Source organism: Lynx rufus, unplaced genomic scaffold (assembly GCF_022079265.1).
Source record: "Lynx rufus isolate CCGP_SWC_20201006 ecotype Redwood Valley unplaced genomic scaffold, mLynRuf1.p SCAF_2, whole genome shotgun sequence".
Taxonomy (NCBI): Eukaryota; Metazoa; Chordata; class Mammalia; order Carnivora; family Felidae; genus Lynx; species Lynx rufus.
In genome coordinates this window covers 133,028,897-133,173,075 of record NW_025814834.1, presented here as the reverse complement: position 1 = coordinate 133,173,075, position 144,179 = coordinate 133,028,897, and positions in this window count along the sequence as shown.

Below are 144,179 nucleotides of genomic sequence, written 5' to 3'. Positions count from 1 at the left end.
ATATTTTCATTTGTGTTTTAATACAGTGAACATTTTTTTAATCACAGTGGTGTTACCAATAGTACTATGTGATCTGGAAAATTGAGCTGTCTTGTTGATCTGAATTAATAAATTTTCTTAATGCTAATTACTACCCTTTACCAGTACATTGCAAACACACACAGCATATTTTACTAATCAAAAAATACTGAAGAACAAGATTACAACATACAGAAAATAAAAATGAGACATGGTTTGTAAGAGAAGGATTTAAACTCTAAAGCTTCTTTATATGATACACACACATACAAGGAGGGGGAGAGGGGGAGGGATAGAGAAAGTCAGGTACTCTCTCTATATAAAGAGAGATTTATATCTATATATTTGGATAGATATAGATTGATACAGAATAAAGATACAAATATAGACATAGAGAGACCCTTTGCTATTCTTACAGTGTGCATTTTAATGTAAACTTAGTTATTCAAAGCATGTATTTACTCCATTGTAATAAGTCAGTTGGCATTTTCACAAAAAATGGTAAATTTTAATTACTACAGCAATTAAGAGGATCTTAGAAAATACTTATAATGAGCTGAAATCATATGTTTTTTGTCACCCTGGAGCTTTAAGACACCTGCCATATGTTGCCTTTAATAATTGCTACTTTGCCTTCTCTATGCAACAGAAGTACTTACTAAGTTATAGTGGTTCATGGGATATATTCAATTGTAACTAATATGTATTTGAAAAATGCCTCTGTTTTTCTTTTTCATTTCATTTGAAGATACTTCTCCTTTAGCAAAAAAAAAAAAAAGATCAGAAAGATTTTCAAAGAAAGTCGTATGGGAAATAATGTAAGCAAACAAAAACAACCATACTGAAGTGGTGATCAGAAAACCTGCATGTTAAAAGCCTTTATCTCTGTGGTTTGTGATTTGGGAAATAACATTTAACCTGTTTCAAACTGTTTCTTTCTTTAGTTCAAGCAGATTAACAGAGATTATTTCTTCTCATGTACATCATAAGCATGAATTGTAGCGAAAAAGTGAAAGATGAAAAAAAAAGACTACATGTAAAAATATATATAAAGTATAAAATATAAGTTTAAAGCATTCTATTACTCTTCTTCCAAGATAGTTTTGAAAGCAAAGAGATATTAACAATTTGCATGATGCCTCTCATGGTCAAGAGAAATACCAAGAACTTCTCTTATAGAGCTTCAGAAGCTATGGAGAAAAAGGAAGACATTCACTGCTTTTGCTCTCAAATTCCTTTGCCTAGGACATGAAGAGACGACATCCATCTTCTGTCCTTGCTTCTGAACTTACCTCAGGCCCTAATGCTTTTAGGAGACAGAAACCTATTTTTATTGTAGACATTTAGTAAAGCTAATTGGTGCAATATTATATTATATACACCCACCATAGACACAGTAAATGTTAAGCCTTCTCAAAACATGCACTGTCTTATTTATCTTTGTATATATAGAATTTAAAAATAGGGCCCAGTTTATAAAACATGCCAGATAGGTGTTTTTCAAGGAGCCCAGCAATTGGGGAGTAAAATTTACAGCTCAGATATTCCAGTTGTTAGGATAGTGCTATTGATTTTATTTCTTCACTTATTTAATATTGTCCTAGTATATTTTCCTACAAGGGAAAGTGGTAGGTATAAAAGTAAGAAAAAACTTTAAGGGTCTGAATATATTTTTTTCTCCATAAAGCCTGTATTGTATGGAAGTATACAAAAGTGTCTATTCCCACATACATTCATCAATGTTGGTTATCAGTATTGCTTTTTATTATAAAAATCTGCAAAGCAAAATCTTGTTTGCACTTGTTTGGTTTGCAATTGTTTTGTCATTGGAAAAGTTAAGTATTTTATTGGTATATATATTGATATGTTGTGTTTCTTATTTCATAGCTTGCCAAATAACATTTTTTAAGTTTATTTATTTATTTATTTATTTATTTTGAGAGAGAAAGTTCATGTGTGAGTGAGGGGAGGGGCATGGAGAGAGAAAGAGAGAGAGAGAATTCTAAGCAGGCTCCACACTGTCAGTGCGGAACCTGATGCTGGGCTTGATGTCAGACTCGAGCTCAGGAACTGCAAGGCCATGACCTGAGCCAAAATCAAAAGTCAGATGGGATGCTTAACTGACTGAGCCACCCACACACCCTGCCTAATAACACTTTATTATATTAAATTAATAATATTTTATATTCTAACTCATATTACTGTTATCTTCATATATTAAGATATAAAACTGTTTTGTCTCTCAACTGCAACCTGATGAGAAACCCCAAACCAAAACTCTACACCACTCCTGGATTCCTGACACCATGAAAACATGAGACAAACAGTCCTCATTTTGCGTGGTTCTAATATTCACAAATATCAGTTACTGCTGTTTAGTTAAATAACACTAGTCCCCCCGACACCACAGTTCAAATTACAGTTACCAAAACACACTAAATATGACCAGATACAGAATGTGTAAACTTTCCTGCTCATTCTTCGGTGCATAACTCTCTGTGCAAACACAAAGGATGCTATCACTTTCATGCTTAATCGTCATTTTTTTTTTCAAAGTCTGTCACTGACTAGTCACTGCATAGCTATTACTCAGTCATTCAAGGATAGCAAAGCTGGGAACTGTGTTGGGTTTTGTGTGTGTGTGTGTGTGTGTGTGTGTGCGTGTGTGTGTGTGTGTGTCCTAGGTGATATAACTACATGTTAATTTATAAAAATTGGTAATCAGAAGAGGGAATGACCCAACAAAGATGAAAGTTCAACAAATAAAAAAATTAAATATTTGATGGTGCTTTGGGAATAACTGCAGGATTCAAACCAAAAGTAAATGGAATTTTAGAAAAGAAAGAAGAAATCACAGAATGAGTCCCACATTTGCTTTAATGACCTTCTGTCACTGTTTTGAAATCCTTAATAATTTTTTTCTTTGAACTTCTGCTTTGCTAATGAAGTCTCATGGGACAATGAAGCATGCAGGTGACCAGAGGAGATTCACACAATATGTGCGCCTGCCATTTCTTGCTGCACTATTTGCAAACAGCCTTCACCATGTCCCCTGCATAGAGAATCAAGGTGGATCCTCCAAGGGTGGGAGTTCAGCAAGACTCAAATAAGTAAAAGTTAAGTATATATTTCTGAGATTGAGCAAGTGGGGGTGCTGATAGCCCAGAGAGGCCAAATTTTTTGTTTGAACCACAACTTCTTTTGAATGCAGAAAGAAGGCAATGGTGTTTTAAGATATTGAAGCAATGAAGGAACTCTGTGGTAGCCTTTCTCACTAGTGTTAATCCCCTGTCTTCACTTATGCTGAGATAATGACATGGATGGAAAGAGAAAGATACCGCAACTCATACATTCTTCTCCTTTCAGTCCTTCCTTACTCATCAATAAGCTAAGGATAAAGGGGTGCCTGAGTGGCTCAGCTGGTTAGGCGTCCGACTTCGGCTCATGTCATGATCTCACGGTTTGTGGGTTCAAGCCCTGCATCAGGCTCTGTGCTGACAGCTCAGAGCTTGGAACCTGCTTCAGATTCTGTGTATGTGTCTCTCTCTCTGTCCCCCCTCTACTGGAGCTCTCTCTCTCTCTCTCTCTGTCAAAAATGAATAAACATTAAAAAAATAAGCTAAGGATAGACAGTATGGATACATGAGTGCATATCAAGAAGTGAAATAAAGAACAGTTGAATTAGTTTGTAGAAGTTCTTCAGTAAGAATGAAATAGATATCCATGTAAAAACTATGAAATATGAATTGTAGAACTTCTGCTACTGCTTATGGTCATTAAATGACCTCATATATGTTTTTCAACTAGTATTGAACAAAATAAACATGGAGAGTAAAATTAATTTAATAATTAAAATTATTTTCTTTACTTAGAAAGACATTAATCAGCAAATACAAAAACACGGCAATAAGTTGAGAGAGATAGAAAATGAAAGAGAAATACTTTATATATTATTACCTTTAATACTACATCTTTCCTTCTTTTGAGCACACCCTTTATCCCTGCCCTCCCCACATATTTTCATTTTACACTGGACCCCACAAATGAAGTACAGTCACATGGCTACAGAATGCAATCAAGTCTAGGACCATTTGGGTATTCTTGTGCCCCAGACAAACTGGAGATGAGATTTTAGTTAAGAAATAACATTTACTTTTAGGAGCACCTGAATTGCTCAGTCGGTTAAGCATCTGACACTTGACTTCTGCTCAGGTCATGATCTCACGATTTCTGACTTTGAGCCCCGCATTGGGCTCTGTGCTGTCAGCAGAGAGATTCTGTCTCCCTCTCTCTTTCTCTTCCCTTCCCCTCCTCTCTCTCTTCTCTCTCAAAATAAATAAAAATAAACTTTGGGGAAAAAAAAGAAAAGAAATGGCATTCACTTTCAGAGTGGGTCATTAAAAAGAGGTTGGTAAATTCATCCTAAAAAGTCACATGCTTTCCACAAGAGGCCTCTTTTACTTTTCTCTGGAAATATAGAATATTAAAAGTTAATAATCGGACAGATTGAGTAGTGATACCCTCAGTTCCTAGAATGTTTATCACAATAATATTATGCTAATCTACCCTGTTTCCCCTTCCATAGGCAATGCAAGAGGAAGCAGGCTATTGTTAACCTGTGTTTACAATACCAGTGTAAATGCAAATGGGATGCATGGGGGAAAAATCAGACTTCCATATGTTTTATGCCATTAGAGCAGTTTTGTGTATAGGCTGTATAATGAAGAATCTCAGTAGCAGCATCATTCAAACTAAATGCTAAAGACTATTTTCCAATCCACATTCACATACTCCATCCAAGCCAGTACCAGAGTCATCCTAAATCAAGTGTCATGCTTTTTTTTATATATCTTTTTTTCCCTTAAAAAATCAGTTTTCACACATAGAAAAATTCCTAGCAACTTACTGAGTTTTTACTATCAGGTGCTATTTTCCAGGTGTCTCAGTTTTTGAACAAAGTTGACCTCAAATAAAAAAAGGGGGGGGGGCTGAGGGGGATAAAAAAATAAAACGTCCAAAGAAATGAGTGTCTTATATAAGCATTCACTTATACACATGTGTAGTAGGTGCAGAACTTCACGTTTATTGAAGAATGCAGAGTTTTTATCTTCTTTATACTATGGTGTGATTTAAATTATTCTTTTAGCCTGATATTATAAGAGACATTCCAATTCCCAAAGCTTTGACACCTGTGCTCTTTGCAAACCTTTGCCCAATGTTTTTATTAACTCAATTTAATGGAACCTTTTTTATGGTGACCTTAAGAATTTAATAACTCCTCAATGCAAGGACAATACCACCTGCAGGCTTCACTGGGATTAAACCGTGGTAGTTCAATATGTCTGCTGGAACACATTAAAGAGAAGAAAAGGGCGGGGGTGAAGGGGGAGAGCAGCAACACAAATCAGGCACTTCCCTTCAAATGACAAGTTTCGCTACTGTTCATGATGGTCAGTCTGTTCCAGACACGTGTCGAAAATTTCTGTGGTTGCTAAGGCAATATGCAGTTCACTTGCAACTCCTTAATAATATTAATCTAACTTTGATCATGTCAGATAGGCTAGCGATCTTCAATTCCAAACTGTCTCTTCCTGACAGGCACTCTGCATATCTTATAGATACGATCAATATGTTATTAGTCAACAACCTGATGCTAGCCCATGAATTAATCCCTTTCTGTCAACCTAGCAGTTTCCAGTCTTTGTAACCTCATCCTCTCAGTATGGATGGGACCTGGCTTAATCCAATTAAGGTAAAATTAACTTTTTTTCCTTGTGGTACTCTCCATCTATGTTAATTCAAATCCCCGAGGACAGCTGCTCCAAGCAAATAATTTTATGCTTGACCTTTTATGTGCAAGATTAAAGTGGTATAGATGTATGCAAGGGAAGTCAATGAGCTGTCGCTCTATTTTCACCTCCTTTAACTTCCTAGTAGTGCTAAAAAAAAATTCAACTGAACACACAGGATTGCTAAATGACAGTGATATATTTATTTGCGTTGCAAAAAGGACTCTGTCACTTTAGCTGTGTGTTTAGTATTTACGGTACCTTTGTCTTTTTGAAAGGTAAATTAATAAGCGGTGACAGTACTCTGGGCAGTATTGTAGATTTGACAAGCCGAGAATGTTCATAGTCTGTGATATGCAAAACTAATCATTTATAGTCCTGGTACTTATGTGATATAGTGACACTACCCGCTAAGTAAAAAAAAAAAAAAAAAAAAAAAAAAAAGGAAAAAAAAAGCACTGATTGGAAAGATTACTTCTTTCTGAGTCAAGGCATGAATGCTAGGCTTTCTCTATCATTTGACCAATACACAGATTATATTAGGATAGTATGGCAGGACTTATTCTTAAGAATCTAGCATGCTCAGCTTTGAGGCTCAGTGGTTACCATGCTTTAAAGGTTGAAGATCTAGTCTCAGGCCAACACTTGAAAGGAGTTTGTCTCCTGGGCAAAATTGTTTCCATTTTATATCCCTTCCTTCCTCTTCTAGCCCATCCCCACCTTCACCCCTTAGCTGGCTTTGGTCTCTATCTAACCTCCTTTGAGGCATTTAGGGAAATCTTGCTTTCTTCTGCAAATAAAATCTGTTCTGAGGAGGTGATATATGACAAGTCATTTCCACTTCTGGGTGAATTTAAAGAAATATATTGTCTCCTCACAGCTCCGTGAGAATAAAACTCTTTGACCCTGCTACAGAGAAGTGAAATATTGATAAGGAAGAAATGGAAATATTTTTTACTTCAGCGAACTCCAAATATTGTTTTTTGTGTATAAGTGATTGTTGTTAGGAAGAACTATAAGAAGTAAAGATTCTACAAATAAAGAGCAAGGCAAATGGTCAGAGCTAAGACTAATGAAATACTGAATTGATATTACATTTCTTATCAGCCACAAAAGCCCATGTGTATATAACCTGTATGTTTATTATAAAGTTTTTTTTATTGAAGTAAATTAACATACAGTGTAAATTTCAGGTGTACAATATGAGTCAATAGTTCTATACATTATGTATATTTATATATATATATCCTATACATTATATATTTATATATTTATATATTAATATACAATGTTTTGATAAAATAACAAATGCTTATAGATTTGTCTCTCTAAATCTTCACAAAGATCATTTGCTTTTTTTTTTTTAATTTTTATTTTTGAGAGACAGTGTGCATGCACAGGGGAGGGGCAGAGAGAGAGGGAGACAGGAACCAAAGCAGGCTTTATGCTGACAGCAGAGCACCTGATGCAGGGCTTGAACTCCTGAACCGTGAGATCGTGACCTAAGCCACAGTTGGATGCTTAACCGACTGAGCCATCCAGGTGCCCAGGGTCATGTGCTTTTATTTATTCTACTTTCAGACCACTGGGATGTCCAAGTATTAGACATTTTCTCATCAATTCTGGAATGGTTTGCAATTTTCCCTGTGGACAAAGACTCCCCATACTCTCGCTCTTTTCTCTGAAATTCCAAGCAGATGTGTTGAGTATTTGCACTCTACCAGGTCCTTTGGTTTCTTTTTTCTCCTTTTGGGCTCTAGACACACTCTCTGTAACTTTTAAACTCATATGGACAATTTTTGTGGCATTTTGTTGCTTTCTCATATTTTATCTCGTATGACTATATTTTGTTTCTTTAAACAAGATAACTATATTTACTTCATATAGTATATCTGAGAAATTGCAATATCTCAAGTATTTGTGTATTTGTTGAGTTTTGTTCTGGTGGCTAACATTCACTGTTCTTTGTTGTCTTGTGTGCTTTGTGATTTTAAAGCTCACGGGACTGTGGGATCTATATTTTGATTATTGTACTAAAGAATGGTTCTTATATAAAAATTATTTTTGCTCCTCCAGAAATAAATTTTTGTTTCATTCAGTTTAGATTACAAATTCAAATGAGCATCATAAAATTATGAATCCTCAGCAAAGACTTCCCTCCACCTTCCAAATGCCCAGGTTGAGACAGAGACATTGTTACTATTTCTTCTGTATGTCACATGTATTTTTATTTCATCCTTGCAAACAGAATGTAACATTTGGATCCCAACAAAATGCATAATGTTTCCTATTAGATTCCTCACCAAGTTCGTTCAAGACTTTAACTTTTCTGTCCCTTGAATCCCATAGGGCCCTCAAAAATTGTAATTTGTGCAGGTATAGGATTAATCTCAGTGAATCTGTTGTAAATTCATGCTTGCTTGCAGTGGTGCTTGGAACCTTGGTGTGACCCTTGGTCAAAATGAATAAATTGTTCTAATGATTAGTGTAAGTCCTATGCAAGAATATGAGACAGATCAGGAGGAAACTCGCATCACCTTATGAGCCCTGTTTATGGGAAATGAACAGATTAATGGTCTGTTCCTGATTTCTGTTTTGTTTCTCTTGGTTTCTGCTATTAAGCATAGTGATGCAGACTGGTTTTGGCTACATTAACAGAGGAGTATAAAAGTTCTTCCTCCATCAATGAGGCAGAAGTGCCCCCGAGACCTAGGTATTACCCACCCTGACCCCGTTCCCCATGTGGTAATTAACAATCTGAAGACAAAGTATGAGTTGTGCACCAAGAAAGGACTCTGGAAGTTGTGTATTTAAGTCTTGGGCCTGTCTCATGTTTTGCTTGTGTTTTTCTTTCTCTTGCCGTATCATAAATTTTACCTTATGTGAGTATACCCAGTGGAGTATTGTGAGTCCTCTCAATTATCTGACCCCATGTAATTGCTGTTCAAGCATTTGACAGATACCCTCAGGGCAAAGCCCTTCAGAACATGCTTGCTTCCTGCTCAAGTCCCATGTTTCCTGCTTTCTTTGTTTTTAGCTTCTTAGAATTTCTTATTTTCTTGCCAGATCAGCTTCCGTTTTAAAATATTTTCAAAATATTTTATTGAGCGGTTTTAGGTGCTTTCAGTGAGAAGGTCGTTTAGGATGTCTACTATGTCATACTGCCTGGGATGAAAGTTAGTGAAAATTAATAGAGAAAAAAAGAAAGTAGAACTAAAGGAGACACTGCTTATTACTTTCTCATTAGTATATTAAGACAGTTTTTACTGAAATAAATAGCCAAATGCTCATCCTGCATACCACTGCTGCCATCGTTATCATACACGTAAATGCATGCACATACCCAGAACTTCTTAGCATTGTGTCTGTGTATGTATACGATTTATATACACAATAAATGAATAATTCTTAAATGTTGGGGGATTTACACTTCCAAAATATTCTTCTCAACTCTGTTACTGTTGTCAGATAGCCCATCATTAAATATGCCTGACTTGAGCCTTAGATATTATGTCACACAAAATGACACATTATCATAAGGGACATTATTAAGCCTTAAGCATGATTTTCACCCTGAAGTGAATGGATGAATATATCACTTTTTTTTTTTTTTTTTTTTTTACTGATAACAGGTTGTAATGAAAAAGAAAGGGAAAAAAGATGAGTGTGTTGGTAAACTGGAAGAAGTCTTAAGAGAAAAGAGGCATATGCCAGCTCAGAAAAGGGTGAAATAAGAGTGCAGGGGACCAAAGGCAAAATTGATCACGTGTGTTTGGCTCAGGCCCCATATCCCCCGGTAACCTGTAAAGAAGCATCATAGTTCAACCTAATGTGCTTTCGTTGGCCAGGTTGTGTCTATTTGGCAAATAAAGAGAGATACTTCATTGCCCATGTGGGTCCTACCTGCTTGGCTTCCTTTTAATTGGCACCTGCCCCTTGTCTGCGAGGTGGGTGGCGGTGCCTCAGTGTGTGCTCTGCAGAGCTAAGCAGGGGTGATGAGCCAGCCTCCTTCAAAAAGATTCTAAGCTTTATTCCCAAGCTTAGCAGATTTTAGTTGGTTTCGTTTGTAGAAAACCTGCAAGTAAACCTTTCACCTGAATAAAGATGAAAGACATTTCACATAGAGAAATCATCCGGGGACCCAAAAGGAGACAGCTGGAGACAGACTATTTAAAAATCTTTTCTGCTCGTTCTGATAATGTAAAAGAAGGATAAAAATTCCTGTATAGAGCTCAGAGAGGGTGAAATAATGCACACAGTCTGGCGACTTCTTTCCCTTGGTCTTGGGCACTTCTAGTTAGCTGAAGAAGCTATTTTCTTCCTTAAGAAACACATTACTGTGAGCTTAACTTAAAAAAATAAATAATAGTGTTTCAGTATTTAAAAAATAGCTATTCATTATTAAAATGGGAAATGTCTCAATTAAACGTCTGTTAAAATAGTAGGTCTGCCACAATATTTTTGAGGTTTAAACAAAACCAGATTTTTTTTAATTTAAGATAGAAAACCATATCCTGTTTCCAGTTTAAGTTTAGTGACAAAGTGGGAATGCTGTCTATTCATGGAAATTTACAAATAACAGCTATTTCTAGACTCTTCTTATAATCTCAATAAAAAATATCCATAGTCATAACGATGATAGTAGCTCACCTTCATTCAGACAAGAGCTAAATTAACTAACTACTATCCAAAGCCATTCCCATTTATTACACCACAAGTGATAATTTCCTTGTAAGCTGAAAATTGTAAGCACTTCTTTTTTTTTTTTTTTTTTTTTTGAGAGAGAGAGAGATAGCAAGTGTGAGTGGTAAAGGGAAAGGGATAGAATCTTAAGCAGATTCCACACCTAATGGAGCTCCACACACTAGGTATGGAGCCTAATGTGGGGCTCATTGAGGGGCTTAATATGGGACTCGATCCCACAACCTTGAGATCATGACCTGAGCCAAAATTAAGAGTCAGATACTCAACAGACTGAGCCACCCAGATGCACCCAAAATTATAAGCTCTTTTTAAATGAGTTTTGTGAAACAAAATGATTGAATGCATGTATGCCCTGATACAGAAATGAATTCTTGAAAAATCTCCTAACTTCTCATTCCATTTTTTTCCCTTTGGCTGTGGGTGGCATAGGAACATCAGAGCATTATTATTTCACATTCAAATATATTCTCATCCCATGCCCCTGTAACAGTTCTACATCTCAATAAAGTGCACATCTTCTGAAGGCTAAGTATTCACATGATCCACCCACTAGCTCTGCAATGACACCTGAAGCAAGGTATTTAGCTTTTATGAGTCTTATGCTTTCCATCTGTGAAACAGAGACAGTCATTAATTGTGAAAAATTAAATGAGTTCACGTAACATAATTAGAGTGGCTGGTATAATTTAATTCTTCATACCACTAAAATTATTAACAATAGTTATTATTAAAATACAGGGAGATCTATTAATCTGGTGATGAATTGATAAAGAAACTCAGAACATTAAACATATGCTCTCATAAACCTCTGCCTTTGAGAAAAAAAAAATAATTTACTCTGACTATGGGAAACTCAGAAGAATTTCTGAAAATCCTGGGGAAAAAAGGCAAATCTCTTATTTTGTTTCCAGACATAGTCAAAGTATTTATTTTATTACTTACTTGGGTTAAGGGACACTGAAGACAAATAATATTTTAGGTTTACTTATTTATTTTGACAGAGAGAGAGAGAAAGAGAGAACAGGGGAAACACAGAGAGAGAAAAAGAGAGAGAATCCCAAGCATGCTCCATCCTGACGTGGGGCTCGATATCACAAACTGTGAGATCATGACCTGAGCCTAAATCAAGAATCAGACCCTTAACCAACTGAGCCACCCAGAAGCCCCTGAAGAAGAATAACTTTTAAAGGCCAACTTGGAAAATAGTGCATAGTGACTATATTACTATAGGGATACAAATGTGTAATAGTAAAAAATTTATAAGGTTGCTACTATTAGTTTCTACTGTATAGATTTTTAATCATATAGGTCAAGAAAATATTTGTTCTTGTCTTAAAAGGGACAAATTATAATTGTAAAATTCAGTGATATTATACATAAATATCTTAGTAGAGTATCTACTGCATATTAAACATTTTTAAAAAGATGTCATTGTTATTATCATCTTTATCATTATTACCATTAATCCAAGCATATTTGAAAACTCGGTTCCTGCTTATTTTCTTTGAAACAACACTTCAATAAGAAACCAAGATAATAAGAAATAAAGTACCCAGGAATGGGTCACCCATGTAATGCTGACATTAAGCAACATTTTTGCAGCCTTTTATTCCATGCATGTATGCAAAGACATAAAGTTGTTTTTCATAAAGTAAGAATTGGGTAGTTCTCTTTTTTACTTTATTGCTAGTTTGTTTAAATAAACTGTGTGGAATGTTCCCAGAAATTCTGTTTTGAAATGTCATCCTTAAAGGTACAAATAAGTAAATCTATCTGTCAGTAAAGATTACTCCCTCTCCTGTGTGTGTATATGGTCATGCTTACTGTGAATTGTTGAAAAAACCATAGGCATATTGCTAGACAATGTTACAATACACAAGGTAGTCCTTTTTGCTTGCACTGAACACAAAGTTGAAGATACAAATTTAAAAAGACAAGAAACTGCAAACGATGTGAGGTCAAATACAAATAAAATAGCATAAAATACTCTCTTCCCCTTCTCCCAAAAGAGTTTGTAGTGATGAGAAACTATAGTAAGCAGTGAGAATGCATCAGCTATTGGGAAAGATGTCTTAGCATTTGTCACTGTCTAGTTCGTAACACTTGTTCAGATTACTTTAAATGTGAACTTCAAAACTTTAAGAATTTAACTTCCTCAACACATACCCAGAGAGACTGAAATACCATTTGACTTATTTATAATTAAATGCTTATATATATATATATATATATATATATATATACACACACACATATATATATATATATATATATTCTTTAAATTATTAACATCCAACTTGAAAATCTTACTTTTAGTTTGGCCACATGTTCAATAATTCCATTCCTTTCAAAGCATGTATGCTTATTTCTACTCTTCTCATACCAATATGCTAGAAGTTAGTTAACAGCTGGGTTCTTTGCCAAAGATGGCATAGAAGTCCCTAGCAAGTGTCATACCCCATTCCCTTCGTATCAAGAGGCCACCATGAGCGTCAAGAGGAGCACTTTGTACAATCCTCCAGGTTACAAAGTTATCTACATCTTCCATTCCTCATGTAAATGTGTCAAATCTGTGCAGCATTTTCAGCTTGTGCGGTAAATTTTTCAAGGAGGTGAATGAAAGATTTGTACGAGGAAACTATAATACATTACATGAAAGAAATTGAAGAAAGCACAAATAAATGGAAAGATAATCATGTTCACAGATTAGAAGAATTAATATATTTTTAAAATTTTTTCATGTTTATTTATGTTTGAGACAGAGAGAGAGAGAGAAAGAGAGAGAGAGAGAGAGAGAGAGAGAGAGAGAGAGAGAGAGAGCATGAGCAGGGGAGGAGCAGAGAGAGAGGGAGACACAGAATCCGTAGCAGGCTCCAAGTTCTGAGCTGTCAGCACAGAGCCCGACATGGTACTCAAACCCATGAACCATGAGATCATGACCTGAGTTAAAGCCAGACGCAACCCACTGAGCCACCCAGGCACCCCTGGAAGGATTAATATTATTAAAATGTTCATACTACCTAAAATAATTTATGGATCCAATGCAATAACTATCAAAATTCTAACAACAGTTTTTGCAGATATAGAAAAAAAATCCTAAAATTCATGTGGAATCCCAAAAGACCCCAAATAGTTAAAAACATTTTTAGAAAGAACAAAACTGGGGACACCCCACTTCTTAATTTCAAATCATATTACAAAACTATATTAATCAAAACAGTATGAAGGTGGCACAGAAACAGTCACATAAACCAGTGGAAAAGAATTGAGAACCCAGAATAAATCCATGCATATATGGTCAACTAGTCTTTGACAAAGTAGTCAGGAATAATCAATGGAGTAAAGATAATCTCTTCAATAAATAATGCTGGAAAAAGTGGGTATGCACATGTAAAAGAATGAAAGTAGATTCTTATCTCACACTACTCACAAAATGTACTCAAAATAGAGCTTAGTCTTTTTTTAGTATTTAGTTTTTAATATTTATGGATTTTTGAAAGAGAGAGTGTGATCAGGGGAGGGGCAGAGAGAGAGAGGGAGGGAGCCAGAGAATTCAAGGCAGGCTTCACGCTGTCAGCCCAAAGCCCAATGTGGGGTCCGAACCCACTAACTGTGAGAAAATGACCTGAGCTGAAGTTGGATGCTCAACTGACTGAGCCACCCAGGGTTTAGTCTTAACTGTAAGACATTAAACCATAAAAGTCCTGAAAGAAAACAGAGGAAAAGATCCTTGGCATTGGTCTTGGCAAAGATTTTTTTCCATAGGACACCAAAAGCACAAACAACAAAAGCAAAAATAAACAAGTGTAATTACATTAAACTAAAATGCTGCATAGCAAAAGAAACAATCAACAAAATGAAAAGGCAACTTACAGAATACAAGCAGAATTGCAAAGCATCCACCTCATAAGGGATTGATATCCAAAAAAATATATAAGGAACTTATACAACTCAACAGTAAAAAATGAATCATATGAGTAAAAAAAAGACAAGGAACATAAATAGGCATTTTCCCAAAGAAGATATAAAATGGCCAACAATACATGAAAAGACATTCACCATCATGAGTCATCGGGAAAATGCAAACCAAACCCACAAGGAGATACCATGTTACACCTGTTGGGATGGCTATTATAAAAAGGATAAGAGATAATAGTAAGCGGTGACAAGGGAAACCAGGTGCACTGTTGGTAGAGATATAAATCGGGCAGCTACTATGGAAAACAGTAAGAAGACACCTCAAAAAAAGTAAAAAAAAAACTACCATGTGATCTAGCAGTTGCACTTCTGCATGTATATCTGATAGAAATGAAGTCACTATCTTGAAGAGCTATCTGCATTCCTGTTTATTGTGGCATCATTCACGATAGCCCAAACATGAAAACAACCTAAGAGTCACTTGATGAATAAATGGATAAAGAAAATGTGTATATATACCCAGTAGAATATTATTTAACCATAAAAAAGAAGGAAATTCTGCCATTTGTAACATGGTTGAACTTTGAAGGTATTGTTACGTGAAAAGAATCAGGAGAGAAGGACAAATACTCTATAATCTCACTTCTATGTGGAATTTAAAAAAATGAGTTCTATGAACTCATAGAAACAACAGACTGGTGGTTACCAGGGACTAAGGGTAGATGGAGGAAATGAGCAGTTTTTTGGTTCTAAGATGAATAAGTTCTGGAGATATAATGTACAGCATGATGGCTATAGTTATACTGTGTTATATACATGAAATTTGTTAAGACAGTAGATCTTAAGTGTTCTCACTCTTTCTCACACACACACACAGGTAACTATGTGATGTCACCTTAATGGATGTGTTAAATAACCTTCTTATGATAATCATTTCACAATATAAAAGTATATAAAACTGTCACAATATACACATGAACTTACACAATGTTATTTTTCAAGTATATCTCAAAGCTGGAAAAATAAAGTGATAATCTTCACAAAAAGAAAAAAAGATTGACTCGATTGAGATCAGATATAACTAAAGGTCTAGCATCAAAGATTGGTAATTAAGAAGGCAATTACAATGTAGTTTTGATTTGGAAGTGTTTAGGGCCACTAACATTAGATCATTCAGGTTTTAAATTGCTGAATATAAATCAAGGTAAAATCTCACTCTTGTGAATTAGACGAACATGAAGTTAATTTTGGAGTATATGCAGATCAGTGGACACTCAGATATTCAGAGGCCTCTCTGAATGCATAGTTACCAGGCTTATAGAAATTAAACTTATTTGGGATTGCACTGGAAATGTAATATCCTCATTGCTTTGCTCATGTCACTCAACACTTCAGATAACCATTAGTAATTAAAAATGTGTACAACTTGAAACAGAAAGAATTAGGACAACCATAGGTGACTGAGATTCATGAACACAATTCTATATCTTAGAAGGATGGAGTGTAGAAATCAGTCCCCTAATGGTAAAAATCAGTTAGGAGCCCTCTGAATCTGACTTTTTAGGGTTGGCCTAAATTCTAATCACTTGCAATTTGCTGGAGTTGTAGCAGGCAAATATCAGAAGGGGGCAGCAAAGAGCTATCTGGTCTGAAGAAAGCATAACCATTTGAAAAGTGGAGAAAAAACAGGAAGTTAATTCAACGTGGATTAAGTTACATGAAAAATGCTATTCCAAATGGGTGTCAAATCACATCAGAGTTAGAGATCCAAGATGACCTGTGACCTTTGGATGTTATTTTACCCTGGTGTTCTCCCTATCTGAAAAGTTCTCAATTTTCTTGCCTGGATCATTTCTTCTCCATGCATCTCTTAAATATTTGTTTTCCAAAGTCTTGGCCTTGTCCTGCTTTATTCCTACTTTCCATATTCTCTATTTTATTTTAACCTATACTCTTTCATCCCCTCCCACAGTAATAATTGCTCTCAATATACAGGACCTCCATGAGCATGTAAGACAGCCTTAGTGCCAATTAAAAAATTGTACCATTTCTTGGCACGTGGATTCCAAGTAGCTACCAGGCTGATTAATTCCCACTAGGGTTAATAATGTCTCAGATAAACCAATGGCTGTTTTTATTCTTTCGTATCCCCTCAGCCAAGCCACATGTTGCAAATTGTGTAAACCAGCCTGATATGCTAGGAATTCACAAATCTCTATCACTAACCACTCTTTCAACACCTGGACTTTATAGCTATCTTCAAACCAGATATTTCCACCAACACATGTGGTTAACATGTCAAAAAAAAACTCATTATCTTTCACCAAAAATACATGTTTTCTTCCATACTTGCTTTCCTGGTTAATCATGATTCCTTATACCCCATCTGTCAAGGTAGAATGTGTTCATTCACTATTTCTTATTAACTTTATCTTATAAACGACATCTCAACTTAGAAATCTACTAGTTTCATTTCTCAAGACTTCAATGATATTGAACTTGGAGAATAACCAATTGGTAATGAAAAATGGATAGAACTAGAAAGAGAAGATATTTTCCTTTTGATAATATCCATAGAGTAGTTTACACTCCATTCTTCACACAACAATTAGTCTTCAAACCATTGTCAGGTGGGTTTCAGCTTCACTCTGTATAGGAAACTGCATTCTCTTCTCTTTGTGATGCCTAATGCACACTTTCTAGTTCTTACCTTGTCTTTTCAACATTTGAAAATGCTCCTCACAATGTTTTATGTCAGCTTTAGGAAAATTTTCTATCCTGTTAGTTTCTTTTACTACTTCTTTTCAGCATGTGTGTGTGTGTGTGTGTGTGTGTGTGTGTGTTCAGGATAGGTCAGTCTTTCTTTGCATTTTCTACATAGATGCTATGGTTACATCCATGGCTTCAACAGCTATCTATATATTGAAGACTTCCCAGATTTGTACTTATATCCAAACATATGATGTCTTCACTTAAAGGTCCCTTGGGCACCTAAAAATAAACATAAGTAAAATATAATGTGATTTCTTCCCTAACCATGATATTTCTTGGGCTGTATACACATCTGTTAGTAATAAAATCACTTACCCACTTGCACAAGCCTGAATATTGAAAGTCTTTCATGATTCCTTGCTCTACCTCCCTGTCCTTCATCCCACACAAAAAGTCAATCCTCCTCTTTCATTTATCTTCCAAAATGCCAATACCTTCTCTCAATCCACTCTATTGCTGTTGGAATTATTGTTTCTCCCTTAGATTGCTATAATAAAACTCCTAATAATCAGTTTTACTCTATTTTTATCTATTCTATCACAGCTTTCTACAATGTAAATCAGATCAAATCACTACTTCATAATATTTGCCTTTTGATGCTCCACAGAATCTGCAAAAATATACAAAATTCTTAAAGTCCGTTATTTGCTGTTTAACTATTATTCTAACTGAAGCTGTCATCTCTCTGCTCCCCAGGTACCCCTCTCCCACTACAGAAATAAAAACAATTTCAATAAAAATAAGAAAATAATACTGGCAAATATTTACTGAACATTTACTATGTGCCAAATATTGTGGTTTCCTGAGTATATCAAGTTCTCTCTCGCTCCCTGTGTAATGCTGGCTGTATCTCCTCTCTGGAATGTTCTCTCACACTGTGTACTTACCGGCTCCTGTCTTTCAAGACAGGTGCCAGCTGTCTCCAGGTAGGATGCCCTTCTTTGTGCTCTCTTGATATGTGACACATATTATGTGTTAAACCCACCAAACTACACAGTAGTTTCTCTTATCTGTAGTTTCACTTTTCATGGTTCCAGTTATCCACAGTCCACTTCAGTCTGGAAGCGAATGATACCCCTTCTGAGGAATCCCCAGAAGTTCATTTGTAGCCTGACCCTATGTCACAGTGTTTACATTATTCACTTCACTTCATCTCATCATGTAGGCATTTTATCATCTCATGTCATCACAAGAAGAAGGGTGAGAGACCAAATTCAAATAACTTTTATTACCACATATGGTCAAAAGTGCTATATTTTATCATTAGTTATTGTTGTTAGTCTCTTACTGTATCTAATTTATAAATTAAACCTTATTGTAGGTATGGATATATGGGGAAAAACACCGTATAGAGATTTCTATACTATCTTCAGTTTTAGGTATCCCCTGTGAGTCTTGGAACATATCCGCTGAAGATAAGGGGGGGGGGGGTGGCAACTGGACTAACCAAAACATGAGATAGAATTCAAAATGGGAGCAAAACTCAAGGTATAAAGTTAAGTAGTCAATATGCCATTTACTCAATGCAAGATTTGGATATACGGCATTTACATTTGGCATACACGTGTATATAATGTAAGGGCCTCCAAATATAATTGCAACATATATATATATATTTATATATATTTATATATATATAATTAAGGAGAAATTGAGTTTTTGTCCTTTAGATGCTTATCCTTAGTTATCTTTATGTTTCTTCCAACAATGTAGTAATACATACTACATTTAACATTATGATAAAATTAGATATGTATTCACTGTATATATTATTATCAGGGGATTATTGACATCTTGAGATCAGGCATTATCAGAATATTAGTTTCATGAGTCTATAGTTGTCTTGACTACGTACTGTCACTAAGCATTTTTAAAATGAAATGTAAATCCTAGCTTTCTCTGTAGTCAGCTTTATTTTAAATGTCAAATTATATTTAAAGTAATGAATTCAATTCTTAAGCATGTGATTCAGATATCATCCTAGCATGAAATACAATGGGCAGATTTTCTCAGCTTCTTATGGAGAAAAGATAAATGAGACCTCATTGCCCTGAATTTCTTCAGCACTGCAACACACAGTGACCAAAACAAAGACAGTTGTTATTAACTATATTCATTTTGAAAGCAAAACGTTGGATATGGAAGTGTCTCCAAATTTTCTTTATATGATTTAAATCTTTAATATTATGCAATTCAGTTGCTAACAGGTTCAAGCCACTCTGGAACATGCTTTCAACAGTTGTATTCTCTCTTGTGAAAAGGTAATCTAAGTATCTGACTGTGTGTCACAAAGTACACCAAAAGTCATCCAAAAGTGGGAGGCTGTTTGGCTAGGTCAGAGGAGCATGTGACTCTTGATCTCAGGGTTGTGATTTCGAGCCCCATGTTGGGTGTAGAGATTAGTAATAAATAAATAAACTTAAAAAAAAGATCACCCAAAGGAACAAAAGAAACTTAGCTTCTGTTCCATCAATGGTATTTAAGCTCCTACTGCTACTTTTTAGTCTTCTAGGGCTCTTATCTATTTTATTATTTTGTTTTATAGTGGTCAAAGCATCTAACACAAAATTCACCATCTTAACCGTTTTTAGGTATACCATACCGCAGTGTTAACTATATGAACATTGTTGTGCAACATCTAGGACTTTTTTATCCTGCAAAATTGAAACTCTGTATGCACTGAGCAACACCATTTTCTCCCCAAGCTTCTGGCAAACACCATTGTATTTTCTGTTTCTTTGAGTGTGACGATTTTAGATAGCTCCTATCAGCGGAATCATGCAGTACTTGTCTTTTTGTGACTGGCTGATTTCACTTTGCATGGTGCCCTCACGTTGCATCCATGTTGTAACAGGCTGATTTGTCTTCATGCTGACTTGCCAATGGTTTTCCTGATTTCATATAGCTGTCCATCTGTGTTGTCTGGTAGTGCTTTCAAATTCCTATTTCTTTCCCTGGTTTTAGGCTTATATATTCTTTTTTTCACTGCATCCTGTCTGGTGGTCTTTTCCTGAATATATTTCTGACATGATTATTTGTTAGGTTTTTATTCTGTGATTTGGTTCAGCATCCCAGTACTATCCTTAACCTCTATTCATATACCGTTTTACGTCAAATTTCTAAATGATATTTTACTCACAATTCAGAAATTAAAGGAATTATCCTTCAGGTCACACTTACCAGAACTAGGAGTATAGAGATCAACCTTGTCAACAAAATTTATTAGGAATGTATCCGCATTTATTTTTTAAGAGATAATATTGAAAATGAAAAATCACACGAAAGGCATGAGTAGATTAAATCCATTCTTTCCAATAGCAAGAACTAATGAGTGACTTCAGAAAAGAATTTACATTGCATTTCCTTTAAAAAGAAGATCTAAATCAAGAAGAGGAGAAAGTCAGCAAGATCTGTGGGAGTCCAAGGGCTCAGAATGAATGTGCAGAAAAGCCAAGCTGAGGAAGGCAGAAGCAGGCCAAGAGGTGCATTTGATCTGAGCTAGCCTAGGTCAGATGTAGTAATATTTAAAAATACAAAGAGCCAACCATGGGGAATTGCTGAAACAGGCTACACAGGTTCAGAAAAGGATTTGAGGGTCCTTTTGTTTTTCGTCCAAAACACACTGTGTCTTTCATTCTCTTTCATTTCAAATTTTATATTGAAATTGTATGTTGAAATGGCAGTATCTTTTACTAGTTTACAGGCATGGGAAGTATGTTTTTGTCTGTTTGTTTTTAATGTATCATTAGCATCTAGCTCATGGTTTGACATGTAGCAGGTTGTAAAGATAGGTTAAAGAATGAATGGTGGAGAAGAGGCATTGAAAACATGTTGTGAGTCCAACTAAGGATTACCTATATTAGACTAAATATGTCAGCCTAGCAAGGGATTCAGCAAACATTTGGGCATAAAGTGTATGTGATATTTAATAATCAAAGTCCTGGTCCCATCTGACATTAACCTATATAAATGGTAACAAAGATAGTTCATGTTATTTTTTGTGATTGAAAGACTTTATTTGGTTTCTGTTAAATTAAAAAAAAATCACTGCACCATCTTGCTAACCATATGAATAAAACCTTTATGAAAATCCAATACGAAGATCCTTTTATAGATATATATTCTTTAATATACACAAGATCACTAAGAGAAAGGAACAAGCAACAGAATTTTAAATGACTTAAATGTAAAAATAACACATTTTCCCATGAACTCACTGAATTCACTTCATTTGTGCATTTAGTGTCTGTATAGAATAGTTGCTACTCCTTATACCATTCAGTCTATAGCTCGATTTTTTTATTCAATGAAACAATATTTTAATGGTTACTTATTATATATGTTATTGTAGCAATTACATTATGTCCATTTTGGGTTGGATTATTGAAAAGACTCCTGTGTCTACACAATATATACTCAACCAGTCTTTAATAAAGGCAATGAGTAAGATAGAGCAGAAGAAAGAGAACATTAGGCAAACATCATAGAGGTTTCAGAGATCCAGACAAAAGTTTTCAAGGTCTTCTCTCATTTTCTCAAGACTTGTCTCATCTCCAGATTACAAACCATGAAGATGTATGTGATATGTCTTGGCATCATGGAAGCTGAGGCTAAAGCTTACTGGGTGTTTGTTAGTTTTAATACTCCATTGGTCACATAGCAAAATTGGTGTGCTACGGGTTAAACTAAGTGAACTCTCAACCTACACACTTTTTTTAAAAATATCTTTGTTTAACATTTATTTATTTTTGAGACACAGACACAGAGCTGAGCAGGGGAGGGACAGAGAGAGAGGGAGACACAAAATATGAACTGGCTCCAGGCTCTGAGCTGTCAGCACAGAGCCCAACACAGGGCTCAAACCCACGAACCACTAAGTCATGACCTGAGCTGAAATCGGATGTTCAACTGACCGAGCCATCCAGGTGCCCCTCAATCTACACACTTCTATAAGCAATGTTGTAATGAATCCAGGGGAGTTTTAGGACTCTAAGGAGAACAAAATAAATCACTAATATAATACTGCATCCGTATCTTGACCAAGAGTTAGTAAAATGGAACTGTGGTAGCATAGAGACACCACAGATCAGCTGTAAGTCATATATTTTTACATACTCTTCTTGCCTTGAAAATTAAAGGTTGAACTGTACTTTAATTTTTTCTATGTGTAAGCCCCAGAGGACTAATCAGGGTGAAAGTATAGGCTCTACTTTGATTCCTGAGGAGATAGAGTGCCACAGTAGAGTCAAGGCAAGCAGTTTGATACATGCTACTTTCATCTGGTTAAGATGATTTTGACCCTTCCAAAGCCACTTTCCATTACCCACCCTGTTCTACCTGCTGGTGCTGGTCTCTTTGGACTGCAGTAGTGGGGTCCCTAGTCATCTGACTTCTAATGGAGTTTGGCCAAAGAGAGCAATCAGAATAAAACAGGTGAGTTAGAGAGTGTGAGATTGAGTGCTTAGCTCCTAGATCAACCCGTAAGGAATGGAAGTATATTGGCTCTATCATTGATCTGGGTGATGTCAGGTCCTGTTTGCCCCATTCACCATGTACTTACTTTTTCCTCCTTTTTTCCTCTTTCTCCTAGAGGAGGGGTTAGTTGTTTGCTACTAGTCCTAGTTTACTACACAATTCATGTAGCTTTTCTTAAACACTGCTATCATTTAAGAACATTGGAAAAGATTCTTAAACAGAAAAGTGAATTACTAATTAAAAGTTTCCAAAAAAGGAAACTTATCTCCCATAAGTTAACAATCTTCCTCATCTTTGTGATTACACAACAGATTATATACATCACATCACAATGTTTAGAACACTATACATTTTTTATTTTTGTTTTTTGTCTAACCCATTAAAATGTGCCTCAATGAGAGAAATACATGTTTTATATATCTATTATTTTTTCAATAACTCATATCTGTGTCTAGAACATGGTGAACACTAAATACTTGTCGAATTGAATAATTAACTAAAGGGTAAATAAAATTGTAGAAGATATTCATTTGAGTTTCATGTCCACTGGTTTAAACACACTGGGAACCCTTTAAGGACCTGAAATATTGGAATGTTAGGCACTGAGAAGATACAAATTTGAGGCTATCATATTTCATGCTTTCTACTAGTTCACTAGCAAAGACTAATTAATATGTCACATTTCATTGCAATACGTCTCAAGTTTAGGTTTTCTTCTCTTCTTACTTGATTTTCTCCCGATCGTGGATCACCTCTGTGACTTGAATTATCATTTACAAGCTCATTTCTACTATTATGAGCTTAACACTTTATACCTTGTCCCTTTGACATCCTCTTCCATGTGAAGGAACTTTTTGTTGAGCAATCTTTTGGTTCTTTCTGCCCCAAACAGGAGAACGAATAACTTATATGATTGATAATTTTGGAAAAATGCACACTGGGTTTGCATTGCCTCCTTTTCTTTGGGAGCTGCTTATTCAAAGAAGAAATATATTCTAATATCATTTGAACCATGTGGTAAGCTTACTAGGGCAGGTGTTCATGGGGGAGACTATGAACTTCAAATACCACCAAAGAATGAAGACCATGTGTGTCTATTTTTTTAATTCATTATTCAAATGACCACTGTAAGCTGCACATTTAGGCAATATCCTCCTTTCTTTCTTTCTTTCTTTTTTTTTTTTTACCAGTTTAAAAAAAAAGTGATATTTTGGTCACCATCTGACTCTTTCCTTCAATTGGTTCTAAATTTAGGCAGAAAATACAGCATTTATTTGTTCAGACTCTTAAAAGCTCCAAGAATTTCCACAATTATATCACCAGCCTAGATCTCTCCCCAGAGCTTCATACCCCCCCACACACAACTGAGAACTCAATCATTCCTTTCAGATATTTCAGAGACCAATAAAACTCAACACTTAAAAATTTTTATAGCTCTATACTTCATAGTGCATACAGCATCCATTAAAAGGAGGATGTTAAGCTAAATATTTGATATGTAGCAAGATAAATAACAACCAATGACTGACTCATTTATGGTCTTTCTGTCTTCTGATTCTTTTTCCACTGTGCTGACATATTCTGAATTGTAGGTGATAGCGTTAACACAATGAATCTGATTGGTTCTTCACTGTAATCTTAACAGATAAAGACAACTTTTGAAGGATTTAAAATGTCTTGTGGTCTGACTCTTATCTCTCCTACTTCATCTCTCAACCCTTCCACTTTACCCTCCACATTCTATCCACATAGATCTTTCTATTCCTGGAAAAGCCATGAACTGTATCATCCACAGGACTTTTTAAAAACATTTTTTAAATGTTTATTTTTTAAGAGAGAGATACACACATACACACAGAGAGAGAGAGAGAGAGAGAGAGAGAGAGAGAGAACATGCATGAGTGGGGGAGGTGCAAGGAGAGATGGGGACAGAGGATCCAAAGTGAGCTCTGTGCTGACAGCAAAGAGCCCAATGCTGGGCTCAAACTCTCAAGCTGTGAGATCATGACCTGATCCGAAGTTGGCTCCTTAACTGACTGAGCCAACCAGGTGCCCCCATCCACAGGACTTTGCATTTGATATTTCCTGTGCCTGAAATTCTTCTCCCCACTTCTATGCCTAATTCCTATTGACTTTTAGAATTAGCATGTTTACTGCATTCTTCTTGGAATATTCCTTTATCTCTGCTTTTGATAGCAACTGCTCCCACCCCCAAACTTTCAATACACTCTGTTTTAAACTTCTTGATGCACTAATTTTATTAAAATGTAATTTCCCTATTTTTAAATCTGTGTCCCTCTTCATTATTAATGATAAGGACTGTATCTTCTTTAATATTCTATTCCTAGGTCTTAACATTATTTCTATCATATGTAAAGGTCAATAATTAGTAAAGAGTAACCAAGTAATTTTTTAGAAAGTCTCTCTTAAATTCCCCAACCTAAAGTTTATTAATAATTACCTTGAAAAGTTAGAATCAAGAAACATGAATTTCATTATTCTCTAATTAGCTTTTATTTTTATGTTGGCAATTTCTTTCTTATTTTAAAAATCAAGACCATGTGTCTGGTCTCAGAGAAAGCACTGATGGGTAAACAAAATAAATAGCCACATACAAGTTACAATTTGAGTGACAAAAATATCTCTATAATCAATATTTTTTAAAGGGCATATTGATATTAAGATTAACACAGAGTGAACATTAGATCTTTGAAAAGTGCAGACAATACTATTTAAAACTTAGCAAAGGAGTTATGATTCCTTCCTAGAAAGAAGGTTACTGAGCTAAAATATAAATGGAAAAAAAAATAAGGTACAGGGCATTATGAAATGGCTGTCCAGTAGAAATGACAAGTGATAGGAAATTTTGATCTTACTGACAATTATAGGGCATTGTAAAAGTTTAATCAAATAATTTCTGAGCAGGTATCTGGAACAGGTCAAGGAAAATAAATATTACCTACCAATGATAAGAATGCTCTGGTCACTTATTTTCTCATAGAATGGGCATAATATAAAAGGATCTATTATAGTAGATAGATAGATACTATTATAGTAGTAGATAGATAGATAGAAAATTTCACAGAATCATCTCCATTCCTTTGCTTCAATCTCATGCTCACTGAATCCAGTGAATTACTAATTGGGTTCTTAAGCCACTAAATAAGGAAGCAGATGTCTTCCAAGTTTAATCTATGGAAAGGAATGTATCTAACAAAATTAATCTTAGTGCCCAAATACCCTTCTGTATTACAGATCAACTTGATTATTCCTAGGTGAACTATTAAACTTGAGTCCATGACCTCCCTCCTGCTGTCTCCCAAAGAATCTGTCTGAGCAACTGAAAGCCTGCTTTTACATGTCAATATTTTAACAACACTGCATATGAGCAGAAATAATATTATCTTAACTTGAAGGGTGTTTCAGTGTGTAAGTTGATAGTCTTGCTCATATTTCAAATCCTTGTTATAAAAAACAAAACTATGCAATTCAAAGGAAATAATCTGTAATTTCAAATTTCATATAAATATTTTCTAAAAACCCACAGGAAACAAATTTAGAAGATTAATGCAAAAGTGCCACAAGTAAAGTAGAAAGGATATTGCATTGTAGATCCTTTATATCATTTATGTATTTTGGAACATAGTTATATCCATGAAAAGCCTTTATTTCCTTTCCAGAATTCTTTAGTGCAAAATGTGTTGTGACCATTTGTAGTTTTATAACTGAAATGATTTCTCTATGAAGTAATATATATTTCTGCATTTGAATTAAAATAAAGTATTTTATGACAGCTACAAACTAAAATAACACATAATCGAAATTAATCATAGTAATGTTAGAAATTAAATATGTTGGTGGCAGATGTTCGTATAAAACAAGTTTTGGTGCTGGTATCTTGCAGAATATTAAGCAAAATGCAATGTTATGATTAGAAAAAAACTTTCCAGGATGTACTAAATTTTACAAAATAAAACATTTTATATAGCTTCTTTTTAGCAGCTTTGTATGTTTCTAATTTGAAACTTTTATAAGATCATATATCTGCTTAACCAAGTAAAAATTTTGCCACATTCTCCTTAATTTTAGAGTCATAGCTCTCCTCATTAGATTTTTTCTTGTCCATCAGGAAAATAGCCCATGATTCCCTATGAGCCACTAAAAATGGGACTCTTGTTAGAAGCTTACAACTGCTCCATAAATAACTTCATGAAGTAAAAAAAAAAAAAAAAAAACCTGTAAAAATCTGTTGGTTTCTCAGTGTGGAGACAAAAATGTATACTACAGCCAGCAAAGGAAGGAATCTTTCATGTACTACCAAAGGACACACTTTGCCTATTTTTCTACAAGTCAAATTATCGAGATGTGGAAAATAATATTATTAATTTTAAGAAAATGACAAACTTTTTTTCCTGCAAAATTATATTTATTTAAGTCATGACATTAAGTCATGGTACAATTATAAATAATGATTTTATGAGGAGACAAACAGAACTTTGTAACATAGACACTGACAAGTAGGTGACTGTGACTAATATTTGTGTTTTAAATTGTTTTAAGACAAGTCATCCCCTAAATTATTCTGCGCTTACAATATGTGCTATAGTTCTTTTCTTGCCTGCTGGTGTTCATAGAGTTTTGATGATGGCAATGAGAGATTTATTTTTTAAAGTCCTTTGACATATGAGGATGCAAAGGGAAAGGAAGGATGCTATTGTGTCTCACATGGGACACAAAGTTGAAAGATTCAAATTGTATTAATATTCATGAAGCAAAACAACCAACTCTTATTTTTGAAATATTGACTGTAAGGATGTTCCATTTTCCATTTCAAAGAGATTATTAGCTAAGTGATTAATTCACTATGAATGCATTCAGATTTAGAACAATGGCCAGGAGAAGGTTGTCATTTGAGTTAAGAAAAGACCCACTGACACTTGAACATAGGCCAGCGTTGCTAGAAAAGTCCAGCTCCTTTGGGTGTCTTCTCTTGAAGGGAATTGAAAAGCTGCAGTCCTAGGCTTTCCTTTCTCTTTGGGAATTAATTTGATATACATTTTTAAAATGGTAGACATTTGTAGTATCACGCTCAGATATTTTGCCCAAATTTTCATTTGTTTTGGTCCCCTGGTCAATTTTCCCAGTGACACTCCCATGCCTACACACTGTCCTCCTCCACATTTCAGATCAGGCACAGATTGCATAATTCTACATTTGTCAGACCAAATTCTGTGTGAAACACATCTTCTGCCTTGATTCTAGTCATTTGGAAATCATCAACTACATCTTTCATCACATGCTTGTTGTTTCTGCCTGTGTGCAACCTCAACCATCCTTCTTGCTTCTTCAACTCTTCCCTGACCAGCCATCTGAATAGCAACACACCTTATCCGTTAACTCTGTAGCACCTGAATATACTCTATGCCTTTTAATCCCTGATTTACCTATCTCTATTTATCCCAGATTATAAACTCCTTGACAACAAATTTCCTCAGAAATGAGCATGATGCCTTGTATGTAGCATGTGCTCACAAAATGACTCACTGAAATGCCTTTATTTTCCATTTGCTTCTTCGAGTTTTATCTCTCCTACCAGAACCACATAGCCACCTGTATGAATTTGTTGCCAAGAAAAACCTCCATACACAAACTGTCTCTTTTAAGTCATTCAATTCCTGAATAGGTTAGTATACCAAACCATGAAAGAATACTTATATAGTATTAGTAGAACTAGTCCTAAAATGCAACAATGCCATAAACACCAGGCCATGTGAAAAAATATGGAGGATATTTACTATATTACTTTAAAATCATTACAAGCCTTGATTACCTAATTACTAAAAATGTTAAAACACAAGGTTAGGCTGAATTTCTAAGCAGACACAAAATAACATATATTCTAGGGGAGCCTGGATTGCCCAGTAGGTTAAGTGCCTGACTCTTGATTTGGGTTCAGGTAATGATCCCAGCATCATGGGATCTAGCCCCATGTCGAGCCCCGCGTTGGGCTCCATACTGAGAGTGGAGCCTGCTTAAGATTCTGTCTCCCTCTACACCTCTCCCCTGCTCGCACTCTCTCTCTAAAATAAAAACAAAAACTCTTAAAACAAAAACTTTAAAATACCAAAATAATGCATATTCTATAATGTAGTTCCCTATGATCATTTAAAAATTTTGAACCTTGTATTTAAAAGAGTTTGAATTTCATTATATTTCTTTCCTAAAATTTTGAGGCTACATGTTCTGAAGGTGACATATGTAACCATCCCATTTATAAAGTAAGGATAATAATGTATTTCTCATTGAAAGTAAGAATATGGGATTTGATTTACAATTCTTCAGTAAAAATTGTGAGGGAAGGCAGATAAATGCAACAAGACTGGCAATGTATTCTTAATTATTAAGCTAGGTTATAGGTACATTAGGGCTCATCATGCCATTCTATTTTTATGTTTTAATATATCTATAATAAAGAGTATTTTTAAAAGTAAAAAAAAATATGGCAAGTGTATGTGTATTCATTTGAGTTTAGATTTGTGTTTTCACTATTTTCCCAGTGACTAGAATTCTAGATATTCTCTCAGCCACACAATAGAAAATGAAGTCTTTTTTTTTTTTTTCTAACACAACTTTAAATGTTATCAGGGCCACCTCTTTAACATCAGATTTAATCAAAATGCTAAAAGAAACAAATATTTCTAGTTTGTGTAATTAAAGAGTCAAATATTAAACCTAGGGACATGACTATATGCATGAAGTTCACCAAATTCCTGGATCTATAAGCTGTCTTTGACTTTGAGATAAAGACCAAAGGTGTTATCAATATCAATTATAAGACCATCCGTTAATCCATATGCCTCTCACCTGCAGTATATTTTGCATATATCACTGCAACATATCACAAGGGCAATGTGGTCTTCTAGGAGTATCTCACATGGAGAATCTATTGCCTCATTCTGCGATGGTGCAGAATAGAGGATGATTATAAATGTAGTACTTAAGAGGTGCCTGGATGGCTCAGTCGGTTAAGCGTACAACTCTTGATTTCTGCTCAGGTGGTGAGCTCACGGTCATGAGCTTCAGCCCCGCATCAGGCTCTGTGCTGGATGCAGAGCCTACTTAAGATATTCTCTCTCTGTCTCTGTCTCTGTCTCTGTCTCTGTCTCTCTCTCTCCCTGCCCTTCTCTCTATCAAAAAATAAAAATAAAGAAAAATAAAGAAGGAAAGAAACATAGTGCTTAAATTTTGGAAACTTCTTTAAAATGAATTTCTCACTTCTTTGGACATTGTTTAAGCTTTTTAAAAATTTAGTACTTATAACACTTAAAACTTGAAATAAAAAAGCTAACTAACAATTAGGGGATTGTAGAAAAAGCTTAACCTTACAAAATAAACACCCACCCCCAAATACACTTTTATTTAACTAATTCTGTTTATTCTAATGTTTCATAATATGTTTTATCATCCATAAAATAAAAGTGTAAGGCTTTTTTTAACTGTACATAGGAAAAGGGCACAAATGCAATAAGAAAAAGTAATTTAAATGCAATTAGCCATTTGTCATTAATAGGAAATTCAAAAATTCTAGAATATTATTGTAAAAGCTCAAAAATAAAAACAATTTGAAAACAACCACCATGTGAAAACCATATCTGTATTAAATATTTCCTGAAACATTTGCAGAAGCTGTAATGATTAAATATAAATGGTTCAGGGCTAAATCAGTAATAAGTATCACCAGTTTAAAGAATTGTGTGTCACTAAACCACATTTTGAGAATCATTATTACTTCATCTTGTAAGGAAATTGTCTTTGTGTCTCAGAGACCATTCTATTCCTTCTCTAATATTTTAAGGACGCCAAAGAAAATATCATTAATTGTCAACACTTTCATGTGTTGTACATTGAAGATATCAGAGGGTAGACTGTGACACACTGAATAATGGCCTAGCAAAGATGTCTATATCCTAATCCCCAGAACCTACAGATATGTTACCTTACATGACAAAAAGAACTTTGTGGATGTGATAAGGTTAAGGATCTTGAGAAGGGACCATTGCTCTGGATTATCTGAGAGGGCCCAATCTGATCACAAGGCCCCTTATGAAAGGGCAGTAGGAGGATCATAGATACAGATGGCATTGAAATAATAGAAACAGCGTACTAATTTGAAGATACCACGTTTCTAGCTTTGAAGATGGATAAAGAGACCATGAGACATGGAATATAGGTTGCCTGTATAAGCTAGAAACTGTAAGAAAACCAATTCTCCCCTAGAACCTCCAGGAAAAAAAAAATGTGACCCTTGTGACCCATTTTAGGACTTCTCATGTTGAGAACTGTAAAAGAATAAACTTTTTAAGCTTACAAGTTTTAAGCTACTAAATGTGTGGTAATTTGTAATAGCAACAATAAGAAACTAGTGCATTTTCCCTGTGCTAAAGATGACTTCCAACAATTCTCCAGTTGTTGATGCTAAAGGCTAAGGTTATGTTGTGGGTTCAGTTATGCTCCTGATTCAAATTTCCTTCTCAAAATTCATTTCCTAGGAAATCTGACCTAAGCTAGTAGTGGTCTGAGAAAACCAAATTTAACACAGAGGACATCATAAATGTGCACAGGGATATATTCCTCATTACTTCCACAATGATAGCTACAACCCCATATTTAGTTAACCATGCATTGGAGAAAGAAGCATATCCAGATATTTCAAGGACACAGGATCCAACTTTACATTGGTATCTATGGATTCAAAGCATTTCCAAGTCCTCTCATATAGATGGGGGATGCATGGGGACCAGATAATTAATGGAGATTTGGTTCAGTTACAACTCACAGTGGGTCCACTTGCGACAAAAACTCTAAATGTATAATTGGCATAGATATATTTGATGATTATCATAACTCCCATATTGGTTCCTTGGCCAGGGAAGAAAGAGTTGGCACAGTAGAGATTGGCAAGTAAAAGCTTTTGTTACTGCAACTTTGGCCAAGATAATGCAATAAAGCCAATATTGTATTTGGTGAGAAATAATTCTCCATGAATCTCTCATCTTTCTTTGTGCCTAAAGATTAGCACCCAATTCTCAGATTCATTTACCTTTCAGAGGGTGGAGAATGTCTCTTCCCTTCCCAGAGAATATCTTTTTACATTAAAGTATAACAAGGATAATATCTCTCTCTGAAGAGAAAGATAGGCAGGTTTGCCAGCAGCTCTCTTCTAAGAATGAGTGATTTCTAAGCTTGCCATTCCTTAATTGTGATGCAGGCCCACTGTGTGCACAGCATCCACCTGGGCCCTACCCACATTGCCCCAGTGAGATTTGTAGGTCAAAGGGAACCTATGTCACCTGCTACAACAGGAGTAATGAATGAAGTGTCTAAATTTTTTTGAACTGGTCTCCTTACCACCTGAATCTCTAGAAGTATGACTAGCCAACTTAGCAGCTGCCACCACACTCTTCCTTAGGGACTGTATAATTGCTTTATAGGAGTGTAACACATTTTCCACTAATGGTTTGTCTTTCCTGTCCACAAGACTTTAGCCAGCACCATTAACCAAAGTCCAACAGAAAGCTTTATCCATTAACATAGAATCCCTCACGGCATTCCCAATTACAGATATCCCTCATAATATAAAGATCTATTTTATAGCATAAAAACAAAAAAACAAAAAAAAAAAAAACAAAAAAACCCTGCAGCCATAGATACATGACTCTGGGATCTGTTGGTTCAAACATGTTCAGCACACCCCAGAATATCAGCCTGATAGAGTAAGAAAATGCTTTTTTTTTTTTTTTTAGAATAGAATATATTTATTTAACAATAATTAACAAAAATATTTGTTAAATAAATGAACAAATACGTGCATAAATGAATGAAAATTTTCAGGGAACTTAGAGGTATGGCTGATTAAATTGTATAGTAACTTGCATACTTTGCCCTTTTTATTTCTTTTTTTTTTTTTATATGAAGTTTATTGACAACTTGGTTTCCATACAACACCCAGTGCTCATCCCAAAAGGTGCCCTCCTCAATACCCATCACCCACCAGCCCCTCCCTCCCACCCCCCATCAACCCTCAGTTTGTTCTCAGTTTTTAACAGTCTCTTATGCTTTGGCTCTGTCCCACTCTAACGTCCTTTTTTTTTTTTTTTTTCCTTCCCCTCCCCCATGGGTTCCTGTTAAGTTTCTCAGGGTCCACATAAGAGTGAAACCATATGGTATCTCTCTTTCTCTGTATGGCTTATTTCACTTAGCATCACACTCTCCAGTTCCATCCACGTTGCTACAAAAGGCCATATTTCATTTTTTCTCATTGCCACGTAGTATTCCATTGTGTATATAAACCAAAATTTCTTTATCCATTCATCAGTTGATGGACATTTAGGCTCTTTCCATAATTTGGCTATTGTTGAGAGTGCTGCTATGAACATTGGGGTACAAGTGCCCCTATGCATCAGCACTCCTGTATCCCTTGGGTAGATTCCTAGCAGTGCTATTGCTGGGTCATAGGGTAGGTCTATTTTTAATTTTCTGAGGAACCTCCACACTGCTTTCCAGAGCGGCTGCACCAATTTGCATTCCCACCAACAGTGCAAGAGGGTTCCCGTTTCTCCACATCCTCTCCAGCATCTATAGTCTCCTGATTGGTTCATTTTGGCCACTCTGACTGGCGTGAGGTGATACCTGAGTGTGGTTTTGATTTGTATTTCCCTGATAAGGAGCGACGCTGAACATCTTTTCATGTGCCTGTTGGCCATCTGGATGTCTTCTTTAGAGAAGTGTCTATTCATGTTTTCTGCCCATTTCTTCACTGGGTTATTTGTTTTTCGGGTGTGGAGTTTGGTGAGCTCTTTATAGATTTTAGATACTAGACCTTTGTCCGATATGTCATTTGCAAATATCTTTTCCCATTCCGTTGGTTGCCTTTTAGTTTTGTTGGTTGTTTCCTTTGCTGTGCAGAAGCTTTTTATCTTCATAAGGTCCCAGTAATTCACTTTTGCTTTTAATTCCCTTGCCTTTGGGGATGTGTCGAGTAAGAGATTGCTACGGCTGAGGTCAGAGAGGTCTTTTCCTGCTTTCTCCTCTAAGGTTCTGATGGTTTCCTGTCTCACATTTAGGTCCTTTATCCATTTTGAGTTTATTTTTGTAAATGGTGTGAGAAAGTGGTCTAGTTTCAACCTTCTGCATGTTGCTGTCCAGTTCTCCAGCACCATTTGTTAAAGAGGCTGTCTTTTTTCCATTGGATGTTCTTTCCTGCTTTGTCAAAGATGAGTTGGCCATATGTTTGTGGGTCTAGTTCTGGGGTTTCTATTCTATTCCATTGGTCTGTGTGTCTGTTTTTGTGCCAATACCATGCTGTCTTGATGATGACAGCTTTGTAGTAGAGGCTGAAGTCTGGGATTGTGATGCCTCCTGCTTTGGTCTTCTTCTTCAAAATTCCTTTGGCTATTCGGGGCCTTTTGTGGTTCCATATGAATTTTAGGATTGCTTGTTCTAGTTTCGAGAAGAATGCTGGTGCAATTTTGATTGGGATTGCATTGAATGTGTAGATAGCTTTGGGTAGTATTGACATTTTGACAATATTTATTTTTCCAATCCATGAGCAGGGAATGTCTTTCCATTTCTTTAAATCTTCTTCAATTGCCTTCAAGGCTTTCTATAGTTTTCAGCATACAGATCCTTTACATCTTTGGTTAGATTTATTCCTAGGTATTTTATGCTTCTTGATGCAATTGTGAATGGGATCAGTTTCTTTATTTGTCTTTCTGTGGCTTCATTGTTAGTGTATAAGAATGCAACTGATTTCTGTACATTGATTTTGTATCCTGCAACTTTGCTGAATTCATGGATCAGTTCTAGCAGACTTTTGGTGGAGTCTATCGGATTTTCCATGTATAATATCATGTCATCTGCAAAAAGCGAAAGCTTGACTTCATCTTTGCCAATTTTGATGCCTTAGATTTCCTTTTGTTGTCTGATTGCTGATGCTAGAACTTCCAGCACTATGTTAAACAACAACGGTGAGAGTGGGCATCCCTGTCGTGTTCCTGATCTCAGGGAAAAAGCTCTCAGTTTTTCCCCGTTGAGGATGATGTTAGCTGTGGGCTTTTCATAAATGGCTTTTATGATCTTTAAGTATGTTCCTTCTATCCCGACTTTCTCAAGGGTTTTTATTAAGAAAGGGTGCTGGATTTTGTCAAAGGCCTTTTCTGCATCGATTGACAGGATCATATGGTTCTTCTCTTTTTTTTTGTTAATGTGATGTATCACGTTGATTGATTTGCGAATGTTGAACCAGCCCTGCATCCCAGGAATGAATCCCACTTGATCATGGTGAATAATTCTTTTTATATGCTGTTGAATTCGATTTGCTAGTATCTGATTGAGAATTTTGGCATCCATATTCATCAGGGATATTGGCCTGTAGTTCTCTTTTTTTTACTGGGTCTCTGTCTGGTTTAGGAATCAAAGTAATACTGGCTTCATAGAATGAGTCTGGAAGTTTTCCTTCCCTTTCTATTTCTTGGAATAGCTTGAGAAGGATAGGTATTATCTCTGCTTTAAACGTCTGGTAGAACTCCCCTGGGAAGCCATCTGGTCCTGGACTCTTATTTGTTGGGAGATTTTTGATAACCGATTCAATTTCTTCGCTGGTTATGGGTCTGTTCAAGCTTTCTATTTCCTCCTGATTGAGTTTTGGAAGAGTGTGGGTGTTCAGGAATTTGTCCATTTCTTCCAGGTTGTCCAATTTGTTGGCATATAATTTTTCATAGTATTCCCTGATAATTGTTTGTATCTCTGAGGGATTGGTTGTAATAATTCCATTTTCATTCATGATTTTATCTATTTGGGTCATCTCCCTTTTCTTTTTGAGAAGCCTGGCTAGCGGTTTGTCAATTTTGTTTATTTTTTCAAAAAACCAACTCTTGGTTTCGTTGATCTGCTCTACAGTTTTTTTAGATTCTATATTGTTTATTTCTGCTCTGATCTTTATTATTTCTCTTCTTCTGCTGGGTTTAGGCTGCCTTTGCTGTTCTGCTTCTATTTCCTTTAGGTGTGCTGTTAGATTTTGTATTTGGGATTTTTCTTGTTTCTTGAGATAGGCCTGGATTGCAATGTATTTTCCTCTCAGGACTGCCTTCGCTGCGTCCCAAAGTGTTTGGATTGTTGTATTTTCATTTTCGTTTGTTTCCATATATTTTTTGATTTCTTCTCTAATTGCCTGGTTGACCCACTCATTCGTTAGTAGGATGTTCTTTAACCTCCATGCTTTTGGAGGTTTTCCAGACTTTTTCCTGTGGTTGATTTCAAGCTTCATAGCATTGTGGTCTGAAAGTATGCATGGTATAGTTTCAATTCTTGTAAACTTATGAAGGGCTGTTTTGTGACCCAGTATATGATCTATCTTGGAGAATGTTCCATGTGCACTCGAGAAGAAAGTATATTCTGTTGCTTTGGGATGCAGAGTTCTAAATATATCTGTCAAGTCCATCTGATCCAGTGTCTCATTCAGGGCCCTTGTTTCTTTATTGACCATGTGTCTAGATGATCTATCCATTTCTGTAAGTGGGGTGTTAAAGTCCCCAGCAATTACCACATTCTTATCAATAAGGTTGCTTCTGTTTATGAGTAATTGTTTTATATATTTGGGGGCTCCGGTGTTCGGCGCATAGACATTTATAATTGTTAGCTCTTCCTGATGGATAGACCCTGTAACTATTATATAATGTCCTTCTTCATCTCTTGTTACAGCCTTTAATTTAAAGTCTAGTTTGTCTGATATAAGTATGGCTACTCCAGCTTTCTTCTGGCTTCCAGTAGCATGATAAATAGTTCTCCATCCCCTCACTCTCAATCTAAAGGTGTCCTCAGGTCTAAAATGAGTCTCTTGTAGACAGCAAATAGATGGGTCTTGTTTTTTTATCCATTCTGATACCCTATGTCTTTTGGTTGGCGCATTTAATCCATTTACATTCAGTGTTATTATAGAAAGATACGGGTTTAGAGTCATTGTGATGTCTGTATGTTTTATGCTTGTAGTGATGTCTCTGGTACTTTGTCTCACAGGGTCCCCCTTAGGATCTCTTGTAGGGCTGGTTTAGTGGTGACAAATTCCTTCAGTTTTTGTTTGTTTGGGAAGACCTTTATCTCTCCTTCTATTCTAAATGACAGACTTGCTGGATAAAGGATTCTTGGCTGCATATTTTTGCTGTCTAGCACCCTGAAAATCTCGTGCCAATTCTTTCTGGCCTGCCAAGTTTCAAAAGAGAGATCAGTCACGAGTCATATAGGTCTCTCTTTATATGTGAGGGCACGTTTACCCCTTGCTGCTTTCAGAATTTTCTCTTTATCCTTGTATTTTGCCAGTTTCACTATGATATGTCGTGCAGAAGATCGATTCAAGTTACGTCTGAAGGGAGTTCTCTGTGCCTCTTGGATTTCAATGCCTTTTTCCTTCCCCAGTTCAGGGAAGTTCTCAGCTATTATTTCTTCAAGTACCCCTTCAGCACCTTTCCCTCTCTCTTCCTCCTCTGGGATACCAATTATGCGTATATTATTTCTTTTTAGTGTATCACTTAGTTCTCTAATTTTCCCCTCATACTCCTGGATTTTTTTCTCTCTCTTTTTCTCAGCTTCCTCTTTTTCCATAACTTTATCTTCTAGTTCACCTATTCTCTCCTCTGCCTCTTCCATCCAAGCCGTGGTGGTTTGCATTTTGTTTTCCATTTCCTTTAAAGCGTTTTTCAGCTCCTCGTGACTGTTCCTTAGTCCCCTGATGTCTGTAGCAAGAGATTCTCTGCTGTCCTGTATGCTGTTTTCCAGCCCAGCGATTAATTTTATGACTATTATTCTAAATTCACTTTCTGTTATATTATTTAAATCCTTTTTGATCAGCTCATTAGCTGTTGTTATTTCCTGGAGATTCTTCTGAGGGGAATTCTTCCGCTTGGTCATTTTGGATAGTCCCTGGTGTGGTGAGGGCCTGCAGGGCACTTCCCCTGTGCTGTGGTGTATAACTGGAGTTGGTGGGCGGGGCCGCAGTCCGACCTGATGTCTGCCCCCAGCCCACCGCTGGGGCCACAGTCAGACTGGTGTGTGCCTTCTCTTCCCCTCTCCTAGGGGCGGGATTCACTGTGGGGTGGCGTGGCCCGTCTGGGCTACTTGCACACTGCCAGGCTTGTGATGCTGGGGATCTGGCGTATTAGCTGGGGTGGGAAGGCAAGGTGCACGGCGGCAGGGGGGGCAGGCTTAGCTCGCTTCTCCTTAGGTGATCCACTTCAGGAGGGGCCCTGTGGCAGCCGGAGGGAGTCAGATCGCTGCCGGAGGTTTGGCTCCGCAGAAGCACAGAGTTGGGTGTTCGTGCGGAGCGAGCAATTTCCCTGGCCGGAGCCGGTTCCCTTTGGGATTTTGGCTGGGGGATGGGCAGGGGAGATGGCGCTGGCGAGCGCCTTTGTTCCCCGCCAAACTGAGCTCTGTCGTCCGGGGGCTCCGCAGCTCACCCTCCCTTTGTCCTCCAGCCTTCCCGCTTTCCGAGCAGAGCTGTTAACTTATGACCTCCCAGACGCTAAGTCGCGCTTGCTGTCGGAACACAGTCCGTCAGGCCCCTCCGCTTTTGCAAGCCGGACTCGGGGGCTCTGCTTGGCCGGCGAGCCGCCCCTCCGCCCCGGCTCCCTCCCGCCAGTCCGTGGAGCGCGCACCGCCTCGCCGCCCTTCCTACCCTCTTCCGTGGGCCTCTCGTCTGCGCTTGGGTCCGGTGACTCTGTTCTGCTAATCCTCTGGCGGTTTTCTGGGTTATTTAGGCAGGTGTAGGTGGAATCTAAGTGATCAGCAGGAGGCGCGGTGAGCCCAGCGTCCTCCTACGCCGCCATCTTCCCAGAATGAAAATGCTTTTTTTTTAATGGCCTTTTTAAGGTTCAACTGTGCTGCCCTGTTAGAGACAATACCATGCAGCAGTGAAGTGCTGTCCTCCAGGACACGGTGTGCCCCCTTAATTAATGATCATGATGTGATGTTGTTTTTCTAGGGAATAGGGACCAAGGGAAGGATTAGGAGTGTCTCCATTAACCAATTTGACAATAAATTGAATATTAAAAAAAAGGGAGTGTCTCCATTTATCATCATACTCAGTGATTCATTTCAGAGAATTTGTGCTTTATTTCACAACACTGAACTCCAGAGGATTACAGATTCCAGTCCCAGATAGAGAATTCACCAGGGGCACAGGAAGTGTTCCCCTATACTTAAAGCTGCCATTTGATAACTTCAAGCAAAGTTTAAAGAAAAATCACCATCCTGGCAGGCAGGCTATTGTTACAGGCAGGCTACATCAGGGGCAGGGAAAAATTAGTACCCTCATTATGTACTTACTGATCTCTTGGAACTGCTTTGCCTTATTTTCATGGTAAATTTGCAAGCGCCTCAGCCTTGGACTGAGAAAGGCCTAGGGATCAGAGGTTCAGACCAATCAGGGGAGAGATTCTGGGTCATGCTGTTAAAGAAGTCACCAAAATCAGCAGAAATGCTAGCTGAGTGTAAAGAGATTTTAGAATGGATAATATAAGAGGCAAATGATGAATATCAACTGTGTCTTTAAGAACAGGTTTAGAGACATGGGTTATAGTTAGTCTCACTCATCCTCCCTTCGTAGGTTTGTTGAGGAAAAGAGATCAACCAGAATACTGGGAAGAGAGGTTTCCAGAACTCCTTGTATGAAGCAAATGAATCCATGAGTCACAAAAGGTGGACTGCAGTCAATGGACTCAGAACCTCCCTTTGGGACTGAGATATTCATTCCCCCAGCTCTTGGGAGTGAGTGCTGCTAATATCTCTTAGCTGAGTCCTTCTTCAGATACTGTGTTCAGTAGAAGGGGGCTGATTTACCCAAAGTCACACTCCCACTTTAGGAGCCACCTACATCCAAAGATTAGTCCACGTAGCACAGAAAGCCTAGAATGATTCCTTTGGGGATGGAGAACTATGAAAAACCATACCAGTTCTAGAATTGCCTATGCCATCAATGAGGTCTTCGTTGTAATGCATCACTGCTCCACTATCTACCTAATTTTCCCTCTTTGGTAACTCCACATGTGTTGATTCCAAGAGAATTTCCAATCGAGTTGCTACATACAAATCCTCATCTCCGGACATAATGTAAGAAATGTGACCCAAGAGAAATATGAGGAACAAGTGAAAGCCATGGGATATTTTGTCAGAATATCAAATGGGATTTATTACAAACTTTGGGTGTATGTTCCCTATTTCACTTACTCTTAATGATGACATATAAGTAAATGAATATACATAAATACATATGTATATATATGAGACTCTTGTTTGAAGCATTTATGGTTTTCTGAATTAGCCATTAGTATGACAAGTACTGCTACAGATTACACTGTTCCCCTGAGCAAATTACCTGTCCTTTTATAGCAGCAGCCACAGAATTGAAGTGTGAAACTGACAACCCAATTTTTCAAATGAATTTGCAGAGACTTCAGCCAAAAGTAAGACAGAAGTAGAAGGAGTATGGCTCACACAAGAGAGAAATAGATTTTCTGCTTTGACTGCTTACAAGAACTTGAGTTGATAAATGAACTGATAACAATAGTATCTCTTATTTACAGGGAAAATGTCTTCATGTTTCATTTATCTGGTTATCAAAATACACAGACTATTTGAATAGTATTCAAGGATACACTTGAAAAAATATTGGTAATGTGTCCTCCCTCCTATCTATATTCCACAGATAATAGATGATGTTATACAGATTCTCAGAAATACATTTTGTGTTTAATTACAGACACTGTTTTATCCTTTATTTTGACATATTTTTCTTTACATTCATTTTCCTTATAGGATTATTTATTTTTATTTTTCTGATTTCATTTGTCTTCATGTTAATTGTTTTGCATATGCAACTAGTTGTTTGTATTTATAAGATTCATAATATCCTTTCTTCTGGTCTAAAGAATAATCTAAGCCTCTTAATAAAGAAGACAAGAACTTTTTAAATTGGGCCATGGCATTTCATTTAACACCAATGACTTTGTTTCCCGACTACTTCGCACATCTATCTGCACACTATTGAAGTTCCATGCTTTTGCTCACTTAAAATCGTTTTGAAACTTTTCTTTCCTGGACTTTAAATTTATACCTTTTCAAGTACAACTTCTCTCCCAAGAACTTACTGACGGATCTAAATTATATACTTTATAAAAAGAACAAATTCTCTTTTTGGCATCTTTGCACCAACATGTTTATAATTATACATTTTTTGTAATAGTTTTTATTTTCTAAAAACATAAAATTAGAACAGATATTAAAAGACTGCTTATATTTTCCTTTATAATTTCTATCACTTTCAGTTTCCAACACCTCCTCATCCTAGCATCTGAGACATACAGCATTTATTTTAATTGTATTTGCTTATTTGTTTTAAAATATAATCTTTAATCAAATTGAAATTTATTTTTCTTGAATGGTGTAAAATAATTATTTAAGTTAATTCATCTTCTCAAATTTCCAGTCAGTATTTCTAATATTATTTAATAAATATTACCTTTCACTCTCTTTAATCTGGAATTTCTACTTTATTATTTGTTCATTTTTTATAACTTGAAATCTGTTTGGGGAAGATTATCTGTTCAATTCCTGCTTGTCCATGTTATCAACAATTCTTTTAAATAATGTGCCTAAAACCCAAATCACCTCAAAGATGAAACTCGAATGACTTTAATCATCTAATTAGCATAACTAAGCTTTCTTTTTCTTAAAATGAGATAACAAAATATATGATTAAATCCTACTGTAAGGATGAAATGTAAGTTTATATCAGGTCCACCACCAGAACCAGGAAATGATAATCCCTTACTGTTTACCCATTCATGCATATGTTTAACAGAATATGAATTTATTTAGTTCATATTTTATTTCAGACATTCTGCTGGGCATTGGGATATACTAGTGAAAGCAATTTTTGAAAAAAGTAGCCTCTGCTCCCAAAGATGTCAGAGTGTTTTGACAGGGGAGAACAAACACACATTACTGCTTGATTCATGCAAAATACGTGTATATTCATGTGCTAACTTAATGGAAAGGAGTCCAAATAACCCAATTTGTGGATCTCAAGAGGTTGTGTCCTAAAAGAGGTGATGCTTGGGTTGATACATATATATTCTGATCAGTATTACACTGTTAACCCAAGAGGATCTAATTCTAAGGCATGCTGCCAACACACTGATAGGAAATCCTAGGAGCATTCATGTGAAAAACAATTTTGAGATTATTTTTACAAGCATCTTGGTTTTTAAATGAATTTCACTTTTAAATGTATAGCTTCACAATTGTTCTTAGATCTGTTAATTAACCGCGTCCTTTTTTACTACCCTCAGTTACTCTTCCAGGCTACCATTTCTACTAGCTGTAGACAGCATCTCTTTCTGGCCATTGCGTTGAAAATATCTGCTAGACACAGTTAGATGACCAGTATCCCATCAGGTTTTGACAGTTTGGCAGGATAGTAAGAAATATATTTTTTAATAAATTTCTTTCCTATCTACCTTTATTCTTTTTCTATTTGCATTCACTACTAGTTGTTTCAAGTTAAAATTAATATCCAACACGAAGTTTTGTTGGAGTTGCAGTAATCTCTGAACAGTTTAGCATGAGGTGATATCTTTATAATGTTGTCTCATTCCAGAAATCTCTTTATTGCTTTACTTAAGTCTTTTATATTTTCCAGGGAACATTTGTGGGTTGATTATTTGAGTACCATATATTTTATATTATGATCTTTTCCAAATACTTACAGTTTTTCATTGTTATTGTGGACAGAATGCGTTTCATCATAATATGCTTGCTGATGGCTACTGGTTATAAATAATGTTTAATGTAGCTCATTCTTAGTTCCATTTACATTTTTTTCAATTCCTTAAAGTCTCTTTAATGAAAGGAAACTTCAAAAGCCTACAACTTTAGAAGTATTATCAACTTGGTCCAATGTTTTGTATTAATTCCTTGCTTCAGGATAGCAGAACCAGGAAGATGGTACATCTTGGAACTACACAATTATAGTCACCATTATTTAACTCTCAACAGAATTTCCCCCCAAATAATGGTTATTTGCACTTCTTGAGAGGCATGTTCCTGAGAGTCTCACCACTCCCACAGCAAGATGTGAGTTCTATCTATTCTCCCCTTGAAGCTGGGTGAACTTTTGTAACTTCCTTAATGATAATGTGGCTGATGCAACATTTCTTAATTGTTGAGTCTAGGTCATCACAAAAACAAAAACAAAAACAAAAACAAAAAACAGGAGTGCCTGGGTGGTTCAGTTAGTTAAACAACAGACTTCTGGTTATGGCTCAGATTATGATCTCACAGTTTGTGAGACTGAGCCCTGCGTTGGGCTCTGTGCTGACAGTGTGGAGCCCATTTAGGATTCTTTCTTTCCCTCTCTCTGCCCCTTCTCCTCTCTGTCTCTGTCTCTGTCTCTCTCAAAATAGATAGATAGATAGATAGATAGATAGATAGATAGATAAACTTTCACCTGGCTTCTCTTGCATACACCACATGCTTTGGAAACCCTAAGCCAACATCTAAGAAGTTCAGTTACCCTAAAGCCTCTCAGCAAAAAGGATCACATAGAGAGACTCAGAGAGTTAGTGAAAGATGTCCAAAAATACATTTATTCCAGATCCTAAACTGGTCATGTCTTTCCTGCCCATATATGAGACATATGATAGCAAATACCTTGGAATGGCCAACATTGCAATATTTCTCCAAAGAAAACAAAAAAAAATTATATTCCAAATACAGCATTTTAAAATATAGGCACAATGTTCTACAGCAGATGCCTATAACTTATTCATCTTGCATAAGTGGAATAGTTTATCCTTTGAACAGCAACTCCACATTGACCCACCCTCCCAACTTCTGGTAACCACCATTCTAGTCTCTGATTCTGTGAATTTGACTATTTTAGATACCTCCTATAAAGGATATCATATAGTATTTGCCCTTCAATGGCAGGCTTATTTCACTTAGCATAATGTCTTCCAGTTTCATCCATGTTGTCACATATGGCAGTATGTTCTTCTTTTTAAAAGCTTAAAAGTATTCCATTGTATGTAATATATTTTCTTTATCTACCGTCAATAGACTTTTAAGTTGCTCCCATATCTTAGCTATTATGAATAATGCTACAATGAACATAGGTATGCAAATAGTTCTTCAAGATCCTGATTTCAATTTTTTGGATATGTACTCAGCAATGGGATTGCTGGATAATATGGTAGTTCTACTTTTAATTTTTCGAGGAACCATAACACTGTTTTCCTTAGAAACTATACCATTTTATATTGCTACCAACAGTGTACAGGGTTCCAATTTCTCTACATTCTTTTTTTTTTTTTTTTTTAATTTTTTTTTTCAACGTTTATTTATTTTTGGGACAGAGAGAGACAGAGCATGAACGGGGGAGGGGCAGAGAGAGAGAGAGGGAGACACAGAATCGGAAACAGGCTCCAGGCTCTGAGCCATCAGCCCAGAGCCTGACGCGGGGCTCGAACTCCCGGACCGCGAGATCGTGACCTGGCTGAAGTCGGACGCTTAGCCGAGTGCGCCACCCAGGCACCCCAATTTCTCTACATTCTTGATGATACTTTCTATCTCTTGTTATTTGATAATAGTCATTCTAACAAATTAGAGATGGTATCTCATCATGATTTTGATTTGCATTTTCCTGATTAGTGCTGATAAGCAGCTTTGTATGTGCCTTATCTCTTTATCATTATAATTCTTTCTAAATTAGTCTTTATTCTTAAAACTTAGTCTTAAGCATAAACAGTCCTTAGTCTTTATAGATCAATAGTAGAGATCTCCATGTAGAGAACTAGTAAATTGTTAAATGAGGGATGATTTAGTTGATTTCATCATTGTTTCTGCCTTGTAATGTCAGCAACTTCACTTGCTTCAGCCCAAGTGCATCTTAATCATTATATTCAAAGACAATTGCTTGACTCTCCACCCCAAAGCATTCTTGGCTTCCCTCCATTTTGTTTAATAGTGTTAGATTTTTTCCCATACCCTCTTGGGTAAAAACCTGTAGTTAATATGCAGAGCATCTCACTTTGTAATCAGTACTTTTGAAAGGTTGTTACCAATGTTCTCTAAGGACCCTACAAATCCTGAATCAGGAGGAAACACCACACCAATCTAATTATTCTTTGCCCTCAACCTCACATCAATGACAAAATTATACACGTACTATCAGTGTGTTCACTGATAGGTTACTAAAAAATTTATTATTTTGTTTAAGATATTACACTGGCATTCACACATACACATATATGTATATACTTTGCATACACACATATTGACATATTACACTTAAAAATATACTATATTCAGTTCTATCAGCTTGTTTAGTTATACATGATCCTCAAGGAGATGCTGCATTTCATTAAGTAGCCCTTCTGGGGCAGTCTATCCTTATACTTTTTTCCTCTAAAGAGTTGTGAGCCTGATATCTCTGTAATAAGTACAAGATGCTTCATATTATTTAAAATACTATCACAGGAAAGTACAAGCTGTTCAAAATCCTTTGTGTCCTATTTCAGTCATTAATGTGGTTCATTTTTAAGGGAACATTAAAACCAGAGGGGAAGAGTAGAAATATATTAATGGAGGAAATTTCTAAACTCTTGGGAATTTAGAGTTCCTTCTATTTATGCTACAAGTCCAGGAGTGTTATAAAAGCATAGCTTCCTTATAAAAAGTGTTTCATTGGGTGCCTGGGTGGCTCAGTCGTTTAAGAGTCCAACTTTGATTTCAGCTCAGTTCATGATCTCATAGTTCATGAGTTTGAGCCCCACATCGGGCTCCTGCTGACAGTGAAGAGCCTTCTTCGGATCTTCTGTCCCCTCTCTTCCTGCCTCCCCCTCAAAAATAAATAAACATTAACTTTAAAAAAACTGTTTCATAACAGGCTATTTAGGAATTGAAGACTATAAAATTTTAAAATGTAGAAGTTTTAAGTGACTCATAAATTTGACTCAACCTATAGTGTTATGTAGGTTAAATTTGAAAGAAAAACAAGAAAAAAGTGTTTCCATGTTTGAATAAATTTGTAATAGTTTCTGTCTCAAAAAAAAATCTAGATTCTATACTATGGGTTATTTAATATGCTATTTGCCCTACATGTGTTATACTGCTTTGTGGTGTCTTGTGCTAGTATTTAGTAGGTAGAGGTAAAAGTGTTTTATACAAGTTGATGGCATTCCTATACTGTATTTCATACTTTGCAAAAAATAACTACATAAATAAATAAGCACCGTGATAAATCCTAAGTGCTATATACAGAGGAAAGACACACTTGAGAGGCAAAAAGACAGATTATCAGTTATAAAAGGCCAAGAGGTTAACTCAGTTCATAACAGCAACAGTGCAAGTAACCAGTCATCATACCATAATTAAAGGAAATAGAGCACATCATCAGGCTAGAAGGGAAAAAGGGATTGAAAACTAATCATGCTTGGCATTAATGGTTTCCATGCTCTCAAAGAGTATAAATCTCACAAGCTGAAAATGAAAGATCCAACTTTAAGCAAATAAATATTTAGGTGCGAAGTTAGGATTCTTTTTCTTTTCTCTTTTTTGTCAAACATTTAGCTTCTTATCATTGAACAAACAAAACATGCATTATTAAATCACTAAGTGAAATTCTTACATCATTAAACTTATTGTATAATAAGCTAATTATATTCCAATTGACCAAGTAGAAATCTGCTTTTGATATAAAAAAATCATTAATTATGTTTGATTTTATAAACTCTTTCTTTACAAACTGATGTCTACTAGAAAATAAATTTGCTTAAGATTCAGAACTCTCCTGAAAGTGGAAAAGTGGAAACAGCCACAAGGACTGAACTTAAAAGGGAGAAAGGAGAAAGGAAAGAGTTTAAATTCCATTAAGACTATAAACAGGGGGAGCACAGAGTCTGAAACTCCACAGCACAATACCTGGTGGTGCTCTGGTGGGAAGGGCAAATCCCCAGGAGCAGAGTGGAATCCGGAGTTCTTCAAGCCACACAGGGAGAGGCGGTTCCTCTGCCAGAGGGACACCTGGTAGAGGCTGTGTATGTCACCCAAAGGCAAGGCCCCAGTGGACCCAGGAGAACAACCACATTCACTGGTGCTGGAACAAGGTTGTTAAGGGTGAAGCCTGGTGCCAGATGTGTGTTGTGATTTTCCATAATCCCTTTAATGCTGCTGCTACACTATCTTGCAAACTTTTTCTGGGGCAGACTGGCACCTGGCTGCAGCCTCTGGGAATCAACAGCAGCATGGTCCTGCAAAAACGTTCCTGGGTGTGGCCAGCACGTGGCCATTGCTTGGTGAGACCCTCCTGCCAAGGGGCAGAACGGGTCAAAGCCACAGTCCCTCAGAAGTAAGAGGTCGGAAAAACAGCCACATCTGAGACGAAACTCAGGAGGAAGGTGCTGCCTGGGGCTTGGTCACAGACTGTGTAAAAGCGGGCAGTGAATGGAAGCCAAAAACAAAGGATGGGTGTGCGACTGCTGATCGGGGAGAACAGAGTTCAGAGACTGGGTATCTCGGTGACACCATTTTCACCGCTTCCGCGCATGCACATAGGCACCTACAGGCCCCACAAAAATCCACCTCAGTAAGGTAAGCAGCGCCATCTAGTGGAGAATGGAACCATTACACTAAGCCCTGCCCAACTGGGCCAACCTTGCTCTTCAGGAACATAAGTCTCTCCACCTGCTTAGCTTATAGACTATAAACCACTTCACCATTTTCTAAGGAAAATGAAGTAATTTCAGTTGTATTTCAGTCTGTTCACTGGTCCATCTATTCAATTTTCTTTCTTTTTTTTTAATTTTTTCATTTCTTTTCTTTTTCTTGAATACAGAAAGAGAAAAAATCATTTTTATTTTCAATTGTTATTAAAAATATTGTCTTAGCCTGCTTCGGATTCTGTGTCTCCCTCTCTCTCTGCCCCTTCCCTGCTCATGCTCTGTCTCTCTCTAACTAAACATTAAAAAAATTTTTTTAAATAAAAAAAATACTTTTTTCTTTAATTTTTTCTACTATATTTTTTACTTTTGTGTAAATTTTTTCAAATTCTATTTTACTTCCATCATTTCATTTTAGTCTACTTCAGTGTATTCATTTCTTCAAATTTTCAAATGATTTCCTTTTTTTCTTCTTTCTCCTTTTTTCTCTAATATATCAAGCCCCTTTCAACACCCAGACTAAAACACACCTAGGATCTAGCATCATTTATTTGATTTTGTGTGTGTGTGTGTTTGTTTTTAATTTTTTTAATTTTAATATTTTTTAATTTTAATTTTTTTTACCCCATTAATTCCTTTTCTCCCTTCAAAAGGCTGAAACAAAGGAATTCATCCCAAAAGAAAGAGCAGGAAGAAACGACAGCCAGGGACTTAACCAACACAGATACAAGCAAGATGTCTGAACCAGAATTCAGAATCACGATAATAAGAATACTAGCTGGAATCAAAAATAGATCAGAATCCCTTTCTTCAGAGATAAAAGAAGTAAAAGCTAGTCAGGATGAAATTAAAAACTGCTTTAACTGAGCTGCAGTCTCGAGTGAATGCTATGGAGGCAAGGAAGGATGAGGCAGAACAGAGAATCAGCGATATAGAGGACAAACTTATGGAGAATAATGAAGCAGGGGGAAAAAAAGGGTGATTAAGGCAAAAGAGCACAATGTAAGAATTAGAGAAATCAGTGACTTATTAAAAAGGAACATCAGAATCATAGGGGTCCCAGAAGAAGAGACAGAAATAGGGGTAGAAGGGTTATGTGAGCAAATCATAGCAGAAAATTTTCCTAACCTGGGGAAAGACACAGACATCAAAATCCAGGAAGCACAGATGACCCCCATTAGATTTAAAAAAAACCCGACCATCAACAAGGCATATAATAGTCAAATTCACAAAATACTCAGGCAAGGAGAGAATCATGAAAGCAGCAAGGGGAAAAAAGTCTCTAACCTACAAGGGAAGACAGATCAGGTTTGCAGCAGACCTATCCACAGAAACTTGGCAGGCCAGAAAGGAGTGGCAGGATATATTCAGTGTGCTGAATCAGAAAAATATGCAGCCAAGATTTCTTTATCCAGCAAGGCTGTCATTCAAAATAGAAGGAGAGATAAAAAGTTTCCCAGAAAAACAAAAATTAAAGGAGTTTGTGACCACTAAACCAGCCCTGCAAGAAATTTTAAGGGGGATTCTCTGAGGGGAGAAAAGATGGAAAAAAAAAAAACTAAAACAAATAAATAAAGATCAAAAGCAACAAAGACTAGAAAGGACCAGAGAACATCACCAAAAACTCCAACTCTACAGCTCAGGTATCAGAGTTGAAAAACAAATGCTTATTTTTTTCAATCACCTCTCCCCCCTACTAATACTTGTTTTATTAAATACCTTTCTTATATGTTTTCAAAGCATTTCTATAATTTCCTTTAACTCATCCCCTTATATGGGAATCATTGATTTTCACCTTTAATTAGTGATGTTTTGATTGCATAGAATCATACCTTATTCATATTTGCTTGTATTGTTGAATGAGCAGAATGAATACATAAATAAGGTCAATGCTTTAAAAATCTGAATATCAGGGGTGCTTAGGTGACTCAGTTGGTCAAGCGTCCAACTCTTGGTTTTGGCTCAGGTTATGATTTCAAGCTTCATGAGTTTGAGTCCCACATCAGGTTCTGTGCTGGCAACATGGTGCCTGCTTGGGGTTCTCTCTCTCTACACTTCTGTCTGTGCTCCTCCCCAACTTTCACTGTCTCTGTGTCTCTCAAAATCAATAAATAAACTAACTAACTAAAAAAATACCTCTTTAAAAAATCTGAATTTCAGTCAGACCTATAAATTAATTAAAGGAGTGAGAAATCAGAGTACATTGTTAATTTAAAACAAAATATGTAATGAGCCCATTTTACTGAAAAAATCAATGTACACTTATATATCCAAACACAGAAGGGGTTGTCCTTTATGAAGCAAAAATAAGTAGCAATTTTTAAATAACTCTTTGCAGATAATTAAGAAATAGATGCATAAATGGATGAATCAATCCTAACAATAATCCAAACCTGATTTGCCTTTGAACTTCATCTCCACTTATATGTTAATAGGCAATTCATACTCAGCATGAAGAGAAGGATTCTAGATTTCCTCTCAAAACTCGTAAGTTCATTTCTTAATTTCTCCTAACGCAAGAATGGCACCATGATTCATTTAATTGCTCAGTTAAAAGTGCTAGCAGTTTTATAGGTATCTGGTTTTAACTCTCATATACAATTTCAAAAAATAATTGTGGACTATGACCTGTATAATTTATTATGCTGTGACTGGAGATAGACAAAAAATTCAATAATTAATCTCAACTTCCAGGGTGCAATGGCATAATAAGGACTAAACCAGAAGAAGGTGCCAAGTGGTCTGGAAGCACAGAGGAAATCAAAGAATTGACGTGATCAGATCCATATGGAAATTGCTTTGGAAGGACCACAAGCTAGAGAATGTTAAATTAGTGCAGAGCTAATCATAATTATTCAAGCATGAGAGTAAAATAATTAAATTAAGGAGGAAGGCCCTTTTCAATAGGTTGATTTAATGTCAAATTGAGACATTAGTCAATGCTAAGAACACTTGCAATGGTGAAGTAGAATAACAGTGTCCTTGAAGTTCTATGTCAGGAAGATGAAAATCCTAAGATGGACAAGTCAGGTATTCTGATAATTAAAGTGACCTAAAAAAAACAAAAAACAAACCCAGAATGCTGTGATTCTGAGTCTTTGAGGGAAGGCCTAGAGATTACCACAGAAGTCTCAACTCTTTATGTCTTAGCACTTAAAAAGTCTTCTGGAAGGTGGAATACAGAAAAATAAAAAGAAGAAGAAAGCTTAACAATTATGATTCAGGCCCTGTGTATATAAATGTGTGTGTGTGTGTGTGTGTGTGTGTGTGTGTGTAATATATATTGTATACACTTACTGGGTCATATATAAGGGATGTTTGAATTTGCAATGGATACAGTGTAATATTTAAGAAGAAAGGTACTCATGCAATTCCTAATTTTATATGGTGGGTTATGTTATCTGAGGAAAGATTACTATATTATGGAAATGGTAAGATTCTGATTTCAGAAAATCTGAGCACAGGTTAAATACTGAACTTCTCAACTTAAAACACAAATTCAATTTTTTAAATTTCAATTTCAGGAGAATGCATTCCAGCTTCTTGTGATGCATTGGATCCTTCATTGTAAACTATTTCACAATACATTACAGCTGTACGTTCTTGCCAATTAATGGAGATTCCACATTGACAGAAAGTCAGCTGATCTACAGTTATTTGAATATGTACTTGATAATATGGGGCCAGCGTTTCTACAAAATGCAGTTATTTAGATCTATGAACATTTACATTGGCAGCGTTCAGAAATTATAACATTGATAATGGAACAGATTTTGCCCATACCATCTGCTATTATTCAGAGACTTGAATTTCACCAATTAAAAGCTAGGTGATAAAATCATCAAAGCTAAGACTGCTGAAAGATATCTCTTCTCCAAACATTATGATTTATTTGTTTTCTCAACAATATGTTCTTGATTATCTCAGCTATAGAATAAGACACAATGTATTTTACTGCCATTTCCTTACTGAACCTAATTTGCCATTTGCCATCACTTAGCAAAAAGGATATAACCGGCAAATCAACCTAATCACTCACTAAGGAAATTTGCATCACGGCAACAGAAAGAAATGCCTTTTGTTCCAATAATACAATAAGAAAGATAATTGTCACAAAACATACATAATGCAAGGAAAATGTTCTCTAAATATTATTGGAAAAGACCCAGATTATATATGAGTTGCTGCCAAACTGAGGTTTTGCTATTTAATATTATTCCTCTCTCACAATAACTCCTTTTATCATTATCAATGTGATCAATGTCTGTAGTTGATTTGATTCAATCACTAAGCCACATGAAGCAACAGATTGATGGTTCCTTTTGCAGCCAGTGTATTATGTCCTTTCGACATGGTTCTGATTGTACAATCATATTTTTAGGGTATAGAACTAATACCCAGAGATACGATGGTAGATTTTTAGTGAATGATTTAAGTACCACAGGTTATTTTGTCTATTTATTTTATGTTGTGAGCTATAAAATATCAAAATCAATACAAATTGGACTTTGAAATTGAATTTCTCTGCATACAAATCTTGATTCTATCACTAGGCATAAGCTTTTTGAATCTTGGTGTCTTCATCTGGAAAATGGAGATAATAATCCCCATTTTCAGATTTTTTTTTCTTAGGATAAAGTGAAATAACGTGTGAAGAATATTTCTTGCTAAAAGGATTACCTCAGCATCATGAATAAGAACTTTGTCCCCATAGTCACCCAGACCCCACTCTGCCACAAGCTGTTGTCATGCTTCGGCCAAATCAGTTGATACCTTTAATCATATGTTTGCTGATGCATAAAATGAAAATTATTCCTTCAATATTTATTGGGCACTCACAATATTCTCATGGAGTTATAATCTAGTAGGGAAATAATACTACCTAACATTTAGGGTTATTTTGAATATTAAAAGAAGCAATGCATATACTATACTTAGCCACTAATAATTATTTTATATAATTGTTGGCTATTGTCATTATTACATAGGAGAAACCTAAAAGTGTGAGGATTTAAGTGATAAAAGTAGTAGATGTCACTTAGTGAAAGAAGATGCCTTAGTGAGGGAGTGAAATAGAAAACAGAGAAGGAGACAGGAGTGGATGGGTGGAGTGGGGTGTGAGGGGTGCTGTCTCTAACTAATTTGCCCACAGGAGAAGGTCTGTTTAGAAAACAATGGGGGGAAAAGGTTTGAAGTGACTGCACTTTATGCAGGGCATTAAGGAAGTTATGCTTTATAGTCAACAGGGATTCGTGGTGCCTTCTGATGTGAATAATATTGTTATGCGAGAAAGAAAGTGAGTGGCCAATTAGATTTCATTGCCCTCTTCCTACAGAATGTGAAATTCTTTAGACCCCCTCAAGGCCATATGATTTTAGGGGATGCATATTTAAAAATATAATGAATTAGTCCTATCACCATGTTACATATTATAATAGGTTTGTGGTCTTCTGATAGATCCCTCTTAGAAGAAAATAGCCTTGAACAAAGTTAGACCCTTCCTGCATAGTAAACTGTTGTTTACTTCTCCCTGTCTCTTTTATCTTATCTGAAAATATAAAGCTGGAGCTTCAAAGTCATTAGGAATAGAGAGTCTGTCCTACACTTGAATATCCTTCATATGAAGTGCACTCCAGAGGAAGAATTTAATGATTATAGTAACAGACTGATGCTCTCAACACCCCTGAAATTCTGGCATGAAGGTCATTCTACAAGGAGTTCTTAGAAGCAGAGGCACACAGCTCTGCTCAAAACTCAGAGTAAGCTCCTCAATAGGTTACTTCCAGAGGTGAATCTGATCCTTAGTCTTGTTTCGTTGTCAGGCAAACATCTCCCCAGTTCTATTTTGAATTTAGGACTGTTACAAACAGCAAAAGAGAGAAGTTTAGATACAAATCTCTTCTTCCTGGAGGAAATACACCACGGTTTCCTTACTGAGCTAGACACTGGATTTTTAATTTCAACCTGGCAATTAATTTTGGAAGTTGAATGCTCTCACCTCAATAACTCGCATCCTTTCTCTCCAGTGTAAGCACAAAAAAGCATACTAACTGCTTATTGTGCAGGCATAGGATGATGCCTGTGTTGTAAACAAATGTGCTCTTCCAAGCTTCACTGAAGATATAGTTATTATACTCTTATATTTTGTTCTTTCTTCCCAGAGTACAAAGAATCGATTAGTTGCCCTGTGGTATATTTTTTAAATCTTTCTAATAATAATGTTTTTAACCCATCATCTAAGTCAGCTAAGTGGGAGAAGCATTAGCTATAGTGAAAAGAGATTAAAGAGAAATATGAGCATCCTGGGAGAAAAAGAATAGCAGACAAAATTAATCAGGAGAGACTAAATTTTACCGGAAAGATTAGAACACTATCCCAAGGCAAGCAGCGAATGACCTGAGGACATAAGAAAAATACATCAAGAGAAAGAAATCTTCCTAAACCCTGCCAATATCAGTAACATTCGATTAGTAACTACAAGTAAATTTTCAGTTTTACTGTTTAGTTCTGGCTTGAAATGTTTGGATTTGTGAAGAACATACCCAAGCCCATGGTAAAGCAACTGTTAAACACTAGATACACAAGCTTCTGAAAAGTGGAATCTTTCCCAATTTCTTCTGCGGTGAACAATTACCTTGTGATTCTATTCCTCGTGTTACATTGTAGCCTAAGTCACTGCAGTTAGGCTCACAGAACTGAGCCACCATGAAAGTGGTAAGCTTCGGAGAAAATTTAACAAGGAAAATAATTCCATTTTCTTTCCAAAATATTATCTAGGTGATTTAGAAGAATATAAGAATCCATGTGTTATAAGCAGGAAATCACCAAAACCTAATTTCTTCCCCATAATCATATACTACAAATAGGAAGCAAATTTTTTGTAATAAAAAAAAAAAAAACCTTGGCTGAATTAATACAATAATATGAATCCTGAATCTTAAAAATGTATAATATTTTTAAGGGTGTTAAATGGTATTTGAGGACATATACAAATTTGAAGATCTGATAAAAACTATGTAATACCAGATGCTTCCCTGCAGTGGGTGAATACAGCTGATTGAGATCTCTGGAGTTTGATCCCAAGAATATTATGTACCTCCACAGTTCTTTTATATTTACTTCTATCTACTTATTTTATTACCACTAAATAGCACGAAATCAGCTATTATTAAGCATTACTAATACAGGTATATTTAATAAATAATTTAGCACTTTGCACACCCATATATTCACTACAATACTATTATTCCTAGTCACTGTGTCATTAAAATAAAAGAATGTAATCTCAGAATTTCATGCACAGACTTCTACAATAGGGTTAAATATTAATAAGGTAATAATGAGCTTTCACATTTGTTTTTAGAGCCATTACCTGCTGGCCTTTAACACTGTAATTATTACTTTAAGCAGTGTTTGTTAACATTCAAGATGTCTGTTAACACATGTAAACATCTCCTTTTCACAAGTCTGGAGTCTGTTTATTAATGAGTTAACCATATATACTGAAATTCAGATGAGATCATCTCTCTGTGATCTTTACCAAATGATTTTAACCTCTAAGAAATCCAGTTTCCTTACCTATAAAATGGATAAATTGGTACTGTTCACTTAGGAAAGACTTACTGAGATAATAGTATGAACAGACTATTCTATTGCCTGCTAAATAAATAATAGGTGCCTAACAAATACATATGTATTTTCAGAAAAATACTTCCGTATCTCTGTATAATTGTAGGTATCATTGACTTCCTTTATTAGTAGTGTATAGGAAGACTGTGTATATATACTAAGTATACATATATAAAATAAGTAGTATATAGGAAGTCTCGCAGAATTTGTCCATCAAAATTTACTTCTTGATCCATATTTTATAAAACATTCTATCTCTAGAGGCTTATGTAAAAGCAGATTATATTTTACTTAAGTAATATAAAATCATATATTACTCCTTATTAATAGAGGAGAAAATATTTTCTATAGCCAATAAAAAAAGATTTTAACTAAGATTTCTTTTTAGTCAAATTGTAGTATAATTCTAAGCTTCCAATTTTAAACTATCTCCCAATTTATATTGTTGTTAAGTGAGCTCTACTGGTTTCTCTAGATAATGTTCTATTCAGAATTTACATTATAAGTTCTGATTAAGCAAAATTCACTAAGGATACTTCTTATTTATTTTGTCTAATAATTTATCTTAGAAGGCAGTTGGCATAGAGACTAAGAACGCAACTTCTAGGTCCAGACTTCCTGGTTTGAATGCTGGCACTTCGGATGTTATTTTGATGTTCTTGAGTAATTATTTAATGATGCCCACCCTCCTTAATTCTGTCTTTTTAAAATAAGGGTATTAATAGAACCTACTTCATGAAATTATTTGAAGATTAAATAAGTTAAAATATATCATGGTAATAAGCAAAACAGTAATGTTACCTACTGTCATTACATTGCTCCAGTATCCAAAAGTGTCAAAAGAACCTTTTGAGAAGGTTCCAGCCTCTTTCATCTAAATTTGTTCTGACCACTTTCACCCCCTAATTAGGATAAATGTCATATTTTAAAGTGTTACTTTTAAAAATATATAACTAAATAACAACAGCTCTTTATCAAAGGCTATTCAAAGGCATATCTTGAAGGTTTTTTTAAATAATGATAAAAAGATTTTTGCTTAAATGAACACAAGTTAACAGATTCAGAATTTTGTTAATTAAAACTCATTTCTGGTAACCAAATATATCTTCTAATGGATTAAGATTAAGTGATACAAGGCTTCTGGCTTCTATCTTGGGTGGAAAAGCTGGAAAAACTGTCACATCTAATCTAACAACAAGAACAAGTCAAATAATATACTAAATCATGAATCCAGAAAACAGGAGTCACAGAATAACCAACAAGACTAGAATTGAAAGGAAGTATACAGTTTCAAAGGAAATATGGGATATTTAGCATTAACTGCTCTGTGGCATAGGAGATAGACAAAGATCTCCATACAAGCAGGAAGAATTCAGCAGTTCTTTTATTGAATTACTAAAGGCCGAGTGTAAAATAGCATGAGGGTATAGAATCTCAAAATGTTGTAGACACAAAAGGAGTTTGCACTCATTTACGAGCTCTTTTCTATAGAACACACTGGGTCTGGATCGTCACAAAGACTAGACAAGGCAGTATACAAAACAATGCTTTTCTTGGTGATGCAGAGCTGTATGAGTGGAGGGACCACTGTTACCCTACCTGATAGCAAAGAGAAGAGCAGAAAATGCTTTTGCCTAGGAACACATGTGATAACTCATTGCATCTAAGAGAAAGATAGGGGCACGTGGGTGGCTCAGTTGGTTAAGTGTCTGACTCTTGATTTTTGGCTCAGGTCACTATCTCACAGTTCATGAGTTCAAGCCTCGCCAGGGCTGTGCTGACAGCACGGAGCCTGCCTGGGATTCTCTGTCTTCCTCTCTCTGTACCCTTCCTATGCTCTTTCTCTCTCAAAAATAATTAAATCAACACTTAAAAAACAGTTTAAAAATTTAAAAAAAGATAAAAGAAAAAGACCCTTTACCCCTGGAGGAGGGGCAGGAAACTCTCCTGAGCCCAGACTACAGGGGATCTCTTGCTGAAGTCCTGTGTGTCCACCTGAGACCAAGTCAAAAAATACTTGTTACATTGTATCCATTGTTTGCACATCAAAGGAATCCAGAAATATTCAGTGTCTGATGAATTTTCTTTTCCAACTTCAGGCCATTGAAGAATTAAAGAGGTAGTCTGTGCCTTTTTTTCTTTCTGCTGATCCTTTTATTCTACTAGTTATCCACTAGTTGAAAGTCTAGGTATCAGCAATATGTATGCTCATTCCCATTGAAGATAGAGAGAAAACTAGAAACGGGGTTATTGTAAGCCTAGAAAGGTGACTGAGGGGGCACTGGGGTGGTTCAGTTGGTTAAGTGTCCAACTTCTGATCAGGTCATGATTTCATGGTTCCTGAGTTCAAGCCCTGGCTGGGCTCTGTGCTGACAGATCAGACCCTGGAGGCTGCTTCAGATACTGTGTCTCCCTCTCTCTCTGCCCCTCCCCTGCTCTTGCTCTGTCTCTCTCTGCCTCTCAAAAATAAACATTAAAAAAAATTTAGAAAGGTGACTTAGAGCTCTAAATAAGTATTCAGGCACATCCATGCTTCTCTGTGGCATTTGCCATGCATATCTTTTCTTAAAATGTATCATTGTTTTGGAATAAATTAATTCCAAGGAGTGAGATTTTAAGAACATTGTTTTTTTTATGGCTTTTAGCAATATATAAATGTACTAACTTCATAGCAAACTCACCAGGATTTAGTGCTTAAAAAAGTCAAATATTTTTAAAGTCTACAAATATAACCGTGAAGAGTTTTTGTGGACAACAATCTGGAGTACTTATTTAAAATTAAGTTTTGTGATCTTTTAAAGGGGAAAATGCCAAAATGAATTCACAGTAAACCAGTAACACTAGACTAAACTACTTCTCTCTTTTACTGCTCATCACTCTCTTCATTTTTTTCTTCCTTGCCTATAAATATTAGATTCTATGATGTAACACTCCCTTACAAACATTATTAATACTTTTCACACTTGCTAATCAATCACATCAAGTTGACAAAGCCCTAACTTCAGTTAAGCCCAGCAATCTACTCTCAAGAAGTTATTTATTACCTGAAAACATCTCAAAGCAGCATTAGTTGCTCTCTTTAAACTCATGACCGTTAGCATCATATTGGTGTTCAACACTAATAAATTATAGCATCACATTTCCTTAATAGATTTGGTTTAACATTTTCCATTCCCCAAACCACTTCCCAATAGACTCTCAGTTCTGTTTTCTGAGGATAGTATCACCTCTGATGACAGACAAATCCAAATGATATTGGAGGATCATTCCCTTTCCCTTTTGACAGCTCAACAGTTTTATCAGCTGAACAGCAGAGAAGACCTTTGGCTGTGTCAGCGTTCCTGGCTGACCAGTGTTTTGCCAGAATCTGGTATGCAAAATGTGGACCTCTTTCCCATTGTACTCCAAGTTCCCTTGAACTATTTCTTGTTACTTAGAGGAAATGTAGGTTTTTTGTAGTCCAGCTTAGGCTAACCAATAAGTACATAATAGTGAGACAGGCTTGTTCACGCTGTCATAGGTACATCTGCAGCCCACACAGTTTCCTCCCTGCTGCAACCTTGGCCTTGCTGGGTATGAGACCTCTTTGCCCAGGCTGTGCTGTGGAATAATGAGATTTCTGGGGGTTGAGTGCACTCTAACACTATGAATGTTAGGTTATAACTGCTCTTTAAGCCAATGTGTTTATGATGCTCTTGAATGACACTGAGACACGACCTAGAACATAGAAACAATCTTTGGGAAACTCATTTATCTTTTCTCCACTAAATCTTCCAGAAGATGCAGTTTAGCCTAGCGCTTAATAAAGTCTTTTCTGGAGCCTACCTGATGGAGTTTGAATGCCAGCCCCCAGTCATTAGTTGTGTGACCTTGAGCAATTTGTTTTTCTTTTCTGTGCCTCAGGTTTTGTTTTTGTTTTTGTCTGAATAGGATTAATACAGTTTGTAGGGTTGTAGTGAGAATTCAGTTAATATATGTATACTGCTTAAAATAGGCTTTAATATGTAATAAACTAGCATTATTGTTTGTTCAGTGAACGATGCCTATCTGTAACTAAAATGACATTCCCTGTGTTTCCTGCTATTACAATGGAGAATGGAAAAAGTGATCTTAAAGGCCAACTTCACCTGTTGGTTCTGGACCAGATCCCATTTAATTTATAAGAATTTCATTCTTGCGTGCATTCTGTATGCTATCATCAATTTTTCTAACTCTTCTGGATCATTCTGACTAGCATGAAAATAATCTTTATTATCCCTCAAATTAATAAGAATGTTCCCTTACCCTTTATCTTCTCCATCTACCAACTTGATTATCTTCCCTCCTTGACAGCAAATTCATAGAAAGAGATTAGTTGTGGCAGATTACATATTCTTAAAATGTCTGTAGCAATATTTCTAGTTCCACTCCAAAATGTCACGGGTCCCATCAAAGAGATGGTTTGTTTCCCCTCTCTTTGAACTTAGGGGTATTTTGTTACTACCTCTATAAATAGAACGTAAGAAGTGATGTTACTCCGGCCATAGGTAATAAAAGATAATATGCTTTCACCTGACTCTCTTGGAATACTTACTTCTGTGGTCCAGTCAACCTGCAATGAAGAAGCCCTGGCTATATGGAGACGTCAGGTTTAGGCTCTTTGTTCAGCAGATCCAACTAATATCAGTCTCCAACCAGCTTCATCCTCCAAACATGTGAATGAGTAAGCCTCTAGATAATTTCAGCCCCAACCTTTTGAATCTTCCAGTTCGAAGTCCCACATATTATGGAGCAGAGACAATCTACCCCTGTTATGGTCTGTTCAAATTCCTGACCCACAAAATCCATGAGTACAATAAATAATTGTTTTACACCACTGAGTTGTGGAATAATTTGTTATGCAGCTATAATAACTGGATCATTTGTTTATAATAAGAGAGTGACTACATTAGGGCTCAGCAATTTTCACAAAGAAATACCAAATTGCTGGAGATAAGGAAATTATAAGAAAAATATTAAAATAAATGAAGAAATCATTCAGAAATTCTGAAATCCATCTAACAGAATTTCTAGGAAATGATTATGAAAAATGCAATTAAGAAATAAATAAATCAAAGAAGGAATCCTCTAAAGGTGAAGAAAGACTCTTCATTTTTCTTGCACATACAGTTTTGTCCATTGTTATACTCCTAAATCAGCCAACTTATATAATCAGAAAATATATTAGTGATAATTTTCTTCTTCCTACTTTTTATTTAAACAGTTATTTTAAACTTTTTCAATTCAGGGTGTATTAAGCATATAAGATAAATTAAAATAAAAATTCAAAACAAGCATAAAATGTTTTAAAACGTTTATGTCAGAGTTGTATATAAAATTTCTTTTCCTTGTAACATTGCCTTTTTAGATTACTATGAATCTAAAAGAAACAATAAAACTAAACATTTCTTATAGGATTCATGACATTTGATATATTTATTATTTACATTGACAAGAAAATTAATTTTAGCTTTCAGAAAGTAGGATATTGTCTATTCATAATTTGAAAACACACTGTGATGCAATTTTTTTAAAGATTGCCCACCTTAAAGCAAATGTTGATGAATTGGTATAATTTTCTATTTTCTTTAAATAATACCTTTTTAACAAAATTTCACTTAGCATTTTGGATGGGATGCTAGAAATTACATACTTTTCTGCTAGTTACAGATATGTGCTTAGTCATTACTTTTACCTCCATACAATTTTACAAATAAATGAAATTAGATACATCTTCCTACCTTGACATATGAACCATTTCAAGATTGGTATCATCCTAATCTTTGTCATTATCAACAAGAGCACCACCTACAGATTGGTGATTTTTAATATTCCTGTTTGTACACAGCTACATTTGTTTCTCCAGTTCCCTTTTCTTAATAACTATGTAACAATTCATTGACTACCTGGGGACTTTCAATCCATTCACTTTGATCATGGTATTTTTTTTTCCCCTCTCATCCCTTCACACCCTTTGTTCTCTCTCATGTATTCATGTTTCATGAATATTGTCACTTTCTTGCATACTTTTACCTCTCCTGCTTCTTTATTCTTCCATTAATCACACCAGGCAAATACCTCCTACTTAGTAATTTGAACTCTGTGCCAACTTTATGTCTACACATGAAGAACAAGCTCAATATGGCTAGGAAAAAATCAAACACCCAAACATGATGGCTGATCTCATTTCATAAGTTAACCACATCAGGGGCACCTGGGTGGCTCAGTCAGTTAAGCATCCAACTTTGGCTCAGGTCACGATCTCAGGGTCCATGACTTCTAGTCCTACGTCACGCTCTGTGCTGACAGCTCAGAGCCTGCAGCCTGCTTCAGATTCTGTCTCCCTCTCTTTCTGCCCCTCCCCCTCTCGTGCTCTGTCTCCTCTCTCTCTCTCCTTCAAAAAATAAATAAACATTAAAAAGAAAAAAAAAAATTTAAAGTTAACCACATCTCTCAGTGGCTCTCAGAAATTTCCACAAACCTTACTCCATTGCCCAATATAATCTATCATCAAATACTGTCAGCATTTTCACACATGTTCATCTTTACTCAAACTTCAATGTCCCCTCTCTTCTTTTCACTTTCAGTTATGATCTAACTTACTTATTCACTGAAAACTTAGGCAGAGGATAAGATTCTCATCTTTACACCAACTGGTAATAACAACTGTTTGTATCTCTATTCAAAGTCTCTGTCTTCTCTCATATCACAATGAGCAGTCTCCTTCCCTTTTAGAAGTCAAGTTTTCCAACTGTGTACTAAATTTCTCCTCTTTGCCCTCCCTACTTGTGGAATTTTTGTTCTGCACTCATTTCTTTTCTCTTCTGTTAGATTTCTGTACTGGATCATAATCACATAAACAAATATAAATCTCTTTTTTTTTTTCCTAAAAAAATCCCTTCTTTGGCCAGATGTAAAACCCCAACTATTGAAATGTTCCCCAGCTTCCTTATAGATCATAAACTTCAAAGTAGTTGGCTATATTTACAGTTTTCACTTCCTCATCTCTGTATTTATTTTGAATATACCACCAATTCCACAAAAATGACCCTTTCAAGATTGCCAATAACGATTATGCTTCCTATATGGAAAATTCTCATTACTCACATAAGATGAGCAGCGGCTTTTGAAGAATTGGTTACATCCTCCTTCTAGACACACTTCTTTCACTTGATTGACAGGACACCACCCTCTCCAAATGTTCTGTTTATTTGGCATATATTTAACAGCTCTGTGTATGAAATAAAGATAAGTTCAAACAAAAATATTTCCTATTCAATTAAAACATTTATAATCACTGCTTTCTTTTGCATTTTAGTTTACTCCTCTCAAGTTGTAAACTATTTACTAGATTATGAAATAATCTAGTCTTCTGCACAACAATATTCAAGAATATAAAATTTAAATTATGCTCATGTATGAATATTTACAGTTTGATAATTGTTAAATTTGTCTGACTTTATTCTGACTTTAAAAAAATAACAATATGTCAAACAGTATGCTTTGTCATTGACGTTGTTGTTTTTATTATTTATTTTTGAAAGAAAATTGCATGTTTAACAAAGAAGATATAAGAGAATTTTTAAATCTCCAAATAAGATCTCTACTCAAGCCCACGGTATTCAAATGATTTAGAATCCACTTGACTTTCATCTGTAATATGAAAGAGGCTTTTTTTTTCCTATAATTCAAACAAATTTGGCAAGCAAGCATGAGAGTCACATCCTTAGATTGCTCTCCACCTCTCCTTTTTTCTTTTGCAAGGATTCAGATATCAAGAAAAGAATTCAATAGTGTCAAGAATCAATTTTTTTTAAGTCTTCAGTTTCAGTAGATTCTGCCAGATTTTCTGGTAGATTTATTCTCTCTGCTTCCTTTGTGCATAACCCTTATTACTCCTCAATGAAAATGTGGTACTCGGCATGTAGACAAAATTCTGTTGCCTCTATGTTTATTATTATTATTACCAGTATTACATTTTTTTCTTTAGGATTGACTCATGAAACCACTTTGTAGATGTATATCCTTCTCATGAGTTGGGGTAGGTGTCTTAAGAGGAACAAGAACCATGAATGGACACTAAAAATGTGAATATGAGAATAAACTAATAAAGAAGCATTCTACCTTAAGCATTTTGTATTTTAAAATAAGGAAAATCTGAAAATAAATGGGTTAATGATTCAACTTAGGAAAAAATATCAAATAAAAAATAGAAGTCAGGAATTGATAATAAACAATCTGAATATAATGCATGAAAACAATAAAAATCTTAGTTTAAAAACAGCAAAGAGATTTTCAAAATTTGTGTAACACTAAAACATACAAAAACCTAGAAAATATAAGTAAAAAATAAAAACATGACATTTTAAATAAAAATGGGAAAAACTCAGATACTGAAAATATTTAAGATATTTAGTGTATCATTAATATTCCAGCCTGAACTTTGAAAATCTAGACAAATTAGATAATTTTCCAGCAAAGTATAAAATGTCAAAATTGGCCCAATTAAAAGTATTAAGTCTGAATAATAAAATAGTCTAAATAGATGATCAAATGCAAAAGGCAGTTGATTCAGTTTCTAAACATTAAGTCAATGATATTTGATATTTCCTCAGATCTTAAAACAAAAGTTGACTTAAAAAATATGCAAACTTCTCCTAATATTTTTATTAAGATCACTTAACCTTAGCAGTGGAACCTGATCAAGATGGTAAAACATATATATATTCAAACTGGGGGATGATTTTTATGTGTAACTATAGAAGTTATAGTTCTAAATAAAAGAATAGCTAATTGAATTCAGCACTGTGTCAAAAGGATAATATATGGATGGTCAGAGAGATTATATTCTAGTATTACAAAGATTTTTCCACATTGATAATTCTATAAGCATAATTTAAGAAACTATAATTTAGTTCAGAATTTACTTAGAACCAAAATCCTATAGGAAACTATAATTTAAACTATAAATCTAATTAAATAGCTTCAGAAGCTATAAAATTTCAATAAGGGACAGGAAACAAAACCTGGATATTGATTAAAAAAGTCAATCACCTCGGGGTGCCTCGGTGGCTCAGGCTCAGTCAGTTGAGCATCCAACTTTTGCTCAGGTCATGATCTCGTGGTCTATGGGATTGAGCCCCGCGTTGTGCTCTGTGCTGACAGCTCAGAGCCTGGAGCCTGCTTTGGGTTCTGTGTCTCCCTCTCTCTCTGTCCCTCCCCTGCTCATGCTCTGTCTCTCTCTGTGTCAAAAATAAATAAACATTAAAAAAAAAATAAATCATCTCATTAAAATATCAATCACAAAAAAACCATGATTTCAGTGCAACTTTTTTTTGGATAAAATTATTTCAAATTTCTCATAGAAAGATAATTGTCTTAGTAGCTAAGAATTCATGGTTGAATTCCAAGAATTACATAGAGCGAACTGCACCAAATCAATTCCTAAATGCAGTGAACACCAGTAACAGCTAGACAGTCTTGGTTTTTTTGACAAATCACATACGCATATCCTACTGCAACACAGCATAAGGGTGGTGGCCTCCAAAGAAAATTGTGGATGCTCTTTGGAAGAGGAAAAAAGGAAAACCAATGGTTGATATACAACTACCAATGACCATTTGCCATGTAAAATGTTACATTTCTTTTTTTTTAATTTTTAATTAATTTTTTTTTAATTTACATACAAATTAGTTAGCATAGAGTGCAACAATGATTTCAGGAGTAGAATCCTTAGTGCCCCTTACCCATTTAGCTCATCCACCCTCCCATATCCCCCTTCAGTAACCCTCTGTTTCTTCTCCATGTTTATGAGTCTCTTCTGTTTTGTCCCCCTCCCTGTTTTTTTGTATTATTTTTGTTTCCCCTCCCTTATGTTCATCTGTTTTGCCTCTTAAAGTTCTCATATGAGTGAAGTCATATGATTTTTGTCTTTGTCTGACTGACTAATTTCACTTAGCATCATACCCTCCAGTTCCATCCACGTAGTTGCAAATGGCAAGATTTCATTCTTTTTGATTGCTGAGTAATACTCCATTGTATATATATATATATATATATATATATATATACCACATCTTCTTTATCCATTCATCCATTGATGGACATTTGGGCTCTTTCCATATTCTGGCTATTGTTGATAGTGTTGCTATAAACATGGGGGTGCATGTGTCCCTTCAAAACAGCATATCTGTATCCCTTGGATAAATACCTGGTAGTGCAATTGCTGGGCCATAGGGTAGTTCTATTTATAGTTTTTTGAGGAACCTCTATACTGTTTTCGAGAGTGGCTGCACCAGCTTGCATTCCCATAAAATGTTATATTTCTATGGATTAAAAATCCACATATAAAATGTAAATAAGAGAGTGATAAATACTAGGTATAAATGTAAGAGAGTTGTTGAATAAATTTGTGGTTTTAGAGATCTTCCTAGTATTTCTTTGCAATCACTTTTTTCTAGTTACACACTGAAAATACATAAATAATTCCTTTCCTACTTGCTGATTATGAATTTCACATTTAAATGTTTCTGTTGGATCATCATTATCTCTTTCAAGAAAAAAACATGAATGACAGTTGATTTCTTTTATCTGAAACAGACTAATTCTATTAATATTTTTTATTGTGTGTATTTGGATATCTGGCTGGATATTTTGGTTGCTGACAAATAATGAATTTAAAACAATTTAAAAATTAAAAAAGATAGCCCCCAAAATAAATGAATAAATATGCTGTATTATCAATTTTATCAATTTGTTTTTAAATGTTTAACATTTTAAAAATCAGAATGGGTTTTTAATCAATGATGTATCATATTTGAATTAGGAGAATGGTGTCCTTTCATTATAGAAGCCTAAATGGTGGGTGTGTCCTACAATTGATAACATCTTTACTGATAGCTAAAATTTGGATATTTTGTAAAACATCAAGAAGACCATCAGAAGTTCTATAGAATGACACTCTGATTTGTAAAGATTAACATTTATTAAGAAATAAGTTAATTAAGGTAGACACAGAATTCCATATGCAAGCATAAGCAAAGCTTGTTGATTTTGTTACTTTTTCTGCATATTTTCTGATTGTTTTCTGCTCAACTTATCAATAGATGAAAAAGTGTATTAAAGTGGTACACAATGATACTGGATTTTTAGTTATTTCCTATAACATCCTATATCCTTATTTTAACTATTTTTATATTTTTAGATGTGTATACTTTAAAGTCATTAGAGCTCTTTGACAAATTCAATTTTTTCTCAAATTCTTACCAGGTCCTTGTTGATGCTTTTTATCTAAGTTATTAGTTTAGAAGTGACACAGCTTTATCTATATTTATGCCTCAGTATATATTACAATACTGAGCTAATCATTAAAATTTCAGATATTTTTGCTAAAGAAAAATTTGACTTATTAGTTATCTTTATTTATTTTTTTTAATTTTTTTTTCCTTTCAACGTTTATTTTATTTATCTTTGGGACAGAGAGAGACAGAGCATGAACGGGGGAGGGGCAGAGAGAGAGGGAGACACAGAATCGGAAACAGGCTCCAGGCTCTGAGCCATCAGCCCAGAGCCTGACGCGGGGCTCGAACTCACGGACCACGAGATCATGACCTGGCTGAAGTCGGACGCTTAACCGACTGCGCCACCCAGGCGCCCCTTTATTTATTTTTTAATGTTTATTTATTTTTGATAAAGGGAGAGACAGAGCGTGAGTGGAGGAGGGGAAAAAAGAGAGGGAGACACAGAATCTGAAGCAGGTTCCAGACACTGAGCTGTCAGCACAGCTGAACTCAGTATAAGATAACCACCATCTTTCAAGATGACATATCAAGGTGTCACAGTAATGAAACAGCCATTAGTAATTAGTCTGAATTATCTCTTTCCCTTTCTTTCCTTCTTTCTTTCTCTCTCTCTCTCTCTCTCCTCTCTCTCTTTTTTAGAGAGAGAGAGAGGGAGCAAGAGAGAGAGAGCAGGAGAGAGGGGCAGAATGAGAGACAGAGAATCCCAAACAGGCTCCATACTGAGCAAGGAGCTGACACAGGGCTCGATCCCACAGCCCTGGGATCACTACCTAGGCTGAAATCAAGAGTCAGGTGCTCAACTGACTGAGCCACACAGGTGCTGCTGGATACCTTTAAACCTTACTATCTGCAATGTCAGGCACTATTATAGGATTTGGATTTTGATTTCTTGCTTTGTTATCAGCTTCTTTTCCTCTAGCCTCTGTAACTGATCTTTTGGGTGCTAACTTGGTATATTTTTAGGATGTTCTATTTAAGGACTCCAGACTGATATTTTCTAGATTGCCCACCATGATCTAATTTTGTCCTCTTGGCTCCACTCTACAACCTTGTACTGCTTCTTGTCTTGTCTACACATGCTTGTTTTGCTGGTAAATCCCCATACAGAGAAAATATCCAGTTAGTTCCCTGCTGCCATCTCTTGGATCCTGAACATTACAATTAGAGTAAGTTGAAGTGATTATATATATATATATATATATCTAATCTAGTTACAGACAGGTTACTCATTTGTAACCAAGACTTTAAAGTGGGCCACTATAAAATAAAAATGCTTGTTGGTAGCACAGGTTTTACTGGCAGCTAATATTTCTTGAAGTGTTGCTAAATTATCTTGTTGGCTATAAATGTGTGGAAGTTTAAAATTTTCCATTATATTCAAAATATATAAAGATTAAGTAATTATATCTTAGCCATAATTGAAATACAAAACTAACAACACAAATGAAGTTTTCAGACTTTTTTTAAAAATAAAGGATATTTCATGCCATATAGATTCTGTAGATACGTATCAAGTTTAACAGAAGTCAAATATATTTAGATTTTAAATATTTTATCAAACTATAAACTTTAAATTAATGTTCAATTTATGCAAAATATGATCGCATCCTGTGAAAGGACAGAGGAAATTGGGGATGTGGAGGTTCACAAAATAATTATATTTTTAGTTAAATTAATTTTATTTATGTATAATTTATGTATCATAAATAGTACACATTTACATACACTGCCTGAAGATTTTTATCAAATCTTTTAGAAAAGATTTTGCATATATCTGTGAGGTCATTTTAGGGCAACCTGGATTTTATTAAAGACGTAGCACATTTCTTAGAAGTGAAAATCAGAAGAAAATTTAATGGAGCTTAGGATATACCCACCACATAATCATTTTTAAGCATCATATAACTGCTTGAAACATGCTTTCTTTGCTAAGAATTAAGAACAATATGGGGTAGGTTATAAAATGGATATCAGTGTTTCATATTCAGCAGACCCAGGGCATATCACAATAAGAAAAGGTTAACTGAAGGAATCATTTTACTTTTTAAATTAGAACCTACTTCATTTACGTTTAAGATAAAATGAATTAACAAAGAAAGTAACGTTTGTACTACCTCACTAATTAAAGTTTGGAATCAATATGCTCTCAATGCAGAGTTGTTTAGAAGATTGGTTCTGATATTCTCTTTTGTTCACACATAAATTGTAAACAGAGGTAAATATGCGGAGTCCAATAACTTCCTCACCTGCTTCTAATTCAGTGGAGATGAAGCACATCTTTTTTTTTTCTTTTAACTGAAAGTTTTCTATTTTTCAAGTAGCTTTCGTAGACAATGTGTTTAAAGTTTTAAAATTTATTTTTGAGAGAGAAAAAGGGATACAGAGTGAGAGCGGGGGGAGGGACAGAGAGAGAGGGAAGCAGAGGATCTGAAGCCGGATCTGGGCTGCGAGCAGAGAGCTTGATGTAGGACTCAAACCCAGGAACCATGATCTAAGCCAAAGTAGGATGCTTAACTGACTGAGCCACCCAGGCATCCGAAGCACAGGTATCCTTAAATTAAATCTTCCCCAGGTAATAAAGATGCAGAGGGTTCCAAGACTATTCTTGAGAAATAAATAATAGGTAGAGAATGTTCTCCTATGAGTGGTCACATTTCAAAATTAGGTAAAACCTTAGAATTTAAATAATAAAAAGATATACACTAAGAAACGAGATAAATAGCAATTTAACGGAGTGAGCTTTGCTTCTTAATATTTTCAGACCATCGTGGTGATGCTGCTAGGTTTATTTTAATTTGCTTTGCTGGGCAATGAGCTTTGGATAAAAGCTTGCTTATTCTTAACTGATACAAATGTTTCACTTGAAAAATCTTTCAAAATAACTTTCACATAAGCAATGATAGCTAGTCACTATTTGTATGAGTCTGAGACTGATTTGCGATACTGTCCTAAATGTAAGTATCACTTATGTCCATCATCAATCCTCTTAGCTCTACAGGCCTTTGAGAAAATATTTTGCTTTTTCCAGTGTATGGTTAATAAGAAAAGGACAGCTATTGAATGTGTGTTTAACAGGATGAAGAGGAGATCTGGTATTAGAGAAAGTGTAATTGAAATGTAAGTAATTGAAGCATAACAAAAATTACTGTTGAAGGCTTTTTATCACTTCAGTGAAGAGTTCAGTCTAGCCTTCAATTGCTTCCTATAATTTCTGTATATAAGACTTCGCTTACTCTCTTGCTCTCTCCCAGGAAACATTTGTGATGTCAGAATTACAACCTGAGGTTATAGCACTGTGACACTTTCAAGCTCTTCAAGGTTTGTCAAGCACAGTTAATTATATTTACTAGAAGTCTCTCACCTCTCATACTCATGCACCTTAATCATACACACAGTGGAAATCTACAAAGACCTTAGAATAAAAGGAGCACGTTTAAACACTGCCTTTAGAACACAAAGATATATCTGTGATTTTGAAAATAAGGTAATTTGAACAGATAATTTTATGTCTTCATTTTCTTTTAAGCTAGCATGAAAACTAATAGTGTTTTTTTTACCTAAATTGCTATAGTTCAAAAAATCTATTTAAAGGCTCTAATTATTAAACACATTTAAGTTGAATGACGAAAACTTTCTAAATCCCATTTTGAAATATTGTATATTTTCTGTAACTGAAACGATCAAAATGATATTTATAGTGGTCACAAATAGAGAATTAGAAGTACTTCTAATTGAAATTTGTGAAGCTTCCAATGTAAAAGGTGCTGCTTAGAAATATTTTGAAACTCGTATCTCTGAAATTTTGTTGTGCCAATTAGAAAAAAAATTAATAAAATTTTATGGTTATTTTATTAAAAACTATAATATATGTTTTGAATGATGTGCACATTGGGACTATAAAAATTTGAAGGCAATGTTGCATATGAATCTTCTGTTCATGACAAGAAAAATATGAAAATTTATAAAGCAAACATCAATTGAGTGACTAGTCATTTTATAAACATTACTTGCAAAAATACAATAAAATCATATACAAAGATATACAAAAATATCATTTAGAACTCAAGCATCTGGGAAAGCAATTCTAAACATTTATTTTATTGTATGCTTTATTTTAAGTGAACAAAGATAACACATAATGAAGAATCCACCAATATAGAATTATAATTTTAAAATGTTAATAATATAAAGTAGATATTTTTGCTCTGTGAAAGACTGTTAAGAAAATGAAAAGACAAGAGGATCATGGGTGGCTCAGTCTGTTAAGCATCCAACTTTGGTTCAGGTCATCATCTCGCGGTTTGTGAGTTCAAGCCCCACATCGGGCTCTGTGCTGACAGCTCAGAGCCTAGAGCCCTGCCTTGGATTCTGTGTCTCCCCCTTTCTCTGCCTCTTCCATGCTCATGCTCTGTCCCTTTCTGTCTCTCAATAATAAATAAACATTAAAAAAAAAAAGAAAATGAAAAGACAAGGCACAGACTAAGAGATAATATTTGCAAAATATTTACAAAACATACATAAGTGATAAAGGATTGTATCCAAAATACACAAAGAATGCCTATAACTCAACAAAGAAAAAAAAATACAATAAATAACAGTCAAAATGTCTGAAAAGATACTTTACCAAAGAAGATATACAGACAGAAAATAGGCATATGAGAAGATACTCAACATCGTTTGTCATTACCAAGATCTCCTTCAGAGAATGGTAAACAAACTGAAAACTCTGGTACATCCATACAATGGAGTATTATTAAGGCATAAAAAGAAATGAACTTTCAAGGCACAAAAAGATACGCATGGATAGATTTTAAGTGCATAATGCTAAGCGAAAGGAGTCAGTATGAAAAGGCTATATGCTACATGGTTCAAGTTATATGGCATTCTGGAAAAGACAAGGTGATCAAGACAATTAATAGATCGTAGTTGGAGGGGTACAAGCTGGCCTCATCTGACACCTCAAGATGCCTTACTCACACCAACTGTTCTCTGTCCAGGAGACAAGCATTTTTAAACTTTCAGGTTTTCCTTTCTCCTGTAAATTTTGGGCCAAAGTTTTGTTTCATGTCTGCTTCTACTACTGGGGCCCCAGAAAGTGGGACCCTGGCCCCTGAGTCTTAACTGTCTTCTGTATAATATCCTGCTCTCATGGGTCCAGAGGGCTCCCCTGAGAGCAGACCCCATGCTGGCCAGCTCCTCCCTCCCTTGGGCACAGACACATGTTGGGGTGGAACAAGGATATAAAAATTTACAATTTTTTTGTGCTTGTTGTAAAACAAGGGGCAGCAAGTGTGTTTTTTTTTTTATAAAGGTGACACAGATGTATATTTTGATAATTGCAATTACAGGTTCAGAATTGTGATGGGGAGCATGGCACATTTCACTGCCCATCCCAACAGTTTGTAATCCAGAAAGAACCGAATTAAAGCAATTTTACAACAACAACAACAACAACAACAACAAAAATAGATCATAGTTGCCTAGGATTGCAGGTGGGGTTTGAATAGATGAAGCATACAGGATTTTTAGGGTGACAAAATGATTCTGTATAACACCATAATGATGGATTCATGAGACTTTGCATGTCAAACCCACTGAATTTTACATCACAAAGAGTGAATCTTAATGTATGCAAATTTTAAAAATCATTTAAATGTATGGAATGCAGACTGTGATAGAGGAATTTAAATGTATTATAAATGCATGAAATAACCAAACTTAAGGGAGTAGTAACTGAAAATGAATGAAGACTATAAGACTTCAAATAAATGAAACTACACACAGTCATTGTATTATATTTGGTAAAGTTGTTTTACTATGGGGATTTGTGTTAATTGTTCTGAAACCATCATATCTACCATACATACATAGAATTCGACAATGAAATAAATGGATGGCAGATGTTGGGAGCCAGGTTTCTCACCGTTGGAGTGGGAAGCTTCAGACAAGCAAGGTGAGAAAGCTAGAATGATCCATATGTTAATGGATTAGAGTTGAAGATAATGTGAACTCATGGTTAGCTTAGTGCCGACACAGATGGATACATACAGAAATATTTATTTCTACCTTGGAAACAACCCTGGCAGAGAAAACGATATTAGATAAAAAAAATTAAGGACATCTAAAAAAAGCATGAAGTTTAGTTAATTAAAAATATTTTTTAATAAATAAATTTTTAGATAAAAAATTAAGGACATCTGAAAAAAGCATGAAGTTTAGTTAATAATAATGTATCAATACATTATTGTGCAATGTATCAATACATCAATTCATCAGTTGTGCCAAATTACCATACTAATGTAATATGTTAATACAGAAAAAAGTAGATGTGGGATATATGTGAAATATGTGTACTATTATTATAACTTTTTCCTAAAGATAAAACAAAAGGTTATTCTTAAAAAAAATTAATCTCTGCTTCACCCTGCAAATGTCACTTCCTGTGAATAGCAGATGTTCAAATTTTGGTGTGTTCTTCCACACATTCTTTTTCCATTTCATATAAATTTAAGGAAATATCAATACTTAATTCTTTTCAGTCAAAAGTGAATTTTGAGACCATAAATATATCAATTGTGAAGTCTGTATTTTCACAGTCTAAGCAATTTCATACTGTTTTCTTAAATACGCTTAGGCATAGAGTGTTAGTGGATGCATTTCCCACACTCAAAATTTTATTAATTTTGTTTCAAAATTCGAGTATTTCAGTACTTTGGTGTAAAAGTTACACTGCTTTTGCATTATTTGCACAGGCATTTTGCTTATTTGGCAATTGTGTACTCATTATTTTCAAGATATGAAACAGAGATAACTCCTTCACTATTGCTTCATGCTCAAAAACAGTAGAGCTCTGCCTAACAGTAAATTTTTCACCTGGGATACAATTACTGGGAGCACAATCTAATATGACTCGGAGATCATCTACCTCCCCACAATAGTTGATACCGTCATTATGTTCGAAATCAGTTTATATTTGGTAGGTGAATAATATGCATAATGGCATCATTAGCTGAGGAGAAAATCAAGGTGAATTAGTTTGCTCAATTAAATTCAATCATTTATATGGGAACAGGTAAGAAAGCCAAAAAAAATCAAAAGTCAAAGAAATGAAAGATATGAGAGACTGAAGAGAATCATAGCCAAAGGTATAAATAACACCTGATTCAAGACTAGAGGATAATGACATATAGGGACACATAAAATAGTTAAATTATCTAAATGGTATAGAGAGGCAGTTTGTACTTAAAATTTCCTTACCTGGGAAAAGAAAAATAAAACAAGCAAACCAAAAAGCATAAGCAGCCTAATTTTTTTAACAAAAGGAGAAGGAAGAAGTTACTTAATCTTTAAGTAACTAGCACACATAAATGCTTCATTTATTCATCCCCCATTAAAGAAACTTTATTATACTCCTGCTTTCCCATTTAATAAAATTTCTAAATTTCTTAGCCGAATTTGTTTGTTAACATGTGATTGACATTTTTTTTCCTGAAAATATTTCTGTCTGGATCCTGCCCTTCTCAGACATAAAGAGAAAAATATACTCCAAATGGAAAATTGTACGAAGTTACAGATCGCACTTTTAGATGAATTTTAAGTCTATGAAAATGAGGAAATCATCCTCATAGACGCAAAACTCCCCAGAGAGACTGATATCCTATGCAAGGCTGTATAGAAATTGATACAATACTTTGCCAGTATTTGTATCACTTTATTTATTTTGTCATTGTAATAGATATAGACCAAGGATACATGTCTTAACTACTGTGTTTACTGTTTTTGTTTGGTTTTTTTCCTGGTCAGTGATTAACTGGGAATGGGATGATAGTGGGATGTATTTCATTAGGATCTAAAAGGACCTTTGGGAACATTGAAAATATTCTCTGTCTTGATTCTGGTAGTGGATGCCATAATGTATACATCTGCCAAAACTAATCAGTGCATTTTTATATGTAAATTTTGTATGTAAATAAAGTTGACAAACAAAAATATTATAAAAATAGAATAATCATGCCATAAAGTGGTAATTATCATTAGCTGATAATTAGTAAAGCTGAGGGAGGAGGAAGAAATTATGCTCTAGGTGCTGCTGAAATTCTTTCATGTGACTCTCTTAACTCGAATTGGAGTATAATTTAAGGATATGCGAAAGTCTGTAAATTAGGGATCATCTATCGCCTATTTTGTGTATGCCTACTGTTAATTAATCTCTAGTTTCCAGGAATAGTCATCAATGAAGCTCTCTTGCTTTGATATTGTTTTTTTTTCCCCCAAAGTGTGTTTTTTTATTAGATAAACAGATATGATGGTGACACCATATACTGTTTTTTGCTTGTTCATAAAGACAGAGATAGATCATGTATTCCACTGTCAAATAAACTTGGAAAATAATTATTTAAATTATTTATAATAGAATTCTCAACTGTGGAACTTAAGTCTTTAATATGCCCATATATCTCACGATTCATTTAAAAAAATAGACTATGCAGTGTTCCCATTTTTTTAAAAAAATAATTTTTTATAGCATTTGCTTTTGTGTTTGGTAAAGTAAGTTTGGGCAAAACTTATATGAATATTTCCATTCCCCAAAGGCACAGTCATATTTCTATTATTTTTCATTACTGCTGAGGAATGCAGTAAAATTGCCCAGTGGCAATTGCTCTCTCCCACTTTAAACACTACTCTTTGGTTAAAGAGAACAAAATGTGGTAAGTGATTTATCAGCCTTAGAAGAGTTCCCACTCTGGTTTCACAAATGATAGTTTATATAAGCTAAAATAGCTTGCAGGCAAAGCCCCAGCTCTATTAACTATTCTTTAAAAGTAATTGTTATAAAAAAAAAAAAAAAAAAAAAGTAATTGTTAGGGGCACCTGGGTGGCTCAACTGGTTGAACATCCGACTCTTGATTTCCCCTCAGGTCGTGGTCCCAGGGTCGTGGGATCAAGCCCCATATCGGGATTGTGTTGAGCATGAAGTCTTCTTGAGATTCTCAATCTCTCTCTCTCTCTCTCTCTCTCTCTCTCTCTCTCTCCCTCTCTCTGTCTTTCTGCCCTTCTCCCCTACTTACATTCTCTCTCTCTCTCTAAAATTAAAATAATAACAATAATAATAAAATGAAAAGTAATTGTTATATATACTATAATTATCCTTCTAGGTGAACTTCTCCCTTTCCCTATGCATGCAAGCAATAACTTCCTGCTTCCTCCTGCTTCTCATCTTTCTATAGGCAAGGCTATCTGTTTTCTCTGAACTAAGACACAGAAGCACTGTTGTTTTAGTTTAATAGGATCAGTACTTTATTAAATCAGTACAGTATTTTAATAAACTCTCATAGTATCTTTAGTACCTTTGTAGACAGCTATTATCTTACTCTGATGCTTTGGCAAAAAGTTTCTGCCAAAGTGGTTCATCTTCAACAAGAATCATGAAAAAGACTTTGACCAGTACTGGTTTCTAATAACTAAGATCAATCTGCTATCTTGTGGGAGAGACAATAATGAACCTTTTAAGTGATTCCCCTAGACTACTTGCACAGTGCCACAATATACCATGGGATGGTAGCCTGAGATCTGTCCCTATTCTCCTTCCCCACATCAGTAAAATGGGTCCATTACACTGATGACATAATGCTAACATGTGAAGACTTGGCATCTGCTGCAGGACACTCTGCAGATTTTGTTGGAACATCTGTGAAGAATCATATGGGCAGGGAACCCACAGAAAATTTAAGGCCCAGACATTGCCATAAGGTTTGGGCAGTCATTCTGTCAGGCAAGACATATGTTGTCCCAGAAGCTGTATTTGATAAATGTAAGCTTATCCAACCTCAAAAGTGTAACGAAATACAAGCCTTTGTGGAGATTCTGGGGGTTTTAGAGAATTTTTATCCTCCACCTGGCATGGTGCCTCCACCCGTATGCTGCCTGGTAAAGAGAGGGCATTTGTGGGACTGGGGATGAGAACAGCAAGCCACCTTTGAGAAGGCAAAATTACTAGTGAAAGAGATTCAAGCTCTAGACATCTCAAGCAGGGCTACCATTTCAATGAGTTGTGTCTGTGACTCTGGGAGGCATGGGTTGGGCACTGTGGCAGAGACAACAGAAGGGGAGAGTGACCCTAGGACTTTGGTCCCAGCTCTGGAAGGAAGCAGAAATGTGGTATACTATCATTGAACAACAGTTCCTAGCAATGTACAGTGCTCCTCTAGATGGACCCTGTCAGGAAGGAATGAACCACAGCAGCCAAAGGGATGAACTCAGAGAGTCTGGTTGGTGATCACTTACGATTTCTGGCCATTAACCGTTTGCACTGACAGTTGGGTTGTTTAATGAGATTAACCTGAAGTCCTGGACAATTAGAAGCTGAGGGGTATATGATTCATGAGTGGGCCCTTGTGGGGTCAGGATGTATGAAGGGACATTGGGTTCATCTGCAAGAGCCTGAGGTAATCCTCACTGTCTTCTACATCCTGCCTCATAAGGCATTGATACCCCCTGACAATCAGGAAGTTGCTGTTCTAGCTCAGATACAATCCCTAGCAACTGGCCTGTCAGTAGATAAAGCAGATTGGGTGCATTTAAAAAAGCAGCCACCACAGTACCCTGGAGGGATGGCATATTGCCAAGGATGCCAGATTGCCTTTGAAATACAGTAACTTGGTTAATGCAGTAATAGCAGGTTATAGGTTATGTGTGTTCTAAACAAATACCCAAGGTAACTATCAAAAGAGTTGGGGCCATGCATTAAAGTTCCCAACTAGGGAGGGATTGGTAAATTGATTATATTCACCTTCTCCCTCTGAATGAGGGTTCTAAATATGGATGGATACCCTTGTTAAATGGAGAGTGATCTAGGGTCACATTTCAAAAGTCATGATATGTAAGACTAGTCAAAAAAATGTGACATTTGAATGGAGGTTCCATCTTCCCTTTAATCCACAAGCACCAGGGTTGGTATAAAGGAAAAACTAAATTACTGATAGGTAAAACCATGTTGGCCAGACGGACTAAAGTACAGTCCCAGATTTTAATATATTTGAATGCTCAGCCAACAGAACCTGTTGCCTCATATGCCAAATTGGGGACCCCTGCTGAGGCACCCAACACCATAAAGGTACGGAAGTTGCAGGAAACACCCTTTTCTCAGACGCTCACCAAGGATCAACATTCTATGCTGCTGAGAACACCAAGCCCTATCATGTCAGGGAAAGGCATTATCTACTGGAATTTACAATGGGATGTTTGACTGGGATGGGTGAACTACTTCACACCCTGTGGTGAGGGGGCACTACTCAATCTCCACTGAGATCCTGTTGTCCTGCTACAAGTCTGACCTGTTAAAATGCACTATGCCTACAATGGAGCATGCACCATTAAAAGAGGGGAGAAAGTGAAGATTCTGGTCTGCCATATCTTGCCCCATCTCCTCACACCTGCCAGTGCCACTTCCCCAGCCAACATGCATGGTATGTACAACCAGATCAGGTTCCTAAAGCTGCCAGCCTTCCTCTCCTCTTCAGGAGGATGGGCATGTTGCATTTCTCACTGGTACAATCATTTAGCTGCTCTCTCTGTTCCATCCATTGGTCTGGAGGACCTTACTAAATTCACCCCGCAAGCATTGAATAACAGCCAACAGAGCCTATCCTCACTGAACACAGAAATGTCTCTAATAAGAAAAGCTGTCTTCCAATATAGAATGGCCTTGGCCATTATTACAGCCTGTCAAGGAGGCACCTGTGCTATTATCCAATCAGAATGGTGTGTGTTCATACATGATGAGTCTGTTAATGTGTGGTCACATTAAATTGCATGAGGGCACAAGTGAGTGCCCTGAGTGATCCAACTCCCAACTTAAGGGACATAGTAAATGAACATTTCCAGTAATTTTCCATTTTTTGTGGAAAAAGTTGTCACTAATTTAATTATTATTATTTTTATTTTTTTTAAGTATTTATTTTTGAGAGAGAGAAAGAGAGAGACAGAGCACAAGCAGGGGAGGGGCAGGGAGAGAGGGAGACAGAATCCGAAGCAGGCTCGAGGCTCTAAGCTGTCAGCACAGAGCCCAATGCAGGGCTTGAACTTGCAAACCATGAGATTATGACCTGAGCCGAAGTTGGATGCTGAACTGACTGAGCCACCCAGGTGCCCCTAATTTGGCTAATTATTGTCTTAACCCGTGTTTCCTCTTGCATGTGTCTTTTGTTGTTGTGGCATCTGTCTCTAGTGTAGCTAGAGAGCAGCCAAAAGTGCCTCCTCCATGCTAGTGCAACCCCTTGCTGATTGCTCAGGGCACACAGCAGAAAAAAGGGAGAGCCTGTGAGACTGTAAGAGCCTGTCACACTGGGTGGAGTGGGTAGAGTGTGGGAGGAGGTCATCAGGAGGTTGTTGGAGGAACCTAGGAAATGGGAGGCTCCTCATCCTCTCTCCTGTCCTTGAATTATGTTCTCTGCTTGCCTTCCCTGCTCCCAGAAGCTGCCACAAAGACAAAGCCTTGAAATGGAAATGTGGTGTCGAGACCCTCTGGACAGTGTACATAATGGTCTCGATTAAGGCCTCAGTATAAACTTTTAGGATTTGGCAGGTGGGTGTGGAAATGTACTGGACTTGCAGACCCCCAAGACAAGCCTTGTAAATTCCCGTGTTCATTATAACTGTCACCTACCAATCTGCAGTGTCCTGCCTCTTTCTTCCATCTCTATCCTCCCTCTGCATACAAGAGCAGGTTTCAGATTATACCAGGGAGGCTCCCAAGGAGTTTGTAAACCAACAGTGAGGGAATTATACACAACTAATGAGTTTTTTCTCCTTGTATTTATTCTCTCAAAGGACATTTTGTTCTTCGAGGATGATAAAATTATATGTTTGGGTTTGGAAAATGTTTGCTTGAAATTTAGCTATGTAGTGTAATACCTTTCATGATTTTAGTTTCATATATATAATGAAATATATACACTGAAAAGAGGAAAAGGACAAGTATTAAGTATTTTAATCATAGAAGTAGGACACAAGCAAGAAATAACGGATGTGACAACATTTTGACGGTGAGAGTCAAATGGTTCTATCATTTTCTACTTTAAAAAAAAAGAAAGAAAAAGAATTCATCCTCCCACATGGTCAGTGACCCATTATTCTCCAGATTCCTAAACCTACTGATTTAAAAAAATAAAAGGAAAAAGCCTAACCAATGATCAAAATATAGCTGCTTTAGTTTAGCATATTTGCAGTAATAAGATAAAGGCTGCAAAGTTAAATATTCATGGGAATTTGAGATTAATATATACATGTACTGCAATGGCATGCTGGACACCTGAAACAACATGACTTACGCTTTTAAAAAAGAGGTCAAAAAATCTCATTGCTCTTTTGAGCATATTCAGACGGTATGTAGAAAGGTATTACTGTTTTAGATTAATATTTGCATTTCCATATAATGAACTATGTAGAAAGTAAATGATACATGCCTTTTACCTATCTCCAAAAATTAATGTAAATTTGTCCTTTGTCACCATATGCACTTGGGAATAAACCCATTTATACCATATTAATTTTTTTCAATAAGAAGCTCTTTATATGCATTGTGTAGAAATATTCTCAAAGTAATTTCTCTAGTTAAATATGTTCCCATGAGCTTAAGTAAAAATGTCTAGCTCTTATTTATGAGAAGAAATGGATCTCCTTAGCAAGGTTAACTGATTATAATGTGATTGCAATTCTAGAATGTACAATGCTACATTTATACGTATATATGTATGGGCGTTTTTCCCTTAAAATATTTCATTCATGAATAAGGCAAATTTTAAAATAATACTAACATATAAAAACGAAAATGTACTGCTAATTATTTGACTACATATTTAAGATAAAATCTTTCCCAAGGAAGCTTGCAATAGGCTATAGAATTTACTTGCAATAAATTAAATAAAATTTGTCATATAATCATATAATATGATTTAAGACTTTATATTTTCATAACACTGATATGTGCATGGATGTAAATATATTTGGGTTTTATTTATTATCCATTGAGATGAATATTGTTAACATTGCTTTACAGAAGCAATGAAACTAACTTATGAAAAGTATGGGTAGTTGTCCCTGCTAAGTGCATATAGGTTCCACTCCATTGTGTGTTTTCCATATTTTTTTCATTTGTGGAAGTTAAAGTGTTTATGCTGTGATATAATATTAATATTGGTTACTGAGTGCTTATTCTGTTCCAGGAACTATTCTAAATTCTCTTCCATATAGCAACATTATGGAGTAGGAACTATTATTTCCATATTGTGGATGAGATAATTGATGGCTAAAGGGATTAAGTAATTTGCTGAAATTCTCACAACAGCTAACTAATAGAATAGGGATTTCCACCACACATCCTACACTTGGAAGTGAGTCTAGATAATACTACAATTCTGCTTCAGAATGATTTCTAGACTGGTGTGAGTTTCTAGACTTTGTTCACGTACCTCATACTTGCAAGTTGAGAATTTATACTTCGTGGTGTTTAGTTTTATGTTTCAACGTGGCGACTTATAGTTGCAGAGATAGTACAGACAATTACCCAATATCCTGTACCAGTGTCTTCTATAGTTAACATCTTACAATGCCACAGAAGACTTGTCAAAAGTAAGAAATTGAAATTGGTATATGCACCAGCTAGGTGGCAATCGCAAGGCTTTGGGACACTCTCCATATGCATAAGCTCTAAATATGTATCCTATATATGGTGCTCGTTTTTCCAAAGCCAGGGTTTTGTGGCCCAGTACTCAAGAGGTGAAAATGGGAGCGGTGATGCTCGCCATTATTCCTTGTGAACCGCTAGCAAAAATTTTGTTTCTTGTCCCTGCAACCTTTTATTCTTCTGGTCGAGAGGTCTTAGTTTCAACGGAAGGAAGCTTCCATCAAGAGACACACAATGACTCCACTGAACTGGTGATTAAGACAGCCACCTGGCCACTTTGGGCTCCTCATGTCTCTGAATCAGGATTAGAAGGGAGTGACACTGTCTGGGGTGATTGGCCTTGACTATCAAGATGAAATTGGGCTGCTACTACACAATGGATGTAAAGAGGAGTAAGTCTGGTATATAAGAGATCACTTAGGGCATGTCTTAGTACTACCATGCTCTCTAATGAGAGGCAATAGAAAACTGTGGCAATCCAATCCAGGCAGGACAACTAATGCCCACACCCTTCAGTAATAAAGGTTTAGGTCCCTATACTAAGCAAAGAGCCATGATCAGCTGAGTGGCTTGTTGGGGGCAAAGTACTTATGGGATGGGTAGTAGAAGAAGGTAGTTATAAATACCAGCTACAATGTTGTGACCAATAGAAGAAACATGGATTGTCATTCTGTAATTGTTATAAGTAGTTCTCCTTTATTTTATTATGGATATGTGGGTGTATATTATTTATTTATCAAATATTTTTATTCCATCTCTTTTCTCCTTATCATTAAAATAGTATGTATTAATAACAATTTCATATCACATTTTTTAAGTTATGGAATTATCAAGGAGAAGAGCAAATATCATCCAATGACTTTTGTCTTTTTCTGGAGAAAAGGTTAACAGTTTTTGGTTGTACACAGGATAAGTATGTCATAGTAAGCAGAAGTATGACTTTGTCATTGTCTTTGGAGATTAAGTATGTTTTAAGGACATGTGTATGAGTGCCAAGTTGACAAGGAGTGAAATGTGGTGGATAGTTTCATGTGTCAACTTGGCTAAACTATAGTATGAGGTTATTTAACTAAACATTAATCTAGTTGTTGTGAAGAAATTTAGGAATGTAAATGATATCTACAATTGATTAGCTTCAAGTAGATTATCTTCGATAACTCTTGTGGGCCTCATCTAATCAGTTGAAAGCACTTAGAACAAAACAGGGGTTTCCCTGGGGAAGAATAGAACTGATTTTTCCTCATTGAAGAACTCACCAGGATGGGAAAATATTCAGCTATTAGAATTCCCAAGGCCTTGGTCAAATTTGTGACCACTTACAGACCATTTTGGCTCATAGCAAATGAGAGACATGAAAGAGAAAGAGAAGGAATGTGAGAAGAAACTACGAATGAGGGAAATTTTTGGCAACATTAGCAAAGCTTACTGTACCACATTCATAATCTAGTAACACTCCTATCCAGCCCTGGAGTCCTGAATATCCCTTTGGAAGGTTTTTTTGCTTTTTTGTGGGTTTTTTTTGTTTTTTTTTTTTTGTTGTTGTTGTTTTTTTAGTTTACTTATTTAAGTAATCTCTACACCTAATGTGGGCCTCGAACTCATGACCCTGAGATCAAGAATCACATGCTCCTCCAACTGAGCCAGCCAGGCACCCCTGAAAAGTATTGATACACATTTGAATTAAACTCAGAATTTTTAAAAATAAGCCCTAATTAAAAATAATTTCTTCTTCTGTAAGACTGCAGTAGCAGCTCCTGGCCAAGAATCTAGCTTGCCTTATAGGTTGTGGACTTGCCACCCCTGAACCCTTAACCCCCACAATTCTATATCCTTCTACTACTGTTTCTCTGAAGAATTGTAATTTCAAGTTTAATGTACACTTGAAGGGAAAAAAAAGCAATAGGAAGACGATTAGTTTATTAGTTGGGTCTTATGGCAAAAATGGAGAAGAAATAAGCTGCCAGTTTCCCTTCCTTCTAACCCTTATTCCCTATTAGGATTTAATCATGTTTCAGATGTTCTTGTTCAGTGTATATTTCCTGTCTTGGACTATAGCATGACCATAGCCATTTTTAGTTTATTTATAGGTTATTTCAAGGAAAACCTCTGGGTACAGCTTAGTATCAAAAAGCAGTATCTAAATAAGCAAAATATTGTCTATAGCTCTCCCTCTACAGACTAGGTCTTAGATGTGTGTGTGTGTGTGTGTGTGTGTGTGTGTGTGTGTGTGTGTATCTCCTCTTCTGTAAATCAGAATCACACTGTTTCTGACTGGTGCATCTCCAGTAAAGCTGTTAATAGTAGACATTCAGCTGACTTTTCACTGACTAATTTACTCCCAGGTTGGAGACCAACTCAACTAATTATGTCTTTATAAGAATCAAATATTCTTTTTGAACAGGACTCACTCAGTGAGCAACAGAATGGTATGTTAGCTAGTGTACCATTTCATTCAGAAACTGACTAAATAGCCTCTATTTTTCTTAGAAAATGAATCATATCATTAATCTCTAGCAACTTTTTAGACCACAGGCTAACACCTAACTTCTTGTACTTGTGCACCTTCTAGCAAACAAAAATTCTCTATTACAAGCTACAATTCTCAGTTTTCTTATTTTAAAGGTTGTAATAATATTTTTGAAATTGACTGCTATTAATAGTAGTAATATTATTGGTAAAGTGCTTTAAAAATGCCTTCCTTATATACCAATAACTATCATGAAGGGAAATTATATAAACAAGCATAACAATACAGCACTACATGAAATAATAGTTGACTGAATAATGCTAATGAAGCATGATGCATTTGACCTGTTTTTAGCAAAGTTTAATAGCAAATAGTAACAATAACAATAGAAAAAAACAAATTTTAAGATACTTCAAAATATTTTATAAATACAGCCTCACAGTAGTAAGTTAATTATTTAAAGCTATGTAAGTGGATTAATTAGGAAGGAGAGTATTAGGACATAAGTGTCAAAGAGAGTGACTGGAGACATGTGCATTGACTTGCCAAAAGACAACTGGCTAAAACTCAAAGGACTAATTAAAATTTCAGCCCTAAATAAAAATGAGACTACAGTGGAACATTAGTCAACCATGGTGAGACCCTCCAAAAACAAACATAGATAAACAAAAAAATAGAGTGCCCTTGGCCTCTTGTTCTTCACTTAACTAAGAATAAAGTGTTCCTAAGAGAAATGTATTGACTAAATATGACCCAACCTTTTCATAAGTCAATCCTTCTATGATGTTAATCTACCAGAACAAGATAAAATAAACACATGTATGTCTTTGTAAATGAACACTAATACTGATGAATATAGTGAAAATTGTAAGCTTTTCTCTCAAAGGAATGGTGCTTGTGGAAATAATATTCACCAATATTATTTGTAACTGAAACATGGCAGATAGGTCAGATTGTGATTAATATAATACCAACAGGTCATTTATCTGAGGAAAATGCAGTATTTTGAAATACTGTAAGTCAAATTAATTGTTGAGAGAAAGAGAAAATGGGGGAGAGGAGCAGAGAGGGAGAGAAGGAATCTCAAGCAGGCTCCATGCCCAGCATGGAGCCCAACATGGGGCTGGATCCTACAACCCTGGGATCATGACCTGAACCGAAATCAAGAGTCAGATGCTTGAATGACTGATTAAATATTTTGGGGAAGCTAATTTGGAAATAAAATGTGTTTGTAATACACAGAATTACATAAAAATGGCCACAAATAATGGTCATGTCTTTGCATTTTTATATAGCTTTCATGGTGCACATAATTCAAGTGATACATACAGTTCTTAAAAATAAGCAACCCATGGGGCACCTGGGTGGTTTAGTGGGTTAAGCGTCTGACTGTGTTTTGGCTCAGGTGATGATATCACAGTTAGTGAGTTCAAGCCCCATGTCTGGATCTGTGCTGACAGCACAGAGCCTGCTTGGGATTCTCTCTCCCTCTCTCTCTCTCTCTCTTTCTCTGCCCCTGCCTTGCTCATGTTCTCTCTCTCCCTCTCTCTCTCTCTCAAAATAAATACATAAACTTAAAAAAAAAAAAGAAGTAAAAAAAATAAGCAATCTACAAACTCGTTTAGGAAGAATTTACATAAAGCTGATTTGTGGTGACAATTCTAGTGCTACTAGTGACAATTAACTAAGGGGTTGAATATTGTGAAGTTTAATTAATTTAATAGCTTTAAAATTTGAAAGGTGACTGATGACTAGGACCAAAGAAAAAAGGCGTAATTAAAGCAGTTAGAGGTTTTGGTTATGGTCAATGATCATATATTTACCTGATTGATAGAAGGATACTTGTAATCAAATTATGTGCATACAACATATTGATTTCTAATTTCATATCTATTTAGAAAGAATATGTCTCTTTCCTAAAGTATTAAATGTCATTAAAATAAGCTAGGCAAAGAAAGAATACAAATCTGATCTGGGTAGGTACAGTTATACTTAATGGTGACAAGGTTCAGCTTATGCTATTAGAGAAAACATTGTTATATATTATGGAATCTACAATATTATCTATTTTAAGACTTTTTAGTACCATTAATAAAGGGAAAAAGTTTTCAATTAAAATTACACATATTCACAAGTTTTAATATGCATCATGATTAAGATATTTTAAAATGTGAAAAAAGTGTGTCTTAGAATTGATAAAATGCTGTTTTTGTATCACAAATAAATTACATATATTTTTTACAAATGAATTAGTAATAGATATTTATAAAGAAATTTGAGAGTCATTGGGGCCCATAACCCCCCATAATCTAACTAGTATGTTTGTGTTTCTTTTCCTATTTATTTTCTCACAGTTCATACACATTCACTTTTACTACTGGTGTCAAAGTCTCTACGTGTTACAGGTTGAATTGCGTCCACCTAAAGACATTGACATTCCAGCCCGCCAATATCTATGAGTGTGACCTTTTCTTGAAATAAGGTCTTTGCACATGATCAAGTTAAGATGAAGTCACTAGGGTGGACCCTAATCGAACATGACTGCATCTTTGTAAAAAAAGAGGAAAACTTGGACACTAAAATATATGCACGCCAGGTGAAGACAAGATTGGACTGACGTATCTACATATCAAGGAGTGACACAGATTCCCAGCAAACCACCAAAACTGAGAGAAAGGCATGGAACTAATTCTACCACACAGCTCTCAGAAGTAAGCAACCCTGCTGACACTGATTTCAGACATCTATCCTCCAGAACTCTCAGACAGTCAATTGTTTAAGCCACCCAGTTGTGGTGCTTTGTTATGGCAGCCCTAGAAAATGAGCACATTACCAATGAAAGAATGAAATCTGGCCATTTGCAGCAACGTGGATGGAACTGGAAGGTATTGTGCTAAGTGAAATAAGTCAGTCAGAGAAAGACAGATACCATATGTTTTCACCCATAGGTGGATCTTAAGAAACTTTACAGAAGACCATGGGGAGGAAAAAAAGTTACAGAGAAGGAGGGAGGCAAACCATAAGAGACTCTTGGATACTGAAAACAAACTGAGGGTTGATGGGGGGTGGGGGAGAGGGGAAGGTGGGTGATGGGCGTTTAGGAGGGCACTTGTTGGGATGAGCACTGGGTGTTGTATGGAAACCAATTTGTCAATAAATTATATTTTAAAAAAAGAAAGAAAATGAGCACATTAGGATAATTTCTGGATACTTTAGCAAAATATTTTACAGTGTTGTAACAAATGACAGGAATGATTACAATTTGTTTCTTATTATTCTTCAGTTAGGCAAGTAACTTAATCAGAACCCCATTACCAGCATTTTTGTATTTTGCCCACTATTGACTGCTATTTTCCTCCTGTAGTGAGATTATGTATTTAAAAAGTTGTGAATAAAGAATCTGAGAATGAAATATTTGCTACTTTGAAGCAGATAAAACTCTAAAATCAAGTGTTTTCTTAAATTTACTATTTGTTGTAGTGAAGTTTTTCAGAGATACCTCATGCTACACACTGGAATAATCTTACTTCTTTTAATATGTACGTGTCTGTGTACACATGTGCCTGAAACCATGTGTGTGTTTATGACTGTGTGTGTCGAAGAGGGTGGGGAGGGCTAGATTTTCACATATCCTTCCAACGTATCTTTCTGTTTGGTTTGATTTGGTTTTGGTTTTAGTTTCCTTCACAGGGTCTACTCTTCAGATCTTCCTAACAGTTAGTGTTTAAGAAAATCACATGTAGATTAGTAATTGTTAGACACTTGTGCATCTAAAAAGAACAGCTATGATTGAACCTGAGCATTAATCTTCATACACAAAGGGTGTAGGGGAGGAAAGACTTCCTCTACCCTCTTAGCTTCTGTAAGGGAGGGAAAACGATTTCCCTCTACCTTTTGGAGTTTTTCCTGAGACTCTTATTACAAAAGATAGGTGACCAAGAGGAAAACAAACAAGTTCATTAGCATGTTTACTCCAAGTATATGTGGGAGATACCCAGGGAAAATGAGCAACTCAGAGATGGCTTAGAATTCCAGATTACATAGCATCTTCAACAAAGAATAGTACACTTGTGGAGAAAGGACAGGACACCGGAAATCTGTTTGGGGCCTCCAAGGAATGAGCTAGAGGCCAATTAGTAAAGTTTGTTGTATAGATTCCTTTGATACCTTCTTCAGGCTGATAGTGTCTAACTTTTGGGGTGATTAACTTTTTTTCTTCCTGGTAGAGAGGGGTGGAGGGAGATCTTTGAAAATTTATGTCTTGCTTTTAAGCTAATAAGGAGAGGGGCATTTCTTATATCTTCTCAATTGCCTTCAGTGCAAAGTATCTGTACCCCAAAATCACATATTTTGGGGTGGCATATTCTGTTTTCCTTCAGTTCAATAACTGGGTCAATGAAATTAGCGAAAAAGCAAATTAACAGGAGAAAAGATATACAAATTGATTATTTTTTAGTATTACATGCATGGGGTATCACAGGAAAAAACAGTGAATACCCAAAATAATGGTGAGATTTGAGAGCTTATATATCATCTCAATAAGGGAAGAGGAGGAGGAATGTAACCAACTTAGAAGACAGTGAAGGGTGTTTAGGTAAAATGAATGGGCCTTTTCTAAGGCTTTTTTTTTTTTTCTTTTTCTTTTCTTCAGAAAGTTTTATTGTTTTCATTTGACCCAGGTCTTGAGCAAGGGCTTCAGGGAGAGGCTCAGACAGAAGACCGGACACCACAGGGGATGATGCCAGAGGGCCCCTCAAAAACTTCTGGGCTCCCGAGGCTCCTAGTCACGCTTGAGGGTGAACCTTCCGGGGAGACCCTCCTCCAGCCCAGCCCGAAAAGTCTCACCTCCTCCTGTAGGAAGTGGTTCTCCAGGAAGTCACAGAGATGGCTCTCTCCACGCGCACGCAGATCCCGAAGGGCTTGGTTCAGGATCTTCCCCAGAACCTTGGCGGCTTCCTTGGCCTCCAGGGTTTTACCCCCACTCCTCTCGCGACGGCTTCTGTACTTTCCCGAAAAGGGCACGCAGCCGCCCCCTCCCCCACGCTGTTTTTGCATTTTCAAGGGACTCTGGGTGATCTCGCTTCTCCTCGCCAAAGGGCAGAAGTGGCCCACGCCCTGCAGAGCCACACCCTCCAGGCCAGATAGAAGCCCAGAGAAAGGTAAGTATAGGAGGCCTACAAATGCAGGTTGGCCAGCTAGTTGAGTGCAGGTAGTTCTGAGAAATCTGGGAGCTCCTGGTTGGTGGGCAGCAAAAAATTAAGCGCAAATAAACAAAGTGGTTTGGTCCCAACGGCAGATGATAGCAGAAAAGATGGTCTGGGAGGCTGTGACTGGACAGGAGGTTAGAGGTTGGTCAGAGGCTAGAAGAAGGGGAGTCTCGGCCTCTGTTACCTGGGAGCATTGCCGGAGCAAGAGGGAGCATTGTCGAAGCAAGAGACAAACCCCAGGCTGGCGGAGTGCTGCCTTTTCTTTCTTTCTTTCTTTCTTTCTTTCTTTCTTTCTTCCTTCCTTCCTTCCTTCCTTCCTTCCTTTCTTTCTTTCTTTCTTTCTTTCTTTCTTTCTTTCTTTCTTTCCTTCTTTCTTTCTTTCTTTCTTTCTTTCTTTTTAAACAAACCATTTTATTAAGCTTGGTGGACGGGAGCCTGTAAGGAGAGTGGGGGACAGGTGGCAGTGCGGCATTGGAGCGCCCAGAGGGGTGAAGGGAGGAATCAGCGGTGGCTCTGTGCGCCAGACAGAGGAGGGCCAGCTTGGGGCTCTCTTTTGGGGGAATGGGAAAAGGAGGAAGAGGCCAGACAGCCACTTTCCTCTCCTGTCACACACACCCGCGGCATTAAGAAGCAACTCCGTACCGCGCAGAATATATGGGGAAGTCCTTCCCCTGAGCCCCGGACGCTGCAGGGTGGGAGGGGCCGTTCTGGAGGACTGTGTTGAGGCCTCCAGCTTTGGACTGCTCCTCAAACCCCTCCCCAACACCGTTCGGTCAGGCAGCTTTGAAAAGGAAACTAAACCCTAACTTCCCCTGAAATCCTAGGCAGACAAGTACATCTGTGTGAGGGACTCCTGGGTTCAAATATTTTCTGCTCCTCTCCCATATGAACCCTTGTCAAGAATAGCTGCCCTGAACTTCTCCAGCAGATGGAAGGTATGATGGTTTGTGACTAAGTTTGTCTGGGTGCTGTGTGCGCTTCTAGTCCCCTCTCCTGAGAGAAGGGGTTCATCTGGCTAGATGATACTCTTGGGGAGGGGATTTCAGACAATTGAGTTCCCTTTGGAGGATCTGGTTTTCAGGCAGATCAGGGGAGTTCAGAGAAAGGCTCTTCCTGCATTTACTGCTTTTCAAGTGTGTTTAGCTCCAAATTACCAACTATCATAGCGGCATATTTGGGGATGGCGTGTTGAACTACTTCAGGGTGATACAATTCTAGAGAAAGTACCTCTGATAAACTCAGTCAAATCAACATGTGGAAAATAACAAGAATGTTATAGAAGACCATTTCCATCATATAGAACTACTATCATAATTCCAACAGGTGTTGTTTGTTTTTTTTTTTAATATTAACATCAATATTTTCAAAGCCCATACTAAAAATATCAAGATTTTGGTGCAAATAGTTCATTTCAGAAATGAATTTGAAGCAATAGAAATGCCTGTCAGATGCCTCACTGATTAATTGAAAGATCATATTTCTTTTTTCCTTGATAAGCACACTCATATATGTTTATACTATGCGTTCAAAATGTGCCATGTCAAAAAATATACTATAATTTGAGCCATATTTTTGAGCATTTAAATTTTTGTTATAAAACTTAGAAAGTCTTTCAAACTTTGTGGTATTTTTCAGAATTACAAATAATTAGTGTCCTGTGATAAAAATGGCTTTGGAGGGAGCTCTACTCCAGAACAGCTGTGTGAGGAGCTCTATGGCCTTTATCTTAGCAGAATAACCATAACAGATAAAAATTACAAAATAAGTGACCTTGTAAAGTTTCTGCAAATTTTCATAAGAACATGGAGAAAATGAAGAAACTGTTTTCAAAAAAAAAAAAAATCTACTAGACCTCATGGCCCTTGGGGCCTATGTCTTCTCCCAGCTCCTAGTTAAGGGCTGTGGTATCTCTCTGAGACAGTCAGACATTTTCCATCCTTCCCCACCGTTGGCTAACTGCAGAAGGATGAAATTGCAGAGGGTGAACTTCAGTCAACTGCAGCTGATAAATTGGGGGCCACTTTCTCCCACCCTACCCCAATTTGTAAGGTGAGCGTCTTACCCAGGTGTGGCAGGGGCAAATACTTTGGCCCCAATTTCCCTCACCCCAGCTCACTTACAGTGTACAGGTTCCACCTTGAGAGATGCAGGAAGAGAAGACCAGGCTTAACCACCTCTGTATAACACCCAGTCATCCCAAGAGAAGTGAGCCACTGTCCCTACCCTCAGCTCCAGATCAGAAACTCAGAGATTTTTTTGCTCAGAGAAAGAGGCAAGCTAGAAGAACAGAGAACACCAGAACTGTCCTCCAGGGAACTGTATTTTTGGGACATAGTTTGGGAAAGTTCAAGCATAAGGATGTTATAAAGGGGGGAAATAGTGTAGATTTTGACGATAAGCCATGAAGATAAAGCTGCTAGTTTCATGACAGCAATAAATTAATCACAAGCTACTAGTGTACCAAAAGAGAACTAGGAAAAGAGACAGCTAAAAAGACGCCCCCTGTGGTCAGAAGAAAAACTGACCTCAAAATACACATGCAAAGGCACCTATTTTAACCTGAGTCCAAATTATGTCAAAAACAGTAGAGTGCTCAGCTGGCAATTAGCGGAGTCTTAACAGTTGGATGTGATACCAACAGAAGTAGACAACATAACATAAAGATAAAGGAAAGAGACAACACTCTGCTAAAAACACTGTCATTCCATGGTTAGTGTGAAAAGACTGTCCTCTGTGAGGATTGGCATCAGAGGTTTCACACTGTGGGGAAAAATAGACTTCACTGAATTAAGTTCATCCAAGTCAATAAATAAATAACAAGCACCAACCACAGCAACTCCCAAAGAGAAAGGGATCGGTATCCAGAGTCAGAAACCAGTCATTGCAACTGCTCATATGAGACATTTGATTCCCACTTGGCACTAGACTGCTAATGCCCGACCCCCCAGTGATGCTGCCACACTTAAATACCATGCTTCCATTATGAATAATTTCTGCACCCAGTTTTTACCTACCTGTTTCCTAAGGTACTAGAGTTGGTCAAACATGTTTTAAATGTCATAATATGTTTAAAATATGTATTTCTCAAGTGATCTATTACCTATGATAAATTTATCAATTTGAGGTTGAAGATAAGCAAAACATTTCAATATATTAACCATTATTCCCTCATTTAAATATAACAAGTTCTTTATAAGCACTGGTGATGATGGAACATGTCTCTTTTCATTAAAAAATATAATTTTAGGGGCGCCTGGGTGGCTCAGTCGGTTGGGCGTCTGACTCCTGATTTTGGCTCAGGTCATGATCTCACGGTTCGTGGGTTTGAGCCCCGTGTCCCACACTGACAGTGCTAACCCTGTTTGGGATTCTCTCCCTCCCTCTCTTTCTGCCCCTCCCCTACTCACTGTTGATCTCAAAAAAAAAAAAAAAACACAACAAACTTTAATGTATATATATTATATATGTATATACATTATGTATGTATATACATTATGTATGTATATATAATATATCTAATTTTAATATTTAATTATATTAATATTATTATACATTATACATTAATTATATATAATTTTAATATTTAATTACAAACTCTAAAATGTTGCTAGCTACTACATCATGCAGCAAAAGGATGGCACAGTCCGTAGAAACTATGAAAAAAAAGGTTTAAGAACACAATAGGAAACTTTGCATTTACATTCAGCATCTCAATACCTAAAGACAATTTTGAGAGTAGAAGACAGCAACTGCGTATTGGAACTACGATTTGTAGCCATAAGAGAATTGGGAGTATTTAAAGATATCAAATCTTTGGGAGAATCTTTTATTTTTTATCATTTTATTTTTGAAGCTCTTTCTTCAGGCACCAATACCAAAGGATAAAGAAACACAGTTCAAATGACAGCCACTTCACAAGGCTTTGTAAAACGTGTGAAAAATACATTTCAAAAGAAAGAAAAACTCAAGTTTTTCCCAAAAGTATATACCACTGGGTTCTGTTGTTATTTTTCTTGTTTCCTCAAGTGAGAAATTTAAGAAGGGAGCCTGACAGAGGTACTAGCTTGGGTATAATTCAAGGGGATTTATAATAAAAATTAAATGGGATTAGAATTTTTAAGTACAAGTTATAAGGCTCTCAAGCAAATGCCTGTATTACTAAAGTAGAAATTTTAAAAATGATTACTGTTTCTGACACTCAAAATGTAAACCCTTTTTTCTTTTATATCATTTCATCTTCTTAACCTCAAATGAGTAAGATATTTTGAGATTTTTTTGTTATACATATTTTTTCATGTACAACTTTATTATTTGATAATTTTCTTCTTTTTATAAGTGTTGCCATATGTATCATATGGCAACATATAAACTTTTAAGTGTATTTATTCTAGAAGTTAATGAAAGCAGTAAGGATCTTGTTTTTAGGATTATAAGAAAACAGTAAATTTAATCCCAACACATTAAAAAGGACATTAGCTTGATTAATTCATTTTATAAAATTGAAAATATCTACTGAGATTAAATATTATTTTTTCCAAGTTCAATTTTTGTTTTAGCTCCCATTGTGGATTTTCATTTATTAAACAGCTTTAACTCTCAGTCAGATGTTTTGGTTTTCTAATATTTGTTCCAAAATCTTGAAAACATATCTTTATTAATTATAGTTGGGCAGCCTAAAGTGAGTAAAATGGGTTAAATTATTCTCTTTTCAGCCATGACCTGTTATGTATTTATAACAGATACCCTGTAGATTCAGTTTAAGCTAATCTTAACCAATGATGAAAGATGTGTTCACTTCCCTGTAATGTTGGCTTAGTTTAGTGTCAAAAGCACCAGGACAGCAAATTCTCAAGTCTTCACATATCAGAAAGAGAGAAACTTTTGAAATAGTTTTCAGAAGTCAGAAAGGACATCTATATAACCTTGCCCTATATACTTGGCTTGCATACCAAACACTGAGTGAAAGATTTGACTTGTGTTGTTTCAATTCCTTCAATTCTTTTGCATAACAGCCCTTGTCACTAGTAATATAACAAAGACTTCCAAAATGAATCTGTTTAAACTACATAGTCTCACATAAGAAATAACTTTTAAAAAGTTACAGTACGTGTTCTTTCTAATGAGTTTTTCATAGGACCAGACTATATACCTTTGTTTTTTAAAGTAACAAGTTTTGAACTACTTTATATTTTTTGAAGTGACAATATGTAACAGGTGTTCACCATATGTAGAAAGGTGATCAAAATGAATTAAGATAGTTAGGTGTTAAAAAACATGATAGTGTTACATATCTTACTTTTTTCCACTCTACTGAAATATAATTGACATATAATGTTGTGTAAATTTAAGGTGTATGACATAATGATTTGATATAGGTATATAGTGCTAAATGATTACCTAACATAGTTAACGGTTTTTTTTCTTGTGACAAGAATTTCAAGATCTACTGTCTTAGCAACTTTCAAACATACAACATAGTATTGTTAACTATAGTCATATGTTTTACTGTATTACATACACAGAAATAATTTATCTTATAACTGGAAGTTTGTACCTATTCACCACTTTCAACCAGTTCTCCCATCCCCCTGTCCCTACCTCTGGCAACCACAAATATGAGCTCTGTCTCTATGATTTTGTTGGTGATTTTTTTTTCAGATTCCACATAACTCTGTATACTAATACTCAAGGAATGAGGTACCCAAAAACAGTGATAGGTAAGAATTAGCCCTAGGAAAAATTGGGAAATTAGTCAAGTGTTTGTTTCTTCTTTCCTTTTATCTTTTTTCAGTTCATCTCTTCCATGACATCTGTTTTGCCATTTTGCTCCATAGCTATTCAAGACTTTCAAGCACTGCTCTGTATGGTGGGTGGATATAATCTTGCCTTTTTTGCAATAACCCCCATAAATACATACCTACCTGGCATCTATTTCCTCAGGTCCCTTAATGTTTCTAAAGTTCATTAATATAAAAAAATAGTCTGGAAAAATATGTTAATGGATATTAATGGCTTACAATTTCTTCTTCCAAAATAATACAGTTGCTTTTTAAATAGTTTCTCCTATGAATACGTAGCATTAAGTATAAAGAATAATTATAGCACAAAAATTTAACACAGTTAGATAAATGGAATTTATTTTTGGTAAGCTGAGCCTTTTAGCACCTACTCTGATGACACATACTTTGGAAAGTCCTATAAAATACACCTTTGGTATTCAAAATGTAACCTGATGATTTTTCAATCATATCTCAAACTTGGAGACAGTATTTTAAAACTTTGGTCTATATCAGATGAATGTTCTGGGTTAGGGACCCAGAGATCTGTAGCAATATAATGAAAGTTCTCTTTCATATAGAAAGTAGAGGAAGACTTGGGATTTATTGCATACATATAAGAGAATTATATACAATTTTCCCCCCATCTTAAGCTTAATGCTATATAACACATTAATATCATATGTACTGAGTTTCTTATATTTTATAATTTATTCTTAACATAATTCAATACTTAAACAGTGGTGCCAAAAGTAAGTTTATTGTCTTTTTCTACTCTCATTTTTTGGTGTCTTTTAAACTTGTTTCTAGGCTTTTTTCTGCATTTTTAAAATTAAAATGGTTCCCTTATTGTGTCATGTCATTTTTATTAGTTCACTTTAGTCACATCCTCCTATTCTGAATTCAAAGATCAAGCTTTTAAAATATAGCCATTGTTAATTTATTTGTATAATTTTCTTTAGCTCTTCCTAGAGATTTCCTCTGCTTCAGATGCAGTGATGAGAATGTCTGCCTCTGTGCTTCTTCAGTGACAATGACACACCCATAACACCCCCTGAGCTCCACCCTGCTTTCAGTAGCTGCCTCTGTATGTTACCTCACTTCTGTGTTCTTCCATAGTTTTTCTGATGATGAAACAGTGGAGTGATTACTTTCCATCCTATACATCTCAATTAGGTCTTTGTTAAAAATAGATTTTCCCTTGCAAGAAACATGAATGTAATGGTGCCTTTTGTGTCACACTATTAAATATCTTCCCTGGAAGAACCATCTCAGGAATCTATGCTTTAATATTTTCATGGTCACAGTTATCCATGCTATCCTTGTCTTTTAGAGATATAAAGAGGCATTTTAAATGCAATAAGCATCAGTGAATTTCAGATTCAGTCTGTCCAGTTAATGCTAAAACAAGTAAAAATATATACATATGTACATTTATACATACATAAAAATAATTAAAATATAACAAGAAAGCCCATATAGAAGATCACATGGCTATGAATTATTCTTTTCACTCTCCCAGTAATTGTCAAGATTTTCAAAAAGAAAACATGCTACAAGTATTTCCATATACTTTAATATGAAATATAATTTATAAATACCCTGATATATGTAGCTATGGACAGTACAGATACAGACACAGATATAGATCAGTCAAGGTTTCTTCAAGAATGCAGAAGACTATATATTACAAAAATAGCAAAGGTGAGAGGAGTCACTTACCAACAATTTCAGCCAGTGGTATGAAGACAGGTGGCTCTTAATAACTCTCTAAAAAGTTGCTGCAATTTACAAGGGTCTTTGGGAAGTCTTCACAAATTTTGTGGTTTGGGCCACAAAAGTGAACAGTTATCCAGATAACCAACTGTGAACTTAATATCGGTATCTGCCTGAGACACCTCTTTCTTCCTCGTGTACAAATCTTGTTAGATTACCTCTCATTGATAAATTCTGGAAGAGCGTAAAGTGATGGTGAACTTCCAAGAGACCACCCAGGACAAACACACATACAGAAAAATCAAAGAAAATTGAAAGGTCCATACAGCTGAGCAGTAAAGTATAAAGCAATCACCAATGGAAGTACCAATCAGATAAAAAAAATAAAACAAAAGTGACATTGCCAGCATCCATGAAGGTGATCTCATTCTTCTTCCTAACTATCTTCTTTGTACCCAAGAAGTGATCTCACTTACAATATTTATAATCATTTTTCCTGACATTTCTTTATTGTTTTACAACAGACACAGTAATTTTTAAATACAATAGTTTACATTGCCTACTTTGATCATTATATAATTGGAATCTTTATGTGTTGCTGGCTTGCTTAATTTACTAAGCAGTAAGTTTGTGAGGTTTATTCATGTTGCTTTGTGTAGAAGATATTCCAGACAAACTTTTTTTGTTGTAAACACACACATCACCTAAAATATACCATCTTGACCATTTTTTAAAATGTTTATTTATTTTGAAAGAGAGAGAGAGAGAGCACATGAGAGAGAGCAAGGGAGAGACAGAGAGAGGGAGACAGAGAATCCCAAGCAGTTCTGCGCTGTCAACACAGAGCCCGTCGCGGGCTCAAACCCATGAACCATGAACTGTGGGATCATAACCTGAACCTAAAGCAAGAGTCAGCGCTTAACCAACTGAACCACCCAGGCACGCCCCCCACCACCATCTTGACCATTTTTAAGTATACAGTCAATGGTACTATGCATTCACAGTGTTGTGCTACCAACACCACCACCCATTTCCATAGTATTTTTACCTTATAAAATTGAACCTCTGTACCATTAAACAATAACTCCCTATTTCTCCTCTCCCTTGTCTCTGGAAACGACCCTTATATTTTCTGTCTCTATGATTCTGACTACTCTTAAGTACCTCATATAGTGGAATCATATAGTGTTTGCCTTTTTGTGACTGGCTTATTTCCCTTAGCATTATGTCCTCAAGTTTCATCCATGTTGTAACATATTGCAGGACATTCTTCATTTTCAAAGCTGAATAATATTCCACTGTGGAATAATATTCCACAGTGGAATAATATTCCATTCCATACATATATACATGTATGTATGTATATACACACATATGTGTACATATACACATAATATGTGTATATATGTGTGTATATATATGTAATACGTATGTGTGTGTATATGTATGTAATATGTATGTATATATATATATGTAATATGTATGTATATATGTAGCATTCTCTTATAGAACCATCCACCAATGGACACGTGGGTTGCTTCCACATTTTAGCTTTTGTGAATAAGGGTCCTATAAACACGAGTATACATATATCTCTTTGAGATCCCACTTTCAACTCTATTTGGTACATACCCTAAGGTGGAAATGCTGAATCATATGGCTATTCTATTTTAATTCATACTGTTTTCCACAGTGGTTGTACCATTGTACATCCTACCAACAGTGCACAGGGGTTTCAATTTCTACACATCCTCACCAATATTTGTTGTTCTTTGTTTTGTTTTTGGTTTTTTTTTGTTTGTTTTCCCAGGAACCATCTTATTGGGTGTGAGGTAATAATCTCATTCTAGTTTTGACTTGCATTTCCTTATATTCAGTGATGTTGAACATCCTATTGTTGTGCTTATTGGCCTCTTTCGAGAAGTTTTTATTCAATTTCTTTGCCATTTTTTTAATAGAGTGATCTGTTTTTTGTTTGTTTGTTTGGTTGGTTGGTTGGTTGGTTTTTGGTATTGCTGAGTTTTGGTAGTTCTCTATATATCCTGGATATTAATCCTTTACCAAATATACGATTTGCAAATATTTTCTACCCTTGTGGGGTCTGCCTTTTTATTTTGTAGATAGTGTATTTTAATGCATAATTTAAAAAATTTTTCATAAAGTTCAATCTATTTTATTTTAATGCTTGTGCCTTTTATGTCATATCCAAGAAAGCAATGCCAATACCAATCTCATGAAATTTTGCCCTATATTTTCTTCTAAGAGTTTATAGTTTTAGGTCTTATATATATGTCTTTGACCCACTTGGAGTTTATTTTTGTATGTGGTGTTAGATAAGAGTACTGCTTCATTCTTTTGCATGTGGATATCCAGTATTCCCAGAACGATTTATTGAAAAAACTGTCCTTTCCTCATTGAATGGTCTTAGCATCCTTGTCAAAACTCATTTCACTGTATATTTGAGAGTTTATTTCTGGGTTTTCTATTCTGTTCTATTGGTAATTATGTATATGTTTATGCCAGTACCACACTGTTTTGGTTACTATAGTTTTGTAGTAAGTTTTGAAATCAAGAAGCGTGGGCCCTCCAGGTTTGTTCTTTTTTAAGATAGTTTAGGCCATGCAGGATCACTTGAGATTCCATATGAATTTTATGGTAGGAGTTTTTATTTCTGAAAAAATCATCATTGGGATTTTGATAGGGATTGTATTGAATTTGCAGATTGTTTTAGTAGTATTGACATCTTAGCAATATTAAGTCTTCCAATCCGTGAACATGAGATATGTTTCCATTTATTTGGGTCTTCAGTCTCTTTTAGCAATGTTTGGTGGTTATCACTGTGCAAGTCTTTTACCTCCTTGATAAATTCTTAAGTACTTATTCTTTTTGATACTATTCTGAATTGAGCTTTTTTTTTTTTAATTTTTTTTCAACGTTTTTTATTTATTTTTGGGACAGAGAGAGACAGACCATGAACGGGGGAGGGGCAGAGAGAGAGGGAGACACAGAATCGGAAACAGGCTCCAGGCTCCGAGCCATCAGCCCAGAGCCTGACGCGGGGCTCGAACTCACAGACCGCGAGATCGTGACCTGGCTGAAGTTGGACACTTAACCGACTGCGCCACCCAGGTGCCCCTGAATTGAGCTTTTTTTTTAAAATTTTTTTCAAATTGTTTATTCTTGGTGTATAAAAATGCAACTAGTTTTTTGTGTTGATTTTGAGTCCTGCTACTTTACTACTTCACTGAATTCATTTGTTCTGACAGGTTTTTTTTTTTTTTTGGTGAAATCTTTAAGGGTTTCAACATATAATACCTACAATACTCTGCAAACAGAGATAATTGTATATCTTTCCTTTCAATTTTGATGTCTTTTATTTCTTTTTCTTGCCAAATTGCTCAGGATAGAACTTGTAGAACTGTATTGAATAGAAGCAGTGACAGTGGGCACCCTTATCTTATCCTTGCCTTATATAAAAGCTTTCAGTTCTTCAGCATTAAAGTTCTTCAGCTTTTCATGTATGGCTTTTATTATATTGACCTAGTTTTCTTCTATTCCTAGTCTATTGAGTGTTTTTATTATGAAAGGATGTTAAATTTTGTTAAACACTTTTTCTGTATCAATTGAGATGGTATGTGTGTATACACACACACACATATATATGTATGTATATGTACATATACATATACATATATACATATACATATGTATATATATGTACACATACATATATACATACATATATACACATATATACATATATATGTATATATATACATATATGTACATATATATACATATATATATGAAGAGGAAGTGGAGGAGGGGCAGAGAAAGAGGGAGACAGAGAATCCAAAGCAGGCTCTATGCTGACAGCTGCGAGCCTCATGTGGGGCTCAAACTCACAAACTGAAATCATGACCTGAGTTGAAGTCAGAGGCTTAACTGACTGAGCCACCCAGGTGTCCTGAGATGGTTTATTTTAAGATCATTGTAGATACACATACAATTGTAGGGAATAAGAGATCTTGCATATCTTCTACTTAGTTTACCCTAACAGTAATATCTTGCAACTTGAATAATATTTTAAATATATCATTGTGTTTTTATCTTCCATATTTTGTGTACATATTTTTGCCATTAATTAAAGATGTCTGTCTGCTTTGGAATCAGGGAGAGAGAAATGGAGGGAGGTAGAGAAGCCAGTAGAATTGTTAAACTGGGAATGAAATAAAAAGAAGTAATTAACACAGCACTAACTTTATAAATAGAACTATGAAGCAAGACATGATCTTTAAAGTTTTTACCTGAAAGATGAATTTAATCACTAATTGTGATTAATATATTAGGGTCAACTTTGATGACCTAACATGAAATTAATACAAGAAAGTTCCTCAGAATACAGGAACTGGGAGGGAGCTATTGTGCCCATTCTCACCAAAGGAACTGTGGGGGGAAAAACAGAGAGAGAACTAGTAAAGACAGATTGATGTGTTTTGTCTCTCCACTCTCTTGCTTTTGGTTGAAGGAAAGTTTTAGGTGAAATGAAGGGAATATAGAGAACATGAAAATTTTACCTCAGTGTAATTTGACTCTATGAAGAAATAACATTTCATTCTTAATGGTGACCTGGGATAGGTTCTTTATAGTTATCTCAAAGTTAATTTGGCAGTATAGAATCATTATGTAGAGTGAAGGCAGCTACTAAATCATTTTTAGGAATCACCATCAAATTCTTTGGCATGAATAAGACCCAAAGTTTCCCAAATGCTTCCAATTAATAATACAGAAAATAGCAGAAATTAAAACCACCAGAAGTGCATGAGGCCAGCTAAGACAAGGATCATATGAAGGAGCCTAGGCTAGGAGACCAGAAGCAGTGACTGCCTACAACATGGGAAAGAGCTGGCTAATGCCTAGAACATGTGACAACTAAAGCAAGACCCAGTCAGCCATGGATTGCGTTAGTCCTGTGTAAAGTTACAAGCCCACAGATTTCAATATTCACAGATTCAGCAGAAAACCCCTGGAAAGGGCTTGTGATCAAGACCATTTATGTCTTAGTGGTTACCAGTTCACAGAGTAGATCAGACCAGTGACTCCACAGCAGAGATCAGGCAACAAAGACTCTGTGAGGTTTTCAGGTACTCTTTCTCTTCTGCTGTTAATAGCACAGAGAAGTCAATATTCCACATCACCTTGGAGAGGAGCAGAGAGAGATAGAACTCAAGAGAATAAACATTGCTTTGACCAACCTTTAAAATAAATGTATTTAAGGCACTAGAGTAAAATTACATATTCTCACTGCCTTGAAGTTGTCCTTGAAGATCAAATCAGTTACACATAATATAAAGGTACTTTTTATCTGCAGATGTATTACTTCATGAGTACACCTTTAATCCCATTATGTGCCTATTGATCTTTATCTTCTCTACTCCACAGCTCATATGTCCCAAACTAGTTCCTTCACTGACTTCCTCATGTACCCATTAATTATTTTCTACATTTACTGATACAGTACTTCCCTGATCTTTACTTACGCAAATCACCACATGTTCTACAAAATCAAATGCCTCTCTGCTCCACAAAGATGTCACCACTGACTTCAATCCATAAAAATTTTCCACTTCTCTAAAATTGTTTGTGATTACTATCACTCAGTTTAACATACAATTAAAAAAAGACTCGTATATTTCATTGTTCTTTCTTTCCTCCTGTTTATCTCATATGAAGTATATGTAATCTGGTAACTGGTAAGGAAACAACAATTTTAGAAAGAAGTATTTCCTCATGAAAGGCCGTGTCCATTGTCATGTCTCTGAGATTTTCTGAGTTTTCCATTATGTCTATTAGGCTCACTCTACCTAAATTAAGTAAACATCTTTATGTCTTATATATTTTTCATAAGTTAATTTTTACCTAATTTCACAGCATTTTGGAGAACTGTGACATGTATACAATGAGTGAAAAGTCTAAAACTAGGAATTGCTACACAAAACCTGACATGCTTTTACATTTATTTACTGTTGTAACATTAATATTGTCATTATGAACACTCAAAAGATGCAAGTTATTTGATTACACAGCCATATTATAAAATTATTCCTTTAAAAATATTACAAAGTAAGCAAAAGGAAAGATAATTAACAAATAATTGAAAAATTCAACCAATTAATGATTTTTTTTTTTTTTTACTTCATCAACTTGATACCAAAGTAGTTAATATAAGCTTTGGCTTTTTTGTCTGTCTGATGTATTGTTGGAGTGTTTAAGTACTTACTGTCTGGTTTCTTCTTTGTGTAACTGAAAAACCTACAACTGTGGTTAATTCACTGTCAATCTTGTGTGTTTCTGCAAAATTAATCATAACAGCAGAAAAGATATGTGTGATTGAGAAGAGGCAGAAAATGAGGATAATGAAATTTATGATCCTTAAAATAATGCACATTTACCACATCAGTCTTTCTCCTATGTGCCTTATATTCACCTTGAAAACCAAAAATATAAAAAGATACATATCACAGCTTCATTACATACACTCTCCTTTAATACATAGAGGCACAATAACATTAGCTGAAATCATTTTATAAATGTTTATAAATGTTCTTATTACTTTTACACCATCTTTTAAGTCAGATAATATTTTACAAGTTAAAAAAAATAGAACATATGTCTTTTGAATTCTACCTTAATCACCTCACATGGGAATCGTGAATTTAAAAAAGTAAAAAATTTATTGGCATCTTCTGATATGAGTCACGTTCATTTTGGTTTCATTTCTAAATAATCACACAACTTTTCTTATTTTTCACAGACATACTCATAAGAGTGAATAATATGTGCTTTCTAGGAAATACAATATTAAATTTGAATCTGCTCATATTACCATGCTGAAGAATATATTATTTAGTGTCAATTAAAACTCAAAATATTGATTTAGGCCCCAAAGTAAGGATTTTATTTCTTTATTTTTTTTAAATTTATTTATTTATTTTGAGGGAGAGAGAGAGAGAGAGAGAGAACCAGTGGGAGAGGGGCAAAGGGATAGGAGGACAGAAGATTCAAAGGGGGCTCCATGTTGACAGCAGAAAGCCCAATGTGGGGCTCGAACTTACAAACCATGAGTTCGTGACCTGAGCCAAAGTTGGACACTTAACAGACTGAGCCACGCAGGCACCACCCAAAGTAAGGATTTTAAATTAGATGCTATTATAAAATGCAAGATAATTTGCCTTCAATCAACATTTCCTCTTTTTTTTACCACTTTAAGTTTCATAAGAGATATATATATGTGTCATAAAATATATGCAGTATAGATATATTACATATTATATTAAGTGTCCATAATGTGTAATATATATGCACATATACACTATATTACTCTGTGGTTAGAAATATATGTATACAACTCTGGAGTTAGAAATTGGTCCCCCAAAATGAAGCCCCATTGCTACCCAAGAAAAAAAGTTAAGACCTAAAAAAAATCTCTATATAGTCAAAAAGCATATCTTATTTTATAGTATTTGTTAAGCTTAATATGTCTCTTGCCATTTTATCAGCAAAATAGAATGATAATGGAAATAATCTCACTTGATGATTTCCTTGTTTTTTCCCTTTGGAAATGAGACAATATTTAAAATAGGTTTTCTTAAAGAAGGACTATAAATATTTTTTAGATAAAAATATCAGTATCTTAAATACCTCTGAGACTGTTCCGTTCAGAGAGATTAGTTCATCATAGTTGTGCATGTTCATTTACCTACACAATAATTTTTAAGAAATATGATTAGAATTTACCCAGCATAAATTATTTGTACTCACCTCATTACTTGCTACTTTTGGTGGCTGACATATCTCAATAAATCAAGTTATGTAGCTCTACAATTTCTTGTGTTTTGATTGCATGCACATGATTAATATATTTTGATTTATACACAATATTTAGATTAAATATAAAACATCTTGATTAGATATGTTTTATTAAAATAAGATGAGAAATATTAATAAGGAAGCTTAAGGAAATGCATTTGGAAAGCATGCTCACTGACATTTTAAAAGGATGTTTCCTAATATAAACACAAATAGCAGAGAATTTTAAATGCTTTTTTGGAAAGCAATACTAATAATCTGAGCTTTAATTTCTTCACCTCTTAGGCTCATGCTTTTTTGTGGAGAATACAGAGTTGATTTGAGAAAACTATTAATCCAAGTAAACAGTATGTAGAGCTGTTTTATTGTTCTTGTTTTTTTATTATGTAAAAACCAAACACTTTGGAAAACTAGGAGAAGGACGAGTCTCTGCATAATATTTTTTGGGAGTACGAAATATTACCTGACCACATTTGAATTATGCATCAGAAACCTTTATTTAGCCTTAACTACCTAATCAAGACTTTTCCCTGGAAGTAATGCTAGAAATAATCAGGGATACAAGCTAAAGTTTGTTTTAAAGGTTGTTCATCAGAGTGATATTTATGCAAAAAAAAATTCCAAAGGAAAAATAAAACTAATAGTGAACAATGTGGAAATGTTTGACTAATGTGCTGCATATATGAACTGTTACATATTAAGTAGAAATCAAGTTTTGGTTAATATTTAATGATGAGTAAAATATTGAAGGCACAAATCAGATGAAAATGCAAAGATACAAAACTATATATATCTTCTTATTCTCAATTACATAAATAGAAATGTATTTATATAAGCATAAATATACATATAATATGCATATACATATATACACACATACATATGCATTAAGGAAAACAATTCTTGGAAAGAAACATACAAAATGTTAATGGTGACCAAAATTGCTTTTTAAACTTAAAATAATTAAATGTATTAAGTGCTCATTATAGCCAGTGAATAAATTCACATTGTTTATAAACTTCTGTTATCCTGTCTATACCTGTAGCTCAATTTACATTCTTAAGATATTTATAAAGGATGCTTTAAAAGTGCTCACCATTTTAAATTCAGGTATTATTCAATTATAGTACCAACCTAGAAATTGAGGTTAAAGAAATTTATATATGAAAATATAATAAGACCTATGTGATGGGGAGTTTTAATTTGAAAAGGAGATATCCACCACTTGGATTCAGAGTTCAGAAAAAAATTCTAAGACCAGCTTTTCAGAAATTAATTGATGAAGAAATTCATGGGAGAGGACTTACCATAAAAAATAGATGAACTGAGGCACAAACAAAAATTTTGGCCTTGGACAAAATGATTTTGAGGACAGGCTGTATCTTTTGTACCTGAAGGCACGCAGTGGACCTGAGGACAGAATGTAATGATGCTCATCGGTACATAATGAAGCACATTTGAAGAGCTGACATCCTGAGTTGTTATGGAGGAGGTGTCCAATAAGGTAAGTTCCAGAGAAGAAAACAAAACACATGGCTTATTCTTAATTATTTATAATATATAAAGCATTTGTATATCTACACATTACACATTTTATATTTTTTAGTTTGTTTCTTATTTTCAATTATATGTTTGCCTGATCCAAAATAAGGTATCTAGAAACTGTGGATATATACAAATCTGTATATTTAATCGTAGCATGATTCACAGCACAGAATGGCAAAAAAGTAGAAGGCGTCACAGGAACAGTTTTGTGGAGAGGAGATTAAAGATTTTCTATTTCTTCTGATTCTTTCAATGGTACACAAAAGGAAACTGAATACATAAAAATGTGCTGAGAAAAAAAATCCCTAAAATGGTTAAAAAAATTTTTTTTTCCCTATGAACACACTATTCCTGTATCTCAGTTCTTAGGATAGATGACTTTATGCTTATTTAGTTATCCCTAAAATCACTTCTTTTTTTTTTTTTAGCTAAAAATCACTTTTTTTTAAAGCTAAATCTGTGTTTGTTTTTGAAAAACTGTTCAGAGGAAGCCCAGATGTTAGGCTTAGCAGGAAACCAAAGCATCTATTATAAATATGTTCAAAGTACAAATAATATAGTACTAGTGTAATACAAAATCCTATAAATATATTCAAAGAAAACCGTGTTTAAGATTTAAAGGAAAGTTTGTTGACAGTGACTCAAGAAATTAATGGTATCAGCAAGGGACAAAAGTTATGTTAAAAAGAACCAAATGAAAATTCTAAAGTTGAAAAGTTCAATACCTTAAATTTAAAAAAAATCACTGTAGTGGATCAACAGCAGATTTCAGCTGGCAAAGGAATAATGTAAACTTGAGGACAGACAAGAAGCAGTTATGCAATCTGAAGAACAGGGAAATAATTAAGCTGAATAGTTTCTCAGAAACTATGGGACACCAGGAAGCATGGCAACAAACCCATAGTGGATAGACTGGAAGAGGAGAAAGAGAAGGGCACAGAAATATTTGAAGAAATGATGATGGAAAACTTTCTAAATTTGAAGAAAACATTAATGTACACATCTAAGAAAATCAACAGACACCATAGTGGATGACATAAGACATCCACAGCTGGACAGCCCAAACTGTTGAAAGACAGAGACAGAAAATTTTGAAAGCAACAAAAGCAAAACAATTTGTGCTGCAGCTGACTTCTTAGAAATACTGTGGAACTTCTTTAAGTTTACTCATATTAAATACTAAAGTAGGCATACAGATTTTGTGGTCTTCATTAAGGATAGGCCTTCAGTGAAATCTATAGAAGAAGAATGACTTGTCTGGATCTGGGTGTGAGCCAAAACTTCAGAAAATAAACAATCCAAGAATACCAAGGTTGATAACCCAAACGGTATGGCTTGAAATGTAGCTGGTGAGCCAGGGTACCAAGGCATGGAAATAATAGGGAGGCAGAAACATGTTCTAGCACTTGGAACAAATGAATGATAAGATCATCTGGAAAGATGTGGAAAGAGCACAAATGGCCCATGATTGGATATATTTTACTAAAAATAAAGCCAGATAAACTGGCTCATTTCTTTTTTTTTTTAATTTTTTTTAATTTTTTTACATTTAATATTTATTTTTCTTTTTCTTTTTTTTAATATATGAAATTTATTGTCAAATTGATTTCCATACAACACCCAGAGCTCATCCCAAAAGATGCCCTCTTCAATACCCATCACCTACCCTACCCTCCCTCCCACCCCCCATCAACCCTCAGTTTGTTCTCAGTTTTTAACAGTCTATTATGCTTTGGCTCTGTCCCACTCTAACCTCTTTTTTTTTCCCTTCCCCTCCTCCATGGGTTTCTGTTAAGTTTCTCAGGATCCACATAAGAGTGAAAACATATGGTATCTGTCTTTCTCTGTATGGCTTATTTCACTTAGCATCACACTCTCCAGTTCCATCCACGTTGCTACAAAGGGCTATACTTCATTCTTTCTCATTGCCACGTAGTACTCCATTGTGTATATAAACAACAATTTCTTTATCCATTCATCAGTTGATGGACATTTAGGCTCTTTCCATAATTTGGCTATTGTTGAGAGTGCTGCTATAAACATTAAGGTACAAGTGCCCCTATGCATCAGTACTCCTGTATCCCTTGGATAAATTCCTAGCAGTACTACTGCTGGGTCATAGGGTAGGTCTATTTTTAATTTTTTGAGGAACCTCCACACTGTTTTCCAGAGTGGCTGCACCATAAACTGGCTCATTTCAGTGATCAGAGTTGGAGTGGTAATAAGGACCCAATCCTTTCCTAATAATAAATGCAGGGAATCAACCTAAAGGACTGGAGAATCCAAATCATGTAGAGGAAAGGCAGAAGGGCAAAATAAATATTATTTCTGAAAGACTGAGATGTGCCTGCAATATCATTAAATATCAAGAAAAAGCTAAAGAATGTGAATTTTTTTTTAAATGTTGGCCACGACAAGGCGTAACTATCAAGAAAGCAATCAAAGTGCTAGGAATACAACCAAGTTTTTGAAAGAGACAGTTTTGAGAGTATAGTGAGGAGACATAGACCAAGAGTAGATAGATTTTTGATAAATTTTGGAAGACCAAAATCAATTGTAAAAGACTTACTGAAGAAGATCTTGTATGTAAGCACTTCTATGGGCTGTAAAGATGTGAGAGAGGGAAATAATTCATTGGAAGAAAATCATGAGAGAAATAGAATGCTTCTAAAAATAGTTCCAAAATATTTTTGGATTATATGGAAATGTATTTCTTAGGAGTAAGACTCTGAGACAGTAAAATTCTGGCATGTGGTGTTATGATTTATAATACCTCCCAAAATGTACATTAATGGCTGAAAATTTTCCTCTATATCTTATTGTTGTTTAAATTGCATTTTTCCATTCTGTAAATTATGGGCATTTACTTACGGTCTACATTCAGGTACACCCAACTTGTATTCTTTGGCCTAGAACTTTCAAATATACCATCAGAGTGGTCTTGTACTTTTGAATTGGTGATGGGTAAGCAGGTGGAAGACTTCTGTCAAATCAAAAATCATTCCTTGGACACAGCTTCTCTGTGACACCTGCACAAAGAAGCTCAAGTGCCAGATTTGGGTCTTGAACACTGAGATGCACACTTTGCATTTTCACCATCTCATTATTTTGACAGGGTGTCTGGGAGAGCTGGGATATACCAGGTGTAACGGGAGTTGTGAATGTTGGCAGCATAAGCACCCAAACACGTAACTCCAGAAAACTTTCTTGGATCATATGAGTCTGAGAATTCTAGCAGGTTATGACTCATCAATTAGAGAGTTTTCCTTATAAGTAAGGAAAACAAGGTGCCAGTATGATATTGCTATTTTGGGGTAACTCTCATTATAAGCCTTATGGCTACTCACAGTTAAATATTTATGTGTGTGTGTGTGTGTGTGTGTGTGTGTGTGTAACTTCCCTTTAACAACTTACTGTGATAATATAAGCAAAAGCTGAAACCAGAGGTTGTGCCTATTTTCCCTGTTTCTTCTCTCCCAGCCCCGTGAATATAAGAATACATACCTACATAATATTTATATATTCATGTGTAGCATATAAATGTAGGTAACCACTAGAGCAAACTTGACATTGAATACCTGAACTCCTGTGAGCACTCTGCAACTCTTAGATTTAGCCCTGTAGTAACTGGCATTTTGCAGCCATATTATTTGCTACAAACAAGGTGAGGACTATTAAAATTGTAGAATAATGAATTCCCTTTGATTTCTGCCTCCTCTCCATGCATGCTTCCTATGCTTTGCTTGCTGCCCCTTGACTTTTCTCCAAATAACAGCGGTCAAGTGCTGACTCCCTTGCCCCTCTTCATCCAATGCCAGCTTTCCACAATCACCCAGCTTTATATCCAGATATAAAGCTCTTCTCCTCACCAGACTATAGTTCTAATCCTTTATCTTAACTAGTATTCATTTGATTAAACATGTCTTCACATTAAATAAAGTGAAGGCCAGTTATACACATTTTAGTAAGACCAACCTCACTGAAATAATCACAATGAAGAGCATCTTTATTCAAGGAAGGAATAAATATCTTTATAGAAACATTTCAAGTCACAGGTCAGAAAATCCATGGAGACCGTGTAATCTTCATTGGAGCAGAAGAGAAGAAGTCTGCATTTCATTTTTTTACCCATGTATGACAGCGTCGGTTTCCTGTGCAAAACATGAATGTGCAAAACATTCTTTGGGTAAAAGTATCCCAATCACAATTATGAAACAGCACTGTATTCCCTTTACTGTTAATCTGACTTTCCTTCTTTGTTACATTTTCTTGGATAAGTTGTCGCCAGGGTTTATAAGCATATCCTCCTTTGTGAGGTCTTTACTCCACTTTTCTCCACTTTCCCAAGTTGGGAAAACTGGCTTTTCCAATTCCCAAGTAGGGATATAGCCTTCTTCTATTTTGTGGCCCAGCACTTAGCAGGGTGCAGGCCACAGGATGTGCTCTATAAATAAATATCTGCTCAGTGAAAACAGAAAACTTACAAGAGTGATACTTTTAGAATGACTTTTTAAAACCTCTGAAGAATATGTGTATAACTTTGTGAGATGCTTTGCTGAGCTGAAAAGAGCTGAATTCTCAGGTGTTCAGGTGGCTGATCAGAGAAAGAAATCTAAAATGAAAGTAACAAGCAAACCTTTAATCAATTACTTTGATAGTATAAGCAAAAGCTAAAGCCAGAGATTGTGCCTACTTGCCCTGTCCCATCTCCCCCACCCCATGAACATGAACCAGTGCACAGGTGAAGGTCAGGTGGGTCAGCACAGATGTAGGGTCCTCTCACTGACCAGGGAATTCTGAACAAAGACTCCTGTAGTTTTATGGATCCTGGGATGGGGCTAAGGGACAGGAGAGGCCTTGGAGAGGTAAAGTACCGAGTACTGAATCAGAGAAGAGAACGATATCTTCAACATTTCCTGCCCTCCCTGCATCTCACAAAGAGGCCTCTGGAGGACCCAGATAAAGAGACATAGGAATGAAACTGCATGGGTGAGGAGTGCAAATATGTGGATATGCAAATTCACAGAAGGGCCTGTGTCCTTGATTGTGACTCTAAGAGACTCGAGTGGGTGACTGTGCACCAGATCTGGTGTGGGATGTGCAGCTTCCCCTTGGGAAGCCTGTTCGGAAAGCCTTTGTACCAGTCTGTGGTCAGGCCTGAGAAACCTCGCATAGATTTTTAACTAAGATATCAGTCTCCTTACACTCAAAGTGAACTATTAAAAATCTGCATACATTTCCAGGGTCTGTTTGGGGGTGTTCTTTGTTTGGGACTCATTAACTTGAGTTGCATTTGTCTTTAACCTTTCTTAGGGGTAGAAAAAATTATAATACACTGTATTTGTTGACTGTGAACATTTTCTCTACAAATACACAAGGAAGAAGACATACATCATTCTAACAAACAGTGCATATGTTTTTTGCTTATGAAACAGCTTACATAAATAGAATCCACAATCTTTTAAGATGCTTTAAGGAACCAGAGAAAACCTTGCTTAAAAGATTGCAACATTCAGTGTTTTGTAGCAAACCATTTTCTTTTTTAATGGCCCTTATTTATACTAAAACACAAGCGTAGTGTTTATTTATCTAGACCTGACACGTCTCATAATAATCTCTTCTCCCTAATTTTGAAAATATAATATTTTCTCCTTAAAAGTTAATTATATCAAAAAATAGTCCTGCAGGCCTGAAGACTAGAAGAAAGTAATTAGACACACATGCAGTGCTTTAAATATTTTGTGGTGCATCTGGAATAAGAGATGGCTTAGTCACTCTTCACACTTTTCTGACACTCAAGATGATGCTTAGTGTGCACCTAATAAATAGTCAAGGATGCATAAATGAATGAATGAGCTTCTTCGTTTTGCTGGGCTTTGTGCCCATCATGAATCTCTCCAGGGATGACTTTGCTCTGACATCCAGTGCCTTTATCACATAACTCTGCATGTTCTTCTCCCATTTTCTACCAGGTTGTAGTGGCAAATACAGTATTCTGGAAAAAGGAGAAAAAAACTTGGCAGTTATACAAAAAGCTGAGAGTGTTTCTACTTAGGAGGAAGCTATTTTATAGTTGTTAAAAACATGTAAATAGAAGAAGATGGCTCTAGATTTGAGTCTCAGCTACACAATTTCAGTTTTGCTACCAAAAAAAAAAAAAGCAAAAAAAAAAAAAGGTAAACCACATATTTTTCTCCTCAAATCTTTTTGAGATGATTAAATAAATAATGAAAACAGAACTTCTGGTGAGGTCAGAATATGACATAGGTACATTCTAGTCAAAACCTCAATATGTACAGCATAGTTACTAGAGTTAATAATACTCCACTTTGTACTTGAAATTTGCCAAGAGAGTAGGTCTTAAGCATTTTTACACACACAAAAAGGTAACTGTGTGAGCTAATAAACGTGTTAATTTACTTGTGGTTATCATTTCACAACGAATACATAGTATATCAAATCTTCATATGTAAGTGTTAAATACATACAATTTTATTTGTCAATTGTATCCCATAAAAGTTCCAAAACATAATAAGGGAATCTGGATGTATGCATGGTATTTGATAACTCTTTTTTTTTTAATTTTTTTAATGTTTATTTTTGAGCTAAGGAGAGAGACAGAGTGTGAGTGGGGGAGGGGCAGAGAGAGAGGGAGACAGAATCTGAAGCAGACTCCAGGCTCTGAGCTGTCAGCACAGAGCCCAAGGCAGGGCTCGAACTCACAGACCTTGACATAATGACCTGAGCCGGAGTCAGACACTTAACCGACTGAGCCACCCAGGCGCCCCTATGATAACTCTTTTACCTCTACTTCCATGCTGATTCATCTGACTAGTGCTTGACTAGTGCAAAATTCCATGGGGAAAAATGGCATAGGAGGAGCCTGTTCTTTGGTTTAAGGGTCTTGCCTACACCATTGCAGGAAGTGAGTAAAGGCTTAACTCTCATTTTGGTATGTTGGTTTTCTTTTTAATTTTTTTTAATGTTTATTTATTTCTGAGACAGAGAGAGACAGAGCATGAACGGGAGAGGGTCAGAGAGAGAGGGAGGCACAGAATCCTAAGCAGGCTCCAGGCTCTGAGCTGTCAGCACAGAGCCCGACGCAGGGCTCGAACTCACGGACCGTGAGATCATGACCTGAGCCAAAGTCGGACGCCTAACTGACTGAGCCAGTCAGGTGCCCCTTTGGCATGTTGTTTTAACTGACTCCTTTGATACCTGGCAGTCCAGCTCTTCCAGCTCAGCTTGACTTGAATTAGAAATTGTATTGAAACCTCCTTTGTGCCAAGTCAAAAAATATTTTATCTCATTTGATACATCTTCCTACAGAATAAGCAAGCTTTACAAGATTTATTTTACAGTTAAATCTACTGAACACCACAGGATACCCCCTAAATCCAGGACACCTGACCAATACTGGTTTTAAGACCATGTCTGTGTTATTGTACCCTCCCTAAATTGTAGCATTATAGAATCCGTAATCCTAGGCTATGGTCACAGCTTCGTTCAGCCTCTTGTTATTGGACAGGAGTCCTGTCCCAGTTTCTTGCAGTGAACCTTCATCACCTATATGCATTTCTTATTTCTTTGACAATGAAGCCATCTAGCTCTTAGCTACCTCTGTTTGCTTTGGGGCCTCAAGCTTCATTCTACTTAATTTTTTTTTTGTTTTGTTTTGTCTGGTGAATATCTTTTTCTTGATTTTGAAAATGGTTATGTCTCTTTTTTTGTCTTTTGTGTTTTGTTTTCCTTTGGAATATATTTATATTTCTTTGTCAGTATTTTTCTTAATCTTTTTGTATTTAACAGTGATGATTTTGGGGCTGCAGTTATCAGAACTGTAACCTCTATTTAATTAAAGTTTTGCTGAATTGAGAATTAGAAGCAACCAATATGCTTTACTCATAATTTTTAATGAAGAACAATTAACCAATATTTTTGACTAAAACAATTATGCCTTTTTTCTTTTTTATTGAAGTATAATTGACACACAATATCCTATTAGTTTCAGGTGTACATCATAGTGATTTGATATTTTTATACATTACAAAATGATCCCCATGGAAAGTTTAGTTACCATCTGTCACCATACAAAGTTATTATAATATTATTGACTATAATCCTTATGTTATACATTATATCACCATGAATTACTTATTATATAACTGGAAGTTTGTACCTCTTAATCCCCTTCATCTATTTTGCTCACCCCAATTGCTCCCCACTCTGGTAACCAATAGTTCCCTGTATCTATGAATCTGTTTCAGTTTTGTTTTGTTTGTTCACTTGATTTGTTATTTAGAGTCCACATATATGTTAAATCATAGGGCATTTGTCTTTTTCTGTTTTCTTTTACATATATCTCACATTTTCTTTATCTGTTCATTTGTCAATGGACACTAGGTTTGCTTCCATATCTTGGCTGTTGTAAATAATGCTATAGTGAACATAGAGCTGCATATACCTCTTTAAATTTGTGTTTTCATTTTCTTTGGCTAGGTACTCAGAAGCAGAATTGCTGGATCAAATGGTAGCTCTATTTGTAATTTTTTGAAGAGCCTCCATACTGTTTTCCATAGTGTCTACACCAATTTACATTCTCATCAACAGTGCATGAGGGTTCCCTTTTCTCTGCATCCTGGCCAATACTTGTTATTTCTTAACTTTTTGATAATAGCCATTGTGATAGATGTAGTCATATCTCATTGTGGTTTCAATTGGTATTTTTCTGATGATTAGTGATGTTGGGCATGTTTTCATGTGTCTGTTGGACACCTGTATGTTTTTTTTTGGGGGGGGATATATTTTGAATTCATCTACCCATATTTTAATTGGGTTATTTGGGTTTTTTGATATTAAGTTGTATAAGTTGTTTATATATTTTGGATGCTAACCCTTTATTGTATATATGATTCACAAGTATCTTCTTTCATTTAATATGTTGCTTTCATTTTGTGTATGGTTTCCTTCACTGTACAAAAGGTTTTTAGTGTGATATAATTTCATTTGTTTATCTTTTTGCCTTTCCTTGAGGAGATTGGTCCAAAAAGACATTGCTAAGACCAATGTCAAAGAGCTTATTGCCTATGTTTTCTTCTAAGATTTTAATCATTTCAGGTCTTTAATCCATTTTGAATTTATTTGTGTATGTGGTATGAAAAGTGGCCCATTTCTTTTGCATGTAGCTGTCCAGTTTTCCCAATACCATTAATTGGAGAGACTGTCTTTTTCCTATTGTATATTCTTGCCTCCTTTGTCATAGATTAATTCACCATATATGTGTGGGTTTATTTCTGGGTTCTCTATTCTATTCCATTGATCTATGTGCCTGTTTTCGTGCCAGTACCATACTCTTTTGATTACTGTATCTTTGTAGTATAGTTTGAAATCAAGGATTGTGATACCAGCCTGCTTTGTTCTTTGTTTTCAAGATTGTTTTGACATTTGTGCTTTTTTTCTTACTACATAACTATAAATGCCAATTTCTCAATGCCACCCACCTTCATTGTTTTCAGTCCCACCCACATACATTTCAAATAAATTAATGTTAAAAGATACCTTTTTAGGTTTTGTAACTTTAAGAGCTTACATAACAAAATAGGAATATTTTAAGGAAATACATAATTTTATAATTAGAAGGAAACTTTATATATGTTATGGTAATAAGAAGAACATAAGGATTATTTTATCTAATTTCTGCTCATTCTATCCTATTGATTCTCATTTTCCTAGGTTTCACTGGTCTCTAGTATACTTCAATCAAGTGTCTTAACAGCTAAATATGACTATAAGAATGTAATTAGAGAAAAAAAATGCATAAACTCTATCTTTAAATTTTAATGCTACACATTATTTTAAATCCCTAGAGAGATAAAACTGCATACATAAAGGATTATAACTTTAATGTTTCTGAACTCAGTTTTTGAATATTGCTCTATGAGATATTTAAGCACAGATAATAAACGTAAATTAACCTTCAAAAACTCTTAGAGCACTATGCTCAGTGAAAGAAGTCAGACATGAAAGAATATATATTGCATGATTTTATTTATATGAACTGACCAGGAAAGGCAAGTCTATAGAGATAGAAAATACATGGTTACCTAGGAAGAGGAGTAGAGATGAAGAATGATACTAAGTGGGCACAAGATTTCTTTTTAGGATGATGGAGATGTTCTAAAATTTGATTTTGGTAATATGTGGTGATGCCTTTAGAATTCTATAAATACACCAAATTCAAATACGTCAAAACATGGCTATTTTGATAGAAGAAAATTGATATAAAATAGTTTGACATAAAAAGAGAACACATGCTTTATGGCTTTAGAGTGAGGTGGACTTGAGTTCCAGTCACAGCTGCACCATCAACTGGGTATCTGACCTTGAACAACTTATTTCATTTCTCTGCACCTTAGTTTTCTCATCTCTAAAATCGAGGTAAGGGGAACCTGGATGGCTCAGTGGGTTAAGCGTCCAACTTCAGCTCAGGTTGTGATCTCACAGTTTGGTGGGTTTGAGCCCCTTGTCGGGCTCTGTGCTGAGGGCTCAGAGCCTGGAGCCTGCTTCAAATTCTGTGTCTTCCTCTCTCCCTGCCCTCCCCTGCTGACACTCTGTCTCTCTCTCCCTCTGTCAAAAATAAAATAAACATTAAAAATTAAAAAAAAATAAAACAAAATAAAATAAAATAAAAAAAAAATAAAATGTAGGTAATTGTACGTACCTGCCCTGAAATGATGAATTAGAGCCCATGGAGATAAAGTAGGTAAAACAAGTTGTATCTTTTCTAGCAAATAGTAACGATTCAGTTAATGGTATCAAATCTGCTTGAGATATTTGGTATGTCTTTCTCTAGGAAAATAAAACTGGCCTCTTGAACCTGCATCATTTTTTTTTCTGTAATAAACAAAAGGAGCTTCATCTAACTCTGCCTGTCAGATCTTGTATATTTTTCTCACTCAACACTAGAAAGTTGCCAACATTGTTTTCTAAGTTAAAAAAAAAAAAAGTTCTGCCCTGTGAGGATTCAATCTGCACACCAGATTGAATATTAATGAAAGAGGGGTTGAGTTTTAATGTTGTTGTCCTTGTTGGCTACTGTTGAAATCTTACTTACAGAAAGGAGACAGCAATAGTATCCTATTAAAACTTGACTGCAATTTGAACCTCTCAATGCCTTCTATACCTCTTTATGAATATGTTTGATGTAAGCGCTCCATAAGAAATGAAAAGTGCTGAGGCTCTAATTTAAAAAAATGTGTTTCTCTTGGGCTAACAGGCACTACAGTTAATTTCAACTATTGGCAGTAAACAACTCCAATGTGAGGGCTATTAAGTTGCAATCATTTTAAGAAAGCTTCCAGGGTGACAGAGACTATATGGTGCCAGCAACTCACTGAAAAGACTGAAGCCACAAATACTAAAAAAGCACAACTGATCTCCATGGTTTAATGAGATATAATCATGCAATTCAGAGGAATGGAGCTTCATATCCTGTTTTACGGATGTGATTTTGTTAAATATGCCATTAAATTTGAAAGCAAGGCACTAGCTAGTCTTTGTCCCTGTATCTATGTGTTTCTGAATTTAAAAAAAAAAAAAACATATTCAGTTGTAAACTCTCAGGATGTTCTAATGTGAAAAAAAAGTGATACTCTTTTCCCTTGATGTTTCCACTACTGTTTCTCTTATAAAAACCCAAAGAGATTTTGTAATACAGACACTAAATTGATTCAGATATGGTAATGCTGCATTTCAATACTTTTTATCTTTTGTGTACTCAGAAATATTAAAAATCAAACACTTCTAAGCACTTTTTTCCCCATACTCCCACAACAATACTTTAAACTGTTTGGTGGTTTCTAGGCGAGGTAATGTGGCTGCTTCGTGCCATAGCCTTAGGCTGCAAATGCTCTGGGTCCTCCAATTCTATCCTTCAAAATTGTTCATACTGTCTCAGTGCTTTGTGGAGCAGCAGCACTGACTTTCACATTCAGACTCAACCATGTGAGCATCCTCAAATAATTAGCAATCTTTTAACTTTTAAACAGCACGTTGCCTAGGACACTTATGATATGCAGATCTTATTTTGGGTTAAGTACAAACACTTCTGCTAAGGTTTTTCCAAAGACTGTAATGAGTCAGAAGCCAAATAACAGACAGTAAGAAGAAAATAAAGTCAAGACTGAATTCCTATCCTCAGGGATGATAGATATTATTGATTATACATTCATATGATCCTAGCAGTAACTGGTATCTGTTTGATAAATTGAAATTATCTACATTTGATCATTATTGAGATATTTTTCTGAACATGTTTTGCAGAGTTCACTTTTTAGAGCATAGTACTGGGGTATTACCTTTTGGATTTTTCTATTTCTGAGACCATTTAGAATACTGGGTTTGCATATGTACCTTAAAATAAACTCATAAGTTAGAGTTAGAAGGATTACCTCTAACTAGGTGTGAGTATGATGGTGGCAATAAGATGATAATAGTGAGGATTTATGGTTCATTTTTAATTATATTTTAAAGACTTTATTTTTCTAGAGCAATTTTAGGTTTATAAACACAATTAAGAGGAAGGTACAGATTTTTCCTTTACAGCTTCTGCCCCCACAGAAGCATAACCTCCTCTTGTTATCAACATCGTTCACCAGAATGGTACATTATTATATTTTTTTTTACCGAGGATAGACCTAGATTTACATCGTAATCACACCAAGCCTATAGTTTACCTTAAGGTTCACTCTTGGTGTTATATATTTTATGGATTGAACAAATGTATAATGAAAAGTTATTATAATTTTATACAGAGTATTTCCACTGCTCTAAAAATCCTATTCTTTCTCTATTCATTTTCCACCCTCATCCCCAATGTTTACTTTTTACCAGACAGCAAACTATGAATTTTCGATGAACTATCTTGTTTAGACCTTACAGCAAACTCCCTAGCTGCAATTCATTGGGCATGGAAGTTATCTCATCTGAGCCAGTCCAAATCAGATTCTTTCTTTTGGAAATTTGGAATTGGTTTGGGATAGATTGCAGAAATTGATGATAAAAACTAGTGGGACTGTTACCAGACACTATGTTCTGCTTACATTTTTCCCATGTATAAGGAGAAGAATTACATCATGAATGCTGGGAGAAATAATAAAGTAGAAATAAAAACATAATCCTTAAAGAGAAAAAAGCTTGGGTTCTGGCTTTCTGATGATTTTCTAGTTCTTGTCATTTGTGAGACTCTATTATATTTGAATTATGAGAGATATTTCAATATGTTTTCCTTCCTTACCTTTGCTTGAATTCTGTTACTTATAGTCCACAAACCTTGCCTGAAGCTAATATTTTGATTATATATACATACATAACATTTCTCACATCATTTCAGATGATTGAGATTAGTATTCCAAAGTAGACTGCAGGTAATTAGTTCAACCAAGAACTATATAAAGATAACAGCAACAAAACCAGAATGGTCAATATGCCTAGAATGTATATATCATACATTTGTTATTGCATTTGGGATCTTGAATAAGTTAACTTACTACCTTTTGTATATTAGTTTCCTAAACTACCCAAGTAGATATCAAATTATGTAAGTAGTTTCAATTGTGTTTAGACTTGTTAAAAGGTTATACAAAAGAACCTCCAGACTTGACTGAAAGGACTAAGTGGATAAGGAGAGTGAGTGGATGGAGCTCTTTTGTCATCTGAAGGGTCTTATTTTTATACACAGACACACACACAGACACCAGACACACACACATACACATACACACACACACTACCACACAAACTTAAAATACTTACACATAAACATGTATTTGTAAATTCTATGTGAAAATAAGTGACTCCCCTGCTTCAAAGTTTTTGAGCTTGTAATTTCTAGAATATTTTCTGTTATTAGCTTTTTGTGATATTCTAAGATACAAGCAAGTGCAATATTCACATAACCCATATGATTGGGAAGAAAAGTCTCTAAGGAACTAAACAGAGGCCAGTCCTCACCAGTGGGAATCTTTTAAGTCTAAATCTCTTTGCTTCAGTTGGGAGCAGGCTTTGAAATTAGATACAGAAATCCAGGAATAGCTGGAGGGCTTGTTCAGGTCTTAAAGAAGCGTAAACTATATAAGACCAGTGACCAGGAGCAGTTCTGAAAATAAAAAGTGCCCTTTTTCTTTTCTTCAATTGGCTCCAATGCATTTTTCTTCCAACTAAGATCCAGAGTTGTTTCCCAGTCATGAAAAGGTATAATTAACTTTTTTTTCATAGGTTTTAAGAGGCAATACAAACAGTGATAAAATAAAGAACAGTAGCTACAGAGAGTGTTTTGCAGCTAAGATAGCAAGTGTTTCTATAAAATAATTGGATACTAAACAAATAGCTAAGTGTCTTTTTTCCCCCAAACTTCATACTATTAAAAATAATTAATACAAGTAGGACAATGAGAATGGTATAGACCATTAAAAAAATGAGTTTTCCATTAGCAAAGAAAGAAAATGAGAATATGGGAAGATAACATTGTGAAAGACAACAAATAGGAAGCCCCAGGAATCAATTCCTTCACCAAAACTATTGAGCTGGCAAGAACTTCCTGAAGATAATTAAGAGAATGAGAAGACAAGCCACAAACTGGAAGAACATATTTGCTAAAGACGCATCTGCTACAGGACTATTAACCAAAATATACAAAAAATTCTTACAACTCAACAATAAGAAGACAAACAACCTAATAAAAAATGGGCCAAAGACCTTAACAGACACCCTACCAAAAAATAGTTATACAGATATCATATAAGCATATGTAAAAATACTCTATACCATATGACATTAGAGAAATGCAAATTAGAACTAGAGATACTTACTACTACATACTGAGTAGAATGACCAAAATCTGGAACACTGACAACACCAAATGCTGGTAAGGATGTGGAGCAACAGGAATTTTGATGGAATGCAAAATGATACAACCACTTTGAAAGATAGTTTAGTAGTTTCTTAGAACACCAAATGGACTCATACCTTATGACCCAATAATCACTGCCCTTGAGGTTTTTTCCAAAGGACTTGAAAACATGTCCACACAGAAACCTAAACGTGGATGTTTTATAGCAGTTTTATTTATAATTGCCAAAACTTGGCATTAACTGAAAGGTTATTCAGTAGGTAAAAGGAGAAATAATCTACAATGAATCCAGATGATGGAATATTACTCAGTGTTAAAAACAAAGCTGTCAATCCATAAAAATACATGGAGAAACTTTAAATGCATATTACTAAAAGAAAAAAGCAAATCTGAAAAGGCTGTCATACGACTCCAACTATATGACAGTCTGGAAAAGGCAAAAGTATGGAGACAGTAAAAAGACCAGTGGTAGCCAGGGGTTGGGGCTGTGTATGGGGGGAGGGTAATAGGCAGAGCACAGAGATATTTTAGGGCAGTGATAATATGAGTCATTGGTATGAGTCATACCATAATACATTATGGTATGATATACATACCATAATGATGGATACATGTCTTTATACATTTGTCCAAACTCATGGAATGTACAACATCAAGAATGAACCCTAATATAAACTATGGACTTTAGGTGATTATAATGTGTTAATATAGGTTCATCAGTTGTAACAATGTACTGTTCTGTTGGGAAATGTTGATCGTGAAAATGAACAAGTCTTTAGCCAAATTCACTAATGGAAAAAGAAAGAAAGAAAGAAAGAAAGAAAGAAAGAAAGAAAGAAAGAAAGAAAGAAAGAAGAAAGAAAGAAAAGAAAAGAAATAAAAGACCCAAATAACTAAAACCAGAAATAAAAAAGGGAAAATTACTCTCCACCTTATAGAAACTAAAAGGATCATAAGAGAATATTATAATCAATTGTGAAACAACAAATTATATATGCCAGATAAAATGGACACAAATCTTGATATATATCCTAGTTGCCTTTTAACAGAAATGGAAAACCCAGTAGTCAAATTCATGTGAAACTTCAATGGGCCCCAAATCACTGAAATAATATTGAAAAAAACAAAAACAAATTTGGAGAAATTACACTTCCCAATTGCAAAACTCACAACAAAGCTGCAGTAATCAGAACAGTGTGGTACTGGCATAAGGATAGATATATAGACCAATTGAAAGGACTTGAGAGTACAGAAATAAACCCAAATACGTATGGCCAATTGACAAATACCAAGCCCATTCAATGAAGAAAGAATAGACTTATCAACATATGATGCTAGGGAAACTGGATACCTGCATGCAGAAAAATGAAGTTGAGTGCTTACCTCATTGCATATATAATAATTAATTCAAAAAGCATCAACAATCTAGTATAAGAGGAAAAATTTATAAGGCTATTTGAAAGAAAAGACAAGTAAATCTTCACGACCTCAAATTTGGCAGTGAATTCTTGATTTCATAGCAAAGGCATGAGCAACAAAAGAAAAAAAAAATGGATCAATTAGGCACCAAAGGATTGATAGCATTTAGAGAGATGGGCAAGGAAACAAGAGAAGTCAGAGGTGACCCCAAGACTTCAAGGAGTTCACTCTATGATGTAAACTCTATGTGTTTTGACATAGACATAATGACATGTATCCACCATTACAATATCATACAGAATACTTTCATTGCCCTAAAATTCCCCTGCCCTCCACTTATTCATTCCTCCCTCCCTCCTCTGAAGCCCTGACAGCCTCTGTTATTTTTACTATCTCCATAGTTTTGCCCTTTCCAGAATGTCATATAACTGGAATCATACAGTATGTAGCTGTTTTGGATTCACTTTTTTCAGTTAACAGTATGCATTTAAGGTAACTCTATATCTTCTTGGTCAATTTTAAGAGCTCTTTCTAATATTATAGTTTTAGTTCAGTGACTGTCTTTAGTGCTTCAAATAATTATGTCTGTATTTTACTGATTATTTATTGGTTTTGTTTTAGTTACCTTTGGTATCTAATATATTTCAAAATATTTTTAGAGTCTGTAAGATCATGTTAACATCTAGAGTTGTCAATTTGCTTAAGATTCCCAAACAATTATGTGAAATGTCTTGGAGTTTTCTAAAATTATTGTTTTTTTAACATTTGTTTAATCTAATTGAAAATTTATAAATGTAGCGACATAGAGATTGAAATTCATATTTTTCTAAATGTGGCAGGTTATCTACCACTGAATTTATTTTCTCATTGAATTATGCCCAGCTTTATCAAATACCAAATTTATAAAAATGCAGTAAGTTATTTAAGTTATTTATGTAATTTCAATAAAAGATAAAGGCTAAACAATAAATAACTGAAAAATACGTGGACAATTAAAAGTCAAAGAAAGGTAGAATTTGACAAATCTCCAAGTAGATAATTTTTAGACAATCAATCTGGTGAATGAATGACTCAGGTATTCTGCAATTTTACTTTCAAACGTTGTGTATAGTTGACCAGATTCCCTTTGCCTTTACTAGGAAGCATTGTAACTACACATTGTTTGTCTACACTGGTCTCTACACAATTTCTAGTGCTATCACTGGGAAAGACTGGAGAGAAGAGATGTGGGATTGAGGAGCACAATATTATACCATTCTCATAAAGATACAAATTTATGAGTACACTTATGAAAATATTTTCCAGATGTAATTAATATGAAAAGTCTTGGGGCGCCTGGGTGGCGCAGTCGGTTAAGCGTCCGACTTCAGCCAGGTCACGATCTCGCGGTCCGTGAGTTCAAGCCCCGCATCGGGCTCTGGGCTGATGGCTCAGAGCCTGGAGCCTGTTTCCGATTCTGTGTCTCCCTCTCTCTCTGCCCCTCCCCCGTTCATGCTCTGTCTCTCTCTGTCCCAAAAATAAATAAACGTTGAAAAAAAATAAATAAATAAATTTAAAAAAAAAAGTCTTATGATTATGTTCTACTTATAAAAAGGTATATGTTGAAGAAAAATGTAAAAATAATCAAAAGGTAATTTTGATTAGTACCATTGTTGTACCTAACTTTGCTGCATACTTTTTCAATCCTTTCCTCTCTGCCCCCGGATTTCTGGCAGCAGGAGCAAGCCAACATAGATAAATTGAACACTCTTTTACATTCCATCATGAAGAAAAAAATGAAAGCTGGTTACCTGAAACCACATTGTTAGATGAAATAAGAAAGTTCAGAGAAATGGTCATTTGGCTAGTGGACCGTTCAGCAAATTAGTACAAATTGACCAGTTACTGAAGTGGCAAGAATGAACTTAAATCGATGAAAGTTGGTCTAACAATCCCATAAACATAAACTCTTAGCACTTAAGTGGAAAGGAATTCATAGGGATGCAGAGGAGTACCACAAAATAAGACAGCCAATAAAAAAGATATTACTGTTATAAACTTCTATTCACCTAAAAGAAAGACATGAAATAAACCACATCCCACAAACTGAAAGAACTACAAAAAAATGGTGATAGATTTTAAAAGAGCTCAATAGAAAACTGATAGATAAAACTGTCAGTTTTTCCAGGGATTCAGAGGATTTTAACGACATAATGAATAAAATTAGCCTAAAATATATTTTAGAACCTTTCATTCAAAAAATAGTATACATTGAACACTGATACAATAAAGCCATGAGATAGACTATAAAGTAAGATACAATTTGAAAGACATATTCTCTGACTCAGAATCCAATATAATAAGAAAGTATTAAAATCTAAACACCTCATGGATTAATAGAAAATTAGACTGGACACTGCAATATTTAGCAAATGACAGGAAAGGCATTATATGACATATAAGCTTGTGTCTTATGATGTAACAGAACTTAAAAGAAACTTTATAATTATAATTTTAATCCATCAATTAAAAAATAATATTTAAAATGAGCTCAGTTTTCAAGTCATAAAATAATTATTATTAACCTTATAAAAACAAAAGGCAGTAATAAAAATACTGTGCGGAATAAAATAGGGACCAACAATTTCAAAAGATGATTTTCCGAAACAAATAGATAGTTCTATAGCAAGAGTGATCGAAAATTAATACAGAATACAAAAATAAATAAAATATTATGAGTAATATCCCCACCTGCAGGCTAAAGATTAACATCCACATTTTAAAAATCTGATAAAAGATGTAAGAAAAATCTACAACTCAATCAAAAAATGAGCAAAGGAAAAAAGTAGAAAATTTATATGGGGGATAAAAACCTTTTGAAAATAAGATCTATTGAAAATTGTGAGAGTAAATTGTTTTGAAAAAAATCACTTTACCACCTTGGAGTGTTATTTTGCAGCTGTGCAAACCCATATACACTAATTCAAATTATTAATATATGCTAGAGATATTTGATGGATTTAAATAAGTAAACATAAGGATGCTCATTCCAGTTTTTTTAGTAATCATAAACTTTGAAAAGAATCTAAATATCCATTAGTATGAGACTAGTTAAATAAATTTTGGATATTCATTTATTCATTCTGGATAGTTTTCCAAGTGAATAGTGTTACATGAAAAAAAAGCAAGTTATGAGAAAATACCACTTATGAGCATTTTATAAAAAAATTAGATCTATTTATTCATAGACACATATAAATATTTAAGTGGATTTTTACATTCAAATTCATGATGGTGGCTCTAGGGTGGATGCATTAAAGAATAGGATTATGAAGACAGTGTAGGAAAATATTTTTTATAGAAATAATTTGGACTGTATGATTCATACTTCATAATATTCTGTAAAAGGTAAACATATCTGGACAGTAAAAAGATCATTGGTTGCCAGGGATGAATAGGCAAAGCACAGAAGATTTTCAGGGCTGTGGAAATACTCTGTACCATACTGTAACAGTATAAACTATATAAACTATGCCTTTGGATGATAATGGGATGTCAGTGTCAGTTCAAGTCTCTGTACCTTCCTGTTGTACTGTGTACCTGAAACTGCTCCAGAAAAAATGGAGTTCTTAAAAAACACCTGGGAAATAAGAACATCTGAAAAATTAGCTAGGATGATGTAAGATTTGGTTTATAATTTTGAATAGGTATGATTGGATAGACTGAAGTAGAGAGTAAAACAGCTGATTCCTTCTGGTATTGACCATTACACCTACCAAACCTTAGGAGAAAAAAATCTTGAGGTGCTTGATAGCAATCGTATACTCTCTGGTCTTGATGATTACTAAGCTTACTGCCTGAGATGTTCTCTCTCCCAGAAAAGTAGGAGATCTGCATATAAGCATTCACCCTCATTTAGTATATCCTGCAACTGACTGTTGTTGATTCCAGCACTTGCCCACTGGCTAGGGCCCCCTTCCCTCACATCACATGCAGGTGATGAGCTTATAGTTGTGTGTTCATTGTCATGAAACTAATCAGAGGAGAACAACCTGAGATAAAGAGCCAAGTCTGAAACATAAGTGACAGTCCTTTCCTGGGATGGACTTACTCTGATACTCGCATTATGAATTTCATAAAGATCTTAAGAAGTAGTTAGTGTTTCTGATAATGAGGCAATTGCTGGTGTGTGTGTGTGTGTGTGTGTGTGTGTGTGTGTAACAATTTTGTATAGAGGTAAATTACAGGCTGTGTCCAAGAAAAGTAGTGATTGCACATTTATCGGTACCTCTTTACTATCAGCCTGTTGAAGCAGCCTCTGCTTTACATTTGTATTTCCCCCAAATGATGGTTATTATGCTATTTCATCATATACAAACAAAACCAAAACCAAACCAAACAAATAAAAGATCCATCATAAATAAAGGTACAAGACGAAGAAATTGCCTGGGTTGTTTTTTTGGTGTATTATGGTTTTTCAGTAGTTTGTCAATAAATATGCCAATCTCCAGTATGACCCAAGACTGCAGTGGTGTGGATAAATCTGGATGTATGCAACAGGGGGAAAAAAACCCAGAACCCCACAGTAGAGAGAGGCAGAGATTATGATAGGAAGTAGAGCCAGAAGAAATTAACATGGCTTACCTTCTTCTCTTAACTAATACACTTCTCTACTGTAAATGCAGTATATCTAAATAGTATTTTTTATAATTTGCTATTTTTACATAGGTAACTTCATGTTTTTTTCTGCCTTGCCTGAATACCTAGTTTCTGCATTACCACAAATTTTCCTGTTAAAAACCAATTACCTTCTTTTTGCTTCATATAACATTCTTCATTTGCCCTTTTAATTATTTTAATGGTCCTATAGAGTAATGCAATTATAAGAAAAATGAATAGTTTAAAATCTGAAGCTTGTCATTGGGAAACTAGTCTGAGACCCATAACAAGAGAATTCTCAGCAGGAGATCAGAGGCACTGAGGGAGGCTTCTGCTTAGCTGACAATATTTAGGTTGTTGCCTGTTTTGTAATTTAAATTCCTCCTGCAGTTCTCTAAAGGACAGTAATTTAGATGTATCATTTAAACTTCTGCTGTCGCACTGTCTTCCCACAATTATTCAGGCTGATGTAAAAAATTACTCCCCAGCTATTCTTAACCTGATATTTTATCAAATAAAGGGATATATGGATTGTTCTAGGGGAGTATTTAAATAATAAATGAAAAGAATTCCAGATGAATACATTGTCCTTTAAAGTTAGAAGGGTTTGCTTCCTCAGAGGAGCAACTAAGATGGCAGAGCCTCTCCATGTTGACTTATTGGTGTCACCAAAAGGAACTAAATTGTTGTACAAATACAAAGAAAATAGACATATAGTCCTCATGTGAATTATTCATGTTCAGTAGGTGTATCACATAGTCTCGGATGAAATGTAAAGAACTATATCTATAGACACACACACTACCACACTCATCACATTAACAAATATTTGTACCTATAAAATATTTTGTCGTAATACAAGTGTGAATAATTAAGAGTTTAGAAATTAGGAATCCTATGAAGGACCAGTCTGGCCCTCACTGATAAGTATAGGAACTTGAAATAAAAGGAATCTATGCACTCACCTAATCCAGCAGTTAGCTCTACAGTGGATAGTTTCTGTAAGGTTTTCTCTCTCTTATGCTTGTTTTTTCTTTCTCCTCCTCTTAACATAGAATGGTTAGCAAATTAATAATAACCAAAATAAACATCATCAATCAATTTTTTAAAATATTTATTATTAAGTTATTACATCTCATCTTATGCCTCAGAAAACATTTATTTCCAAGAAACTTTGGAAAAGATGACAGCAGTTTCTCATCAGACTAACACAGCTCATAAGACCTGGCGATTAAATTCTACTCAGCCCTTTTTTTTTTTTTTTAACACACCAACTAAATTGTATGTTATATTCATCATCAATTTCTTCAGAGACAAGGTATTCTTGAAAACAGTTCAGGCTTTGAAATCAAGTGTATGTGGTTTAGAATCCCAGTTTCCTCAATTTCCCTCCCCATAATCCTTGGCAATAATTTCTAACCTTTAATTTCTTCAACTAGATTTTGGAGTAAAAACATTTTTTTATGTTTATAATCTCATATTTTTTTAAAAAAATTTTTTTTAACATTTATTTATTTTTGAGACAGAGAGAGACAGAGCATGAACGGGGGAGGGGCAGAGAGAGAGGGAGACACAGAATCGGAAGCAGGCTCCAGGCTCTGAGCCATCAGCCCAGAGCCCGACGCGGGGCTCGAACTCAATGGACCGTGAGATCGTGACCTGAGCTGAAGTCGGACGCTTCACCCAGGGATGAAGTCGGACTGAGCCACCCAGGCGCCCCTATAATCTCATATTTTTAATTGAAGTATAATTGACATATAACACTTTTAGTTTCAGATTAATATTTAAATACATTGCAAAATGATCACCATGATAAATCTAGTTAACATCTGTCACCTTATGTAATTACAAAAAGTTTTTTCTTGTAATGAGAACATTTAAGATTTACTCTATTAGCAACTTTCAAATATACAATGCAGTATTATTAACTATGGTTACTATGATGTACATTTCTTCTACATGACTTATTTATTTTAAAACTAGAAATTTGTACTTTTTTCACCCCCTTGACCCATTTCTTCCATTGTTCACCCTCCATCTCTGGCAACCACCAATTTTTTTCTGTATGTATGAGTCTGGGTTTGGTTTTTGGTTTTTGGTTTTTTTATTCCTTGTATTAGTGAGATCATATGGTATTTGTCTTTCTCTGTCTGACTTATTTGACTTCGGATAAGTCCCTCAAGTTCCATTCATGCTGTTGCAGATAGCAAGATTTCATTCTTTTTCAGGAATGTTAGATAGATAGGTAGAAGATAGATAGATAGATAGATAGATAGATAGATAGATAGATAGAAAGATACCACAGTTTCTTTATCTACTCATCCATCAGTGGACACTTAGGCTATATATCTTGGCTATAGTAAATAATGCTGGGATGAACATAGGAGTGCATATATCTCTTCAAATTAGCACTTTCATTTTCTTTGTGTAAATGCCCAGAAGTGGAATTGCTGGATCAGATTGTGGTTCTACTTGTAATTTTTTAAGGAATCTCCATACTGTTTTCCATAGCAGCTGCACGTATTTACATTTTTTTCTCCATATCTTGCCAACACTTATTTCTTTTGTCTTTTTGAAAATAGTCATTCTAACAAGTGTGAGGTTTTATCTGATTGTGGTTCTGATTTACATTTCTCTGAGGATTGGTGATGTTGAACATCTTTTCATGTGCCTGTTGGTCCTCTGTATGTCTTCCTTGGAAAAATATCTACTTAGATCTTCTGCCCATTTTTTAATTGAGTTGTTTGTGGGGTTTTGTTGTTGTTGTTGTTATTGAGTTGTATGAGTTCTTTGTATATTTAAGTGTTAGCCCATTAGCAGTTATATACTTTACAAATATTTTCTCCCATTCAGTAGGTTGTCTTTTTGTTTTGTTGATGGCTTTCTTTTGCTGTGCAGAAGCTTTTTAGTTTGTTGTAAGCCCACTTGTTTATTTTGCTTTGTTTCTCTTGCCTTTGAAGTCAGATAAAGAAACATTACTAAGACCAATGTAAAGAAGTTTACCAGTTATGTTTTCTTCTGGGAGTTTTATGATGTTTAGGTTTAACATTCAAGTCTTTAATCCATTTTGAGTTGAATTTTGTATATGGTATAAGATAGTGGTCCAATTTCATTTTTTTGCATTTGGCTGTCGAATTTTCCAAACATCATTTGTTGAAGAGACTGCCCTTTCCCCTTTGTGTATTTCTGGCTCCTTTTTCATACGTTAATTGACCGTATATGTGTGGGTAAAAAGTCTTAAGGTATTATTTAAGATTATGTGATAATTATTAGTAACAAAATAAGTTAATCACCCACTGAAGGTAAGCACTCAAAACAGTATATAATATCATTATTGATTGCTATCTTTCTTATTAGTATTTTCATTTTAATCATTTTACCCCTATGGAGTCATTTGCTTTTTTTCATAGATGATTTCCTCAACTCATTATGACTTGTGTTCACATAATATGGTAATTGCATTACTTCCATTGCATTGAAACTAATATATATAATTTGCCTGAAATATGATTGGCTAGCTCATCTGACTAGTTTATTGAAAATATGTTAATATGTGAATATAGATGATGTCATCTCTTTTCTAAATACTTGGATTCTTCTGTTGAAATAGAGATCTCCTGGGTCATTTAAGTGGTAGGAATTTCAGGGGTTACTACTTTAGAGCACATATTTAAATTTCCCTTATGTAATATAAATCCTAACAATTTTTTTTTTTAATTTCCCATATTGCTGAAAAAAATACAGAAGCAGCTAGCTGGTAAAGTTCATATCTCCCACAAAGATCTCTTCCATCTCTAGGGCTGATGATACAATGGAATATACAGATGTTTGTACATTTGTGTTACCACTAGAATGTTTAAATTTTGTCTCAAAAATCTATCTCATGAGCACTATTCACATATTGACAGTTTGTTTGTTAAGGTCCTAAGTTGTCCCTGAAAAGTTGAGTCTAATGTATGGCAAAAATAAACACACTTGAAACACTACTATCTTTGCCTTTAAAAGAATTGATAATGCAATTGATTATTTCAGTTAGGAAGATTGTGTAATGGCATTGGATAATAAATTTTCAGGCTTAAATTCAGAAATTATTAGCTTTAATTAAGTAGACTCCTTCAATTTTATTCTTCTTAAATTGTTATAGTATATGGAAATTGATAATGGTCAGTGTTAAAATATTGATTGGCTATAAGTACACCTGTAAGAAAATATATCTACTTCTCAATCCTATAAAATACAAGATGTGTTTTATAGATTTGACATCCTCATCACTGAATAGTGCTGGGATTCAAGAATAGTATCATAAATAATATTCCTAAATCTGGTGATGTAGTTCATAGGCACATGATAGCATTTAAATTATGTCATACCAATCTTTTATATACTAAATAATTTTTGGCAGGGATGATGTGTTTTTTTAATTATAATTTTGGAATTGTGAATTTCTCATAAATGTGTGGGTTTTGTTAATATGTATTTTTTCTTTATAATTTGACTATATTTTAGTTCCATATGTATTTATGACTCTTAAAATAGTACTTGTATACTCTTAGTATGAACTTCTTACTTAAAAATTTTGACCTCGGTTTACTTTTTTAATATAGATCTTGAAACACAAGAATTGGGGAGGAAGTTGCTATTTTTCAGTGTGTCTCCCTCAATCCATTAATTTCCACTTACTCTGTGAAGTTATTCTTAGTTCTATTACTTAACACAGTACATAGTTTCAAGGGAAGCTCTCTGATTTTTAATATCACATGTGACTGTAGTGATTATGGGGATTAGCCCTTAATATCACCCTAAATCATGTTTTATTTGCCGTGTTTTTGTTACTTTTTTTCAATTTCTTGATTTTTCAGAATTGATAAAGTCTTTTTCATATAGACCTTTTTTCAATGGTTCATAAAACATACACTTTTGTGTATGAGAGGACCCATAGCACATTTAACATTTTAGCATAAAAATGTTCATCTCTATTTAAAATTAATTAGAATCTTTGGCCTCTTATAGAATAAGAAAGAAAATCAAAATGGAATGATTTCTCTTTGAACTTCTGTCTCCCTTTGCTGTGTTATTTATATCTATGTTTTTAATTCCAGTTTATTTTGAATAGGAAATTTGCAATTTTATTATTTTTTATTTAATATTCACTATAAATTTTAATATCTCCTGATTTGCTGTGTGAATTCTTTGTTCACCATAGCTTCTCCTCCCTTTTTTATTTTTATTTTTATTTTTTTTTATATATGAAATTTATTGACAAATTGGTTTCCATACAACACCCAGTGCTCATCCCAAAAGGTGCCCTCCTCAATACCCATCACCCACCCTCCCCTCCCTCCCACCCCCCATCAACCCTCAGTTTGTTCTCAGTTTTTTAACAGTCTCTTATGCTTCGTCTCTCTCCCACTCTAACCTCTTTTTTTTTTCCTTCCCCTCCCTCCCTTTTTTATTTCTGAATTAATTTTTTTCTTTCCTTTTTTTTTGAGAGAGAGAGAAAGAGAGAACAGGGGGGAGGGAAGCAGAAGGAGAGAGTCTCAAGCAGGCTCCACATCCCACATGGAGCAGGATGCAGGGCTCGATCTCATGACCCTGAGATCATGACTAGACAAAATCAAGAGTCTGGCACTTAACTGACTGAGCAACGCAAGTGCCTCTTAATTTTTCTACTGAATTAATTTTTCATCTTAATGAATGATAGTCTTTAGTAGCCCTTTCACAGAGGCTCTAGGTAGTAAATTTCTGCATCATTTCCACGAATGTTGACAATGTATCCTTCCACCTAAATGACAGTAGAGAATAATTGCCTTCCAATTTAATGTTATTTTCCACTTCACTTTAAAGCTATGACTCCAATGTTTATTGATTCATTCCTGTTTATAAAACATCTCTATACTAATTTGATTGCCATATTTTTGCAGGAGATCTGTCTTTTCTCTTTGATTAATTTTCATACTCATCTTTATATTTGATGTTCTGTAATTTCAGTATGCGATGGCTAAGTGGTAATTTTTCTAAAATTTACTGAACTCAGCTAATGTAACTTGGTAATGCTTTTAGTTGAAGAACTGAAATATATTTGGTACTAGAAGATATTCGATCATAATATTCCTTCACCTTCAGGTAATCTCCAAATACTCCTTTTCCTTGTTATCAGTATTCCCTCCCTCAATTACTTCTTTTAGCTCTGTGGCAGAGCGATTCATTCTAACCACAGTATCTCTGCACCATTTGTTATATATACTTTCATTTGTATCTCTACATGCTTAATTTCAGACTATTTATATTTAGTCTACAATTAACTAATTCTTTTTTCAGCTGTTTTGTATCTAGTATTTATTCTGTTCATCACCTGTGTGTTGGTGAATTTTTATTTAAATATCTGAGTGTTACCATTTCCCAAATTATTTTTTATACCTATGATTTCTTATTTATATATTTTATTTTGTTGCATAATGAATGACCAAAACTTACTAGTTTAAAACAATATACATTTTTGTCTTACAGTTTCATAAACCAAGAGTCCTGACATGGCTTAGCTGGACTGTGCTCCTGACCTTTAAGGCTATAGCCAAGGTATGGGCCAGCCTGTATTTTTTTTCTTCTGACTTAGCTGGGGAAGAATATTCTTCCAAGTTCACTTAGGTTGTTGTCAGGATTCAATTCCTTGTGACTCTATAACTGAGTCCCTGGATTTTTCTTACTGACATTGGCCACTGTCAGGTTCTGGAGACTGCCCATAGTTCCCTGCCATGTGGTCCTCCCACAGACCCTGTCACCACATGGAAGCTTGCTTCTTCAAAGCCATCAGGAGAATCTCTCCAGTGGCTAGAAGTCTTACACAACAAATACAGTCATGGGAATGACATCCCATTATCTTTGTCAGATTCCACCTGCACTCCAGGGAAGGGGAATGTACTAAAGTGTGGCTCACTGGGGGTCACTTACACTGTACTCACCACATTATTTAATAAATTCCTTCATTCTTCACATTTTTATTTTAATATCTTTTAAAATCAGAAGAAAATGAATATAATAATAATATATAACCATGAATCTAGCCTAGTTTATATTCATCTTTATACCAGCATCGTCATAATATGTAAGTTCTAATTTTTTTTTTTTTACTAAGGAAAGCACCCACAAAAAAAAATGACAAGATCTCATAACAACCACACTGCTGTCCCACTGGCTTTAACCTTCTGTCTATGACTATTCATTGCTTCTTAGAGTCATTATATTAGGTTCTCTCTCTCTCTCTCTCTCTCTCTCTCTCTTATTTTTTATAAGTGTGGCTGTGTGCTTTACAGTATGTTTTCAATCTCTTTTACCTAGAATTTCTTTAAATTAGGAGAAAATGTGGGTATTTATGCCTTTGCTCACTCTGCCATCTTGACAAGTAATCTCATTTGTCTTTATAAAGAAACTGTGCTTTACAGTGTTGCTTGTGTCCAAAAATGGTATTGAAATCATTCTTTTAAAAGTTATTAGTGACTGGGGTGCCTGGGGGGCTCAGCCGGTTAAGCGTCCAACTTCGGCTCAGGTCATGATGTCATGGTCTGTGAGTTCGAGCCCTGCATCAGGCTCTGTGCTGACAGCTCGGACCCTGGAGCCTGCTTCAGATTCTGTGTCTTCCTCTTTCTCTGACCCTCCCCCGTTCATGCTCTATCTCTGTCTCAAAAATAAATAAACATTTAAAAAAAATTAAAAGTTATTAGTGACTTCCAAATTACCAAACTCAGTGATGTTTTCAAAGCCATTATCTTCAATGACGTTTTTACAGAGTTTAATTATTTCAACTTGTACTTAGCAGATAGAAGACTCTGGATACATTTTTTTTTAAGTTTGTTTATTTATTTATTTATTTATTTATTTATTTGTTTATTTATCTTTAGAGAGATAGAGTGCACAGAAGCAGGGAAGGGGCAGAGAAAGAGGGAGAGAGACAGAATACCAAGCAGACCCCACGCTGCCAGCACGGAGCTCAATATGGGGCTCAAACCCACAAACTGTGAGATCATGACCCAAGCCAAAACCAAGACCAAGAATTAGTGGCTTACCTGACTGGGCCACCCAGGCACCCCTGGATACATTTTTTTTTTTTAAATAAATGGACCAATGATAACTCACACATAGACTTTTCTTGTTTGTCAAAGCATTTCTATGTTCTCTGTTTCCCCTGTCTTACCACTTAAACATAGTGTATTTTATTTTCTATATCAGCCATCCTAAGTCAATTCACTTGTCTTGTTTTTCTATTTTTGAGCAGGGAACTACCCTGTGGGCCACACTGACCCTCTTGCTCCCTGTCACCTGATTGGATTTATTCAATAGTAGATACTAATAGACAATTGAAGGGAGGAAGTGGCCAAAGCATTTATTATCTCATTGACGTCTCTGCCATTATAAGGATTGTTAGTGGTTCTGTTTTAAGTCATATGTTACTTTCCAGCAACCCTTGCCTCTAACTCTAGCTGTTGCTCTCTCCCTATTCTGGCAATGCCACCCTTCATTTGTCCTATCAGGCCCAAGAGTGGTAAAGACACCCCTCTAAAACCTCTCCTCTCTTTGTCGCTATACCCTTATCCACATAACTTTTTAGATGGCCTTTTCATTAAACTCTTACACTAATACCATTTGTATATGACATTTGTTTCTAGCTGGAACTCTGATCTGTATATGGAAGTTTCAACAAAGTTTTATCCCTAGACTCTCTTAGTACATTTGGAAGATAGCAGTAATCTTCTATATATCCATGCTTCAACTGTCATGAAGAAGTGGATGACTTAATCTATCTTTACAATTCAAATGACTGTGTCTCCAGCACTTCATATGTAATATTTCTAATACTAAATTCTCATCTGTCTCTATTTGTATAAAGATTTAGTCTTCCTGAATTTCTTTCTCCTTTGCTGCCAATACCATTCCTCCAAAACTCTAAACTTACTATTTCTAGCTGAACATTGTAACAAAAACTGAACAAATAACCATTTTAAATTATTTTTTAATCTAAGCTAGTTTAGATTTAAAAATTATCAGATTAACCATTTTAAATTGAAGCTCAGATCAACACTTTTTTATATGGTAGTGATTACACTCATTTAAAATGACGATGGACATTTTTAAATTTTAAAATTCATTTATACTATCACTATTTTACATTTGATAGCCATATGTGATCAGTGACTTCTGTATTGGCTGTGTATACAAATATTTCCTACATTACAGACAGTTTGACTGGCTTGGGTCACCACAGTTCTCTTTTCAAAATCAATCCATGTTTTGCCATTAGCCAGCTGATTAAATACAAATGCTTTTGTCTAGCATTCAAGGCCACCACAGTCTTTTCATAATTTGCTGATCCTAAGTAATCATTGAAATATAAGCTTAGAATTTTATATTAAGTTGAAGAGTATGGACCTTTTATAATTGTAATAAGGAAAAGATTACCTCAAAACCATCTTTAATTTTTTTTTCTTCTTTGGTATATACTTTTACATTTGTTCAGTCTGTTATATAATAGTTTATATGTAAGGTTTTTGGGGTTCAAAGCAGTATAATACAACTTTTCTCATAGAAATTATTTAATATTTGAGTGAAGACAGATTTTGGCAGACGATCACTTAAGCTATAGGTTAGTGATGCAATTAGAAGTAAATCACAAATGTATTCAACATTGGTACCAAATTTGTTTACTTATTTTAAACTAGATCCTTAAGGGTTTATCTGGTCTCTCTACCACCTTATTTTATTTTATTTTTTTTTAAATTTTTTTTTTCAACGTTTATTTATTTTTGGGACAGAGAGAGACAGAGCATGAACGGGGGAGGGGCAGAGAGAGAGGGAGACACAGAATCGGAAACAGGCTCCGAGCCATCAGCCCAGAGCCTGACGCGGGGCTCGAACTCACAGACCGCGAGATCGTGACCTGGCTGAAGTCGGACGCTTAACCGACTGCGCCACCCAGGCGCCCCTCTACCACCTTATTTTATAGGAGACAATGTTTCCAGGCTCCTTTAACCAGGAAATTTCCTTACTGGATAGTTGCTGCTGAATTGACCAATTTTCTTTGCTTCTCCGTGAAGATCAAGGGTAACAACAGGAAGCCAAGCTCGTTTACTTAGTTGATTGGTCTCATGTATAACTTCTCCATGCTTGTTTGCATGTGTAGTAGTTCACAGAAGTTCCAGTAAGCAAAGGCTGAATTTTAGCCTGTGATAAGTTTTCTGAGAAAAACCTGTATCCAGTTCCTTTTGTGTAGTCACGTGGATTAGCAAGTATAAGCCTGTGGTTGAAATGGGATGTAGGTTAGGGCTAAGAAGATATTGAAGCCTCTGGATATTGCATGTGGAAATATAAGCCCATGTCTTACAGATAAGCCTAGAAATTTGACGTATAGACTGGTTTCCAAGAATGCATGCCCAGTTCCACGACCTATAATTTTAGTAAGAGCTGAATAGATGATACTGTGAGAAAAAGGATAAACTCCTTAAAGTTTCTAGTTACAGAGCTGTCTATAGAGTTAATGAATGAAACTCTTCTCTCCTAGTTGCTGATTTCTTTTATTACTAGGTCTGAATACCAGATCACAAACCTTTAGTTTTAGACTAGTTAATATAAACTTGATCCAGAATCAATTAGAACAAAATAAAACAAAACAATGGGCAAACATGCTGAATTGTTGGGGGGAAATAAAGGAATAGGTCTAAAATGAAGAGATAGGCAGAATGATTGTTATTAAATATTTCTTTTTTCATTCTGATATTCAACATTACTAAATCTACTTTGTTGGGTTTCTCAGGTGATGTCTGAGAACTATAACCATTTCAGATAACTGTAAATCCATCTTGGCTTCTAAGATATTTGCAAATATCCTCTTGCAATTCAGTCTTGATAAAAGAGTAGTGTTGCCAGTAGCATTAGAATGAGAATGTGGGAATCATTCCAGACCCTCTGGCTGTGGCAGTAATATTGTTACTTAAGATGGAACAGAGTGTATTCATTAATGGTCTTAGTAGTGAATGAAATGGAAAGTCCATCATCTCGTATCTGTAGAGGCAGCCATGTATATAACATTGGCTGCTAGATATGTAGCCAATTTGTAATCTTGCTATCTCGGAAGGCAGAGGTTATTACAAATAGAGTAAGTATCTGAGAGAAAAGAAAAAATGGAATGATAAAAGTTGTATTTTCATTACAAATTTGTTGCAAGTGAGAGTAACCACTCTCACTTAGTAACCACAGCAGATATTCAGAAGACCTAATGTCAGCAAAGGAAAATAGGATTATTTCAACCTTCCTTCCCTGAGGCTACTCTTTGGTTATTAGGCCCATACCGCCATTCTTCTGAGATGGCTGATAAGGTCCACCAATGATGAGAGATCCATAAAAATGCATTCTTTTATTTTTTAATTTTTAGTGTTTATTTTTGAGAGAGAAACAGAGGCAGAGTACCAGCAGGGGAGGGGCAGAGAGAGACACACACACAGAATCCGAAGCAGGTTCCAGGCTCTGAGCTGTCAGCCCAGGGCTTGAACTGATGGACCCTGAGATCATGACCTGAGCTGAAGTGACTGAGCCACCCAGGTGCCCCATATAAAAATGCATTCTTAACATTAATCGCAACTAGGATAAGGTTGCCTCTGTGTGTTGGTGCAAATATATTGGACTCCAGTTAATACATTTTGGTTTAAATAAATAGGAAACTAGTGTAAAATCAGAACAAATTATATTAATTCAATTAAATTTTATCAAAATATTACTAAATATTCGATAAAAGAGAAAGGTGTTTATGCTAAAAAAATAACGAAGTTGTACATAATTTTGGTTTTTGTTAATAAGGGAAATGATGAAGATTGACTTTAATAAGACTATTTCAAAATATAATTGACAAAATGGTTTTAAATATCTTATTCAATAATATACACCCAAACTACAGTTCTTTGAAAATTTTGTCCTTGGGTTTTAACCCACATATATTTAAATTTTTAATTGTCCTAGGAAACAATGCAGTTATGTTTGAAAGAATTTAGCTTTACTCATCTTTTCTGCCTTGGCTGGTGAATGGTGCTTTTCTTCCCGGCTAATGACCTAGCCTAGGAATAGGTTTTAACAATATCTGGGGAAAAAATACTTACTTTAAAAAACATGGGGGGGGTGGGGCACCTGGGTGGCTCAGTCTGCTAAGTGCTTGACTTCGGCTCAGGTCATGATCTCACGATTCGTGAGTTCGAGCCCTGCATCGGACTCTGTGCTTATAGCTCGGAGCCTGGAGCCTGCTTCAGATTTTGTGTCTCCCTCTCTCTCAGGCCCTTCTCCTCTTGAGCTCTGTCTCTTTCTCTCTCTCTCAAAAATAAACATTTAAGAAAAAATTTAAAATGTGGGGGGAAATAGCCATTTTTAGCATAAAAGAGTCCTTATAATGATAATTTTCTATCATGGGACTCTCATGAGAGATCCATTCTTTGACAATAGTCATGAAATGGAAGAGATTAATTCATTATGCAAAAATTAGCATCAGTCCTGCAGCAGCATTCCACCACTTAGGTCTAAATTCAAAATATCCCATCACAGGTCAAAATATTCCATTTCCATCTATCTACACTTAACAGAAATTTATAAGGTGGGAAAGACAAATAACTCTATGTACTTAAGATGCATTTATTAGTTATTAAAGAAAATATCCTATTTGCTTGAAGTCCCAGAGATTTTCATATTCCAGAGCACAATGAGATTTGAGATGAATGAAGAATATGTCTTTCTTTTTCACCATGAGAGAAAGGTTATTGTTAGCACAAGTACAAAGATCTCAAACTGATTCCCCTGAAATTATCTTTGCCTGTACACTCTTTGAAGGTATATTTTTCAGTATATTAAAATGTTTCACAGACAAGAGTTCAACATCAGAATTTCATCGTGTTTTGTCTTCCCAAAATTGAATGAAGCAGTGATTCATATTTTTTTTCATATATGTTTTTTGTTTCAATCCAAACTATTTGTTAGAGGCCTATTCATCATCGTTTATATTTCTTCTCCTCTTCTCCCTCTGCCCCCTCCTACTCTTCCTTCTCCCCCTACCTCTCCCTCCTTCCCGAGCTCTCCCTCTCCCTCTCCCTCTCCCTTTCCCTCTCCCTCTCCTTCTCTCTCTCCGTCTCCTTCTTCTGATGTCTGCAGCAAAGTTAAAACTTTGAGTGCCCTTATTCACTAACATAATTTATTTTGAGGAAAATGAAACCAAAGAGTGAAGGGGGAATGATAGACAATGCATTTCTCCTCTTCCTCTTCCTCCTCCTCCTCCTCTGCCTCCTTTTCTTCCTCTTCCTTCTCCTTTTGGCAAAAAATAAAAATAAAAAATAAAACATAAATTCAAAGTAAAGAAAAAACAGACCAAGACTAAAAGAATAAATACCAATTTTTTAAATTCTTGGAACTAATGAATCCTAACAATTTTTTTATATTTGCTTTATACTTGCTCTTTTGTCAATTTTTTATTTAAATTCTAATTAGTTAGCATATAGTATAATATTGTTTTCAGGAGTAAAATTACTGATTCATAATTACATATAGCACCCAGTGCTCATAACAAGTGCCCTCCTTAATTTCCATCACCCATTTAGCCATTCTCCATTCACATCCCCTCCATCACTTCTCAGTTTATTCTCTACGGTTTGCTTCACTGTCATTTTTATCCCCCCTTTCCCTGTGTTTATTTTTTTGTTACTTAAATTGCACATATGAGTGAAATCATATGGTATTTGTCTCTCTCTGACTCATTTTGCTTAGCATAATAGACTCTAGCTCCATCCACATCATTGCAAATGGCAAAAATCATTCTTTTTGATGGCTGAGTAATATTTCCTTGTATGTACCACTTCTTCTTTATCCATTCATCAGTCGATGGACATTTGGATCCTTTCCAAAGTTTGGCTATTGTTGATAATACCACAAAAACATTGGGGTGCATGTGCCCTTTCAAATTCAGTATTTCTTTATCCTTTGGGTAAATACATAATAGTGCAATTACTGGGTTACAGGGTAGTTCTATTTTTAACTTTTTGAGGAACCTCCCTACTGTTTTTCCACAGTGGCTACACTAGTTTGCATTCCCATAAACAGTGTAAGAGGGTTCCACTTTCTCCAGATCCTTGCCAACCTCTGTTGTTTTCTGAGTTGTTAATTTCAGCCATTCTGACAGGTATGAAGTGGAACCTCACCATGGTTTTGATTTATGTTTCCCTGATGATGAGTGATGCTGAACATTTTTTCATGTGTCTGTTGGCTATCTGGATGTCTTCTTTGGAAAAATGTGTCTTCATGTCTTCTGCCCATTTCTTAACTGGATTATTTGTTTCTCAGGTGTTGAGTTTGAAAAGTTCATTATAGATTTTGGATACTAACTCTTTACCTGATGTGTCATTTGCCAATATCTTCTCCCATTCTGGAGGCTGCCCTTTAGTTTTGTTGATTGTTTCTTTCACTATGCAGAAGCTTTGTATGGAACTTCTTAGCTGAATTCTGTATCTTTGAACTCCTATGTTATATATATTTATTTGTTTGTGACTTGTTTGAAGTATATCTCAGGTTTGAGGATATTTTCAAAATATAATTGTTTCGTATGTATCAACACATCTCTGTATTTCAGTATCTACACATACATACACACACTATATCCAGGTTCATTATCCTTCATACAAGATTTTTTTTTATTAAGATCTAACTCTATTTGTCTCATCATTTCCTATTGTTTATGAACATTATCTTTATGTGTGTACTCACATATTCTGTCATTATTTTGATATAGAGTTGGATTTCCATATGTAAACTCATAACATCATCTTAACTAGAAATCTGAAGTTTAAATGTAGGATTTTACCCCAAGTAGAAATTTGGAAACATTTTAATAATACATGAGATAGTTTCATTTAAATCTTGATAATTCCATTTTCCATTACATCTTTAATATATTCTGAAATCCAATAGAAAAATTGCAACATATATTGTGCTTTGTGCTCATAGTAACTTAATGGGAGGCAATAAAACATGAAGATTAAGACCAAAGTTCCAAGTAAAGGCTTCCCCAGATTCCCACTTGGTTATTTGTGCCTTTTGGCAATTCACTAGGTATTTTTCTGCCTTGGATTCCTTATCTGAAAAGCAAGATTAATGTTTTTTTCACAAGGCTTTCCAAGGGTTAATGAGCATATGCATATATAAGGCAATTAGAAGAGCTCCTGGCACATATGCATATAAGTGCTCAGTAAATTCAACTCTTATTAACATAGGGTTAATATTTGCAGTTCTAAGCATATGGTGGTTTAGACACTATTACCACAATTTGGATACTTGGTAGGAATATTTTCAAGAACCAGTAATCTTGTTGGTTTGATTAAAGAAATGCATTAAGACAAGTTACTTTTTTTCATATTTCTTTTTAAAAAGATAAAGGGGAGCCTGGGTGGCTCAGTCTGTTAAGCATCTGACTCTGGATTTCAGCTCAGGTCGTGATCTCATGCTCGTGAGACTGAGCCCTGCATCAGGCTCCACACTGGGCATGGAGCCTGCTCGATATTCTTTCTCTCCCTCTCCCTTTGCCCCTCTCCCCCACTCATGCTCTCTCTCTCTCTCTGTCTAAAAAAGTACAATTAAATTAAATTTAAAAATTAAAAAAATAAAGAGATAAAATAAAGTAAAAGTTTTCACTGTAATGCCCAAACTGTTTAAACCATTCAACCAATGGCTATAGTCATGCACAGGAAAATGATATATAACATAGCAAATCTATGTTAAGTATGTTCTTCCATTACATGATAATTAATATCAAGCAAGATTTTTCCCCAACCCCAATTAATTTTGCATACATGTTAAAATTCTCATTTACACCAAAGACTAAACACTTCCTGTCCTTACCTTTTTATTCTTTATTTGTAAATGACTGCTCTTCCTACTTCCTACATGAAGCAAATGGATCTTTGGGACTATGCATTTTAACTTATGCTTTGGCATCCCATCATCAAAGTCTTTAACAATGTTCCAAAACTAGGCCAAGATTTTGCCTAATTTGATCATTTATCTTCCAAAGTCAAGTGTAGTCTAGGTCTGTTTTATGATTTAACTGTATTCAGAGACTGCCTCCTGGTCTCTCTCCCTATTCATATGGCTAAATATAGAAAGGAAGGGTAATGTGACATAACGATTCCTTTTAAGCAGGAAAAGTCTATGGTAACATGTCTTAGGTGTATTTATTTTTAAGTGCCTCCTATGTCCACTGTTCTAAGCCCTAGAGATCTCATCTGAAAACATAGTTTATAGTCTATTGGGTGGGGACAGGGATAAACAAATGAACCAATGCCTAAATGATATGTTATGTGATGATTTATGTTTAAATTGTAAGATATGTGAGATTGCTACACAGTGAGGGAAATATTGAGGTTTTGTTCAGTTTCTTATATTTAGGTTAATAGAAAATTTAGCATTTTACAGATGGCCATTGTGTTTAAAAAAGACTGTTCTTGCAAAAAACTGCACTTTAAATTTCACGTATTAATATCAAAATACTTGTTACTAATTTACCTTGTTAGTAATGCCTATGTAGATATTAGTGTAAACATTCTACAGAAGGTTGGGAGAGAGAGTTAAATAAAATTTATGCCACACATTTAAATAAATATGCTGAAAAAATGATTACATAGTAGTTTATCCACAAGTTCCTTTTTTCCCCACAAGTTCCTTTTAAGAGAGTTACCAGAAAATCTTGAAACCATGTATAATAATGATAATTACATAATATTTTTCTTGTTAGGTCTGTAGATATTTAATTCATTTATATGGGTAAAAAGTGCTTATTCAGTATGTTCATCATCTACTCTCATCACCCAAACTGTGCATATGATTATAGATTGGGATACAATCTGCATTTGATGTATGTATCATCATCTGCTGCTGATCACCCTTTTCTGATAATTGTTAGCTAGTTAGGGTTTCTTGATACCCAAGTCATCAGAAACTTTTACCAGTTCCTTCTCAAAACTTTAATAATATACCTAAATGACCTTAGATTTTTCTCTCCTTACCCAGCTGTCAGTTAAAAATGCCTGAGGCTGAAATAATACTCCTTGCCTGTGGCAACCCCATGCCACCTGCCCCAACTTGAACCACCTGCACTTTCTTCATCTCCCACTCTTCCATAGATTATATCATATTGTATTTGATTTTTTAGGTTGAATTTAAACTCCCGGTTAAGGTCATTCCTCCCTTTTTTAGATTTTTATTTTCTTTGCCTTTCTTCTTTTTTAATATGTAGAAGCTAATATTTAAATTTGCAATGATTTTTTTTTTCTTCTCTGCCTTCTCAGCACTATTCCCCTTAATGAGGAATTATTTAATGACTTCTAAGACTGATTTGCTGTGATTTGTCCATTATTCCCTGTAGGAGCATAAACCCCACATAGCTCAGTTACCTTTAATTTTAAATCTATTATAGTCCCACTGAAATAAAGTCAATAATACATCCCTGACAGATAAGACATCTTAATGCCATTTTTGTCATCTGATTTAGTTATTAAAT